The 144179-nt window shown below is 45.0% G+C and overlaps 2 protein-coding genes and 1 pseudogene across 12 annotated transcripts in view; 1 reads left to right on the top strand and 2 right to left on the bottom strand.

The window, feature by feature from the left end:
* The window catches only part of LOC147019378 (DNA-directed RNA polymerases I and III subunit RPAC2-like), a 220622-nt gene extending 183923 nt beyond the window's left edge, over nt 1-36699 (bottom strand). For all 6 annotated transcript variants that reach the window (XM_085899865.1, XM_085899866.1, XM_085899863.1 and 3 more), the window contains exons 1-2: nt 36542-36699; nt 13249-13346 (exon numbers count right to left, since the gene is read on the bottom strand). In XM_085899865.1, the coding sequence (XP_085755991.1) occupies nt 13249-13346; nt 36542-36583 (140 nt within the window). In that variant the 5' untranslated portion in view covers nt 36584-36699. The remainder of the gene's footprint in view (nt 1-13248; nt 13347-36541) is intronic.
* A 23688-nt stretch (nt 36700-60387) lies between these two features.
* Nucleotides 60388-85035, bottom strand: LOC147019377 (uncharacterized; annotated as a pseudogene). The gene is made up of 7 exons (XR_015062843.1): nt 84502-85035; nt 81504-81572; nt 80067-80277; nt 77829-77960; nt 77267-77607; nt 76594-76659; nt 60388-61419 (listed from the first exon to the last, which is right to left on the bottom strand). The product of XR_015062843.1 is annotated as an uncharacterized LOC147019377 (transcript).
* Nucleotides 85036-98093: 13058 nt separating this feature from the next.
* On the top strand, nt 98094-142386 carry LOC147019376 (folate receptor alpha-like). 5 transcript variants are annotated; one of them, XM_085899859.1, is made up of 6 exons: nt 112833-113063; nt 117818-117989; nt 124256-124459; nt 127933-128068; nt 133378-133593; nt 140839-142386. In XM_085899859.1, exons 1-6 carry the CDS (start codon nt 112987-112989, stop codon nt 140883-140885), a joined length of 852 nt encoding a protein of 283 aa, XP_085755985.1. In that variant the 5' UTR covers nt 112833-112986; the 3' UTR covers nt 140886-142386. The 5 variants fall into 5 exon arrangements, with proteins under 5 accessions (XP_085755987.1, XP_085755986.1, XP_085755984.1 ...); XM_085899861.1 differs by lacking the exons at nt 112833-113063; nt 140839-142386 and adding an exon at nt 98094-98326 and having other exon boundaries at nt 133378-134804; XM_085899860.1 differs by lacking the exons at nt 112833-113063; nt 140839-142386 and adding an exon at nt 98109-98353 and having other exon boundaries at nt 133378-134804.
* The last annotated feature ends 1793 nt before the right edge of the window (nt 142387-144179 follow it).

The raw sequence follows: 144179 nt of genomic DNA, 5'->3' as shown, positions 1-144179 counted from the left end.
GAGAAGGTGAGGCAAAGAATTTTTTTTTTGAAAACAATCATTTTTATGCCTCCGCTGACGGAGTCACTAGAGACATGATGTTTTCGGGTTGTCCATCCGTCCACAAGTCTGTCCATGTTGATTTTGTTTTCTCCACAACCTCTTATCCAAATGACACAAATTTTCATGTAGATTTTCACAAAATTTCCACAAGCGTGATTATTCATGGAGAACATTTTAATGACCATTATGATGTCATAGGTCAAGTGGTGTGGGTAGCCATGTTAGAAAAAAAGGAAAAACTTTAGACCTCCAATCTCTGAAACCGCTCCATGGAAAAATTGAAACTTTGCACATGTGAAGTACTCCCCATGGGAAACAAGTGTGATTCTTTTTGACGTCATAGATGGCTTCGATATGATGTCATAATTGCATGTGTCAAACACTTTATCCAATCAGTATGAAAATTTTTGAGGGTCATCTCTGGCTCAATTGTATCGGGGGGGGGAAAAATGTCATTGGTCACGTGGTTCGGCAGCCTTATTGTTTTTAACATGGATAGCTTCAAAAATCTTCTCCTCCAAAATGGCTGAATGGATTGAGGCAAAACTTTACAGGTATGATCACCTATCCATGAGCAACAAAAAGTTCTCCACCTCTGATGACATCGGTCACATGATTTGGTGGCCATCTTGGATTTACCCTAAAACCTTTAAAAAAATTATTTCTCTTGAACCGCTTCATCAATCGACGTGAAAAGGTCACGGTTATTTCTTGGTTATAAATTACATTATAAATAAGCATGAAAATATTTTTTGTGGTTGCTAGGATACGCAGTGCAGTATATTAAAATCGGTTGTGAATGACAGTTTGAATATTTGAATGACAATTTGAGTCTATGGATAGATGGAGGTGCTGTGTAATGGACACGTCTTCAAGGTAAAGTGTTTATCGGTTAATACATTATTATATAAAGTGGTGTATGATTAAAGTTAGTCATTTGGAGTAATACCTTAAATAAAAGTAATAATTAAATAATATTGTATAAGGATATTGCATTGCTGAGTTGACTGACTGGACACAACTTTGGGTTGTGGGTACATTGATGTTGAGTAATCTACTGATGTGGACCTGTGACCAGGGTTGTGGACCCGCCATTTAGAGAGGTTCTGGGCTGAAAGGATCGAAACCTCGATGATAAATGCTGCCCAGCTGATGATCCGGGCAGTTGGGAAATCAGTAAATTGTTTATAAGTGAAGGTTATAACTTCAAACAAAATAGATTTTGTAAGGACGTGTGTGTGTGTTACGTTTGGCTTTCTTCATGGAACTACGATGCAGTAATTGGTTATTATTTTGATTATGATGATCTCGTTGTCATGGGGAATATAAGTTTTAAATTTTGACCTCATTGGACGAATGGTCTGGCAGCTATAATTATTTAATATTTTGAATCTGGGTTCAGGGATTTTAATCAAACTTGGTACAAGTATGTTTGACATGTAATAATGTGGGCTTAGGCATTTCTGGAAACGGCGAGACGTCGAAGAGTGGCCTTCTACTTATTTATTTTTTCTCTCAAAAATTGCTTTGGAATGTAATGCTATCCTGAACTTTATACACTGCACTACCTTTGTCCTACAATTTGGCATGTTCACGAGTCAACTATGTACCACACAATCAACAGCATGATGACATCAATGTTGCACCATCAGTCACCACAACAACTTCAGTAATGGTCTTTCAGCTCGAGAAGCATTTATTTTTATTTTTCCCTCCATTGATTTAGAGAGGTAGATGGCACGACTTCCTGTTGACATATTTTAATGGGTGTCCATCCAGAGAAGATATTGATGGGCCTTTAATGTACCGCTGGAGTCCCTGTAGGGAGGGTTTGCCTGCAAAGGTACTCGATGTGGCAATTGAGGAATCCAGAAACATACATTCAAAAGTGGATGTTGAAGGACTTTTAAATGGAATTTGAAGAAGGTGAGGTTTTTAGCATGACGCTGCGTCTCGTGGTCACTGATGATGCAGATTGCTGGGCTGGGAGAACTTGTTGAAGCAGTGCATCAAGTAGATAGTGCGCAACACAACCACAGATTGCAGGTGACACAGGGAGAGGATATCAATTTGAGATGGCCTCGAGCCGATTCAGTGACATTTCAGATGGTGTCATCCAGGTGAAAAGAAAGCATTCCATCATCCCAAACCTTTTGGATAGTAAAGATCATAAAGAGTCAAGGCTTAGGCCGTTGTTTGTAGCAAAGGGGGATCTAACTTTTGCCTATGAGCTGCAGGTTCAGAATCATATCAGTTTCTCCTGGATTCTATGGAATCTAAATCTTCGAGTGAACAAGAGGATGGGGCTTGCTTGCATTGATGATTCGTCAATTTCACTACTGTCACTTAATACGCTCGGTGATCTCGCTTTTCCATGAGACTAGACTTGCAAGAGAAAAATATACAATGAAATAAAACATGTGCTCAATAATGATCAAGCATCAAATTTTCAGGAGCTGTAGATTGTTGTGAATGAAGCAATATAAAAAGGTTAGTTTGCAAAAGTTGGATCAACCCAGCCAACTTTTTGAGATACCATGGGATCTTTATCATCTGCAATCTAAATGCAGAAGGGAAAGGACTTCATATCCCAACTAAAGGACAGCATGTTCTGAAATGAGCCCCTCGCTGGCACTGCATCAGAATGGCAGTCTTTAATTAAATCCAATGCCGTCGGGGATCGAGCTTAGACCAGGCAGCTTAATGCCAAGTACGATGGTTAAAATGCCCTGCGAGCCAAATTAACCATTTGAAATGTGAACAACCGAGTCATGCCAATTTACCTCACAAGGGTAATTATATATTTTCCAACCCGTGGGGGTTTCGGTTATTTGGCCCACCATGCTCGTGCATCGTCCAGACCTCATAAACGTAACCTCTCAATTTACTTACCTTGTACATTCTGAAAATAGTCTGGAAAGAAATGATGCCGTGACAAAACATCGACATTAAAACGCTATTCGCAGTTCAGCCAAAAGAGATACTGAATAAATAAATAAATATATAAAGGGGCTAAACTCATTTTACATCGGTTAGCCGTCAAAAATAAATAAATAAACAGAGCAACCAACATGCAATATAATTGAACAGCGTACTATGGGAATGGACTTTACCTCATTTCCATAAAAGGGTCAACTTGCATGTTCATATTCCATAATTGCCACTCATGATCAACTCCCCCCATCCCATCTTTCTCTCCACCCCCCACCCCACCCTTCCCTTCCCTTTTCATGCAAGTACACACAACAAATGTTTTCAAGATTTTGGTCGTCTTTTGTGGTGGTGACACCGGTCGGATGGTGAGGGAAGAAAAACGACGCCGGAGGACAGACGCGTGTTAAAAAAAAATCCCAGGTCAAGGGTTCACCACACGTCCCATTAACTGAAGCTACACACGCAGCTCAACCAAGTACCATTCTCCAGTTGTACGTTTCAGTGGCTTTGGATTCTAATCACTGGTTTTCACTCCTAAACGCTCAAAAATCAAATCACATAAAAACGAAACATCGGTAGTTTCATGACTTGTGTTAGTAAATCCATGTTTTCATTTAATACTCATTCTGCCTGATGTTAGCTGTCATCACATTTCATATAGTTTCACTCAATGTTATCCTATATAAGTATTTTTAATTTTTATATTTTTATTATTCTGGGCTAACAGGACGGCCAAGGTATGCCCACTCGCCTCGAACCCGTCTTGCCCGCTTACAAATCCCGACCCAGCTATAAAACGCCATCCCAAGTGTTTCACAGGCAGGGTGATTCATTGATGTGTGTGCTGTCCCTCGCAAACACTTTAAAATGGGTGCCCCGACTCCTGGCATTAGTTGGTAGATGATAAAAATCCTACGGTATCCTTCACGAGTAGGTCACTGCCAAGCCAGCACCCTGATCAAATTACAAATTTTACCATAACCTCAGTCGAACATTAGGCCTGACCAGCTGGTTCGTGAAAGATTTCAAAGAGCTTCCCCGGTCAACCCAACAAGAACATGGGAATAATTATTGTGTAAGAAGAATAACAAGAATAAGAAGAAGAACAAGAACAACAAGAAAAAGAGCAATCAGACATTGCAGACCTTCGCCAGGACTTCTTTTGTGTGGTGTATTTTGTGTGACGTAATTAATGAGAGACAACTACAACTGCCACTGTACAACTGCTGGCAGTGATGACCAGGTAACCAAGGCATTCCGCTTTGATCGGACACCTGACACTGACCCATGATGGTTTAAAAACATATATATATATATTCAATCGAATTTCGAATGATGAAAAAAAAAATATATATATATATATATATATATATATATATATATATATATATATATATATATATATATATATATATATATATATATATATATATATATATATATATATATATATATATTCAATCGAATTTCGAATGGTATTAAAATAAATTCAATTCAAATCAAATGGAACACCAAATGGGTACAGTCCTGCATTGGAATCATCAGAAGAAACCCAAACAAAGAAAAAGCAAAGATGAAGTCATCAGGAGGAACCTGGATAGGATTCGGATTTCAGCTGCTACTCCTCTACCCACAAACCCATCCAGGCACAGCCAAGGGAGCCTTATTCAAAATAAAAAACAAAAATTACCCCCGTGTGGGGGTGATGGTCATCTCTATAATACCACAAGTTCTCAATGTTCAGTTATGACCGAAGACTACTGCGCGCACGAAATTATATTTTGAAAATAAATGCCGACGTTTACATTTCGGGTTTTGAAACTTTTGCACCTTCGGCGGAAAATGTATAAATATAAAAGGCTAAAAATGCGTTTTATATTTATATTTCATTTCTCCTTCCTTCCTTCTTTGCGAATCGCATCGGCGTTTTTGGCCATCTTCCAGATCACGTGACGATCAAACGGGAAGGAAATTCAAAAATCTGTCCGGTTAGATACAAGATAATATTTTTTACTATCATAATCAATAAACAGTTGCCGAATACCTTGTAGAATGGCAGACGAGATAGGTTTTGAAAATGGCGATTTTTATAACTTACGTGACCTCGTGACCTCGTCCCTGACCTTTAACCTGGACAAAAGTTATATCGTTGTGCAACACTCATTGACCTCTACCCACATTCATCTAAGTTTCATCAAGATCGGAAAGAAAAATTGTTGACGGACGTACGGACGTTTGGTCCGGCTTTATTAGGTTATCTCGGTAGAGATAACCTAAAAAGAACCCATATCAAAGAATTAAATAATTCTGGCTGCCAAACCATGTGTCCGATCAAGTTGAAATTTAAAACATGCCTTTCCCATCAATACTTGATCATAATTATAAATGTGAAGTTTTACGTCAATTGATAAAGCAGTTTCAGAAAAAAACATTAAATGTTTTTCTTCAATCCAATATGGCTGCCAAACCATGTGACATCAATTATTTCTTAAACTTGTACACCCATAGCTTGGGAAACATTTGTGTGAAGTTTCCCCTCGATTTGTTCAGCCATTCTGGAGAATAATATTTGTTGTGGGTTTTAGGGTAAATCCAATATGGCTGCCAAACCATGTGACCTATGACACCATTTGTGTGAACCTTTTGTTCCTCCTGGATAGGCGGTTATACGTGTAGAGTTTTGCCTCAATCTGTTCAGCCACTTCAGAGAAGAAGATTTTTGAAGGTTCTTTTTTATTTTTAAACAATATGGCTGCCGAATGACGTGACCGATATCAAAAAATTTTCTGTAGGCCATTTTGTCTCAAGATGACCCTCAAAATTTTTCATACTAATCAGATGTAGCGTTGTACATATGCAATTATGATGTAATAATGAAGGCACCCATGATGTCATTAAAAAAAAAATCAAAAAAAATCAGACTTATTCCCCATGAGGAGTTCATGCCATGTGCCAAGTTTCAATTATTTCCGTTGTGCTGTTTCAGAGATAGAGGTCCACAGTTTTCCATTTTCCAACATGGCTCCAACACAACATAACATGACCGCTAACATCATAATTATCATTAAAACATTCTACATGACTAGTCGCACCTATGGTGAAACTTTTGTCTCAATGTAACAAGTGGTTGTGGAGAAAAACACAAAAGTTCTGTGTGGACAGACAGACAGACAAACAAACAAACAAACAAACAAACGGACCAAAACGCAATATCCTCTCTTTCGGCGAGCATAAGAACAAGAAGAAGAAGAAGAAGAAGAAGAAGAAGACGAACAACAAGAACAAGAACAACATGACGAACAAGAAGAACAAGTAGTCAGGTTCCTTGTGCAATTTCGTTGGAATTTTTGGAGAGTAGCAAACCTATAGATTTTTGAGAAGTTTAAAATCTATTTTAATAAAAAAATGTTTCACATTTTTTTCAACTTTTGGAAAGGTCGTTTTGGGGTGAAAAACGCTTTTTTTTGAATTCCAATTTAAAAAAAAAATCTGAAACAATACAAAATAACCAACTGATGACAGATTACTGTTAAATGGCTAACAATGGATTTTATAAGACAATAAAATGTTGCATTTTGACTGTCGGTTGCCATGGAAACAGCATTTTTGGAGTGGAATTACCATTTTTTAATATATATTTTTTAAATTTTATTTTCCATCGGATGGCCTAAATAATTGTTAAATATAGTGACCATGACTAGCTTACACATAAGTATTATGATTTTCAAGTATTGGAACAATTGGTTGCTATGGAAACAGCATTTTTGGAGTGGAATTACCATTTTTTAATATATATTTTTTAAATTTTATTTTCCATCGGATGGCCTAAATAATTGTTAAATATAGTGACCATGACTAGCTTACACATAAGTATTATGATTTTCAAGTATTGGAACAATTGGTTGCCATGGAAACGGCCATCTGTGCAATGAAACATTGGTGTGTCTCTTGTTCAATATCAGGTTTTGGCACCTTCAGTAGTAAAACGTTTGATTTTAAGTTTTTGTAGTTTGATGTATTGTAAGTGATCTTTTAGGGAACATAGGTGACGCCACGTCGCGACGCCATGCCATCGCCTCTGGTTACGGTTGCTGGGTGTGGCATGACGTCGTGATGTGGCGTGGCGTGGCGCGCGTCCAAGCACGTGCAGCACAATGACGTAATTTTCAGTTCGCTTCGTTTATTCATGACAGTTTACTTCGGAGCTTCGTTTCATCATATTCGGTTTTTAACACCTTTCCTCCTTTTTTCGGTAAGTTGTGATAACCTTTGAGGCGCATGTACCTTTTTGTCATTTTATGTTCTTCTGTATGGGGTCGGATTATGGTTTGAATGGCCACGGGGTTGGAGGTTTTAATTGCGTTTCCTGTTAGGCTCGGAGTTGGAAGTCGGCCAGTCGTCATGTTATAGCTTTGTGTTTATCCTTTTTCTATTATTTCGGGTTGATTTTTAAATATGTCCCTATGTGCTGGTTCGTGCTTTCATTTATCCGGAAAGAAAGTCACCATCAATGTAATCACTCACTGATGTATTTTGTTCCATTAGATTAACTGCTGTATAATAGGATAGGATTAGGTTAGCTTTGTGCCCGGGGGTTGGAATTACAGAGGGAGTCTATTTGGAGTTTCTATTTAGTTTACTGGCATGGAGAAAGCACGTATTGTTGATTTCCCACTCATCTCTGCTTTTATTTTTGGATTCTAATAAAGTTCTATCATTGCGACATGAACCCGCATCTTCCGTTTAAATCACATAAGTTTAGGTCAATAAATTAGTCAAAGAAAATAAGGATGTTGTTTTTCTCTTCTATTTGCTTTTTATGGTGATGAATGTTATTTGTGCCCTTGGTATGGCCCTAGACATAGGCACAGCCCGAGTTTTATAGGCTGTATCACATATGCTAGATTTGACATTCATGAGCTGACTATTTATTTTTATATTTGCAGGACCAACAACATGATGGATGAAGTACCACTGAGTGGCAAGGATTCATGCCAGACGAAAGGATCAACGAACTGGACAAAATTTGTCCTGTGCCAAGATAATTCTTCCCTGAAAGGTCCTTGGTGTTGCAACCAAAAGTCGAGTCGTTCTGCCGTTTGATAGAGACAATGCAGGAGCGAGCCACTTTACAGGATGGTGATTATGTACAGATTCATAAACGACTTGAGGGGATGTCAGCAGAACTGTTGCAAAAGGAGAAGGCTGTCTGGCACCGAACATGCAATTCCAACGCAACTAACAAGGACCAAATTCGTTGTGCCAGGGTTCGTTATGATCAGGCACTATCAGGGTAGAATATAGCCAAAGGGGCAGGTCGAAAGAGAAAAATGCCCGAAGTATGTCTGGAGTCAAGACGTCGTCGTCAAGCTCCTCCACACCATTCACTCGGTCATCCACAGACCCCTATGACAAGGCTTTGTGCTTCTTTTGCCAGAGGACTGATGGTCAACCTATTTACCTTGTACGGAGTGACAGTGCGGGTAAATCACTGAGAGAAGCTGTTGATGTAGCTCAGAACCCTGTTTTTATGACTCGATTGAACACTGCTATAGCGCCAAGTGATGCACATGCAATTGACGTTATGTACCACAGGTCTTGCTGGACGAAACATGTCTGCCATGTCTTGCGACACACAGGAGATATTGAGCTGATGATATTCTCACCTGATACGGATGTTCTGGTTCTTGCCAGAGCAAACTATCGTCTCCTGCCAAGACACACATCTATCTCAATGGCATCTTGCATTGTCAAAATCGAGCCAATCTGGAAGGCTCGAGGTGAGGAGAGAGCCCAGGCATTGCCAGCCTTCCACGCATTCACAGGTGCCGATAATACTGGGCGGTTCGCTCGACATGGTAAGGCAATGTGGTTCCAGTGCTACATGAAGGCCGATGACGACTTGGTAGATGCCTTTGCTATGCTCTGTAAGGATGCTGAACTGTCAGAGGACCTATAGTCCGATACACAACTTTAGCAAGATTTGTCTGTTCAGGTTATTGTCTAAGTGGTGTCAATATTTCCAGCATCCCTGAACTTTGGTGGCATCTCTTTTGTAAGAACATGGCTGAGAATGACAAGTTACCACCAACTCTCTGTGCTCTGAGGCAGCATATCATGCGGGTACATATCCAGGCATACGTTTGGGGTGAAGCAGCAATTTCTCAGCAAACATTTTTTGATCCATTAAAGAATGGCTTCCACAAGGACATGAGTGGTCAACTCAAACCGACAACAACAGACATTTTCCCTGCACCAAAGGCAATTATCGAGATGATAAGGTGCCAGTGCAAGACAGAATGTTCATCACAGAGATGTTCCTGCAGGGCCAGGAACTTAACATGCACTGATCTTTGCATGTGCAGCACTTTGTGTGAGAATGACGAGGACTCAAACATTGAACGGCATGACCACGATAGTGATGATGACGATGGCAATGATGAGTGACATTAGAGACAGTGATGCCAATTGGCAACAAACTCATATTTGACATTAAGTACATTTCACTGATCACCATATTCATGCGTTACTTGTTTCAAGATTTGAAAGCAATACATTAAACGGTAATTCGACAAAATGATAGCCGTTTCCATGGCAACCATTGCTCAAAATACAGATATATGTATTCTATATTAAGAACTGTCCTCTAGTTAACAATTATGCATCATCAGTTGCTTGCTTGTGATTAATTTTTAATTTTCAGAGCTGAAATAAAAAAAAAAATGGGTTTTTACCCCAAAACGACCTATTTGACCAAATTATATGCACTGAAAAAAATGTGAAACATGGATTTTCTGTTTTTGGTATTGTTTAAGCTTTCCAAAAATGTTGGGGTTAGCTACTCTCCAAAAAATTCCAACGAACGGCAAATTATGGACACAAGGAACCTGACTAAAGAAGAACAAGAACAAGAACAAAAACAAGAACAAGAATAACAAAAATAAGAATAAGAACAACAACAATAACAAGGGCACTCGGTAGCGCATCCCTCCGACATGTAATGCCTGATCCACAAGAACTTATTGTGCCCAATACATTTTTGAAATATCATGCGATACAGTGCAATATCGTTTTTGCCCCATCTCTCAATGGTGAAGAATCACTTTAAAATTAAATAATTCTCGTATCCAGATCCAGATTCGGATCTTCACCAAAATCGAATCAATTCGTCTTCGCCACACACACAATCTGTCCACCAAGTTTCATCGAATCCGTCCACAACTTCCTCAGATATCGTGCTACATATCATTTTTAGTTCCATTTCTCAATGGTGAAGAATCACGTAAAAATATTATCGGATCCAGATTCGGATCTTCAGCAAAATTGAATCAATTCTTCCTTGTCACAAACCCAATGCATCCACAAAATTTCATCCGGATCCGCCCACAACTTTTTGAGATATCCTGCACACAAACAAACAAACAGATAAACAAACAAGACGTCGTCGTGCAGAGCATGGTACTTGCAAAATCCATAAAACAAAGTTTACTTCAAAAATAATTGGTGGTTGAATTAAACGACCAAATGTGCAACTCTTCAAATTTCAAGTCAATCGGATGAAAATTGACAATGCCAGAAATCTCACCTCGGTTGTTGACCTTTGGCATATGTTAACCTTTTGGTCCATGATGACCTCAAAAATAATTGGCTGGTTGAATTCAGTGACCTGAAATATAAATCCTCTTCAAATTTCAAGTTAATCAGATGAAAATTGAGGATTTTAGAAATACTGTTGTGGGCCGGGTATCGGCAACGAGTGCGACCGCTAGATGGAGCTGCAGAGTCGACTCCACCGAACACCCAGAATCTAGATCGTCACCCTCGGATAACTCCGAGGATACGGGTCCCTTACAGGACCGTGAATCGTCAATAAATCAACCACGTGGTACAGGGTTATTTGCCAAACTTCAAAATACCTTGAGGCCCACGTGGCGAACTACCGAGTATTCACACCCTCGACGGAGCTCGAACGGGACGAGTCGTTTCCGTGCTCGACCCGTGCGTAACCCGAGAGGATGGTTACCAAGGTCCCGTCGGTCCAAATGCACACCACTACGGCAACAACGGCCTTTTTTTAATCCCCCAACAAGCACCGTGTTAAACCAATGAAGAAAACAGAAATGAGCTGATACATTCAACAAATGGAAATTTCTTTACAATAGGTGTGAAAGGAACACATAAAGGGCAGAGTTATCAGACTATAAGAAATGCAGTATGTACAAGGCAAAAAGCACTTAACAGTTCCTACTTACAGATGGGCACGCGCACACACACACACACACACACACACACACACACACACACAAACACACACAAACACACACAAACACACACAAACACACACACACACACACACACACACACACACACACACACACACACACACACACACACACACGAAACGGTGGCCATGGCCTTTATTGAGGCCTCCAGCTCAGATGGAAAGGCGAGCTGAAGACCAGAGCCTGCACTCGGACCTGTCCGCCTCGAGCCTCGGACCTGTACGTTGAGCTGGCGGGGTGGCAGGACTCGGATCTGTAGTAGCCCAGGCGTCCACACGATCGGGCTCCCAGCGAACGGAGGCCGGCAGGGCGAAGACTGGAAAGACGAAGACTGGCTGCGGGCGAACCATAGAAGATGACGAGGCTTGAAAAGAAACTCTTCTTGCAAAAGAAAACTCCTCTCTAAGAAACTCCCCTTCCAAATAAAAATCACTTTCAAAAGAAAAACCACCCCCCGCGAACAACTGAGCCTGACCTTTTATCCTCCCCCGTCAGCCGAACCTCGGTGTCGTGGTGTATGTCTTTCCTCATTGGCTGGTTTTGGCACGCAGAATCGCTCTTCGCCTTCCCCAATGGCCAAAACAAGCGGCAAGTCCGTCGATTGGCCCGGGGGAGTGGTGACGTCACGTGGACCGCCTTTCTCACCGTGGTGAGGTCTGATTGGCTGAGCGGCGGCCACCTCACTCGCAGCACGCTGATTGGTCGAGGGCCGCCGCGAGGCTCCTCCTTTAACTCCTCCCACCACGGCGCCATGGCGTCGACCAGAGTGAGGTGAAGGTGAGGGTGATGCTGGTGTTGTTGTAGTTGTAGTTGATCTGGGCCAGAGCGAGGTAAAGGTGAGGGTGATGCTGTTGTTGTCGAAGAATATTTATGGATGTAATTCAAATCCGAACTTTCAAAATAACTTGGCAGCGCATGTATGCAATTCCCATTAGACACAGGTAGGGGGCCCTAACTAGAAACACACACTTATTCAAATAATTAAGCTACGGGGATGGTTGTCTGTCTGTGTGCACAAGGCTTCCAAATTCGTAACAATACCACCTAGTTGTTGACCTTTTAACCCGAAAAACAATAGGCTTCTTCCTTTTGACAAACTCTACCATGTGGTGAAGTTTCGTGAAGATCGGTTTAAAATTGTGACCTGCAGGCGATAGACAGACAGAGGAGTGAAAACAAAACGGACTGACGAAGCAATGCGCTTCACGGGCCGACGGTGCAACGCGCTTCACGGGCTGAAGGCGCAACGCGCTTCACGGGCTGAAGGCTCAACGCGCTTCACGGGCTGAAGGCTCAACGCGCTTCACGGGCTGAAGGCGCAACGCGCTTCAGCAATCACATTTTGAGGACAAGGAACAACTCACTGACCCTGTCATAACAATATAAAATGACAATTTAAAATGCTTTGGCGACAGTGTCAGTATTCATTTTATGGTTGTTGTTTGTGAATGCATATTGGACTGAGTTTCAATTCCAAAATCATCCCGCCGGTTGTATTACTAATGAGGCACGGCTCCGCCGCTGATGCAATTCCCTCTGTTGGTTCGGCCAGCAATTTGTAATATGTTCAAGGTGCCGGCAGTAGCTTGCCTTCTCTTCTCGATGGACACTGCCAGTATTCATTAATGAGCATTAAGGATTCCACGGACAGGACGCCAGTTTAACGTCCACCCGAGGGACGGCACCCACATTGATGACTTATCCTGTCTGTAAACAGTGATGACAGTTTATAACTGTCAGGATTCAAATCCAGGTGAGACAGCTTTGAGATAATTGTGTTGTACCAGGAAAATTAAACACTTCAATCATAGTTTAAAAAACAAAAACAACAAACAAAATGAAGAACAGCATTTGGCTTTATCCTTTTCGTTTGTTTCCACTATTTAGAATGACAGTGAGATATGTGTAAGGTAGCAATAGGAATAAAAGCAATCGGAGAAATAACAGAGAGGAACATGATGAAGAGGACGGGAAGAATGCTTGTGCTCACTTCTTCATGATCATGTATCTGAGGGCATTCCCAAGGGTGTGATCCTGTTCGTGCAACACAAACGTCACACACGTTTCATCCACCCCCTCTGCTTGTAACTGGAAAAAAAGCGGGAACAATGTTGTACACTGCAAGGTGGCCATGTTGGAGTAGTTACAGCAGTTAAGAATGAAGTAAAGTACATTTGTTAGAATATTTACTAAACTACAATTTCAACACAATATTTAATGGGGTTTTGTCTTCCCTTCTTCATTTCAGAATACTTTATCTATTTAATCCCCTTCAGGTGTTTAGGGTTATCATGACCTTCTTTTTTAACCCATTAAGGGGAACATCCCAGGGACAGAAGCATAGAAAGAGCAGAGGGTAGAGGACCAAAAATGAGGTGGTGGAAGACAGTGAACACCGACATGCCTGCGATGGCGAACTGATACTCACACACAGCTTCATCACAGGATATTTCAATAATCTTGATGGTCTTGGTTTCTATGGTGCCAAACTGAGCAAGATGTGAGGCAAGGGAACCAGACCAGAGGGGAGAGCAGTATTCCATCAAGCTGCAGATTAAGGCCTTGTAGGTGAACAGGAGTTCAGGTGTGCCAAGGAAGGACTTTGTACGACGGATGATGCCCAGTAGGCGGACAGGAGTTCAGGTGTGCCAAGGAAGGACTTTGTACGACGGACGATGCCCAGTAGGCGGACAGGAGTTCAGGTGTGCCAAGGAAGGACTTTGTACGACGGATGATGCCCAGTAGGCGGACAGGAGTTCAGGTGTGCCAAGGAAGGACTTTGTACAACGCATGATGCCCCGTAGGCAGCTGGCTTTGGAGGCCAACTTTGAAATGTGATTTGTCCAAGAAATGACAGTGCGACCCAGAAGTATGAATGACTGAACTTCCTCAAGAGGATTGTTAAAGTAGATGAGAGGGTTTGCCAAATAGTCGTTTCAGAGAGAGAGAGAGATGGTGGGAGTGTGAGATTTGTCAGGATTGAAAGATACATTTCAAGTGTGTTGACCAGCTTGTGATTTTTTTTCAGGTCTGAAGAGAGGGAAGAGGTTACAGCCTACCCGTCTGAAAGATGAAGGTCATGGCAGAGTGTGAAATCATCAGCAAATAGATAAAGGGGATTTTCCAGAGTCAGAGAGATCATTGAATAAGATCAGGAATTGGACTGGGCCGAGAACACTGGCTTGTGGCACACCAACCTTGACAGGGAGAGGATTCCATTGAGAGCCACAGGTTGGCCCAGAGAGCAGAGGAAGTCAGTAAGCCATGTGTGGAGTCGGCCTTGGATGCCATAGGAAGAGTTTTGAGAGTAAGGCAGGATGCCAGACTGCATCAAAAGCACGAGATGTGTCCAGAGAGACTGCCCTGATGTCATGTCTAACATGGAGGGCCTCCATCCATTGCTGGGTGAGTATAAAACAGCATGTCCAAGGTAGAATGAGCTGGTCTGAATCCAAACTTGTGATCTGAGATGGGGTTGTTGAAGAAAGGGAAGGATTTCATAACTGCAATGATGGATTCCAAGACCCTGCTGATGATTGGTTGTAAACTGAAAGGTCTGTAGTTAAAGGAATCCGTTTTTGCACCTTTTAATGTAATGCAGTGAAGTTTCCCGATTTCCACAGAGATGGAAGATGACTTGAGGCAAATGACAGGGTGAAAAGGGCAAAGAGAGATTGTTTAAGAACAGCAGAGCAGGTTTTTAGGGCACGTGAGCTGATGCCATCCAGTCCAATTGCAGAATCAGAGTTGAGGGTTGAAATAAACTTCTCTACCTTCTCAGGTGCAAAAGAGACAGTCCAGGAGCAGTTGGGTATGACTGAGAAGGATGGGACCTGAGAGTAAGGGGTGAGGGACACAAGCTTTGGAAGCAAACACAAAACCGAGGCGTTCAGCTTTCTCACGAGTGGAGTCGGCTGTGATGCCATTTGAAGAGAGGGCAACGATGGAAGGGGAGAAAACAACAGACAAACTTGACAAGACGCCACCAGGATTTAGAGGGGGGAGATATCCCTGTGTCATAAGAGGCGACCAGGGTTGCGTCAGGAAGGGCATCCGGCGTAAAACCTATGCCAAATCATTATGCGGATCATAACGGATGATCTGCTGTGGCGACCCCTTACGGGAGCAGCTGAAAGAAGAAGACGAAGACAAGTTTGAAAGTCTATTCTTGAGGTTGGACAGATGTTGTTTCCTGACTCTCTTGAGAGTGGACACACTTGTTGCAGACCTTTTGGAATGCACCGAGATTGCCTTCGGTTGGATTAGCCTTCCAGGAAAAGAAGGCAAGTTGTTTCAGAGCAACTGCCTCACCACAGGACTCAGTGCACCATGGGAAGGAAGAAGGGTAGGATAAATGAAGACAGGATGGCATGAATGAGAAAGAGAGAGAGAGAGAGAGAGAGAGAGAGAGAGAGAGAGAGAGAGAGAGAGAGAGACACAGAGAGACACAGAGACAGAGAGAGACAGAGAGAGACAGAGAGAGACAGAGAGAGACAGAGAGAGACAGAGAGAGACAGAGAGAGACAGAGAGAGACAGAGAGAGACAGAGAGAGACAGAGAGAGACAGAGAGAGACAGAGAGAGACAGAGAGAGAGAGAGATTCTGTGAAAGAATTCCCAGGCTGAGTGAAAGGGGCTGTCACACCTTGACGTTTTAGCCAGCGTATGCCGACGTATGAAAAATTTGGCGAATACGCTGGCACACGTCAAATACGTTATGGGTAAGTTTTGTATACGTTAAGAGCACGCTGAAGCACGCTGGCATACGTCGTAGTACGCCGAGCTCATCGACAAATTTTGGGCATGCACAAAATTTGTCGACATATGCCAGCGTATGACTCACACGTTGCGCATACGCTGGCCATAAGTTGGAGGCACGTAATGCGATCATTGACGCACGTTACTTGTAAGTTACTCATAAGTCGAAATACGTCGAGGTAATGTCTGGCGTACCCGAAACTTATTTCTAACCTATGAGTAACGTGCTTTGAACCCATGTGTAACGCATCTCCAACGCATATTGACGTATGTAGACGTATTTGACGTCTTCCAGACGACCACAGAACTTACTGAACGTGTTTCTAACTTACAGCTACCGTATAATGGCGTAATGGCAGCATTTAGGGGAATTGGTATATAAAAAAAGTTTTCTTGTTACTTTGTAATACGCTTTTATTGACTGTACATTATATTATTATACCTTTTTCAAAGTGTATGAATAAACATATATATTTATATGGACCCAAAGGGAGTCAGTGATTCCCTTCCATAAAAAAAATATATATATATATTGTTGTGGTTACCAAATTCGCAAACCACCATTCAGGTCCCTTAGGTGAGGTATCTCGGCAAGTATATGTGTAGTTAGGCCCAAACCCGTTGTCTAGTGGGAATACATGTCATTTATGCGAGCTGCGACTCTTCAGGATAGCCGTTTTTCTTTTACTATCTTTATTTTGGACCAACCGCCATGATTACCACCACAACCACAACATCAACCACCGCTTCACCACAACCGCCACGACCTTCACGTCACACCTCGCAACCGTAGCATCGCCACCGTTCTTGCCCCGCTGTGGGTACCGGTGTTGGACTCGTGCAGGGCGCACGTTGAACAGCGTGTACAAAATCACGGATTTTGTGCTTCAAAAACGGATCAAAAACGACACACGCCCACTTTTTGCCGTCCAATCGGTGAGCGAGGGGCGATTTGGCCCCGCCTCCAGAACGATCGATATATGCAAATTTGTGGATCAAAAAGCCTTCACGCCCACTTTTTCTCGGGCCAATGGGGAGCGAGGTGAAAGGTCAAAGGGAGGGGGTCAAAGGCGAAGCTACGGGGGGATAAAAGGACGGTGTTCGTCAGTCAGCAGGACGAGAAGGAGTCGGAGGGAGAAAGAGTCAGAGAAGAGTGTGGAAGTCTGGAGCCCGAAGCCTGCAGTAGCTGGAGAAGCTGAAGAGAGTCAAACGAGGGGAGCCCAAAGAAGAGTCCAGGGTGGAGAGTCCAGAGGCGGAGAGGCGGCAGCGGCGAAGGCAGACGAGGGGGTGCTCGCGACGGTGCCGGGAGCTGCACGCCCGAGGAAGGCCGGCAGCGCGACCTGGCCGAGGTGGAGACGCACACCAGGGATAATAAAGATCCTCTATACCCCGAGCATCAGCAACCCCCTCCTGTTTCCCCCCGCGCTGAGATAGTGCGACCAAGGGGGCCCCTTTTCCCACCCCCCTGCCTGGCACTGTCCGCGAGGCCCGCGGAGTGAGGCGCCATCGCCGCTCCGCGTCTCATCACCAGACGGGTAGGCGCGACCCGGTCTCGGCCTCAGGCCCGCCTCATCCTTGAGGGTATTTCTTTTCCTTGGTTTTGGGTATGTGTTGTCGGCGCCGTCTGTGAAGTAGAATTGTATAAGTGTTGCCGTGTGCTCGGTAGTCGGTATTAGCTCTGCACTGTGTTCTCACTTTTATATTGCTTTTTGTGTAAATGGAATTGTGTTTTCTTTTTTTTGTGTACATTTGGTGGAATTGTATTTGTGTGCTTCCCGTGTGCCGCGAATAAATGTGCTTTATTGTTGAACTGTTCTCCGCTCGCTTCGTCTTTTCCTCCATTGAATCCTCATCTTGCTTCACGTAAAGGGTTGGTAGTGGGCCGAGTACGCCCGATAATTAATCGAACCGTCGAGGTCCGACGATAACACCGCTCGGTTATTCTGATAGTACGGAACGGGTCGCTTAAGTGGCCCGTGTCCGAAGTCGACCTGCGGCGAGGTGCGATCGCCCGGTCTACCCTCCGCGTGGGTACTTAGGTAGGTCGAATTTGGCGAGCAACCCTATCCCACGCGGGGGCTGATTGGCTCGATCGCGGTGAGACCGAAAGGTCCACCCGTGACTGGTTCCCGGCGTTAGTCCGAGAGGGTCACGACTGGATTGTCCGTCCGGTGGGCGACGTGCCGCGATTCGAGTTACGTGGCCGTTCGCACGCCGGCGGGCGCGAAAACCGCAACACTGGTGTCAGGTCGTGCGATACAAATTCATCGCCCTCCTCGCGGCACTGGTATCGGAGAAAAGGAAAACGGGCTGTCCTGTCTCCGGCTAAATTCACGGGAATCGGTCCAGGGGTGAGAGAAGCGACCCCCGATTCCCTCCAAATTACGAGCGAGCAAATTAACCCTTCACGAGAAGCAAGATGGCGTCTCAAGGCGAGCGGGAGGCCGGGGTATTAGAAATGGATGTAGAAATGTGTAGAATCCATGGTCCAGGATGGAATCCCCGAGCAGGAAATGTTGATTGTGCAGGAACACGGACTCGCCCAACTGAACCCAGGGCCCGAGTGGTGCGGCAGCGGCCGCGGTGTATGACACCTCCCCCTCTCCACCAAGACCCTTGCTGAACCTCTGCCGAAACGGCTCACTTGAGTGCATCCGACATGGCCCAGCTATTCACCATGCTGGCACAAATGAATGCGGCAATGACAAATGAAATAAAAAACGAAATGAAAGACATGAACAAACAAATAAACGAAAAGATGGATACATTCACAAACGAAATAAAACGCATGAAAACTAAAATGGAAACGAACATGAAGGAAGAAACGAGAAAGCTACGGGGTGAGACGCAGAACATGGGCCGATGCCTGCAGGCGGGCATGAAGGCCGTGAGCAGGGAACTTAAATGGCGACTCCACGTGTCGGAACAAACGAGCTGGAAGGGGGTGCAACGGCTGACAGGCCCGCGGTGGAGGCGGGTAAGGAAAAAGTAATTCGGGAGACAAGAGACGAGGTGAAAGTAATTGCGAGGGAGAGGAAAGAACAATTAATACGGAGAGCAAGGATGAGGTACGCGGAGATCGTGAAAGAGCAAGGAGTGAAAAACAGGGAAGGACGGGAGCGACTTAAAGAGAAAGCAAGGTTGACCTACATAAAGATAAGGGAAAGACGCCAGAAAGAAGCAGAGACCAATAAACACGATGAAGACGGGGTAAGTGACGCGCACACACACACGGAGGTAGTGGAGGATAGTGAGGTTGAGCTCGCGGAGCGTGTGGGGACCCGGTGTGAGCAGCTGGATGACCTCCTCCAGGAACGAGGGGAGGGAGTATGCCCCCTTGAGGCGAGTCACGACCAGGTGAGTTCGGTCGTGCTTTGCGAGGTCGAGGGGAGGAGTGCTGTGGACGGGTGCACGGAGAGCTTGGGGGGTGTAGAGGCCCCGGAGACCCTTGTGGGGACACGAATCCCCAGTGTGGTTGTCCCTGTGTGTGTGGTGCAAGGTGTGAGTGCGTCCCCGTGTGTGGAAGCGACCCCGTGTGCGAGTGGTGTGGTGGCGATGGTGCCGGAGTGCGTGCTTCCCAGCACGCCGTGTGTGGATGAGGCACGGAGTGTGAGTGAGGCACCGCGGGTTAGTGCCCCCGCGTGTGTGGGTGAGGCACCGTGTGTGGAAGAGACCGCGTGTGTGAGTGTCACCGTGTGTATGAGTGAGGTACCGCGGTTGAGTGCCCCCACGTGTATGAGTGGGGCACGGTGTGTGGATGAGGCACCGCGGGTGAGTGCCCCCGCACGCGTGAGTGAACGGCCGTGTGCAAGGTCGCTGTGTGCCAGGGAGACCGTGTGTGTGAGAGAGCGGTATGTGAGGGAGATGTCGGTTGGCATGCGGGAGCACGCAGCCGCGTCTCCCGGTGTGAGTTTAATGGTGTGGACTGTGTGCGTCGTAACACGCAGGTGTGCGTGGGTGGAATGGAGGCGACGACGGAGACATGCGAGTAAAGAAAGCCGGGTAGCGGCTGTAGTTGTTTCGAGGACCGTGCCGGGTTCACCCAGCAGTGAGCACGCGGTTCGTGCTGTGCAACGCACGAGACCACCACGTGCTCGCTTGCGAGAGTGAAGTCCCGGTCCGGAAACGCACGCGGTGGATTTGCCGATCCCGCGGACGGACAAAGTTTAGGCAGGTAAATGGATTTGGACCGGACGGGTTCTCCACGCGATCGTGTGTGTTAAGCTCCAACGGGCAAAGCACATGTGTTCGCGTGGGGAACCCCTCGAGACGTGGGGCTTGTTTTTTTTATAAAGACGGTGACGTCATGGCTGCACGTGTGGTTGGAATCCGGCAGGAGGGGTATCTCTGCCGGATGGTAGCGTCCAAGGAGGGACGAGGAACACGTGCAGCTGCATGACGTCACGGGCAGGTGTAAAGTGCGCGAGCTCTGAGTTGCCGCGCAGGTGCTGCGCATGAAAAAAAAAAAAAAAAACAAGCCTCACTTTCGGGTGCACAGGATTCCTGGGCAAGGGGTGGAGACCCCCTTGACCTGGGCACAGGATGGAAACTAGTTAGGGGGAAGGGTTAGCTTAGTTAGACCGACTTCATGGGGCAGGGGTAAGTCCTCATGGAGTCCGTGGAATGGATTAGGTAGAGGGATTTAGTGAGCTTTAGGTTGGGAAATAAAATGAATTTTTGAGTTATGAGGACATGGACAGACTTGTGAATGTGTAGAGGGGGACGTAGTTTAGCTACGTAGTGTTAAAAGGAACGTGCTATAGTGTAAGGGACGACGTGGGAGCACGAGTTAGTTAGGGGATGCAGTTAGGAGGATGGCAGAGTTCAGCGGTGTGTGTGTTGAAGAGTTGGTGAGTTGTGAGGCATGTGCTTGGTGAGTGAGTGAGGCCAGCGGGTCTGGGTGTATGGAGTGAATGGGGAATGCATGGTGCGATGAGTGATTGGGGGGAGGAGTGACTCCCGCCCAAAGTACCCCGGGGTCAGTATAAAGTGAGTTAGGGGGTTAGTCAAATTGAAAAATGGAGGTCATTTTGTTGTTGGTGGGAAAGTAGGCTCGAGACCCATTTGGAGGGGTGCAGGAGCCCTGTTGACGGGCTTGGGAGCGTGGCTGCGAAAGGTGAGTATCGCTGAGTGGGTACCCCGGGCACCAGGCTGGGGTCGGCCGCGGTAGGCCAAGGGCCCATGGGGGGCCGGGATAGAGTAGTGGGCACGGGTGCGCCTGCTTGGTGCGGGGGCCCGGGGCGCCATTAGCCGCGTGGGCAGTGTTGTGGGCACGGGTGACCCTCGGAAAGGGGCCCGGGAGGCCGGCCTGCCACGTGTGCGTTTCAGGGGAGGTGCCATGGGGGGCACTCCCCGGTGTTAGGTAGCTGGTAGGCTCGGAGGCAGTGTAGTGCCCGGGGGTGCCATAGCGGGAGATTCGGCAGAGGGTCGTGCCTGCCAAAGGGAGCCACGTGTCCCAGCCAGGAGACCGTGTGAGGGCACGGAGAGAAAATTGGGGGGCGAGGCCCGAAATTGTGAGGACACCAACACAGGCGACGGGAATCTGGGTTGATAGAACCAATAGTTTAAGCGAGAGGCGCTTGTTGAAAGCCCCGGGGTAGTTTAACAGTTAAATGGTTAGGGTAGATTAGGAGATGTACCCCTCCGCACCATCCATCCCCTCGCTGTCGTTGTGGGCCGCTGGACCCACTTTGGTTAAAGATCGCCGAACTCTGGGGAGGCCATTCTGAGGCTTCGTTGGGCCTCGACACAGGACGTTAGCTCTCCCTTGTTCCCCTCTGGGAAGGGAACGTAGGGGTTGGGAGTAGGCTAGGTGACAGAATAGGTTAGCCGAACAAGGACGATAAAGGGGGTTAGGGGACGATTTATAGTGGGGAAGTAAAAAAAAAAATAAAAAATAAATAAATTAAGGGGGCTAAATTGGTTTTTCACAAATTAAGGGAGTGGGTATGTACAGTGACAGGCAAAGGCGATAGGTTGGGAGGGAGACAGGTAGGTAGGTCCGAGCCCGCCTTCCAAGTGGCCAGCACCACCGCACTCCCTCCACCAACCTCCACTGAACGGCAAAGGCTGGCCAGCTTCATCTGCTGTCTGTGTTACTTCAAGGCCTGTGCCGGCCCACTTGATCGGCAGCTGTTGTGTTGCTGCAAGGCCTGTGCCGGCCGGATCATCTGCAGCTGTGGTACTTCAAGGCCTGTGCCGGCCAGTTCATCTGCCGGCTGTGTTTGCCTGCAGCGGCCTTATTCTGCGGGCTGAGTTTGCCTGCTCACCTTTGCCATGCCATGCCCACTGCCCATGTTCACCAGCCCCGTTCAATTTTTGCTTTGCCCCCCCCCCCCCTGTTCATTGCCATGTGCGCCAGGATCAAGGCAACAGTTTGCAAGCTGCAAGAACTGCCCTGTTGGCAGCTACAACACGGGCCTGCAGTGGCGGCCCGTGCACCGTGTTTGTGTCCATCCATCCATTCGTTGTGCTCATTGCGTGTGCCACTTGAGCTGGCACGGAGACTGCGTTGTGCAGCCCAAGCACCGTTGTGGTTCACTGAGTTCAGTTCAAAAGGGAAGGCCTTGGACTGCGTGTGAGCAGCCAGCCACGTTCCCTGTCACCTGCATTGTTTCGAGCCAGAGACTGCATGCGGGCAAAGCCTGGCTCCTGCTAACTGCTTTTCTTTTGCAGAGTTCAGTGATCCTGGGCCATGGTTTAGTGTAAAATTTGTAAGTTAAGGTAAGATGTACTGTAAATATGAGTGCGCCCCGGCATGTATGTCTTAGCGCCGGCAATTTTATTTAAGTCGTCCGTGTGAGTGAGTTTGTTTAGATAGTTACGCAGCCCTCAGGTTATTTATTTTGGGGACACGAATACCATGAATGTCGCACTCAGGGATCCGTAGGTAAAATGTACTAGGGGAAAACTACACATGATGGCACACGAAAATTTGACGACTCGGGACGAGTCTGTAAAAAGGGGAGGGGGTAGTGTTGTGGTTACCAAATTCGCAAACCACCATTCAGGTCCCTTAGGTGAGGTATCTCGGCAAGTATATGTGTAGTTAGGCCCAAACCCGTTGTCTAGTGGGAATACATGTCATTTATGCGAGCTGCGACTCTTCAGGATAGCCGTTTTTCTTTTACTATCTTTATTTTGGACCAACCGCCATGATTACCACCACAACCACAACATCAACCACCGCTTCACCACAACCGCCACGACCTTCACGTCACACCTCGCAACCGTAGCATCGCCACCGTTCTTGCCCCGCTGTGGGTACCGGTGTTGACCTGCAGGGCGCACGTTGAACAGCGTGTACAAAATCACGGATTTTGTGCTTCAAAAACGGATCAAAAACGACACACGCCCACTTTTTGCCGTCCAATCGGTGAGCGAGGGGCGATTTGGCCCCGCCTCCAGAACGATCGATATATGCAAATTTGTGGATAAAAAAGCCTTCACGCCCACTTTTTCTCGGGCCAATGGGGAGCGAGGTGAAAGGTCAAAGGGAGGGGGTCAAAGGCGAAGCTACGGGGGGGATAAAAGGACGGTGTTCGTCAGTCAGCAGGACGAGAAGGAGTCGGAGGGAGAAAGAGTCAGAGAAGAGTGTGGAAGTCTGGAGCCCGAAGCCTGCAGTAGCTGGAGAAGCTGAAGAGAGTCGAACGAGGGGAGCCCAAAGAAGAGTCCAGGGTGGAGAGTCCAGAGGCGGAGAGGCGGCAGCGGCGAAGGCAGACGAGGGGGTGCTCGCGACGGTGCCGGGAGCTGCACGCCCGAGGAAGGCCGGCAGCGCGACCTGGCCGAGGTGGAGACGCACACCAGGGATAATAAAGATCCTCTATACCCCGAGCATCAGCAACCCCCTCCTGTTTCCCCCCGCGCTGAGATAGTGCGACCAACGGGGCCCCTTTTCCCACCCCCCTGCCTGGCACTGTCCGCGAGGCCCGCGGAGGAGGGCGCCATCGCCGCTCCGCGTCTCATCACCAGACGGGTAGGCGCGACCCGGTCTCGGCCTCAGGCCCGCCTCATCCTTGAGGGTATTTCTTTTCCTTGGTTTTGGGTATGTGTTGTCGGCGCCGTCTGTGAAGTAGAATTGTATAAGTGTTGCCGTGTGCTCGGTAGTCGGTATTAGCTCTGCACTGTGTTCTCACTTTTATATTGCTTTTTGTGTAAATGGAATTGTGTTTTCTTTTTTTTTGTGTGTGCATTTGGTGGAATTGTATTTGTGTGCTTCCCGTGTGCCGCGAATAAATGTGCTTTATTGTTGAACTGTTCTCCCGCTTCGCTTCGTCTTTTCCTCCATTGAATCCTCATCTTGCTTCACGTAAAGGGTTGGTAGTGGGCTGAGTACGTCCGATAATTAATCGAACCGTCGAGGTCGACGATAACACCGCTCGGTTATTCTGATAGTACGGAACGGGTCGCTTAAGTGGCCCGTGTCCGAAGTCGACCTGCGGCGAGGTGCGATCGCCCGGTCTACCCTCCGCGTGGGTACTTAGGTAGGTCGAATTTGGCGAGCAACCCTATCCCACGCGGGGGCTGATTGGCTCGATCGCGGTGAGACCGAAAGGTCCACCCGTGAGTGGTTCCCGGCGTTAGTCCGAGAGGGTCACGACTGGATTGTCCGTCCGGTGGGCGACGTTCCGCGATTCGAGTTACGTGGCCGTTCGCACGCCGGCGGGCGCGAAAACCGCAACAATATATATATATATATATATATATATATATATATATATATATATATATATATATATATATATATATATATATATATATATATATATATATATATACATGTTGTTGTTCATCTTTCGGCTGCTCCCGTTAGGGGTCGCCACAGCGGATCATCCGTTATGATCCGCATACTGATTTGGCACAGGTTTTACGCTGGATGCCCTTCCTGACGCAACCCTGGTCGCCTCTTACGACACAGGGATCAGGATTTGGGTTTCGCCATGATTCCAGGCTGCTCTGCACCCTGCCCAGTGCAGAGCCCCCGTCCTCAAGCGATCCTCCAACCCAAGCCTCCGAGTAGCCGGATTACAGGCGCACGCCACTACGCCCGGTTATATATATATATATATATATATATATATATATATATACATATACATATACATATATATATACATATACATATACATATACATATACATATATATATATATATAAAAAACTTTCTATATAAAAATTAACAGCAGTTTTGTTTTATTTATGATCAAAGGTAATGACCACACTTATAACATAAAGATAAACACAAAATATTATAAACCTGTTCGCTGCCAAGGGAACTAATGTCTAGACACTTTGATGTATAGTGCGGTTCTGATTTGAATCGTCGAGCGGCAGCCTTTTAATAGGCTACGCCACGTGATCGTCGGAGATACTCTGCCGCGCTATGCATAAGTTAGACTATCGTTGGGCATAAGTTGTGAATGCCGACAACACGCTAAGCATTCGTTGGTACAAGTTATCAACAAGTTATCGAAACGTTCTGTGTACATTACTAATACGTTATTGCATACGTCCAACTCGTTAATATACGCCCACACCTGAAAAAAAAAAATCAATAGTTCAGCGTATGCCAGCGTTTTAGATAAATTTTGAAACGTTGCCATATGCTGGCTAAATCGTCAAGGTGTGACAGAGGGTTAACATCAGGGACAGGAGATATGGGAGACCAGCCCTGAAGAGAGATGGCTGCTTGCAGTCCCTGCCAATCTGCCTGAGTGAACTGCCAGACTCACAGGCATTGAGGCAGCTCTCTCAGAATTGCCAGTGAGATGATGACTTTCACAAGCATATGATGAACCAATTGGAGTAGAGGATGAGTCGGAGAGATTTGTGGGAAAATTAGTCATCACAAAGTCCAGAAGGGAAGATTTGCCATTGGGAGAAATCCATGTTGGAAAATTCACAGATAGAATCAGTCCAATGGAGTCACAGAAGCCCTTCACTCAAGTGCCATAACTGGTGAGAGATGTGCCAACACCCAGCCAATTAGCATGGTGACAATTTTAATCAGGAGTCAGAGATGTCCTGTGAGAAGAAGGATTCTGTTAAAAAGATGATGTCTGGTTTATTGGCAGTGGCCTGATTGAGAGGTCAGGTCAGGTATGGGAGCATGCGCCAGAGCAGCGTGTCGCTGCGTCCACTTTCCGCCGGTACTCCACGGGCCTCCGTCTGGCCATCCCCCAGGCAGATGCCTGGCCCATCCCCATCTCCTTGAGATGCCAATCAACCTGCTGCAACCACGAGGCACGAGCTCGGCCCATTGGCCTTCTCAACTCACGAGACTCCCTCACTGAGAGAATCTGGTGAGCAGGATCAGAATCAGGAAAACGAGCCACATGTCCATACAGCGGTAGCTGACGCTCACGGACTATGCAGGTAACAAATCTCATTTGAGTCTCCCTCAGCAACAGATCATTGGACACAAAGTCTGACCAGCGATCGCCAAGGATTCTCCGAAGAGACCTGGTACCAAAGAAATTAAGTCTCTCTCTCAGATCCTTGGTCAGAGTCCAAGTCTCGCATCCATAGAGCAAGACTGGAAGCACCAAGGACTTGAAGACTCAACTTTCGTCCTCTCGCACAGGTACCAGCAGTGCCACACCCCATGATCCAGTGAATGCATGACTCCCCAGGCCCGACCCAAACGTCTATTGACCTCTGACTCACAGCCAGCAGAGACATGAAGTGAATCTCTCCATGACCTCAACATGATTGAGAGATGTGTCATATTAGAGCAGAGATCTCGGATATATTGAGGTCCACACACTTTGAAATGGGGAGGGCATTCGGAAGGTGCAGGAAGGGAAGGGGGGGAGGCTTTAGATATATAAACAAGATTTATTTTTCAACATTCAATATCCAAAAAGATAAGCTGGTGCAATTAACATGTTTTTGTAATTTGTGTGTATTTTTTGTTTGTTAAATACGAGACCATTGAAAACTGAACATTTTAACTTGTTCATATGGCAACATTTTCAGCGAACGACTTATTAATCACTCTCATTGTGAAGAGTGCACATGTTCTCGTGGTCATCTAGCGATTCCTCCACGTACTGCATACCATCAACATACAACACAGTTCAGTCAATCAGGTAAATACGATCAAGGAAATGATCTTGCATCTCAAAAAAGTGATGACATTTTTTACCTATGCCACAAAAGGTGGATTCCCCCCCCCCCACCCCTGCTTGTCTGGCTGGCAGTCTATCGATCTGAGCAGGATATCTCAAACAGTTATGGACAGATTCAGCCAAAACTTTGTAGACAACTTGGGTGTGTGACGAGAACAAAATGATGAGATTTTGATGAAGATCTGGATCCTGACACAATAATTTTTTAAGTGACTTCACCATTGAGAGATAGGGCCAAAATGATCCTTCACCATTGATAGATGGGGGTCAAAAATTACTTCTTCTTCTTCTTCTTCTTCTCATCCTCCTCCTCTTCCCCTTCTAAGGGGTGAAGTCCAATGGCACTAAGCTTCTGCCATCTTTTGACCATGCTACTCCTCCACTTCCATGTCAGCCAACTCTCTCCACTCTTTAACCACCCCTACCTTATGGATATTCCTCCTCACACAATCTTCCCATCTCAACCGTGATCTACCTCTTTTCCTCCTTCCTTGCTCACTCAATCTATCTGCTCTCTTTGCCATTTTCTCTTCCCCCATCTGCACCAAGTGCCCAGCCCATCTCAGCCGGCATTTCACCAATCTCCCCGTCATGCTCATCTGCACACCAATCCACTCCCTCAGTTCATACAACCTCCTCCTATCCACCCTTTTCACTCCCGCAATCCTCCTGATACAGTTGCTCTCTCAAACCTACAGCCTCTGTTGTTTCTGTCAGTGCCACTGTCTCCACAATGTAAAGGTAGGCCGGCATTGCACACGATATCAGAACCTTCACTTTCAATTTCCTTGATACATTTGTCTGCCTTTACTCCCTCCACCCTCCTCCACACATTTGCCTTCATTCCCTTGTACATCCCTTCCACCAACCTAGCTTCTACTTCCGGCACTCCCATCCATCTCAGTGTCGCCATGAACATCTCTCTCAGGACAGTCGTCGGCCTTCTCCAAGTATGCAAATCCCAATGCCATCTCATTTTGCACCTGCAACCTCTCCTCCACCAGCTGTCTCAGCACAAACATCCCATCCGCAATCCCCATACTGCTCTTTTCCGATCTCCACCTGTAATGATATTGTTGCGAATTCGCGCCCGCCGGCGTGCGAGCGGCCACGTAACTCGAATCGCGGCACGTCACCCACCGGACAGACAATCCCGTCGTGACCCTCTCGGACTAACGCCGGGAACTAGTCACGGGTGGGCCTTTCGGCCTCACCACGATCGTGCCAATCGGCCCCCCGCGTGGGATAGGGTTGTTCGCCAAATTCGACCTACCTAAGTACCCACACAGAGAGTATACCGGGCGATCGCACCTCGCCGCAGGTCGACTTCGGACACGGGCCACTTTAAGCGACCCGTTCCGTACTATCGGGATAACCGAGCGGTGTTATCGTCAACCTCGACGGTTCCGATTAATTCTCGGGCGTATTTAGCCCACTACCAACCCTTTACGTGAAGTAAGATGGAGATTCAATTAAAGAAAAGACGAAGCGAAATGGGAAAAACAGTTCAACATGAGGCACATTTATTCCGCGGCAAACGGAAAGCACACATATACAATTACAACAATTATGCACCAAAAGCAATTGCAACAAAAGAAACACAATGCAGATCTACTACCGACTACGCGAGCACACGGCAACACTTACACAGTTTTACTTTACAGACGGCGCCGACAACACATATACTCCAAAGCAAAAGAAAAAGGGGCCACCCTCAACGACAAGGGGGCAGACGTGGTCTGTGGGCCGAGACCACGTCGAGCCTAACCGTCTTGTGATGAGCCGCAAAATGGCGGCGGTGCCCCGACTCCGCGCTCCTCCGCGGGCCTCGCTGGCACTGCCTGGAATGGGGTGGGAACGGGGCCCCCCTTTTCGCACTATCTCAGCGCGGGGGGGAAACAGGGGGGGTTGTTGATGCTCTGGGGAAAGAGGATAGCTGGCTTGCTTGGGTCCCGCGACGAGCGACTCCACTGCGCCCTCGACCGCGTTCCCGGCTTCTCCTCTCTGCAGCTCCCCGACAGACTCCGAACCCCGACAGACCGACTCTGCTCCAGACCCGTCTTGGCTGCTGCTGCCACACTTCGCCGCCGCCACAAATCGCCCGAGCCCGAAACAGAAACCCTCTCCAACTCGAGCCCGAAACAGAAACTCTTCTCTCTCTTTCGAGCCCGAAACAGAAACTCTTCTCCCTCGATTCGCCCCGCGCTCGGCGCTTTATAGTCAGCAGGAGAAACCATATGCAGATTTTCGGATCAGGATCGGCTCGGGGGCGGAGCCACGCTCGCCCATTGGACGGAGGATAAGTGGGCGTGAATCATTCCTGATCCTCGAATTTGCATATATCGATTCTACTCCGACGCGCCTGGAGGCGGGGCCAAATCGCCCCGCGCTCGCTGATAGGACAGAACAGAAGTGGGCGTGAATCATTCCTGATCCGACTTCCCCGGAAAGGCCGCTTTTTGCACCCGCTGCTCGGCGCGCGCCCTGTGCGAGTCCAGTATCGGTGCCCACAAGCGGTGCGGGAATGGCGGCAGAAGGAGGAGAGGTGAAGGTGGTGGAGGGTTTATTGTGGTGGTCCCTGGCCACGGTGACGCTTGGAATGGCAGTGATGCGATGGTTGCGAGAGCGAGTTGTGACGGTAAAGGTCGTGGCTGTTGGCGTTGTTGTTGTCGTGAAGCGGCGTTGCGGTCGGTGGTTGTTGTGTGATGGCGATTGAGACGTGGTTGGTTCAAAATAAAGATAGAACAGAAAAACGGCTATCTTAAAGGGTCGCAGCCTGAATGAATGACATTTATTCCCTCTAAACAACGGGTTTGGGCTAACTACACATTTACTTACAGAGATACCTCACCTACGGGACCTGAATGGTGGTTTGCGAATTTCCTCAACCACAACAATATTGTGAATTATATACTTGCTCGATTGGGTGTATTCCTCTGGCCTGTATGTGTGTGCGCATGAGTCAATAAATCCGGCAGTTGGTCCATGCAAGGTGATCCTATTCGTGTCCGTCGTCATTACATGGTGTCAGAGATTCAGGATTTTCTTCATTAACGGTGATGGAATTTAAACCGCCTGGTTATCTCCGGCTAGATGTGAATGTAACTGAGAACTGGCGACACTGGAGTAGGGACCTTGACTGGTATTTTGAGGCTGCCGGCCTCAAGTCGATGAGCAACAGTCGAAAGGTCGCCATCTTGCTGAACTTTGCTGGGCCCGATGCTGTGGATGTATACGAGAACCTCCCGTTTGAGTCTGCGGTTGCTTCGAAGACATTCGAAACTGTCGAAGAGGCATTCGACACGCACTGTAACCAGTGGAAGAACCTTGTCCATGAGCGATTCAAGTTCTGGGAATTTGCAGAGTCTGAAGGTCAGTCATTGGAATTGCACTTGAACAAGCTGCGCATCATGGCGAAGGCATGCAAATTTGCCGAGACCGATAACATGATCAGGGATAAAATCATTTTTTCCATGCACAACCTCACCTTAAAAAAGCCTCTCTGCTGTGAACCGAGACTGACTTTAGAAAAAAAAACGACAACTGTTTGGCTACAGAGTCAAGAAGATCGCATGCCAGGGCCATGACGTCGACTCCCACATCGGTCGCTTCCACCGGGCTTTCCCAAGACATTGACTTCATTCGCCGCCAAGGGTGCCGCAGTCTCAAGTCTGCTGGCAAGGGTCCCTTTGGCACCCAAGCCTGGGTCGACCAAGAGCAATAAGCACATCCAAAATTGTGGGAACTGTGGGCGTATTCATCAACCTTGCCAATGTCCTACCTTTGGGAAATGCTGCAGGAACTGCATGTAATAAGCAGAACCATTTGGCAGAGGTCTGCCGACAATCCAAGCATATTCATGCATTGGCGACGAGCACGGCATCGACCGAACTGCCGTCTCTTAGTGACTTGTACATTGATGGCATGTCTACACTGCTGGAAGGATACATGCAGGTCAAGAAGCCAGATGTCTCTTGGTTTGCGATCAACATTAATGGCCATAAGGTAAAGGTGAAGGAAGGTCGACTCTGGAGCACAGGTATCGATACTCCCTCGCAGAATATTCAATTCCATGGAAAAGCCAGTCAAGACTATTAACTCAATGATCCTATTAAAAAGCTACAGTGGGGGCAACATCTCTCATCATGGATTGGCCAAGCTACAATGCTCTGCTGGGTCATCAACGGGGCGCTTCGACTTCTATGTGGTAGACACCAAAGCGCCTCCTATTCTCAGTTTTCACGTGTCGAGATGGCTGGGCCTTATCCAGAAGGGCCCCAACAGTCGCTTGCTGTCCGTCAAAGCTGTGACGTCAGTGGCTTCAGCACAGCCTGACCTGACACTGAACAAAGTCAAGGCTGATTATGCAGATTTGTTCACTGGCCTGGGAAAGGTCGACACACCGTACCACATTGAACTGGATCCGCCCATTCAGCCAGTCATTGAGCCACCTCGTCGTGTGCCTCTCATCCTACATGGGTGCTTGAAATGGAGGCACAAGGTATCATTTCCAAGGTGGATGGACCAACGGACTGGGTGCATAATCTTGTCATCGTCGAGAAGAAACATAAATCGTTGTGTTTGTGTCTCGATCCCAGGAATCTCAACAAGGCGATTAAGCATGAGCACCACCACCATGAGCACCCTACAACAGATGAAGTCATGGATCAGCTCGCTGGACAAAAAAGGTCTTCAGTATATTTGATCAAAAGGACTCTTTCTGGAAGGTTCAATTAGATCAAGAGAGTGTCCTCAAGTGCACTTTTAATTCTCTGCTGGGGCGTCGTTGTTTTAACCGTCTACTGTTCGGTGTTCAGTGAAGTTCTCCGACAGAGGAATGAGAGCACATTTGGAGACATCGTTGAGGTCTTCTGCATCGCAGATGACATGATTCTTGCTGCAACCACCCCGACTGAGCATGACGCCATCGCGCACAAGCTATTGGACCGTGCACGACAGAAAACGTCAAATTCAACCCAAACAATATCCAGTGGAAGGTTGCAGAGGTAAAATACATGGATCATGTCCTCACCTCTGCTGGGGTTCGCCCGGATGAAGACAAGGTGCAAGCTGTGTTGGAACTGCCAACTCCTCAATCACGTCTGGAGCTGCAGCGAGTTCTGGGTGTGGTTAATTACCTCGGTCGGTTCATACCCAACATGTCGACCATCACAACACCACTGCATCAGCTGTTAAAGAAAGATGCAACCTGGGAATGGCATTGAGAGCACGATACAGTGTACCAGCTGTAAAAATCCTCAATTGCCAAGCGCCCAGTGTTGAAGTTATTTGACCCCGCAAAGCAAGCAATCCTTCAAACTGATGCATCTTCAGCTGGGTTAGGCACGTGCCTACTGTAGGATGGGCATTCTGTAGCATATGCCGCTCGGTCTCTAACACCTGTTGAACAGAACTACGCCCAGATAGAGAAGGAGCTTCTTGGAATCGTATTCGGGGCAGAGCGTTTTCATCAGTACATCTACGAGGTTGACACGACTGTACATACTAATCACAAGCCACTGGTGGCTATCATCAAGAAGCTACTGCACCTGCTCTCACCCAGATTTCAGCTCATGATGCTTCGCCTTCTCTGATACATTGTGTCAGTGCAGTACGTCCCAGGAAAGTATCTATACATCACAGATACACTCTCCAGAGCACCATCTAGCTTGCCACTACACGATCAGACGCTGGAAGACAACATACACCTTCGCGTACATCAATTGGTCACTGAGCTTCCAGTCAGGACTGGCAGAATGAAGGGACTACAATGGAAGACATCACTAGATCCAGCGCTTTAACAGCTCAGCACTACCATCACACAAGGCTGGCCTGCGCATCGAGCCAGAGTGTCTCTGATGGTAAAAACCCTTCTGGCCGGTTTGGGAGAACATCCATCAGTCTGAAGGATTGCTGTTCTGTGGCGAGCGGATCATCGTTCCAGCCGCAATGGGACAGGATATGCTGGCTCCATTTCACGAAAGGCATCTAGGAGCGGGAAAGTGCAAGACACAGGCTAGACCTATTTTGTACTGGCCAGGTATGTCAATAGAGATAGAATCATGTGTTGCTGAGTGTGGGGTCTGTGCCAGATTTTGGCCTACCAATCAGAAAGAGCCACTCATCCCACACAGCGTCCCTGATCGCCCATGGCAGAAGCTGGATGCCGATATATTTCACTTCGGTGGAAAAGACGATCGCATCCTGGTGGATTACTTCTCAAAATTTCCTTGCGTCACAGCTAAATGGGCTTACGGCTACCGCGGTCATCTCAGCAATGAAAGCGAACTTTTCCCGCCATGGCATACCGGAAGAGGTATTCGCCAACAATGTTCCCATTGGTAGTGCAGGAATTAAGGGCTTTGGACACGTGTCTACAATTAAGGACATAATGTTCACAACCTTGTCCCCAACATGTCCACAATTCAACAGTCAAGCTGAGTGTGTGATTCAGACAATGAAACAGACTTTGCGAAAGGCACATGAAGACGGTACTTCAACTAGCAATCAACTAGAAGACCTTCAACTAGAAGACCTTCAACTAGCAATCCTTGCCGAGCGCAACTCTCTTATTAGCAGAATTACACTCTCTCCAGCTCAACTCTTGATGAATAGGAGGCCAAGGGATAAATTACCTGTTTACAGTAAAAGCCTCCAGGCAGGTGTCATATCAGATGCTTGTCAGCAGCTCGGGGACCGTCAGAGGCAGCACACCAAATTCTATGATAGAGGGGCGAAACCTCTTATGGAGGGAGCTCCAAGTAGGTGATATTGCCCACGTCAAGACCAGACAGGGCTGGGTACCTGTCGTCGTATCGAGCAAACTTTCTGCACCACGATCGTACCTAGTTACCACGGCCAACGGTAGATTCTACCGCCACAACAGGCGACACCGACGGAAATCTCCATCTGAGCCAGTGACCATTCTCCCACTTCCGGATGTTGAAGAATTAAACATTCCTCTCGAGGAAGCTCAGGGCACCGTGGACATGGCACCAACAACACCTTCAAGTGCTAAGAACTCCCAATTTCCTCAACCTCATAGCCGCAGATCACAGCGTGCCAGGGCCTTGCCTCAAAGGCTGAAGGATTACGTTCTATCATAATCATATAGCGTGGCTTTTGAGTATTCGTTAGCCAGTTATAAAGTTTGTTTTTACTATTTTTATGGAACATAAACTTGCTTTTGCTATTTTCAGTCTTTCTCTTCATACTAAAAGGGGAGATGTAATGATATTGTGAATTATATGCTTGTTTGATTGGCTGTTTTCCCCTGGCCTGCATGTGAGTGTGCATGCGCCAATAAATCCGGCAGTTGGTCCATGCAAGGTGATCTCATCATGTCCGTCATCATTGCACCACCTCCACACTCTTCCTTATCCTCCCATCCAGAATCCTCTCCAGTAACTTCATTACATGACGTAGGAGCGCAGTCCTCCCGCACTTCCCTGGATCTTGAACATCGCCCTTCCCCTTCCGTATTGGCACAATTACTCCTGTCCTCCAATCCATTGGAATTGAACCCTCTCTCAAACATATATTCAACAGCCTCTTCATCCAACTGACTCCGACTTTGTCCGCTGCAATTAGCATCTCTGTCCACACCTCATCAATGCCTGGTGCTCTTACCTTCTTCATCCTTTTCAATGCCGTCTGCAATTCCTCCTGTGTGATCTCCACCAACTCCACATAACACAGTAGCTCCAGCTCACCATCGATTCATTCCCGGTTCAACAGCTCTTTGAAATACCCTTCCCATACCTTCAATACTACCCCCCCTCTCTCTGTCACTAGCCTCCCACCACCATCCTTGATCACTGCCCACCCCATCCCCCTTTCATGCCCTTCCCATCCTCAGCCGTGCCACGAGGCAATTTATACATCATCTTCCTCCCACCATCCTCTTCCAACTTGTTGTACACCTCCTCTTCCTTGTCATTCCTCACCCTATCCACCACTCTACTTGCCGCTTTCTTCTTCTGCCCATACATGTGCAACATTCCTGCATCCGGCTGCCTCTCTCATCCTTGATCTTCTCGATCCTTTTCCAAACCTCCTCCTTTTCACCAACTGCCATCGCTACCTCCTTCGTCCACCATACCTGGTTTCTATCCCTAGAGTAGACGATGCACCCTTTCCTGACATCGTCCACATAAACTCCTGCAATTCCCCTCAACGGCTCTCTATATTTCTACCACTCCTCCTCCAAACCTTCCGCTTCTTCACCAAGTTATTCATACCGAGCCCTCAACCTCTCCTTGTACTCTACGAGAACGTTTCCCTTACACTTCCCCCACCTCATAATCTTCTAACGCCTGCTCTTAACCTCCCTCCTTTTCTTCATTTGTGCCACAAACACCACAAGCTTGTGCTCTCTCCCACCACTACCTTACCACCACCAAATCCATTTCTGTCCTGTGTTGTCCACTCCTATCGGTAATCTTGCAGCTTCCCCGCTTTTGAAAGAATGAACCATCGATGGCCAGTTCATTCCTCACCACCAGCTCCACCAGCTCTCGACCCTCTCTATTCATCGTTGCCCACCCAAATTTATCAACACATTCCTCTTCGCCCGGCTCTGCTACTCCCACGCGTGTGTTAAAATCCCCTGCAATACACAACACCTGCAGCTCAACCATTCCCACAATCCTCTCCAGTGCATCCCTGAATTCCTGCTTCTCCACCCCAGTCCTTCCCTTCTGTGGCCCATATACTGACATAACACAAACCATTTCTCTCTGTACCACCAACCATGTCATAACTATCCGTCCCTCCCATCCTTCCACTCTGACCACCTGCTTGCTGATCTCCTCCAACACTATTATTCCCACACCATTACTCCTTCCATCCCCACACATGTGCAACAGCTTGTATCCTCCAACCAACGTCCTCGCCCTGTCATCTTTCCATCTGGTGACACACACACACACACACACACACACACACACACACACACACACACACACACACACACACACACACACATATACACACACATATACACACACACACACACACACACACACCTACTCCTACTCCTACACACACACACCTACTCCTACACCTACACACACCTACTCCTACATTAAGTTAACCGATTTATTTAATTAACGTGGTGTTAGCAGCCGCATGATGAGCAAAATAGTCTCTACCTTTATCCAAATATATATATATATATATATATATATATATATATATATATATATATATATATATATATATATATATCTTTATATAATCTCAGGTAATATTTTGTTGAGTAAACTAAGCTCAGGGTAAACTGTACTATCCTTGAATATCCGTTGGTAACGAAAATATTAACCTTACACATTCTCTCGTTGAGCAGATGTAAAATGACTCCTTTTACGCAGAAATATGAATGAAAACCTGAACCCACCACTTCTAATGATCGCTTGTCTTCAGCATCCTCCGCCGCCATTGCTCACACTCCGCACATGGTGGCGGCGGAGATCGTCAACAACCGTCGAATTCTTCTTTTCGATAAATTTTTGTTGAAAGTAAAACAACTACAATTCCAACTGATAATCGATTTTATCCACAAAATTCTGATCACGAGTTCGAAACAATACGTAAATATTTCACATTTCACGTAAAAACAGAACCTGACGCATACTGTGTCGACATGGCCGCCATACGTTGCACCAGATTACAATGAAAAACGCGGTCGGTCAATACAACAAATGACAACGTGACGTCATTTCCTTTCCTCGGCCCAACAGTTATTAAACGGTGTATTGGTAATGTGCACGGGTCGGAGCAGGAATCAAGGTACCGAACGGTGTCTGCAAGAGAAGCAATTTTTTCATATTAATTTTGTGCAAGGTGTGCAGTATTTAAATATATAATTTAATTGACGGCAATTTGTGCCGTCGAGCCCGTGGCCATGTTGGAGTACTGTGCAAGTGGAGGAACGTCCTTCTGTCCATCCTTCTTTCTCTCTTTCTCGGCCAAATCTCGATTTATATATCGAGAGTACAGTAAGTTCACAACTGTAATTCGTGTCAGGAAAACGCAAAGTTTCCTTCATCATCACCAAATGATCCTTGGGAATGGTCCCAGATACCTTGGGAATGGCCCCAGAAACCTTGGGAATGGTCCCGGAAACCTTGGGAATGATCCCAGAAACCTTGGGAATGGTCCCAGAAACCTTGGGAATGGTCCCAGAAACCGTGGGAATGGTCCTGGAAACCTTGGGGATGGTTCCAGAAACCTTGGGGATGGTCCCAGAAACCTTGGGGATGGTCCCAGAAACTTTGGGGATGGTCCCAGAAACCTTGGGAATGGTCCCAGAAACCGTGGGAATGGTCCCAGAAACCTTGGGAATGGTCCCAGAAACCTTGGGGATGGTCCCGGAAACCTCGGGAATGGCCCCAGAAACCTTGGGGATTGTCCCAGAAACCTTGGGGATGGTCCCAGAAACCTTGGGAATGGTCCCAGAAACCTTGGGAATAGTCCTAGAAATCTTGCGGATGGCCCCAGAAACCTTGGGAATGGCCCCAGAAACCTTGGGAATGGCCCCAGAAACATTGGGAATGGCCCCAGAAACCTTGGGGATGGTCCCAGAAAGCTTGGGGGTGGTCCCAGAAACCTTGGGGATGGTCCCAGAAACCTTGGGAATGGTCCCAGAAACCTTGGGAATAGTCCTAGAAATCTTGCGGATGGCCCCAGAAACCTTGGGAATGGCCCCAGAAACATTGGGAATGGCCCCAGAAACCTTTGGAATGGCCCCAGAAACCTTGGGAATGGCCCCAGAAACATTGGTAATGGCCCCAGAAACCTTTGGAATGGCCCCAGAAACCTTGGGATTGGCCCCAGAAACCTTGGGAGCACATCCACATTGATTATGCCTATGCTGGGCCAGTCTTGGGCAAAATGTTTCTGGTCATTACTGATGCCTATTCTAGTTGGATGGACGAGCATCCCATGACAACAACTTAATCTAAAGCCACAATCAGTAAATTGAGAACCACATGGGTTACCCACAACTTTGGTGTCAGATAATGGGCCATCATTCACGAGGACAGAATGTCAAAAGTTTGTGGATGTCAATGGAGTCAACCCACCTCACTTCAGCTCCGTCCCATCCAGGGTCCAATGGCTTGGCTGAACGTTTAGTGCAAACATTGAAGGGGGGCGAGGGGGGTATGAAGAAGCTCAAACAGGGTATTATTGAGTTGAAAGTGGCTCGACTCCTTTTCAAATACCGTATAACACCCCACTCAACCACTAGGCGAGCTCCATCAGAGCTTTTGATGGGAAGGTAGCTGAAGACCCATCTTGACCTATTACAGCCAGATGAGTCTGAAAAGGTTCGCAGAGCACAAGTGAAGCAGAAGTCCTGGCATGACAGACACACCAAGATGAGACTTTTTAGGGTGGGAGATCGTGTCTATGTGACTATATGCTCAATTTTGGAAGTGGTAATCGCTGGCTGGGAGGAAATATTAGAGAGAAATTTGGTTCTTCCCTCATTGTGAAACTCTTGGATGGCCGGAATGTGAGGAGACACGTGGATCACGTGAGACTGTCAACCGGTGATTTATCTGGTCCATCTGAACCATCCGTCGAGGCCAACACATGGGATAGACCTGCAAACATCATTCCAGAGGGCAACACTCCAGAAGGCTCTTGCAAAGAACCTTTTCAGGTTCCGACTGCTGTGGAGGAATGTGAACCACCTCCAGTACCTCCGGTAGCACCATTGGAAGAGTGGGTACTCCGGTGCTCTTCCCACCTCAAAAGACCTCCTAATCGTATGGACTTGTGAATAGAGTGCACACGAGTTAACTTGGAATTAACTTTCATCGATTTCAATGTTTTTACTGTTACTCATAATGTTTGGTATTTCTGTTGTTGAAGGCAAACTGCTATGGTATGGAAAGTGGTTCAGGGTTCATCGTATTTTCTTGTAACTTTGATGATTTATGTGGAATTGCTACATGGGGTGTGCCTTAAGTTATGAGTGTATTTTGATGAATGGTAGGTTTGCCAGTTTCAGCTTAAAAAGGGAGGAGTATGGCATACATCCCCTATCAGCATCGGTGGTACTTCTGAGTGATATATGAGGTCCGTCTAAAAAGTAACGTGATATACGGCTGACTGAGCCTGCTGTATGCTCCACTTACACAACTTGAATGAACGGGTTGCGTCACAGTCTTTCGCAACATTCCAGCAATATATATGATTAGTGATGGTTGACTGCGCTCATTGGGTGAGTTTTTTTTACAGGTCGTGCTTTACACGTTGTCTCGTCTGAGTCGTCGCGCTACGAGTCGTGAGCAGAGAGCCAATCTAAAGTTTCTTGCCAAGATTGGCAAAAGACCTTCTGAATCCTTCGCAATGCTGCAGCAAGTCTACGGGGAAGAAACGATGTCACGTACACGTACATTTGAATGGCACAAGAGGTTCAAAGAGGGACGGGAGTAGGTTGAAGACTATCCACCATCTGGAAGACCTTCAACGAGCAGAACGGCGGACAACATCGAGTGTGTGAAGCAGATGGTGTGGGCAGATCGTCGACTCATGGTGCGGATGATTGCTGAGAAACTTTCCATCAACGAGGACACTTTCTGGCGCATCATCACTGAAAATCTCGAAATGCGCAAGGAGTGCGCAAACATGGTCCCCAAGCTGTTGTCCGAGGACCAGAAACAGTAAAGAGTCACTGTCTGTCAAGACATTATCGAGCGCCTCGAGGACGATCCAGACCTGCTCGGGAGTCATTACTGGCGATGAATCGTGGATATTCAAATACGATCCTGAGACCAAACGGCAGAGTCATCAATGGAATCGAGATCAAGATCACCAAGATCAAAGAAAGCAAGAATGTCGAAGTCGAAGGTCAAGGTGATGCTCATCGCATTTTTTGACATGAAGGGCATCATCCACTTGGAGTTTCTACCACAGGGTCAAACAGTGAATCAATACGTGTACAAGGAGATCCTCCGGCACCTCATGAGATCAGCCCGGGACAAGAGGAGGGATCTGTGGGAGAACAACGCCTGGGTGCTCCACCATGACAATGCCCCTGCTCACATTGCCCTGAGCATCCGACAGTTTCTGGCGGAGACGAACGTGCCAACTCTGGAGCAACACCCATATTCGCCAGACTTGGCTTGGCTCCCTTTGTGATTTTTTTTTCCTATTCCCCAAGCTCAAGGGGGTCATCAAGGGGACCCGATTTCCTGATGTGGAGGCCATTAAAAAAGCCATAATGACAGAGCTCCAGAGGATTCCAGAAGAAGCCTTCCAGATGTGCATCGAAGCGTGGAAGAAGAGGATGGACAAATGTGTGAGACTGGAGGGAAACTATTTTGAAGGGGACAAGCTGTGATTTCAATGTACTGTTTTGGAATAAAATTTCTGTAAAGTCTGTCCCTTTACTTTTTAGAAGGACCTCGTATTACAGGAGCCACTGGGATTACAGGTGTCCTGGGTCAAAACTAAGATCCAGACTTTGAATGAAATTTTGGATGGCGCTATCCTGTCTGTTCCTGTTTGTGGTGAGGATGTTGAGGTCACAGAAAGATTCACTTACCATGGCAGTGATATTCATGTCTCTGCTGGCTGTGAGCCAGAGGTCAACAGACCTCTTGGTCGGGCCTGGGGAGTCATGGATTCACTGGATCATAGGGTGTGGCGCTGTTGGTACCTCTGCTGGAGGATGAAAGTCAAAGTCTTCAGGTCCTTGGTGCTTCCATTCTTTCTCTATGGATGTGAGACTGGACTCTGACCAGGGATCTGAGAAGGAGAATTAATTTTTTTGGTACCAGGTCTCTTCGGAGAATCCTTGACTATCACTGGTTGGACTTTGCGTCCAACGAGCGGTTGCTGAGAGCTACTCAAATGAGATTTGTTACCTGCATAGTCTGTGAGCATCAGCTGCGGCTGTATGGACATGTGGCTCGTTTTCCTGGCGCTGATCCTGCTCACCAGATTCTCTCAGCGAGGGAGCCTCATGATTGGAGGAGGCGAATGGGCTGACCACGTGCCTCGTGGTTGCAGCAGGTTGATCGGCATCTCAAGGAGATGGGGATGGGCCAGGCATCTGACTGGAGAATGGCCAGACGGAGGCCCCTGGAGTACCGGCAGAAAGTGGACACAGCAAGGCGCTGCTCCGGCACATGCTCCCATACCTGACCTGACCTCTTTCACACACACACACAGACACACACACACACACACACACACACACACACACTCATTAGTCTATGGGTTTTTTGCACACTCACGCTTTCATGACCATATTGGAGCAGAGTACTAGTGAGGAACATCGATTCAAGATCGATATAGAACGTAAGTGTTATTGATTAGCCCATCCTCCCGCACAGCAAGACATGGGGTTTTGTGCACACACATCACCCCACTGCCATATTGGAGTACAGTACAAGTGGAGGAACGTCCGTTCATGTTTTTTTTTTGTATACCTTGTCGAGGCTCGTGTGAGATCAAACACACAACGCACATCAAGGGGGGCATGAGGCAAGAGGGGCGGGAGTGGGAAGGACAAAACAGTGGGGAATAGAGGCATTAGGAGGGAGGGTATGGAGGGGGAACATACACCAGAAACAGATTTGATTCGACGACACCAGGATTTTGAGGAGGGAGAGAGGTTTGAGAGTCAGACTTGAGATGAGAAAGATGTTGTTTTCTGGCTCTCCTGAGGGTAGATTCACACTTGTTCCGAGCTTTATGGAAGGAACTGAGATTGCCCTCAGTTCGGTTTGCTTTCCATGAGGCAAAGGCAAGTTGTTTCAGGACAACTGCCTCACCACAAGCTTCAGTAAACCAAGGGCACGAGGAAGGGTTGGACAACTGAAGACGAGAGGGGATAAATCTGTGCATGAGGGAGAGCAAGTTTCTTTGAAAGAATTCCCAGGATGAGTTGATGTTGGAGAAAGTAGTGATAGGAGAGCAGTCTATAAGTTTGATGGCTGCTTGGAGACCCTGCCAGTTGGCCTGAGTGAAATGCCAGACTCGACGGCGGTGAGGTGGTTCACTGATAACAGCCAGAGAGATGTCCACTTTGACAAGGACATGGTCAGAAGAACCGATTGGAGCGAAAGAAGAGCAGCAGATATTGTCAGGGAAATTTGTCAAAATCAGATCCAGAAGAGATGGAGTACCATTGGTTGAGATCCGGGTCGGGAAGTTGACCGATTGAGTCAGTCCAAATGAGTCGCAGAAAGCTTTTGCTGAGGTGCCATGACAGGTGAGAGAGGTACCCACACTGAGCCAACTGGCATGATGACAATTGAAGTCGCCACATATGAGGAAGAGAGAGTTTGGATGAGAAGATAGAAGTTGGTCCATGTTTTCGGATAGTGAGGTGTAGATGGAGTCATCACTGTTAGGTGGATGGTACAGTACAAATATAAACATGAGGTTGGAGTGGAGGGGAAGCCGTAGCCAGATGTATTCCTGGGGGTGTGGGGGAATGAGGGCAGTGCATGGAGAGTGAGGAATAGAGTCTTTGATGAAGAGAGCAACACCTCCACCAGGACGAGGCTCAGGTCTGTCATCCCGGAGGAGGGATTAACCGGGGAGAGATACTTGGGAGTCAGACATGTCTTGGGGAGAGGAAAGTTTCTGTTAGGCAGATTATGTCTGGTTTGCCAGTGGAAACCTGTATGGAAAGATCTGAAAGGTTTGAGCGAATGCCCCGGATATTTGAGGTCCACACTTTTAATGAAGAGGGAGGGGAGGAGGCTTTGGGTGCAGGGGGTGGGGGAGGGTAGGACAAGGGACGAGGGGGGTAGGTAAAGAGGGTTGTTGAAAGAGTGTGGGGGGTTGCAGAATACCTAGGGGAGAGGGCTGGATGAGGAGGAGAAAAGGCCTTGTGGTACTGAGGGAGAGGGGGGACAAGAGAGGGGGAAAGAAGGCAGTTGAAGATTTGAGGAGGTTGGGTGAAGAGATGGAGGTGAGAGGGCAGTGGAAGGACGCAGCTTTGTGGATGAGAGGTGGGGGCAACTTTGAGAAGGATGAGTGAGGGGGATGAATGGTGGGAGAAAGGTGAGGGCAGTGTTTTTGAGAGAGGTGAGAAGGAGGCTTGGAGGGAGAAGAGTGTGATGGTTGCTTTGAGAGTGAGGAGTGAGAGGGGTGAGTTGGCACTGAAGTTGGAAAAAAAAGAATGGTTGAGTTGGCACTAAAGTTGGAAAAAAAGAATGGTTGATGGAAAGTGAACATTCATAGCAAACTGGGGTTTTTTTCAGTTTTAGGTCAGAGATGCAATTTAACATATTTCTTGACGGATGCAATAAAGGCGAATCCAGAGAATGGAGAGAAGAAACGCTGTAACAGTTGGATTTTTTTAGGCAAGGTATGAAGGAGAGGTCAAATTGAGAGCATTCTGTTTAAATCGTTGAAGAGTAGTACATTATGATAGTAGTACAGTAAAGAGAACCACATGTGTGAAAGAGGAAGATGAAGCATTATAAGAGATCGTTTTTATTATTATTATTATTATTATTATTATTATTATTATTATTATTATTATCAATGTTTGAGAGAATTTTCAACAGATTAGGTCATGGAAGTGTTGTAGAAAAAATTGAGGAAGAATAAGAAGGAGAAGGAGAAAGATAAGAATCGAGAGTTGTGAGTGAGGAAGGAGAAAGGTTGCGTTTTTATCTTGCCAAAACGAAGTTTTTGCAAAATATGTGAGTCAGCTTGTATGTTTCATTTTTTTTTTGTCTGTAATCACGTATCGATCACTCTGCAGAGCACAGTTATCATTGGAATTTTTGTAACTTCGCATATAAGAGTCCTATAGAGGTCCCTTTCAGCGCATACAATTTTCAAGGTCAAAGGTCAAGGTCACTTTGTTGCAAATCAGGGGAGTCGACGAAACCCTTGTTTTTTGAGTAATTTTGATCGGATCGTCTTCAAACTTCATGGGAATATAGTTCATGGTCTGGCGCTCAGCTGATTAATTTTTGGTGCCGATCGGCCTTTACCTTCATGGTTAGCGCTGGAGGTCGAAAGTTTTTGACCCCAAGGTCAAATTTTGAAATCTTAGATACCATATCGAGTAATACCTCATATGAAAGCGCTTGATAAGTGCTTTCCAGATCTGTCAAAAGTTTGATGCTATGACATCATTTGCTGACGTCATGATGAAAAAACGGATTTTTCATGAAAATTTTATTTCCTCAGTTCTCATCAAAATCTCTTGATATTTCATGTACAACGGTCCTGGAGAGATACCATTAACCGTACGAAAATATAAAGGTCAAGGTCAAAAGTCAAAGTCACAAAAAGGTCAAGCATAAAGGTCGACGAAACCCTTATTTTTTGAGTAACTTTAATCGAATAAATGTCACTCATGTTCACATTTTGGCAAGACACTGGTCACCCTGGGGGTGACATTGTTTTTTTTTTTCATGTTCATTTTTTTGTTTGTTTTGTTTTTGATTTAAGATAAGAAAGAGTGATTAGTTGGGAGGGATGGGGGACGTTACGAAAGTGGGGAAGATAGAATTTGAAGGTAATGGGGAGAAAAAACAAAACACGATCGTACACCGAGGGAAACCGATAGGCCTCAAGGGTAGGCCTCAAGCGTCCGGTAAGACAAAGTACACAAAATAGCACGATTTTTGAAACAAAACCGAACTAGGAACATACAGTAACGTGTAAGTGAGAGAATAAACAGTTAAAACGGGACAGATAACGACCGGAAACTTAACTTTGAGATCGTCAGCAGAGAGCCCTGAAGGAAACCTGTCGACGCTCTAAACCCGGAACCGGAAGTCAATAAAGTTTATTGTTGGGTCGGAACCGGAAGTTTATTGTTGGGTCGGGACTCAAACACGACCGAGACAGCTTAAAGGTAAGTATGCTACCTCTGAAACACAAAACCTTTATTATGAGAACATGGAGAATAATGATTAATAAATTTATAACTTTTTCTCGCCGTTTTGGTCAACTTTATTTAAGAGTACAAAGTGGACCTAAACGGGTTTTACATTTTTTCATGCTTTCTCACTGTACTCTGTCATGGCCGAACATTCGGGGCCAAAGCGCTTGTCCAATAGCCTGGGTTTGTCTGTTGCGTTGGACAATGTCTCGGAAGCAATGCTATAACAACATAGGTTGGAGGCAACACAAACCCATACAGAATATGAATTTGCCGAATACACAATGGTCCACGAGTGAGACGATGTTTCCAACTATATTATATCCATATCCGTTGAATTATCTCATATTTACCGCAGGTTTTTACACCCTGGAAGACATAAACCATGGAAAGGTTTGGATGCTCACAACTAGTTGACATCTACCTGGATCACTGATGTGTACATTATTACGTTGTTCGAGCAAAGGTAGGCCTACAATACGTAAATGGCGCGGACTCGTGTTGGCAGAACAGATAAGCATGACGTTACACATGTTTAAACATCATGCTCATCTGGTCTGCCATTTCCTATCTGGTCCCAAAGCCTTATCTTCTATTAGCCAATTCTTCAAGAAAGACACCAACTGAACAAATAATGCTAGCAGACCGGACACCCAGCTTAACATCCATCCAAAGGTCAGCACAACGTGTGATGCAACACCCTGCCGACAAAGTACCAATTGGACAGTTTATTGTTGGGTTGGGACTCAAACACGACCGAGACAGCTTAAATGTAAGTATACTACCTCTGAAACACACAATATATATAAACACACACATTGTAAGTGTACCAGTGATAATTGGAGCAATGGGAATGATGAAGAACCTCACAATAACCCTACAAACCATCCCTGGGAATGTTACCACAAACTAACTGCAGTTGGAGGTTGTACAAAAAAAAAGAATACATTAAGTGTAGTATCAACAGATATATGCCTGATGTTGACTTTATGGTAGTCGCCAACTGGGTATCCTCCGTCGTGCAAAGTCCATCCTTGGCACACCTGAGCTCCTGATCACGTACAAAGCTTTGGTCCACAGCCTGATGGAGTACTGCTGTCCCCTCTGAGCTGGTGCTCCTGCCTCTCACCTTTCTCGGCTTCACGCTGTGGAAACCAAGGCATTTAGGATCATAAGCATCTCCCACAACGAAGCTGAGTCTTTGGGCCTCTCACTCTCTCACCGCAGGCAGGGTCGGTGGTGTTTCTGTCTTCTACCGTCTCCTCTCCGGTCTCACCCCCTCTGCTTTGTCTGCGATATGTCCCCCTCCCCCTCCCATATTCCCCTCCCCCCATATTTATGCAGAGCGCTCAAGGTCTGCCATAACCCCTTCTGGTAAAACTACCAAAATCACGAATCACTGCTCACCTTCATTCTTTCATTCCTTCCCCCCCGCCCCCCCCCCACATCTAGAATAAACTCCCACACTCTCTTCAATCCCATTCTTCGCTCCAGGTCTTCAAATCAGCTGTTCACCACTACTTCTTATCTTCTCCCATCCAAAACCATGATCTTTTCTACCCCTGTAAACCCAACCCAAACCCACCTCCTTCAAATTCCATGCCTTCCTTCCCGAAAGTTCCTTGTCATGGAAGGTCCTGAAACTCCCTGTAGTGTCCATCTCCCTGCCCCATCAGTGTTCACGTCAGAACACAGTGTTCCCTGCCCCATCCCTCTCCCTTCCACAGATCTCCTAATGTCTCTGTTCCCCACTGTTTTGTCCTTCCCTCTCCTGCCCCTCTTGTCTCCTGTCCCCCTTGTTGTGCATTGTGTGTTTGCTCTCATACAATCCTCGACAATGAATACAAAAAAATATATATATGGTTCGGGTGGTGGGCTTGGGATCCTAAGATCCCGATTTCAAATCTTGCTTGGCTGTTGAATTAATACTGGGTGGGGATGACTCAGCCTGTCATCCTTCTGAGGTCAGCAAAATGAGCACCATCTTGCTGGGATGATTGAGCCATTCAAGTGTCCCATGTCAGAGGGGTGACCTGTCCAGGATTGTGCCCAATAGCCAAGGAGATTGCTTTGTCAGCACCAATCATTGTGCTAAGGGGGGGGGGGGGTGAACTTGTTCGACCTTAGATCTGCTGACAGACTTTAAGCGCTCCTTCCCCTTTCTCCCCTCTTCACAAATCTCTGAATTATGTTTTGCACAGAAAATAAATCACACGTTGATTGGTCAGTGCCAGATGCCTTTCACATGGCCAATCCCTATTTCCAATTTGTATACAGGTCAGTCCTCTGGCACTGTAGAGCCAGAGGAGTTTCGAAGCTGGTTGATGCTATGCTTTTCTCCGTACGTATGACCAATAAATTGATTCAACCGAAGGCAGGGTCGGAGTTTTTCAACATTTTGATGATGTCCGCAGGATTGCAAGACCACACGGGCAGAGGGACTCGGGGAGGAGAGGTAACGGAGGGGTTGCGGATATGATGTGGCCATCTGAAGAAAAAGGTAAGAGACATTTGTGCACTGTGCAGCACTCCCTTTTCCTGATCCTCCAGAATGTTCCACAATCACCTTGTGTTTCATGCTAAAGGATAGGGCCCAAGCATTGCCCACAATTTTAATGATAAAAGTGTGACACAGATACCGCTAAGAGAATTCCTCGCTCGGTGTGATGAATCTGTATACGTGTACCTACCCTGGTCATCATCCGAATCAAGGGAAATTGTGAAAAGTATGCCGTCCATTCAAGATGACCCCCACAAATTTCACAAACAATTGTCGATCATAGTGCAATGTCATCATCGACTGACATACATTGATGTGAATGTCTTGTTGGAGATGTTTATACCTGAAGGGATGTTACAGCAATTAAAACAGAGCACAATGGTCAGAACCTGAAGGAGGACTGTTAATGAGATCAGAAGCATGAAAAGAAAAAGAGACTGCTCACATTAATATTTGAAATTGTACCCACGAGAATTGATTGGGGCAAAATGCAGGAATGTTAGAATAAAACAAAATAGGCGAGGACCGATGGACTAGGGTCGGATTGCGGTGGTGTGTGGCGGTGTGATGCTGAGGTGTCCACCAGATGGCGGTCTCCTTGAGTTAAACTGAGGCGGTCCTTTCAGGTGGGTCCCTTCCCCAAGAGAAGATGATCACCTGTCCTCAAGTGTTTGAACATTGGTACTGCAGCACTCTGAGGTTCGGAGACCGGATAGTGGCGAGATCATGGTGGGTGGTTACATCCACTATTGGTCTGGTTGCCCTCATGGTTACCATACCCAAGGAGTTGCAGTAGCTGTGTCCAATAAGCTGACTCCATTGATAATTGAGGTAACACAGGTCAACGACCATATTATGAGGCGAAGGATTCGTCACTCCTCGAGTGTGGTTCCCCCGGTCTCTGTTTATGCTCCAACTGAAGCGAGTGATCTCACCGTGAAGGACGCATTCTTTGCCACGTTCGAGTCTGTGGCTGATCATTGCCCCAGGCAAGATACTCTTCTAGTCTTGAGGGACCTCAATGCATCGACTGGCATTGATAGGGATGGTTATGAGACGTGTGTTGGTCCCCATGCGTGTGGAACTGAGAACCAGAATAACACCAAGTACCTTGACTTTGCAAGAAGTCATGGACTTAGGGTGGCTGGTCATGGTTTCAGTGCCCACAGGCTCATCGCTGTACTTGGTATTCCAACGCAGGTGGTGTGGCAAAGGAGATTGACCATGTGCTCATTGATGGCCGCTGGAGGATGACCCAGAACTGCAGGGTTTACCAGAGTACGCAGTTCCTCAATATAGACCACAGGCTTGTTGTAGCAACTCTGAAGTTGCAGTTTGAATCTGGGAGAATGGTACCATCCCAGCCGAGGCTGGATGTTGGCAAGCTCAAGGACAAGAGGGTAGCTGAGGAGATTGTAAACACGCTGAGTGGGGATTTTGGGGGTGGGAGGGGGGGTCGGGGTGCTTTGGAAAAGCCTGAAGAGTTGTGCAGTTCCCTCAAGACCACCATCCTTGATGTTGCCGGTGGATATCTTGGAACTCACCGTAGGGCAAAGAAGAATTTAGTCTCTCAAAGGCCATTGAATACCATTGACCAGTCGTAGGACCAGGCATAATGCAAGAGCTGAGTTGTTCAGGGAATTTAGGAGTAAAACTGTATGTGCGCTGAAGGCAGACAAGGAGGCCAATGTGTGAGGAATCAGAGAGGGTAGAGCATCACCTGTGGTCAAATAATTATCGTGCTGCTTTCAGGGGAATTCACACATTGCGTTCCTCCAAGCCCATCCCTCGGTGCACTGCAGTTAGAGCAGAGTGTTGGGCTCTTGACAGAGGAATCCGAAGTGAAGGCCCGCTGCGCCAGTTACTTGGAGCGGCTGTACCAGACTGACTCACCAGCTGTTGCGTTGGATGTCAGGTGTGTTACTATCCCAATTGCTGACCGTTCAATAAACTGTGATCCATCTGTTTGTGGAAACAGGCTGCGGTGAGCCGGTTGAAATGGGGTAAAGCTCTTGGGATCTGTGGCGTCCATGCTCAACTTCTCAAGGCTGGTGGAAATTCTGCACTCGTGTCGTTGCATGCAGTTCTGTGCTCTGCCTGGAACACAGGCATCATCTCAACTGACTGGAAGAGGGACCTTGTTGTCCCTCTCTGGAAAGGGAAGGGTGATCGGGTAATGTTGCGACTCCCGAGGGGTAATGCTGCTCAATCCTGGGCAAGGTCTTTGCTTGAAAATTCTTGATAGGGTTCGCCACCATCTGCTTGAGCACCAGCACCCAGAGGAGTCAAGCTTTACACCACAGAGATCAACATTTGACCGTATCCTTGCTATTTGGGTCCTCACTGAACGCAGACGAGAGTTTCAGCAGGGGCTGCTTGCAACCTATGCTAATCTCTGCGAAACATTTGATTCAGTGAATTGGGATGCCCTCTGGGGGATTCTTGGTTTTCGTGGGGTGCCACCAAAACTGATCAATTTGATGTTTGAACTGTACTTTGGTACTGAGTGCTGTAAAATGTGGTGATACCATCTCTGACTTATTTCAAGTTGTGACTGGAGTTCATCATTTGGATGTGACTTGGACTCTGACCAGGAATCTGAGCGGGAGACTCAATTCCTTTGGTGCCAGGTCTCTTCAGCGAATCATTGGCTATCGCTGGTCGGACTTTGTGTCCAATGAGCGGTTGCTGAGAGAGATTCAGATGAGATTTGTTCCCTACATCGTACGTGAGCATCAGCTCTGGCAAAATGGACATGTGGCTTGTTTCCCCTGACGCTGATCCTGCTCACCACATTCTCTCAGCCAGTGAGCCTCATGAGTGGAGGAGGCCAATTGGCTGACCACATACTTCATGGTTGCAGCAGGTTGATCAGCACCTCAGAGATGGGGATGGACCAGGCATCTACCTGGGGGATTGCCAGATGGAGACCCCTGGCATACCGGTGGAAAGTGGACACAGCGACACACTGCTCTGGCACATGCTCCTATACCTGGCCTGACCGACAGACTATTTAGAAAGTTTGCAGGCAGTGTTTAAAAGACTTAAGTCTGAAGGAGGTAGTGGAAACCGCAACCAAGGCAGAGGTATGTGAATTACGATGCGACCGGAGACGTGTGTCCAATGATCACAAAGAGAGACAACAAGGATGATAACATAATCTCTATCCACCTTATGTGATGGTGTGATGTGAGCACACACAAAATTGCATTCATAATGTACACGCCTTGATGTCGACCCAGATACATGTCATCCGGGTGTTGCAGATCGGGTAAATCATCGATTTATCCTTGCACGTGACCAATAAACTGATTGAAACAAAGGCGGGGTCAGAGTTTTTGCATGATAATGCAGTATGATCAAAGAAACAGTTTCAAATGGAGCACCTCACCACCATAAGAGCATTCAAATTGCATCAGACATGGTAATAAATGGGAATTGTTGCTCCCAGAAGATTCCATTTGCGTTTTTGTTGTCTCCATCCTGACCCTGTTTTAGAATCCTGTGTGCGCACAGGCAACTTGCACATCACAATGAATGCCCAAGATCAAGGACATTATACGAATTGATTTAAGAAAATGGTGGGACTGAGTAAATCAGACAGGTGTAGGTTCTGCAAGGTAGAAACACAAAGTACGAGTCACCTATCAGAACAGCTGTATACACAAAGACACAACAAGGTATGTGGAGTAATCCACCGGCACATCTGGAGACATTTCAATATCCCAGAGATCTTTAAAACCATCCCTGGGACTATTACCACAAACTAACTGCAGTTGGAAACTGTCTGGTGATCCTGAAAAGAGCTCTCGGAACAAAACTTCACACCTTGGTCCATGATTTGTGATCCCTTACTGACACGGAGGTGGACACCTCACAACCTGGGAGGACTCCGTTCGACCTTCTTGAACCTGCAAATGAAGATAACCAACAATGGAGACGTTACTTGGTGAATTGTGTGCATCACCTTCATCATCAGGTTTATAGGTGTGATGGAAAAGAGAATCAGAGGTGTGGTTCCTAGAACGTACATCGTGGTCGTGTTGTCGTAGTGGTTTTAAAATTTTCATCACCGATGTCAATGTTAAACATCTGACCACTTATATATGGTCAATATATATATATATATATATATATATATATATATATATATATATATATATATATATATATATATATATATTGTTGCGGATTCGCGCCCGCCGGCGTGCGAACGGCCACGTAACTCGAATCGCGGGACGTCGCCCACCGGACGGACAATCCCGTCGTGACCCTCTCGGACTAACGCCGGGAACTAGTCACGGGTGGGTCTTTCGGCCTCACCACGATCGTGCCAATCGGCCCCCCCGCGTGGGATAGGGTTGCTCGCCAAATTCGACCTACCTAAGTACCCACACAGAGGGTAGACCGGGCGATCGCACCTCGCCGCAGGTCGACTTCGGACACGGGCCACTTTAAGCGACCCGTTCCGTACTATCGGGATAACCGAGCGGCGTTATCGTCAACCTGGACGGTTCGATTAATTATCGGGCGTTTTAGCCCACGACCAACCCTTTACGTGAAGTAAGATGGAGATTCAATAAAGGAAAAGACGAAGCGAAACGGGAAAACAGTTCAACATAAAGCACATTTATTTCGCGATGAACGGAAAGCACACATATACAATGACACCAAAAGCAAATGTAAAAGAAGAAGAAACACACAATAATACACAAAAAGCAAATGTAAAAGCAAAACACAATGCAGATATACCACCGACTACCGAGCACACGGCAACACTTATACAGTTTTACTTCACAGACGGCGCCGACAACACATATACTCAAAGCAAAAGAAAAGGACCACCCTCAAGGATGATGGGGGGCAGACGGGCCTGGGGCCGAGACCGCGTCGGGCCTACCCGTCTGATGATGAGCCGCAAAATGGTGGTGGCGCCCCGACTCCGCGGGCCTCGCGGACAGTGTCTGGAATGGGGTGGGAACGGGGCCCCCTTCTCGCACTATCTCAGCGCGGGGGGAAACAGGAGGGGGTTGTTGATGCTCGGGGGAGGAGGATATCTCCCTGGCTCGGGTCCCGTGACGAGCGTCTCCACCACGACCTCGGTCGCGTTGCCGGCCTCTCCTCTCCGCAGCTCCCCGACTCTGACACGAGCACCCCCTCGACTGCCTTCGCCGCCGCCACCTCTCCAACTCTCCACAGCTCCGTCCAACTGTCTTCTCCGACTCCTCTCTTGACTGGCTCTTCCCAACTCAACTCCGAACTGCTGTTTGGCGAGCGAACGCGGCCCTTTATAGCCCCCGTGGCCTCGCTCCTTCACCTTCGACCCTTTACCTCTGGCTGGCTCCCCATTGGACAGAAGAAAAGTGGGCGTGAATGCTTTTTGATCCGCGAATCTGCATATAGCGACCACACTCCGACGCACCTGGAGGCGGGGCCAAATCGCCCCACGCTCACCGATAGGACGGAACAGAAGTGGGCGTGAGTCCTTTTTGATCCGATTTCTTTGGAAAGGCCGGTGCCCTTGCACCCGCCGCTCGGCGCGCGCCCTGCACGAGTCCAGGATCGGTATACACAAGCGGCGCGGGAAGGGTGGTGATGCGATGGTTGCGAGGGCGAGCTGTGACGGTAAAGGTCGTGGCTGTTGTTGTGAAGCGGCGTTGCGGTTGGTGGTTGTTGTGTGATGGCTGTTGAGACGTGGTTGGTGGTGGTTGTGATGGTAGTAATGGCGGCTGGTCCAAAATTAAGATAGTAAAATTAAAAACGGCTATCTAGAGGGGTCGCAGCCCGAATGAATGACATTTATTCCCTCTAAACAACGGGTTTGGGCCTAACTACACATATACTTACAGAGATATCTCACCTAAGGGACCTGAATGGTGGTTTGCGAATTTGGTAACCACAACACTACCCCCTCCCCTTTTTACAGACTCGTCCCGAGTCATCAAATTTTCGTGTGCCATCATGTGTAGTTTTCCCCGAGTACATTTTACCTACGGATCCCTGAGTGCGACATTCATGGTATTCGTGTCCCCAAAATAAATAACCTGAGGGCTGAGTAACTACCTAAACAAGCTCACTCACACGGACGACTTAAATAAAATTGCCGGCGCTAAGACAGACATGCCGGGGGCGCACTCATATTTACAGTACATCTTAACCTTAACTTACAAATTTTACACTCAACCATGGCCCAGGATCAATGAACTCTGCAAAAAGAAAGCAGTTAGCAGGGAGCCAGGCTGCTCGCATGCAGTCTCTGGCTCAAACAATGCAGGTGACAGGGAACGTGGCCGGCTGCTCACACGCAGTCCAAGGCCTTCCCTTTTTAACTGAACGCAGTGAACCACAACGGTGCTTGGGCTGCACAAACGCAGTCTCCGTACCAGCTCAAGTGGCACACGCAATGAGCACAACGAATGGATGGATGAATGGATGCACGCAAACACGGTGCACGGGCCGCCACTGCAGGCCCGTGTTGTAGCTGCCAACAGGGCAGTTCTTGCAGCTTGCAAACTGTTGCTTTTACGATGATCCCGGCGCGCATGGAAATGAACAGGGGGGGGGGGGCAAAGCAAAATTGAACGGGGCTGGTGAACAGGGGCAGTGGGCATGGCATGGCAAAGGTAGCAGGCAAACACAGCCCGCAGAAGAAGGCCGCTGCAGGCAAACAGCCAGCCGGCAGATGAAGTGAGCCGGCACAGGCCTTGCAGCAACACAGCCAGCAGATGAAGTGGCCGGCACAGGCCTTGAAGCAAAACACGGCCAGCCGATGGCACAGGCCTTGCAGAAAACAGCTGCAGACGATCCGGGCGGTACAGGCCTTGCAGCACAGCAGCTGCAGCCAATCCAGCCGGCACAGGCCTTGCAGCAAAACAACAGCTGCCGATGAAGCTGGCCAGCCTTCGCCGTTCAGTGGAGGTTGGTGGAGGGAGTGCGGTGGTGCTGGCCACTCGGAAGGCGGGCTCGGACCTACCCTACGGTCTCCCTCCCAACCTATCGCCTTTGCCTGTCACTGTCGATACCCACTCCCTTAATTTGTCCAAACCCCAATTTAGCCCCAACTTGTTTTTTATTTTTACTTCCCCACTATAAATCGTCCCCTAACCCCCTTTATCGTCTTTGTTCGGCTAGCCTATCCTGTCACCTAGCCTACTCCCAACCCCTACGTTCCCTTCCCGGAGGGGAACAAGGGAGAGCTAGCGTCCTGTGTCGAGGCACAATTCAAGCCTCAGAATGGCCTCCCCAGACTTCAGCGATCTATAACACAAGGTGGGTCCAGCGGCCCACAACAAGAGCGAGGGGATGGATGGTGCGGAGGGGTACTCTTCCTAATCTACCCTATCCATTTAACTGTTAAACTACCCCGGGGCTTTCAACAAGCGCCTCTCGCTTAAACTATTGGTTCTAACAACCCAGATTCCTGTCGCCTGTGTTGGTGTCCTCACAATTTCGGGCCTCGCCCCCCCCCCAATTTTCTCTCCGTGCCCTCACACGGTCTCATGGCTGGGACACGTGGCTCCCTTTGGCAGGCACGACCCTCTGCCGATTCTCCGACAATGGCACCCCCGGGCACTACACTGCCTCCGAGCCTACCAGCTCCCTAAACACCGGGGAGTGCCCCCCATGGCACCTCCCCTGAAACGCACACGTGGCAGGCTGGCTTCCCAGGCCCCTTTCCGAGGGTCACCCGTGCCCACAACACTGCCCACGCGGCTAATGGCACCCCGGGCCCCCGCACCAAGCAGGCGCACCCGTGCCCACTATGCTATCCCGGCCCCCCATGGGCCCTTGGCCTACCACGGCCGACTAGCCTGGTGCCCGGGGTACCCACTCAGCGATACTCACTTTCGCAGCCACGCTCCCAGCCCGTCAACAGGGCTCCTGCACCCCTCCAAACGGGTTTCGAGCCTACATTCACACCAACAGCAAAACGACCTCCATTTTTCAATTTAACTGACCCCCTAACTCACTCTACACTGACCCCGGGGTCCCTTGGGCGGGAGTCACTCCTCCCCCCAATCACTCATCGCACCATGCATTCCAGACTCGCTCCATACACACAGACCCGCTGGCCTCACTCACTCACCAAGCACATGCTTCCACTTCACTCACCAACTCTTCAACACACTCACCGCTGAACTCTGCAATCCTCCTAACTACCTCCCCTAACTCGTGCTCCCACGTCGTCCCTTAAACTAGTAGCACGTTCCTTTTAACACTACGTAGCTAAACTACGTCCCCTCTACACACTCACTGTCAGTCACTGTCTCCAAATAATCCCATTAATCAATTTCCCAACCTAAATCTCGCTACAATCCCTCTAACTAATCCATTCCACGGGCCCCATGAGGACTTACCCCTGCCCCATGGAGCCGGTCTAACTAAGCTAACCCTTCCCCCTAACTAGTTTCCATCCTGTGCCCTGGGTAAGGGGGTCTTCCACCCCTTGCCCAGGAATCCTGTGCACCCGAAAGGGTGGCTTGCTGTTCTTTTTTTTTTTTTTTTTTTTTCACATGCGCACACCAGCGCGGCAACTCACAGCTCGCGCACTTTGCACCTGCCCGTGACGCCATGCAGCTGCACGTGTACCTCGTCCCTCCTTGGACGGTACCATCCGGCAGGGATATCCCTCCTGCCGGATTCCAACCCCACGTGCAGCCATGACGTCACCGTGCGCATAAAAAAAAACACAAGCCCCACGTCTCGAGGGGTCCCCCCCCCCCCCGTGAACACATGTGCTTTTCCCGTTGGAGCTTCACACACACGCCCGCGTGGAGAACCCGTCCGGTCCAAATCCGTAATCCTGCCTAAACTTTGTCCGTCCGCGGGATCGGCAAATCCACCGCGTGCGTTTCCGGACCGGGACTTCATTCCCGCAAGCGAGCACGTGGGGGCCTCGTGCGTTGCACAGCACGGACCTCGGGCTCGCTGCTGGGTGAACCCGGCACGGTCCCCGAAACAACTACAGCCGCTACCCGGCTTTTGTCTCTCAATTATCGTCGTCGTCGTCGTCGCCATTCGACCCACGCACACCTGCGTGTTACGACGCTCACACTCCACACCATTAAACTCACACCGGGAGACGCGGCTGCATGTTCACACATGCCGACCGACATCTCCCTTACACACAGCGACCTTGCACACGCTGTCTCCCTTGCACTCAGCCGTTCACTCACGCATGCCATTTCCCTCGCACACGTGGCTCCACTTACTCGCGGCCTTCCACTCACTCGTGCCATTTCCCTCACACAAACCATACCACTCACACACGCAGGGGCACTCGCCCGCGGTGCCTCACTCATACTGGCCGTTTCACTCACACACACGGCCTCTTCCACTTGCGGTGCCCCTTTTACACACGGCGTGCTGGGAAGCACGTACTCTGGCACAATCGCCACCACACCACTCACACACGGGGTCGCTTCCACACACGGGGACGCACTCACACCTTGCACCACACACACAGGGACAACCACACTGGGGATTCGTGTCCCCACAAGGGTCTCCGGGGCCTCTATACCCCCCAAGCTCGGCGTGCACCTGTCCACAGCACTCCTCCCCTCGACCTCGCTCGACACGACCGAACTCACCTGGTCGTGATCCGCCTCAAGGGGGCATACTCCCTCCCCTTGTTCCTGGAGGAGGCCATCCAGCTGCATGCACTGGGTCTCCACCCAGTCCACCAGCTCACCCCCATTATCCTCCACTACCTCCGTGTGTGTGTGTGTGCGTCTCTATCCCCGTCTTCATCCTGTCGTCTTCCCTCTATCGTTCCCATCTCCCGTGTCTCTGCCAACTCAGTCACCTCTTCACCCTTTACCTCCCTTGTCTCAACTATTATTTCCGTCTCTTCCCTTGTTATCTCCCTCGTGCACGTCTCCGTCACTCCAATTAGTTTGTCCCTCTCGGTTACCGTCACTTTTTCCGTCACGACCCTCGCCCAACACGTCCCCCGAATTATTTTTTCACCCGCCTCCACCGCGGGCCCGACAGCCGTTGCACCCCCTCCCAGCTCGTTCGCTCCCACACGTGGAGTCGCCATTTTAAGCTCCCTGGTCACTGCCTTCATGCCCGCCTGCAGGCTTCGGCCCATGTTCTGCGTCTCACCCCGCAGCTTTTTCGTTTCTTCCTTCATTTGCTGTGTATTCGCATCCATTTTTTCGTTCATTTTTTTTATTTTGTCATTTATGCTCTGCGCGAGTTCCATAATCTGCTGCATTGTCAACTGCCCTGGCCACTCCCACTGACTACATTTAGTGGTGGAGTTATAATAAAAAAAACTGACCAGATGAACGGCATCGATGCCTTTCCCAACCTTCTGGTACGGGTTTCTCTTGCACGGTGATCTCGTCCTGAGCCATGGATTCTACATTACTATTACACATACCTCATCCACCCGGCACCCGCTCGCCTTGAGACGCCATCTTGCTTCTCGTGAAGGGTTAATTTAGCTCGCTCGTAATTTGGAGGGAATCGGGGTCGCTCATCTCACCCCTGGACCGATTCCCGTGAATTTAGCTGGAGACAGGAGAGCCCGTTTTCCCGTTCTCCGATACCAGTGCCGCGAGGAGGGCGATGAGTTTATATCGCACGACCTGACACCAGTGTTGCGGATTCGCGCCCGCCGGCGTGCGAACGGCCACGTAACTCGAATCGCGGAACGTCGCCCACCGGACGGACAATCCCGTCGTGACCCTCTCGGACTAACGCCGGGAACTAGTCACGGGTGGGCCTTTCGGCCTCACCACGATCGTGCCAATCGGCCCCCCGCGTGGGATAGGGTTGCTCGCCAAATTCGACCTACCTAAGTACCCACACGGAGGGTAGACCGGGCGATCGCACCTCGCCGCAGGTCGACTTCGGACACGGGCCACTTTAAGCGACCCGTTCCGTACTATCGGGATAACCGAGCGGTGTTATCGTCAACCTGGACGGTTCGATTAATTATCGGGCGTTTTAGCCCACGACCAACCCTTTACGTGAAGTAAGATGGAGATTCAATAAAGGAAAAGACGAAGCGAAACGGGAAAACAGTTCAACATAAAGCACATTTATTTCGCGATGAACGGAAAGCACACATATACAATTACACCAAAAGCAAATGTAAAAGAAGAAGAAACACACAATAATACACAAAAAGCAAATGTAAAAGCAAAACACAATGCAGATATACCACCGACTACCGAGCACACGGCAACACTTATACAGTTTTACTTCACAGACGGCGCCGACAACACATATACTCAAAGCAAAAGAAAAGGACCACCCTCAAGGATGATGGGGGCAGACGGGCCTGGGGCCGAGACCGCGTCGGGCCTACCCGTCTGATGATGAGCCGCAAAATGGTGGTGGCGCCCCGACTCCGCGGGCCTCGCGGACAGTGTCTGGAATGGGGTGGGAACGGGGCCCCCTTCTCGCACTATCTCAGCGCGGGGGGAAACAGGAGGGGGTTGTTGATGCTCGGGGGGAGGAGGATATCTCCCTGGCTCGGGTCCCGCGACGAGCGTCTCCACCACGACCTCGGTCGCGTTGCCGGCCTCTCCTCTCCGCAGCTCCCCGACTCTGACACGAGCACCCCCTCGACTGCCTTCGCCGCCGCCACCTCTCCAACTCTCCACAGCTCCGTCCAACTGTCTTCTCCGACTCCTCTCTTGACTGGCTCTTCCCAACTCAACTCCGAACTGCTGTTTGGCGAGCGAACGCGGCCCTTTATAGCCCCCGTGGCCTCGCTCCTTCACCTTCGACCCTTTACCTCTGGCTGGCTCCCCATTGGACAGAAGAAAAGTAGGCGTGAATGCTTTTTGATCCGCGAATCTGCATATAGCGACCACACTCCGACGCACCTGGAGGCAGGGCCAAATCGCCCCACGCTCGCCGATAGGACGGAACAGAAGTGGGCGTGAGTCGTTTTTGATCCGATTTCTTCGGAAAGGCCGGTGCCCTTGCACCCGCCGCTCGGCGCGCGCCCTGCACGAGTCCAGGATCGGTGTCCACAAGCGGCGCGGGAAGGGTGGTGATGCGATGGTTGCGAGGGCGAATTGTGACGGTAAAGGTCGTGGCTGTTGTTGTGAAGCGGCGTTGCGGTTGGTGGTTGTTGTGTGATGGCTGTTGAGACGTGGTTGGTGGTGGTTGTGATGGTAGTAATGGCGGCTGGTCCAAAATAAAGATAGTAAAAGAAAAACGGCTATCTAGAGGGGTCGCAGCCCGAATGAATGACATTTATTCCCTCTAAACAACGGGTTTGGGCCTAACTACACATATACTTACAGAGATATCTCACCTAAGGGACCTGAATGGTGGTTTGCGAATTTCGTCAACCACAACAATATATATATATATATATATATATATATATATATATATATATATATACATACATATATATATATATATATATATATATATATATATATATATATATATATATATATATATATATATGTGTGTGTGTGTGTGTTTAATATTTCAATGGTCAGATCCATACATGGACACTGTCATTGGAAATGGATAGACAGGAACAACATTCATTCCAAGAAAGATGTGGGGATGGTTTCACAACATTTATGATGATCATAGTTTCCTGCTTTACATACTCTGGTATACCATTCCAACATTACTTGGCATTTGTTTAAAATGTTTTTTTTTACAACCCGTTTCAGTCCATCAACAAAGAAAACAACCAGCCATTCTTTTTTCTGTCAAATAGAAGGCCATTTGTTCTCGAACCTGATAAGCTCCCCTCTACTCCCCCCCCACCCCCCCCCACCCCCCCCACACACACACACACACACACACACACACACACACACATCCCCATATTTCTGTGCAATCACTGTTTGTGTCTAAACCATTCATCCATTCACTGTATTTTAGATTATTCATGCATTTATATCAGGGGAGTCTGGAAAGTTTGTAAATAAAGATAAATTGTAAAGTTAACATACTCACCCAAAGTGTGTGTTTGTGTGCTTGTAGTGTCGACACCCCGTATAAAAGGAACATGATAACCATGAAATACTCCATCACCTACATTTACACAGATTTATAAGCAGGAAACGTCAGCAAATTTTATTTCGAAATAAATAAGAATATAACACTTAGCAAACAAGTTCCAGTAACAAAATGTAAATGGGATGGTGTTTATGAATTATAATTGAGAAAGCCAGGCCAGAAACCGATACTCCGTCTCCGGACCCAAACAACCAAGTTCAGGGCCAATTACATGTAAACACACGCACACATAGATACGATAACTAACAAGCTCAGCACAATGGTGTTCATACGGCAGAACTTCATTTATATCATCTTACTAAAGACTACGTGACGATGTATTGGTTCGACGAGAGACAAATCGATATACGAGCCACTGTCCGACAACACTCATTTTTTATCCGTTTCAGATTTAACACAGAAAATCAGTTGATGATGTGTACGCACATCAACTTGTACATGTAGCTCATCACTCAATGTCTATGTGCGCACCACCACTCAAAATTGTTTGATTACCAAGTGCGATGTCTTACACTTTATCGATCATTATAAAGTGTCGCACAAGCAATCTGTATTTTATGAAATGTCATCAACAAAAGATACGAAGCAGAGAAAACCTCCAACTTGCAAACAAATATACGAGCTCAATCAAGCAGTTACAATAACACGGGCGAAAGAAACTGGGGACGTCACAAAAAGAACGCAGTTACAAAAGTTCTCGAGCACATCATTTTCAACTTCTGTCCACCACGTCTTAAGCTTTGAACATCTCCAAACTGTATTCACCAATACTGGTGGGATGCGGTTCCAAAAAAAACGAGGTCATCTCATCTCATTCCAATGATGTCAATGCGTGGAATACACGTCAGCTTCTATCGTGCTCTTCTTTAACCTAGGAGGCTGAAAAAGCCTGAAAAACAAGGATAGTTACTCATTTAAGAATGTCAAACATCATATGAACAAAACAGCATGCTGGACACAAAGTACATCACCACAGAGACTGGCTTGTTTTAACTGAAGGATAAAAGTTGCTGTGAGTTGCTGTGTTGTCATGATTTACACCAATCAGAATTCAAATATTTATTTTCCACAAATTTATTTGTGATATTACTTTTTATAAGCAATTGAAGTTGAAGATTTAAGTTTAAAAAAAAAACCCTTACAACAGAGGCACGGGAGAGCGAGGTTCATCCCGGAAGTTTGGCACGATTTCACAAAACTCTGAGGGAGTAGTTCAGAGACAACACAGAATATATACCTATATACATACATGCATACATATGCGTCAGACGCATCAGACGCATCAGATGCATCAGACGCACCTCCTGACTTATGGTGAGCATCGCCGTGGATTATCTCACACGGTAAAACCGCATAATCCACAAAGAGCAACCATCCTTCTGCCACCCAGACGATTGTTCCCGCAAAGGCAAACCATCCAACCAGAAGGTGCATGATGTGATCGGTGGGTAAATCAAAACATGAGTTTCACTAGCATGCCCCTGATCTCCATTGCACGTGCATGTAATCCTTCACACATGCCCAAACACACAAGCCTTCATTCTTTGCTATTCTCATTAAATATCTCATTAACCATTAACCATGATGGACTTTAATATTGTTACGGTGTAAAAAAAACAACTACAAATACTTTAGAATGGGAAACCAACCAACAGGTTTATTGCGCGACTTGCACATCATCAAAACATGGCGCCGCTTTTCGTGCCGTAAAGGACCCTCCCTCACTTAGGGCAACCTAAAACTCTCTAGTTAAACACAATGCACGCGCATCACCGACCGGAACAAAAGCACATTACTGAACATAACAAACATGTTAACCAATGTTAACTCCAAACACTGAGACTAATTTGAATGAATGAGAAAGCATCCCCAAATGGAAAGCCCGTCCATGCATTCCACTTCGTCATCATCATCGTTTTACGGCAGTTTCCATACTTGCACATGTAAGCCGTGGTTCACCTAGTGGCTGCTTTCCAGGCTCCACGATCCGCTGCGAGCCCTCTTGTTGGGCCTTTAATTCCAGGATCATCTCTCGGCAACACATCCCATATTTTCCTCAGACAGCCTCCAGCTTTCCTTCCATTCACGTTCATATTTATACACCTCTTTACACAACTACCCGACCACATCCTTTCCACGTGTCCAAACCATCTCAACCTACCCCTACGCATAACCTCACTAATGCTTTTTATACCTAACCTCTCTCTTCATTCCATGTTTGATTTCCTATCCTTCAGTGCCACATCACACATCCACCTTACCATTCTCATTTCATTTCGTTAACACCTCCGTTCATCCTCCTTTTTGATTACCCATGTTTCTCTGCCGTACATCATCACGCTTCTAACGCACGCTGCATACAGTTATCCCTTTAATCGGAGAGAGGTCCCTTGAGATGTCAATAGGGGTAACAACTCCTGAAAACCTCCTCCATCCACTTCTAATTCTTGCATTCACTGCTGCCTCACACTACCACCTCCACTAATCATATCACCAAGGTAACAGAATTTCTCTACACATTACAGAGATACTTCCCCATAAACTAACCTTTCCGTTCTAACTGGAGTCACTTATTTACCTGCGCAAACAGCATATTTGAAGTCAGGTGCCACCTGTAGTCTACCCCTGATGCCACTACACATCTTGTGCACCCAGCAGTTGCAGGATTTACACAATGTTGAATTGTTACCTCCACCTTTTCTACAGACAGCACAGGGCCACGTCCTCCATTTTTCCACACTTCCTTCTCCCGCACTACTAATCAGTACTTTCATTTTCCCTGTATTCACTTTCAGTCCTCTGGCCTCCGTTCTGTATATTTACTCATTACCTCTTCCACACTGTCAGCTATCAGCACCAGGCCATCAGCATGCAGGAGTTCCCAAGGTGAACCTCCTATGAATTCCTGTGATATAGCCTCAAGAACCATGATGAACAGGATTGGGCTCAAGACTGAACCCCCTGATGAACACCCACTTTCACTTCAAAATCCTCACTCTGCACTCCATTTACCCTCACAGAGGTTTTTGAGCCATCATACATCGTAACTTTCTCATGGACCATTGCACCACTTCCTGAGGCACCCTACCAAACGCCTTCTCCAAATCCACAAATATAAAAGTACAGTTGTTTATTTCCCCAAGATATTTTTCCTGTAATTGCCGAACGATATAAATTGCCTCTATCGTGCCCCTTCCTGGCATGAAACCAAATTGCTTTTCATGTATATTAACACCCCGTCTTATCAATTTATCCAGGACTCTCTCGACCACTTTCATTCCATCGTCCAGCAATTTCACACCCCAATAGTTGCTCTGAACTAAGGCAACACCCTTCCCTCCATAAATATTCACCATTGCACTCTTCAACCAGTCATCTGGGACAGATGTCTCCCTTATAATTACATTTATCAATTTAGTAATTTAATTCACTCCAATATCACCAGATGCCTTCAGCATCTCTGCAACAATACCAATGCTGCTCGCACCTTTACCATTCTTCATTTCATCGATGGTTTTCTTCACCCATTCGTTCAGTCAGTCCTGTATCCCACGAGCAGTCGTTTACCTGCGTTTTGTCTGCTGCCTTCTGCAGAGGATCGTTCAAAAGACACCACCTCCATGCCAAATAAATAAACTACAAATCCTCCAGCGCACGACATCACCAGGGCACCTGGCAATGTTGCTGCAGATGGAAGTTTCTCCAAAATTAGCATAATGAGTTGAAGTGTGATGATAAAAGGAAAATGTAGCCAATTAAGCTTGATTGATAATTAATTTGAAAAGTAAAGTTTTTGGCATCGAGCACAATGTTTTGTTTTAACCCTTTAATGTGAAATGTATTTGAATACATGATTATTACATCCATGTGGTCGAACATGCATATATTTTGAAATTATGTAGATATGTATACATGTATCCGAGTGTATATATATATATATATATATATATATATATATATATATATATATATATATATATATATATATATATACATACATATATATATACATATATATATATATATACATATATATATATATATATATATATATATATATATATATATATATATATATATATTCCGTTTGAATTTTAAACAACCATATATCTCTTTCCTGTAATGGAAGGTTTCCGTTCTGCCAAACTAGAGGGGGAGCACTCGGGAGAGTGCAAAACCTCCGCTGCCAATACTGCTGGGTCTCTCAAGTGAACCTTATATCTTATTCATTAAATATGATGTCAACAGTGCTGACAGTTATAGTTCTTTTCTCCAACATTTTTTTTGGGGGGGCAGGGGTTGGAAATCACTTAAAACATGTAGAAATGCAAAAAAAAGAAATTGAAATTTTGTTGAAAAAAAAGTTGCAAAAATTTTTTTTTCTCTAACAATTTTTTTTTTTGGGGGGGGGGGTTGGAAATCACTTAAAACATGTAGAAATGCAAAAAAAACACATTTTTTTTCTCTAACAATTTTTTGGGGGAGGGGGTTGGAAATCACTTAAAAGGTAGAAATGCAAAAAAATATTTTTTTTTTCTCTAACAATTTTTTTTCTCTAACAATTTTTTTTGGGGGGGGGGTTGGAAATCACTTAAAACATGTGGAAATGCAAAAAAAAAATTTCTTTTTGGGGGGGGGGTAACAATTTTTTTGGGGGGTGGAAATCACTTAAAACATGTAGAAATGCAAAAAAAAAATTCTCTAACAATTTTGGGGGTGGAAATCACTTAAAACATGTAGAAATGCAAAAAAAATTTTTCTCTATTTTTTTGCTTGGGGAGGGGGTAACAATTTTTTGGGGGGGTTGGAAATCACTTAAAACATGTAGAAATGCAAAAAAAATTCTTTTTGGGGGGGTTAACATTTTTTGGGGGGGGTTGGAAATCACTTAAAACATGCAGAAATGCAAAAAAAAAAAAAATTCTCTAACAATTTTTTTTTGGAGGGGGGGGGACCAAGTCCAAAATTTAATGGCATGATCCTTGGACCATACCTAACGCCCCCCCCACCAAGTTTCGTCGAAATCCATCGAGGAGTTTTTCGATAATACTGTTCACAAACAAACAAACAAACAAACAAACAGAAAGGGGTGAAAACAGTAACCTCCATCCATCTTCGAAGATGGCGGAGGTTAATAAAACATCCCTCTTCCCCAAAACAGATTGACCTTCCAAATACTCTTTAATCTTTATCCAGTAGAATAGAATTATCTATTATTTTATTTCGCTTATTAATATTGAGGGATCTCATGTATAAATAATTATATTGGTGTCAAAGTGTGGCTGGAAGTTGGAGTCTAGCTTCAATAGAATGTGTGTTTCGGTAATATCCAGATGACTGTTTGAACTATCAACTTCAGATTGTAAATGGTTCCCCAGCCCTTGGAATTCAAGCTGACCTATGAGTGGCTGCTGCAAAAAAGGCTACGAGTAATCTCTTCCCAGCACCCCAAAACTAAGCCTCAGCATGCATTCTGTCTCAAAAATTATCAGACATTGTCCCATGATCTCACCCTCCCCACCTTTGCTTATTATACAGGGAACTCAAAATCTATGTACTATTAGGATCAGAGGATAAAGCGTGTTGCTTGCTTGTGTTATTTGATCTCCTCCGATTCTCCGTCTGAATATGTATTAAATAGTTCAAATGTACAAGAGAAATCGAGTATTCTTCGACACTGCTATGTAGCACATGAAGATGTAATTGGGAGGGAGCAGTGTACAATAATTGATGGATTGATAGATTAATTGCATAATTGAAACAAATAAATAAAAAATTTTAAATGATGAATTTCTTAATTGGCTCATAGTATACCCAAACCACCACCGTTTCATCCAAATTTGTAACTTTTTGAAAATCAAGTAATTAATCAAAAAATGAATAAATAATCCATTGATTAATCAATAAATCAAAAATACCGTTTATAGCCAAATCATTTGTTCACCGTCGTGTCCAAATATCAACTTCCTCGCTCAAAAGGTGCCCGAGACCGCACCATGGATAAAAATGAAACTTGGCACATGGCAAGTACTCCTCATGGGGAATAAGTGATTTTTTTTTTTTGATTATTTCATTGGTGGCTTCGTTCTGACATCATGATTGCATGTCGATCACTTTAGCACTAGATGACCCTCAAATTTTCATACTGATGGAATAAATTGTTTGTAGAGGGGAAAAAAAAATAAACAATTGATGACGTCATCAGGCATGTGGTTAGGCAGCCATATCGTTTTGTTTTGTTTTTTTTTAAAACATGCAAGCAGTCAAAAAATTTCTCTAACTGCTGAACAGATAAAGGCTAAACTTGACAAGTATGATCGACCTATCCATTAGGAACAAAATGTTCTCCACGTATGACATCATAGTTCACATGGTTTGGCAGCAATGATTTATTTGAAAAACAGAACCTTTAAAAACCATCATCTCCAGAATGGTTTGACAAATCGAGGGGAAACTTTACCTACACGTTCCCCAAGCCTTAAGGACACCGGAGTGTTCACGAATAATAAATAAGTCACAAGGTCTGGCAGCCATTTTGGGTTGAACAAAAATCTTTTTTTTTTTTAATTTCTCTTGAACTTGAACTTGGTGCAAGTATTATAATGATGTAATAATGTGAGGGGAGGCATATCTGGTGACATCGTGATGTCGAAGAGTGCCCTGATCATTTTTGTATACATTGTCAAGAGTCGTGGAAGAGCTAGAACACAGAAGAGATCACGACACAACAGAACAAAAGGAACAGCATCAAGAGAACGTAAGATGGACACAGAAGCAAACTCTCAGGAAGGAAAAACTGCAAATTTGAGGAGAACGGAGGGGTTCATCGGGAGAAAATATCAGGGATTTGGCTGGGAGATGATCTGAGATGGTGATGAACAACTGTCTTGAAGACCTGGAGGGGAGAATGACATGGAAGAGAATGTGGAAGACGGTTAGACAAGTGACGGGGGGGAGGGGGAGGAAAGAGGAGTAGAGGTGAACAGTGATTCTGAATTGAGGTAGTTTCACAAGAAACGGAATGCAGGGGAACGCACGTGCCCTGCAGAAACCTGGGTGTGGAGGGGGGACAAAAGCACGGAAAGAGCAGATGGTGCAAGACCAGAAAGAAGGTGTGGGGGGGCGGGGGAGAGTAGTACTTCATCAAGCTGTGGATGAAAGCCTTATAAGTGGATTGGAGTCCAGGTGGGCCAATGAAGAACATTATACAATGGAGGATGCTCAGTCAGCAACTGGCTTTGGAGGCCAACTTAGAAATGGTTTGCACAAGAAAGATCATGGCTGATGAGACCTAAGTGTTTGCAGTGGCAGAACTTCAGATTATTAAATAGATGGCAGGGGTGTTGGGGGTGCCAGATGTGTGTGAGATGTTAGGATTGAAAGACATATTCCAAGTGTGGCCAACTTGTGATTTTTGTCAAGGTCTGAAGAGAGGGAAGAGGCTGCAGCCTGCCTGTCTGAAGGATGAGGGATGTCATGGCAGGGGGTGGAGTCATTAGCAAATAAAAAAGAGGATTTTTCAGAGAGTCAGAGAGATCTTTTGTGAAGAGGACTGGGCCCAGAACGCTGCCTTGGGGCACTCCAGCCTTGACAGGGAGAGGAGATGAAAGGATTCCATTGACAGCTAAAAGTAAAAGGGTGGAGGAGCTCCTTGTGAGCCAACAGTCATCCATTTCTAGTGCACAACTGTGTCTGCGGACATCCTCCTGCAGTTGGGTTACTTTTTATTAGGAGGTTGGTGGCAGGATTTGCACTCCAGCCACTCTAAAACCCTTCATTCCATCAAACATTCCAAAAGCACAAAACAATTTTTAAAATAAATATCTGAAAACCCACTCCGTGGGAGTACCTCCTGTGCAGCTTCCCTTCGCAGGGTAGCTCACCAGATGGCAGGATTGGGGCAAAGTCTTCAGAACCCCCAATCTTTGATCGGAGGAAAACCATGGGGTAACCTTCTCAGGTCAGATTGCGGTTGTGTGTCGGGGTGGTGCTGAGGTGTCGTCCATCAGACGGCGGTCTCCTTGGGTTAACCTGAGGCGGTCCCTTCGGGTGGGTGCCTGGAATGTCCTATCCTGACGAGATGATGATCACGTCTCCCTGTTATAATCTTAGCTCAAGCGTGTGGACATCGGTATTGCAGCACTCTCTGAGATTCGAAGACCGGATTGCGACAAGATCATGGCGGATGGTTGCACCTACTATTGGTCTGGTCGCTCTGATGGTTACCATACTCAAGGAGTTGCTGTAGCCGTGTCCAATAAACTGACCCCAATGATAATTGAGGTAACACCGGTCAATAAGCGTATTATGAGACTAAGTGCTCTGCCTGGTCACTCCTTGGGTGTCGTTTCTCTGGTCTCTGTCGATGCTCCGACTGAGGCAAGTGATCTCACCGTGAAGGACACATTTTATGCCACACTCGAGTATGTGATTGATCCGTACCCCAGGCAAGATACTGTTCTAGTCTTGAGGGATTTCAATGCATCGACTGGAACTGATAGGGATGGTTATGAGACACGTGTTGGTCCCCATGGGTCTGGAACTGTGAACCAGAAGAGCATGAAATTCCTTGACTTTGTAAGAAGTCATGGACTTGGGGTGGCTGGTTCCTGGTGTCAGCGCCCACAAGCTCATCATTGGATTTGGTATTCCAACGCTGGTGGTGCGGCAAAGGAGATGGACCATGTTTGCTTCTCAAGGGACACTGACTACCATTGATCAGAGTCGCAAGGCCAGGCTGAATGGCAGAGCTGAGCTGTTCAGGGAGCTGAGGAGTAAAACTGTACGTGCGCCAAGGGTGGACAAGGAGGCCTAGGTGCGAGGAATCTGTTAGGGGGTAGAACATCACCTGCGTTCAAGTGATTCTCGTCCTGCTTACAGGGGAGTTCATGCATTGCGTTCCACCAAGCCCATCCCTCAGTGTACTGCAATTAAAGCCGAGGGTGGTGGGCTCTTGTCAGAGGAGTCCAAAGTGAAGACCTGCTGGGCCAGTTAATTTGAGCGGTTGTACAATGCTGTTCCACCAGCTGTCGAGTTCGACATCAGGGGTGTAACTATCCCTATTGCTGACCCTCCAATCAACTGTGGTCCACGTTCGTTAGTGGAAACACAGGTTGCGGTGAACCGGTTGAAATGGGGTAAAGCTCCTGGGATCTGTTGCATCCATGCAGAACTTCTCAAGGCTGGTGGAAATGCTGAACTCAGGTCATTGCATGCAGTTCTGTGATCTGCCTGGAACACAGGCATCATCTCAACTGACTGGAAGCGGAGCCTTGTTGTCCATCTCTGGAAAGGGAAAGGTGATCGCCAAGACTGCAGCAAATACCGAGGGGCGACGCTGCTCTCAGTGCCGAGCAAGGTCTTTGCTCGGATAATTTTTGATAGGGTTCGCCACCATCTGCTTGAGCACAAGCGTCCAGAGCAGTCATGCTTTACACCAAAGAGGTCAACGATTTTCCGTATCCTTGCTCTTCGGGTCCTCACAGAACGCAGACGAGAGTTTCAGCAGAGGCCACTTGCAGCCCATGTTGATCTCTGTAAAGCCTTTGATCCAGTGAGTCGGGATGGCCTCTGGAGAATTCTTGATCTTCATGGGGTGCCACCAAAACTGATCAATCTGATGTCTGAACTCTACTCTGGAACTGAGAGTGCTGTGAGATGTACCATCTCTGACTTATTTCCATTTGTTACTGTAGTTTGTCAGGGGTGTTTACTGCCCCTCACACTTTTCAGCACTTGTATGAACTGGATTCTGGGGAGGATGTTGGAGAGATCAAGTTGCATTGCATCATTTGGGAATGTCAAGATCTCTGACCTTGATTTTGCAGATGATGCAGTCATCTTTGTGGAGACTTTAGATATCCTTTTGGGGGCCCTCAGGGTGCTGAATGTGGAGTCGGAGCTGCTGGGATTATGGGTTTCCTTGGTCAAAACTAAGATCCAGGCTTTCAATGACATCGTAGATGCTGCTGTCCTGTCTGTACCTGTTTGTGGTGAGGATGTTGAGGTCACGGAGCTATTCACTTCCCTTGGAAGTAATGTTCATGTCTCTGCTGGCTGTGAGTCAGAGGTCAACAGACGACTGAGTCGTGTCTGGGGAATTCTGGATTCACTGGATCATGGGGTGTGGCGTTGCTCGTACCTGTGCGGGAAGACGACATTCTGAGTCATCGTGATTTGGTACCTGCATAGTCCGTGAGCATCAGCTGCGGCTGTATGGACATGTGGCTCATTTTCCTGTCGCTGATTCTGCTCACCAGATTCTCAGCGAGGGAGCCTCGTGAGTGAAGGAGGCCAATGGGATGGACCACATGCCTCGTGGTTGCAGCAGGTTGATCAGCATCTCAAGGAGATGGGGTTGGGCCAGGCATCTGCTTGGGGATGGCCTGATGGAGGCCCCTGGAGTACCGGCAGAAAGTGGACGCAGCGACGCGCTGCTCTGGTGCATGCTCCCATACCTGACCTACAAGTTGGTTGCAAGAGTAGAGGAAGTCAGTCAGCCATATGTGGAGTTGGCCTCAGATGCCATAGGCAGAGAGTTTGGAAAGCATGTCAGGATGCCAGACTATCAAAAACACAAGATATGTCCAGAGAGACAGCCCTGAACTCATGTCTGACGTTGAAGGCGTATATCCATTTTTGGGTGAGTCGAAGCAGCAGGTCCAGGGTAGAATGACCTGGTCTGAAACCAAGTTGGTGATTTGAGATGAGATTGTTGGAGAAAAGGAAGGATTTCATATCAACTACGATGATGGATTCCCAAGACCTTGCTGATGATTGGAAGTAAGCTGATAGTCTGTTGAGGGAATCAGTTTTTTCACCTTTTTCTGTAATTCAGTGATGTTGCCTGATTTCCACTCAGATGGACGATGATCCCACCCAAATTACATGGTGAAAACGGCAGTGAGAGGTCGTGCAAGAGCAGCAGAGCAGGTTTTTCGGACTCATTAGCTGATGCCATCTGGTCCAGTTGCAGAATCAGTCAATGATTGTCAGAAACTTCTCCACCTTCTCAGGTGAAAAATATAGAGCTGAAGAGCAGTTGGAATTGACTCAGTAGGGTGGGTACAGACAGTGAGGGGTCCTAAACCCTGAAGACCTGTTTCTTCTGCTATGGCCACTCATTTATGCATGTTAAAACTTTGCATGCTGTTTATGAGGTTTACAGGCTATGTACAAGTGTTACATGGTCAAGATCTCCAAACATGAAATTCATTAAAATATATATATATATATAAATATAAACACAAAAGGAACACCAGACAACACAGAAGTAGCCACACGGGACAATCAACAGTTCAGCTCCGGTCAGGTCAGGTGTAGTCTCCATCGAGAACATTCACCATCATGGGTCTGCCAGCGGTTCGTCTGGCCGCTATTTTACATTCCATTTACATTGGTAGTGGGAATGGAAGATGTTCATGTCGGCTCCATTTCACTTCTGTGGTGTGAATTTGTATATTTTGCTCTCCATCAAACTTTGTGATATTAACTCCACATAGAATGTTGGTCTTTGAAGAATGGCAGAGGTGGGTTCCACTTTCCAACAGATCAAAACTGTTGGGTCCAATCGAACATTATATGAACTCGGACCACCTAAAACTCTTGAACAATTATGTACTGTATTACATCACGGCATCCTGCTCCTCACATTGATACGTGGCCCAAATGGTGTGCTGCATGGTTAGAGTAGAGCCAAAACTTCCTACTGGTTTTCAAAAAATTTTTTTTTAATTACAACTCCCTGTGTCTTCAAGTAATATAATTTGTATCATTATTTTCATCGTGGTGTCAAGCAGCAAAATTTTCAATTCAACCTCTTTGGAGGAATTTAAATTTGGATATGTGGAAATACAACAAGGAAGCCATCGGTAAACAGTGCATGTTCCATTGTGACATCATCTTGTGTTCATTGGGATTGCCATCATAAAAAAAACCCCACTGAGCCAATGCAGCAAGTCAAAACAGAAACCGAGCTTTGAGTAATGGGAGGGGGCAGGACGGGGTGTAATGAACTAAAAATTGTGGAAGAAATTATATTTTATTTTAATACAGAGTCGAGGCTCATGTAAGAGCTAGAAAACTGAAGAGTTCAGGATGGAACAGACCAAAAATAACAGCAGGAGGAGAAGGAGACACCAACAGTGGAGTTGAAGGGGAAGATAGAGGGAGACTTGGACAAACAATGGGGGTGGGGAGGAATGGGGGGCAGGAAAGGATGCACAGATTGGACAAGATGGATACAGAAGGAAACTCTCAGGAGGGAAAAGTTGAAATGTAGAAAGTGGGGGGTTGGAGGTTGGGGTTATAGAGTGAAGTAGGGATCATGGTTTTGGATTGGGGATGATATGAGATTGTGGTGAACAGCTGTCTTAGAGACATGGGAGGAAGAATATGATTCAACAAAATGTGGAGGTCGATTCCACAGTCAAGTAAAAAAAAATAAAAAATAAAAAAAAAGGAACGAATGAATGGAGATGAGCAGTGATCCTGGATTTCGGTGGTTCACAATCAGGGAGTTGAGGGTGGACCGTGGGGAGGAACCACAGAAAGAGCAGAGGGTGCAAGACCAGAGAAGAGGTGGAAGAGGACAGAGACAACCGACCTGTCTGCCATGGGAAAGTGATAGGCCCATGGACTCATCTTCAGCAAGGAAGATTCCAATGTTTCCACAGCATCAAGCTGAGAAAGAAATGAGGCAAGAAAGCCAGCCCACAGGGGAGAGCAGGATTCAATCAAGCTGTGGATGAAGGTCGTTCAGGTGGAGGAGTTCAGGTGTACCAAGGAAGGACTTTGTATAACGGATGATGCCCAGTCGGAAACTGGCTTCAGAGGCAAACTTTGAAATGTGGTTTACCCAAAAATGATTGTGGATGATAGCAAGACCCAGGAGTTGAAATAACTGAAATGCCTAAAGTGGACTGTTAAAGTAGATGTGTGAATTGGGGGGGTGGGGGCGGTGTTTACCAGATGGTCCTTTCGGAAAGAGCACGGGAGGACGAGTGAGATTTGTCAGGGCTAAAAGACTTTGCAATTGTTTGACCAGCTTATGGTTTTGTCAAGGTCATAAGAGGGAAGAGGCTGCAGTTTGTTGTCTGGAGGATGTGGGATGTCATAGCAGAGGGTGAAGTTATCAACAAATGGATAAAGGGAATTTTACAGAGTCAATCAGATCATTAATGAAGATCAGGAATATGAATGGGGCCCAGAACACTGCCCGAGGAGCGTACAGGGGTGGTGGGGGTTGTTGGAACACAGGAATTGTTGTTGAAGGCACAAAGTCATGCTGTCGGAACCACAGGATGGAAAAATATTCCTTGTGAGCAAGAAGAAGAGTAAGAATAGATTATGAAACAAGCAGAACACAGTGTGCTCATGACAGAGAAGAAAGGAAGTTCAAACATTTTAATGTTTTTAAAGGATCTTAAAGGAAGACAAGCAGTTTTTTCAATGAAGATGTTGAGAAAAGTGTGGAGAAGAAGGTGTGGTGCACTTTCTCAGGACCATATGCAAGGGCGAAGACCAGTTGCTGCCAGATTGTCATATGATGTTGAGTTAAAGGATGTGCTCGAACACTTACCTGGCGACTTAGAGATGATCTAGGGCAAGGTGTCGTGGTCGTGCTGCAACTGAAGATCCACGAGTTACTACGTGCCGAGTAGTCGAGTGCTTGCTATCAAAATCCCTGCATACCGGACGAGCAATCTCTGGGTATTCACAACGGAGGGTGTCATAACGTGAAGGAGATGTAGCTTTCAGAAACATGCGGCTGATGGAGGGTGTATGATCGATGATTCCCAGCACAGTAAGGCTGCTGATCGTGATGTCAATGAGCTTGTGATGTCTGACATCCATGAACAGGCAAAACTGGCAAAGAAAATCAGCTCCAATGATGGGTGGAAGCAACTCAGCAACCAGAAATACCCAACAAAATACTCGTCCCAGTCCAAGATCCAGCGTTGAAGATCTCTCCCCGCAGACGGTGATGGGCGAGTGCTTCATTGCCCGCAGCTCGATTGATGGAGGCGAGCCTTTGCTTTTGTGAAAAGATAGTAAAACACTCACTTCGGCACAAGTACTCAATAAAAACCTCCTACCTGTTCCCTTGTCAGTTATGTAGAATAGGTGACTAGATGTGTCACTGCCAGTCTGACTTGTCACCGCTAGGTCGCTGGCATTGAAGTTTCCCTGCTCCGAAGGGCGGGACTGGTATGAGCATGGACTGATGCTTTTGTGAGCTATTTCTCCATGCTTCCGATGGGACCAGCACATCCGTTAGACGTGTTGGTGGGCACTTGAGCTGGGATTGTGTCCTCTCGATTGACTTTGAGATTGACCATGCCCTCAGCTTCTCCTCCTCTCTTTCCACCTGTAGTTGTCTCATGAGAGCTTGTACATATCTGAGGCTGTTAACCTCGGTGGATAAGGCACAAACTTAGTCTGGTTGAGGTGAAAGTTGCTGTTGAGGTTTTGAAACAGCTCCTATGTGCACAGCAGAAGACAAAGGACAAGAGACTTCCATGATATTGTCGGCAAGGTCCACCAGTTGTTCGATGTCAAGAGCCTCTATAGTTGAGGCCAAGATCAGTTGGACGTTGGTGGGAAGTCTCTGGAGAAATAGGTGTTTCAAGATGGTATTCACCAATGTATTGTCTCCAAGCAGCTGTGTCATTCTTCACAAAAGCTGATAGGGTTTTCTGTCACTCAGCTCTTCAGAAATGAGTGGTTGGTGTAATGTCTTTTGCTCTGAAGCTGAGGTATGCCTGATGAACTCAGCCTTGAGTTTGATACAACATTCTGAGGCTGGAGGAGCAATTAGGAGGTCACTCACTTCTTGCACTATTTTTGGCTGAAGAGATCCAATACCATAGGCAAAGTGTGTATCCTGGGTGGGAACATGCATGGTCAGGAACTGCACTTCAACTTGCGCAAACCACACTGTTGGAATGGCGGGCCATAATGGAGGGAGTTTTAAACTAATGGCCACTACCGGTGACGAGGGTACCTCAGCAGAATCACCTCGGTGGACATCGTCGTCGGATGTAGTTTCGACGGACATGATAAGTAATCATGTCGGGATCAATGACATAAAATAGAGTTGGACTTCTACTCATTGCTAAAGGTTGATGACTTGGTCCAGTCTGAGCGGTGTCCCACAAGCTGTTGAGTTTGAGTGCAGGTGAAGACAGTCACAAGTTCAATAAGAAGCAAGAAATGTCGCATCACCAGTGGGCCAATTTGGCATTGTGTCCACAAAATATGATTCACTCGGTGACTCGAGTGTCATAAATGGCCAGTGCCCATGAGAATTTCATATTTCCGCAGGGTGATCAAGGTCCGCCAGCAACCCCTCCTGCTGAAACTACCAAAATCACGAATCACCGCTCACCTTCACTCTTTCATTCCTCTTTTCCCCCCACGTTTGGAATAAACTCCCACACTCTTTTCACTCCCATTCTTCCCTGCAGGCCTTCAAAACAGCTGTTCACCACCATCTCCTATCTTCCCCATCCAAAACCTCAATCTTTTCTGTCCCTGTTAATCCACCCCAAACTTACCTCGTTCAAATTCCATGCCTTCCTTCCTGAAAGTTCCCCGTAATGTAAGGTCCTGAACTGTAATGTCCATCTTGTTTACCCCGTGTTCCCCGCCCCATCCCTCTCCCTTCCACAGATCTCCTAATGTCTCTGTTCCCCAATGTTTTGTCCTTCCCTCTCCCGCCCGTCTCCTGCTCCCCTTGTTGTGCATTGTGTGTAAGCTCTCACACAAGCCTTGACAATGTATACAAAAGAAATAAATAAATAAATAAATAAATAGAAGCTGCTCAACAAAAAGGGTTAGATGCTCGTAGTCCCATGGTTGAAAGGAGTGACAACACCAAAGGTAAAGCCATGATGCGGCACATGGGATGAAGCTCTGTGAATCAAGAGAGGAAATGCATCAATGAAGAGCGGGCTGCGAATGTGGTTCAACTCCAGTGAAACTGAAATCCGAGAGTCATTGACATGAAGGTGTAAATCGCGAGCTTCCAGGAAGGGAAAAGTCGTCACACTTATGTTCATACCTTCCTCCATGCCTGTCCACCGAGGGGGAGGTCCAAGAACCCGATAGTAGTGTGGGGCAAAAGAATCTGTTGGAAACCAGATTATTTTTTGAAAACACAACAAAAAAACAAGTCTACACTACTTCCATTGGTTGGACAAGTAAATTAAACAAAGTTCATGATGTAAAAGGACCAACTAGTTGGCACCGATAAAAAGTACATGACAACCAGCCCACACTGCAAAAGAATGGACAAACAGGAAGTTCAAGTGGAATGAAATTGCTGTGGAGTGGAAAGAGTTCTTTTTTGTAATTTGTGAAGTGTGGAGAGGAAATAGGATAACGAAGAGGTAGAAGGAAAAGATTTGGGAAGAAAGTAATTTGGTTGAGTAATTTATATGTTTGTCCTCCAAAGTTTTCAAAAACCTTTCATCAAAAGAAGTGCAAATTCAGTGAAAAATGACAAGTTTATATCCATTGTAGTCATCCGTTATTACCACGTGGCCTATATTTTGTGACATCGACACTCGAACAGCAACAGCATTTCAAACTGGATTCCATGCAGAGAAACAATCGACATTTAACCCCCTTTTTTAACCACCACACCACACTCCAAATTGTGGTTCTTTCTTGAAGGGAAATAATGAGAAAAGTTTTAGTTTTAAGATAAATAAATAAATAAAGTGAATGCACACCAACGTCCTCAGGAGTCTCTGGGCTGTCTGCGGGCGAGACTGCATCACCGACGGTCTCCGTGGGCCAGATTCCAAGCCGTTGGAAAGACCGCTCGGATCCAATACACTCTTCTCAGTCACCATGACCACCTCCGAAGTGAAGTCCACGTCAGATTGCTCATCGACAAAGAATAGTTTGGAAGAGGCAGACAAAGACTTCACTGCAGCTCGTGTTTGGCCATAAACTCGAGATGCTGCTGCCAACTAACTGTTGCCATTATGGAGTGATGGATCACTCATGGTGGGAGCACTATTTTCGAGACTTGAACATTCATACTTTGCAGAAAATTCACTGTGTGGAGCTGCAGTGCAAGAATAAGGAAAGAAAAGGCGAAATTCAGTCACCAGAGTCAAATGGAGTGCATGTGCAGATGATATTCCACGATCAAAATCCAGTAGAGCAGTGGAGATGCGGAACTACATTTCCACATGCAAGAATCATTGGTTTTAAACTGATCAATCATCCCATCAATAAATCAACCACATCGCATTCTGATGTCAAATTTGGGGAAGGATCGTTTGCCTGAAGCCAGATTTGCAGTCCTTGGAGGAGGAAGTTGCTCTGCACCACCACGCATGCCACATCCTATCCGCTCAGACACCCCAGAGACTGCCGGTGTGCTGTGAAAACAATCTTCTGTACTGAAGTAGCATTCTGTGTTGGAGAAACAAGCCAAATGGGAGAAATATTCACATTGTTTGTACTTATAAAATCAGTTTCGTTTTATAAAAGACACCAAATGAGTTTTGTGTAAACTACTAAAATCAATAATTAATAAATAAAAACCCATATACAATCTTGTTGCTTATAACTTACAACAAAGTTATCTTGTCGACTTCATAATTATTTTTAATAAGAGGAAATCATTCGTAATCATTGGAGGGTAGGGGAGAGAAAGGGGGAGGGAGAGGGGAAGGGTAAGGGAGAGGGAGAGGGGGAGGTAGAGGGGGACGCAAAGAGGGAGGGAGACGGAAAGGGGGAGGGAGAGGGGATGGGGAGGGAAAGCGAAAGGGAAGGAGGGAGAGGGAAAGGGAAGGGGAGGAGAGGGAATGAAATAACTATGTTTAAAGGTCAGAACAGTCCTTCCAGTTTGGCGATTCTCTGTGATGCAAAGTGGGGGATCAGTTTGTGTTGTTTTATTAATACAACCATTTGACAAAGATAAAATAAAATGGGGGCGAGTGGGAAGGGCATAATATTTTAGCATCAAAGTAGAGACTGAGAGGTGGTCAAGTAAAAATTATATCCCATTGATCAAGATAGGGGTGTCTGTGTCTGTCTCTGTCAACAATTCATATTCATTCTGATTTTCAACAATTAAAAAAAATATTAAAAATATAATTTTTAAATTACCCCCGTGCGGGAGTGACGGTCATCTATGTGAGAAAATATATAGCCTCCTGAAGGTAGGGCAGTTTTTGCAAACTTTGAAGTCACGTGACGCGAAAACGAAAGCGAATATCGAAAATCTGGCCCGACGAAATTTCGATATTGTCCCATAGATTTATATGCCACAATCAAATTCAAGATCGCTTGAGAAATGGCGGAGGAGATAGAATTTGAAAATCGTCATTTTCACAACTTCAAAGGCCTCGTGACCTTGACCTTGACCTTCGGTGACCTTGAAAGTCATACCATCGTGTACGTCTCATCGACATCTATCAGGATCACTAATGACCAGATCTCCCACTTCAACTTCATTGTGAACGGACGGACGGACGGACGGACCAAAGGACATCGACACCCATATTATTAGGTCATGCTCGAAGAGATGACCTAATAAAATGTCATAGTTCCCTTTTTAGTAATTTTGCTTTACAGCGTTTTTAGGTCATCTCTGCGAGCATGACCTAATAATATGGGTGTCGATGTCTTTTGATCCGTCCATCCGTTCACAATGAAGTTGAAGCGGGAGATCTGGTCATTAGTGATCCTGATAGGGGTCGATGAGACGTACACGATGGTACGACTTTCAAGGTCACTGAAGGTCAAGGTCAAGGTCACGAGGCCTTTAAAGTTGTGAAAATGACGATTTTCAAATTCTATCTCCTCCGCGATTTCTCAAGCGATCTTGAATTTGATTGTGGCATATGAATGTATGGGACAATATCTAAATTTTGTCAGGGCGGATTTTCGAATTTCGCTTTCGTTTTCGCGTCACGTGACTTCAAAGTTTGCAAAAACTGCCCTACCTTCAGGGGGCTATATATTCTCGACTGGGCATGGTAAAAGTTAGTGAATGCTGTCATTGCATAGCAGCTGACCTTGTATATTATATTTATACATTTTCTGCCGAAAGTGGCAAAGTTTCAAAACCCGAAATGTAAACGTCGGCATTTATTTTCAAAATATAATTTCGTGCGCGCGCGCCAAAATGCCGAGTCATCTTTAACCAAACTGCGCTGTTCGAGCTGCGCAGTGGAGCTGCGCAGTAGTCTTCGGTAGAGATGACCGTCACTCCCGCACAGGGGTAATTTTTTTTCTTTTCCTTCACTATTGAATATATTGTTACGGCTGTGGGGGTAGATGGAAGAATTTAATTGGGAATTTAGCATTGTGTAGAGTTGCTTGGTCCGTGTACGAGTAGAAAGCATCTCGATGTAACCAAGTTAGGGAATTTGTGAGTCCAAGTGTTACGTGTCACCACACAAGGGGTGATGCGGTGTTATTTAGCCGAGGGAGTAAGAATAACTTCCCCAGTATGTGATTGCCCTCTGATTTCGCTCCCCCCCCCCCACCCCATGTCTTTATAACCAAAACCATGAGGAAGAACAAGCACGCGTGCCGAGCAGGAGAAGCCCTGCCTTCCCAGGTTTGGTGCGAGCAGGCCACGCCCTGGAGGCAGAGAAGAGTAAGGAGCGCACAGGAGAGGTGGAGGTGGTTGCGGATCTTGAGAGATCGGTGTGATCGAGGTCGAGGGCAGGCAGGCTTGCGCACTTTTGGATTGTGGAAGGTTTCCATCTGGATAGGACTAGAGGTTGGCAGAGCGCACACACGAGGTCAGTGTGAGGAACGCACGAGGCAGGTGGCACTTTTGAAGAGGTCTGGCGTTGGCTCGCACACTTTTGGAAAGAGGAAGGCTGTCACATTTTGAGCCTCCATGTGGAAAGCCTCTCGCGGATTGCCTGGCATACGTCTGCCCTGCTACGAAAGAAGCACCTCAATTCCAGTTTGACAAGGATCAGCTCTGGGCCAAGCTGAGTACAAGTATACTTGAAAAGGAGGGATTTTCTTTTTATTTTGTATCCCCATTGTCCGTATCCGAGTCTGTGTGCAAGGCCTCGACTGTAGGAGTTATTTATTTATTATTACTATTATTTCCTTTTGAATTGTCGTCTTGTAAATATTTGTGCATGTTCATGAAATGTGTTCATTTTGAAGAAACTGTATTCGTGCAATTATAGTTTGTTCGAGGATAAATCCCCTTGTGCTGTCTTCCTCCATTCACGAGGCTCCATCGCTGAGAGAATCTGGTGAGCAGGATCAGCGTCAGGAAAACGAGCCACATGTCCATACAGCCATAGCTGACACTCATGGACCATGCAGGTAACAAATCTCATCCGAGTCTCTCTCAGCAACCGCTCATTGGACACAAAGTCCGACCAGCGATAGCCAACAATTCTCCGAAGAGACCTGGTACAAAAGGAATCAAGTCTCCGTCTCAGATCCCTGGTCAGAGTCCAAGTCTCGCATCAGTAGAGCAAGACTGGAAGCACCAAGGACCTAAAGACTCGGACTTCCGTCCTCCCGCACAGGTACCGGCAGCGCCACACCCCATGATCCAGTGAATCCATGACTCCCCAGGTCCGACCGACGTCTGTTGACCTCTTGCTAACAGCCATCAGAGACATGAATATCACTGCCAAGGTAAGTGAATCTCTCCGTGACCTCAACATCCTCACCACAAACAGGTACAGACAATATACAGGGCATTTCAAAAAGTGTGATTCAGCTTTAAATGTTTATTTACAAAGAAACAGAAACCTCAAGAACATGAACCAAACATTTCTTGAAAGCTTGTGAGATGGTATTTTCTGTCACTGATTGCTATTGCATTAAGTCACTGCTAGAGTTCGTGAGAGCCCAAGGTCTGAAAATGGCATTTATGCAAAATCCTTGTAATTGACATTCTCGATGTGTGCCCCTCCTGACTCCAAAGTTCTGTCCAACTTTCCTGTAGGTCTCATGTGGCACTACCTGGAAGTAGTCTGACACCTGCTGCTTCAGATCATCTCGTGTGGCAGGGCAGTTGGCATAAACAGAGCCCTTGGCAGCCCCATAGAGGGTTCACGGCTGGGCTATGGGGTGCCCAGTCAGGAGTGGTACCCAGGACAATGATGTGGTTTCTGAAGAGCTGTCGCAGGAAAGAGATCGTGTCACCAGCTAGATGCGGGGGTGCACCATCCTGCAGGGCAGAGGTATGCGCTCCACTGAGGCCCTTCTAGTTTAGATACGTAGCATTTTCAGTGACGGTTTAAACAAATAAATAAATAAATACATAATGTAATTATTTTAATATAAACCATTCTCAGTGACGCACATAATCACAATTCAATTGCAGAAACTGTGGTGTACTGAATGGGAGATGCTTAGCAGGCAGACACGAGGGGGGGAACAGTCGAGCCGGGCTGTGTTGCACAAGCGCGAGCGCGGGCGTACTCTGCCCGGCGGCTCTCCTTTATTACGTATGCACCCGCACAAGCCGCGTTCGACTACTGCATTCCTACGACGCCTCAGGCAGCGCGCACACCTTATATCCCTTGCAGATACGATGACCACTCCGACCACTCCCACACCACCATGCCTTTCCCCGTAGGCCCGCAGACTCCACCACACTCCTCCCCCCTAAAACTATGATTATTAAATGATCACCATTATAAGAAGCATAAACAACACGAAGGACTTCGGTATAATAATCATGAAAATAAAATGAAAACAGCGAAGTATAACAGCACACCACATCATATAATGCGTGAAAGCGGGTTAATGGAGCTGCCCCGACCAGATTCCGAAGACACAGCACCCCCCCCCCCAAACTCTGGCCGCGTTACCGAAATGAAGCAGCAAGGCGAAAAAAACCACAGCAGCCCTACCCAGCGGAAACGCCCCCAGGCGGCTCATGCGGACATGGCCCTCGCCGAGGTCGTGGCGATCTTTCGAGCCAACCTCCCCCGGCACCATCAAACGCCTCCGGCCCACTCCCCCCAGGCAGACCCGACGTAAATAAACATTCCGAGGCCGGAAGCCCGCTGTCTGGAAGCCGTGGCGCCAGCAGCAGCCTTGATCGACCTTGGCCGGGGGCGCTGAACAGCGCTCCAAAACAACTCACGCACCACAATCAGTTGAGACGCCAACGCCCGTCTAAACGGCCTTGAGCGAACACAGAGAGCTGCGCTCGCAACCAGAGGTGGGGGTAACGCCGACCAGCGCAACAGTCTTGGTTCCGAGTCGATCTCCGAGACCCACACGGCAGCTAGACGGTCGCAATTCCATTTAAACCACACTTCAATCATAGGCTCGTTATAAATCACTACGAACATCACTCGAAGCATTGCAAACTCATGTTTCCGTACAGCGCGGTCTTTTGATAAACTCCCAGCACATGACAAAGCAACTACCTGCGGCCCGGGACAATGGAAGGCCAACCCAACCTCTTTATTTGCCACCACTGCTCCCAAAACCCCTACATCACATTGATCATAATACCAACCCCATTGACTGATCTCCGCCAAATCCACTTTCACACGAGAACTGCTGGCATTTATTTCAACAACGTTAAATTGCATCACTAGAGCAAGGAAAAACACATATGCCATGAACAACAACCCACAACCCACATCACGAGTCTGTTTCTTGGTTGTCGACACGATGTTGTGACTCGTGACTTCCTTTAACGCCACGGGCTCACCGCAACCTGTTGAAGCTGCTCGAACAACACCGCACCTCGCATCATGCACGCCGCCGACGCGCGAGAGCCCATCGCGAGAGCTGGCACGGCTCCTGCCGCTCCCGAACCGCACACCGCCGTTGCAGGCAGCAATGAACGGCCGCTCCCGTTGCATCGACGCGGCTCCCGCCGCCAGAACCTCGCCCTCGGTACTCGACGAAGGCATCGAAGAGAGCACCGGCACACCTGAAGGTACGAACCGGAGATCCAGCCCGAGGTGCGCCAGCCAGTCCCGACCCAAAAGGACGGGCCCCTGCCCTCGCCCCACGAACACCGAGAGTAGGGCGCTTCGCCCCCGGTAAAGCACCGAGACGTCGGGCGCTGCAAGCGGCGCAACCGCTTCGCCGGTGTACATGCGCGATGCGCGGGCAGCACGAGTGGACTCAATTCGACACCCGATCTGTGCCTCGATCACTTCAACCTCCCCTGCCACTGATCTTGTCATCTCCGGATCAATTGGAAGCAGGTTTTGACCCGGGACGGAAGGATCGCTTCGCACACCGCCATCTATGACTGTAACGATGGGCGATGACCCTCGGCCCACACACCGTAGACGACCTCGAGTGCTCAGACCGCCATCCGAGTGATTGCATTGCAACGCTCGCCCACGACCCGCGCCGCAGACCGTGCGCGTGGCCGCGCGTGCCTGGCCCATCGCGATGACCCCCAGACCATCTGCTGTGCCCCGACCATCGAGACCTCGGACATTCTCCAGAGCTTGCGCGACGTCCCACGCCGCGTTCAAGCCGAAACGCGTGTCCTCGTTCTTTAGCCGTGGCTTTGCAGAAATCATTCCCCCGATCCGTCGTGCCTCAACAAAACGAAAAGTGAGCGCGGCCGTTGCCCACTCGACGTGGCCGAAGTCGATTCCGACGAAGGCGGGCACGCGTACGTTCTCCGTGCACCGACCCTCTGCCATGCTCGTGCTGGCGAGACCCTTGGCTCCGTAGCCTGGAAGCGCACGGGTCATTTGCCGCCCTGCACACGCCGATCCGAAGATCCTCGTCAGCCAACTGTGGTGTACTGAATGGGAGATGCTTAGCAGGCAGACACGAGCGGGGGAACAGTTGAGCCGGGCTGTGTTGCACAAGCGCGAGCGCGGGCGTACTCTGCCCGGCGGCTCTCCTTTATTACGTATGCACCCGCACAAGCCGCGTTCGAGTGCTGCATTCCTACGACGCCTCAGGTGGCGCGCACACCTTATATCCCTTGCAGATACGATAACCACTCCGACCACTCCCACACCACCATGCCCTTCCCCGTAGGCCCGCAGACTCCACCACAGAAACAAGACTCGAAAGAAAGTTCAAGTTTGTTCACTCGCCAGCTATCTTCTTCCCACACGATGCAAACATCCATATCGATCATGTCCACCTTGTCCAAGGACAGCACCACGTTCGGGACAACGGGTTCATGCACTACAGCCACGAACCCCGCAGAGAGGACCACCGCCCGGCCACAAGGGACAGTCTGCAGGGAGACATCATGTCGGTGTGTTCGTTCGCTCCCATGGGGGTGCTTGACGTTACCAGCACCCAGATCGAGTCTCCGGGGAGATGCCAAAGCGCACCCAAGAGCGGTGCGACAAGTTTCGGCTTGGAATGGACTCCTGGTGTGACGTCGTCCCTGAACGGACTCAGTTCGACGCAGCTGGACGTTTTGCCATTCCAGGGTCTGGAGCAGGTGCCGAAGCCGCTCCAGTTCCCCCTCGTTTTCCTCTATTCAATCTTGCCGCGACTCTGGAGCCGAGGCTGCGGGAGCCTGTACCTGCACCTGGTCCATCGTTTACACTTAGAGAGAGTGTGGGACCTTGCCTGTTTCCCAGTTTAAAGGGACCGCCTTTGACCACGCCCACCCAACGCACAGCTCACCTGTTTCGTGGTAGGGACCGCCTTTGACCACGCCCACCCAACGCACAGCTCACCTGTTTCGTGCTTAGGACCGCCTTTGACCACGCCCACCCAACGCACAGCTCACCTGTTTTGTGGTGGGGACCGCCTTTGACCACGCCCACCCAACGCACAGCTCACCTGTTTAGTGGTTGGGACCGCCTTTGACCACGCCCACCCAACGCACAGCTCACCTGTTTCGTGGTAGGGACCGCCTTTAACCACGCCCACCCAACGCACAGCTCACCTGTTTTGTGGTGGGGACCGCCTTTGACCACGCCCACCCAACGCACAGCTCACCTGTTTAGTGGTTGGGACCGCCTTTGACCACGCCCACCCAACGCACAGCTCACCTGTTTCGTGGTAGGGACCGCCTTTGACCACGCCCACCCAACACACAGCTCACCTGTTTTGTGGTGGGGACCGCCTTTGACCACGCCTACCCAACCCATAAAAGCCTCGTTAACTTTTTTAATCCATATTTGCTGTGTTTGAACAACGTCAACTCCACGTTCCTGTGCAGCACAAGGCTGCGAGTAGCATCATTGGCTGGCGGCATGGCTGTGCCGCTGATGGCAACAGTGCCCCTGTTACCAGTACGCTGGTACTCATTTTGCCGACTTGGGAAGGATGACAGGCTGAGTCAACCCACCTGGTGTTAATTAAATGTAAAAAGGTCAAACTCAAAACTTGTGACGTATGAGTTCTTTATATACTAATGCATACATTAATGGGCGTTGTTAAGGGAAGTCAAGTGACACGCCCATGTTCGGATGCTATGCTGTGCTGTGCTGTGCTGTGCTGTGCTGTGCTGTGCTGTGTTGTCTTGTGCAGTGCTCATGTCCAGATTAAACCTGTTGTTCCCACTTCAGAGTCTTCGTCCCTGTCTATTGAGTACATTACAGTGGCGACGAGGATGTCTTTGTGCATCGGCATATCGCAAGAATACGCAGTGGGCGATGATTAGGAAGACAATACCGATCATATGAAGCAGTACTTCGTGGCAAACAAAATGGACACTGATGAGGACGCTGAAAGGCGGCGAGCTGTATTACTGACCGTATGCGGCGCCCCGACGTACAGTAGATCGGTTTCTATTTTTAAAAAAATTGAAAGTTGCAAGTCTCACCCCCCCCGCCCCCCAATTTCTTTTCCTTTTGATGAGAAAACACCACTGATGAAGTTTCAGCCAAATCGCACAATGTTTAGGGGTCGCTACCGGACATTGAAATTTCAGAATTTTTAAAAATTCCAATAACCCAAAATAAGAAAAAGAAAATCTACTGAATTCAATAACTTCTGGATAAAAAGTAACACAAGTCATGAATTTACAATCATTTGGCATTTATTTCATCAATTTTCAATTTTCACATCACAGAATACTTACATAATAATGCATTGAACAATTTCACCATTCGTGCAAAAGTTCTTTCTTGCAGGTCAGCATTTTCCTTCTATGCTCTGAAACAACCGGGAGCAAATATTGTTTTTGGTCCTCGTTGGAAGTGAGTATTTCATTGTATTCCGTCATTAAAGCTACCCCACTGGACCCTCATTAGAGGCATAGAGGTACATTAGAGCCTCATCAACGATCTTCTTTTCCCAGCCAAACCTTCTGACAAATCGTATGAAGAGCTTGTCAATCTCGTGAAAAGACATGATCACCCCAAACCGGATAAGATCGTCTCGAGATGTAAATTTTATACCCACCATCGTCAAGATGGTCAGTTAGCATCCGAGTTTGTGGCTGATTTACACCAACTCTCCGGTTCTGGGTTTGGAGCGTCGGCAGGTCTCCTTCAGAGCTCTCTGCTGACGATCAGACAGTTAAGTTTCCAGTCGTTATCTGTCCCGTTTTAAGTGTATATTTTCTCACGTGCATGTTACTGTGTGTTCCTAGTTTAGTTTTGTTTCAAAAATCGTGCTATTTTGTGAGTTTTCGTCGACCTTGTCTTATCGAGTGCTTGAGGCCTACCCATCGCTCCCCTCGGTATACGATCGTCTTTATTTGTATTTTCTCCCCATTACCTTCAATTTCTATCTTCCCAAATTTCCCAACGTCCCCCATCCCTCCCAACTAAACACTATTTCTTGTCTTAAACCCCCCCCCCCCAAAAAAAATACCATTCTCCTTGCACACTCAAGAGTCTCGATGTTTCTTCTTCTTCTTCTTCTTCTTCTTCTTCTTCTTCTTCTTCTTCTTCTTCTTCTTTTTCCTATTCTTCTTCTTCTTCCTCCTGCCAGCACACCATCTTTATTCTGAGCTGACCCTCTCTTGCCATTACCTTCACAATTTCTTCCTACAACCTTCCATACCCAAATCTTACCTGTTCTTCAAAAATACATCAAAAAATAATAATCTTCCTTGTATCCTTTCGATCTCCACACCTCCTCTAACCACGTGTCTCTCCCTTCCTGGTACTTTTCATCGAACCAGCAGCTTCACACTGCGTTTACCGATCCAATTTCACCATTCACCTCACGATTTTTTCTACAATACTTCCATGACCTAATCTGATGAAAACTCTCTCAAACAATAATAATAATAATAATAATAATAATAATAATAATAATAATAATAAAAACGATCTCTTATAATGCTTCATCTTCCTCTTTCACATGTGTGGTTCTCTTTACTGTATCATAATGCACCACTCTTGTACTATTTAAACAGACTGCTCTCAATTCGACCTCAACTTCATACCTTGCCTAAAAATTCCAACTGTTACAGCATTTCTTCTCCCCATTCTCTGAATTCGCCTTTATTGCATCTGTCAAGAAACGTGTTTAATCGCATCTCGAACCTAAAAAAAACAAAAACCCCCAGTTTGCTATGAATGTTCGCTTTCCATCAACCATTCTTTTTTCCAACTTCAGTGCCAACTCAGCCCTCTCACCCCTCACTCTCAAAGCAACCATCACACTCTTCTCCCTCCAAGCCTCCCTCTCACCTCTCTCAAAAACTCCTCCCTCACCTTTCTCCCACCATTCACCCCACCCACTCTTCCTTCTCAAAGTCCCCCCCCCTCTCATGCTCAAAGCTGCCTGCGTCCACTACCTTCTCACCTCCATTTCTTCATTCCACCACCTCAAATCCTCAACTGCCTTCTTCCCCTTCTCTTGTCCCCCTCTCCCCCAGCACCACAGAGCCTTTTCTCCTCCTCATCCAGCCCCTCCCCGAGCTATTCTGCAATCCCATACACTCCTTCAACAACCCTCCTTATCTCCCCGCTCCCCCCATCCCTTGTCCTCCCCTCCCCCTCCCCTCCACCCCCTGCACCCAAAGCCTCCTCCCTTCCCTCTTCATTAGCAGTGTGGACCTCAAATATCCGGGGCTTTCGCTCAAACACTTCAGGTCTTTCCATACAGGTTGCCACTGACAAACCAGACATAATCTGCCTAACAGAAACTTTCCTCCCACAAGACGTGTCTGACTCCCAAGTATCTCTCCCCGGTTACTCCCTCCTCCCGTATGACAGACCTGAGCCTCGTCCTGGTGGAGGAGTTGCTCTCTTCATCAAAGACTCTATTCCTCAGTCTCCATGCACTGCCCTCACTCCACACCCCCAGGAATACCTCTGGCTACGGCTTCCCTCCACTCGCACCTCATGTTTATATGTGTACGGTACCGTCCACCTAACAGTGATGAATCCATCTCCACCTCACTATCCGAAAACATGGACCATCTTCTGGGTATTACCCATCATGATGTTTAATTACCCATCACATGTTTAATTACCCATCATGATGTTTAATTACCCATCACATGTTTAATTCCACATCAGATGTTTAATTACCCATCATGATGTTTAATTACCCATCACATGTTTAATTACCCATCATGATGTTTGATTACCCATCAGATGTTTACTCTCCCATCATGATGTTTAATTACCCATCAGATGTTTAGTTACCCATCATGATGTTTAATTACCCATCACATGTTTAATTAGCCATCATGATGTTTAATTACACATCAGATGTTTAATTACCCATCATGATGTTTAATTACCCATCACATGTTTAATTACCCATCATGATGTTTAATTACCCATCAGTTGTTTAATCTCCCATCATGATGTTTAATTACCCATCATGATGTTTAATTACCGATCACATGTTTAATTACCCATCAGATGCTTAATTACCCATCAGATGCTTAATTACCCATCACATGTTTAATTACCCATCATGATGTTTAATCTCCCATCACATGTTTAATTACCCATCACATGTTTAATTACCCATCACATGTTTAATTACCCATCATGATGTTTAATTACCCATCACATGTTTAATTACCCATCAGATGTTTAATTACCCATCATGATGTTTAATTACCCATCACATGTTTAATTACCCATCATGATGTTTAATTACCCATCATGATGTTTAATCTCCCATCATGATGTTTAATTACCCATCATGATATTTAATTACACATCATGATGTTTAATTACCCATCATGATATTTAATTACCCATCATGATATTTAATTACCCATCATGATGTTTAATTACCCATCATGATATTTAATTACCCATCATGATGTTTAATTACCCATCAGATGTTTAATTACCCATCAGATGTTTAATTGCCCATCATGATGTTTAATCTCCCATCATGATGTTTAATTACCCATCATGATGTTGGATTACCCATCAGATGTTTATTTACCCATCATGATGTTGAATTACCCATCAGATGTTTAATTACTCATCAGATGTTTAATTACCCATCATAATGTTTAAGTACCCATCACATGTTTAATTAGCCATCAGATGTTTAATTACCCATCATGATGTTGAATTTCCCATCAGATGTTTAATTACTCATCAGATGTTTAATTACCCATCATAATGTTTAAGTACCCATCACATGTTTAATTACCCATCATGATGTTCAATTACCCATCAGATGTTTAATTACCATCATGATGTTGAATTACCCATCAGATGTTTAATTACCATCATGATGTTTAATTAACCATCACATGTTTAATTACCCATCAGATCTTTAATTTCCCATCACATGTTTAATTACCAATCATGATGTTTAATTACCCATCACATGTTTAATTACCGGTCAGATGTTTAATTACCCATCACATGTTTAATTACCCATCAGATGTTTAATCTCCCATCATGATGTTTACCCATCATGATGTTTAATTACCCATCGCATGTTTAATTACCCATCATGATGTTTAATCTCCCATCACATGTTTAATTACCCATCACATTTTTAATTACTCATCAGTTGTTTAATTACCCATCATGATGTTTAATTAACCATCACATGTTTAATTCCCCATCATGATGTTTAATTACCCATCACATGTTTAATTATGCATCAGATGTTTAATTACCCATCATGATGTTTACTTAGCCATCACATGTTTAATTACCCATCATGATGTTTAATTACCCATCATGATGTTAAATTACCCATCACATGTTTCATTACCCATCATGGTGTTTAATTACCCATCACATGTTTAATCACCCATCATGATGTTTAATTACCCATCAGATGTTTAATTACCCATCATGATGTTTAATTACCCATCACATGTTTAATTACCCATCATGATGTTTAATTATCCCTCATGATGTTTAATTACCCATCACATGTTTAATTACCGATCATGATGTTGAATTACCCATCATGATGTTTTATCTCCCATCACATGTTTAATTACCCATCATGATGTTTCATTACCCATCAGATGTTTAATTACCCATCACATGTTTAATTACCCATCATGATGTTTAATCTCCCATCATGATGTTTAATTACCCATCATGATGTTTAATTGCCCATCACATGTTTAATTACCCATCAGATGTTTAATTACCCATCATAATGTTTAATTACCCATCACATGTTTAATTACCCATCATGATGTTTAATTACCCATCATGATGTTTAATCTCCCATCATGATGTTTAATTACCCATCATGATGTTTAATTACCCATCACATGTTTAATTACCCATCATGATGTTTAATTACCCATCAGATGTTTACTCTCCCATCATGATTTTTAATTTCCCATCATGATGTTTAATTACCCATCAGAGGTTTAATTACCCATCATGATGTTTAATTTCGCATCAGATGTTTAATTACCCATCATGATGTTTAATTACCCATCAGATGTTTAATTACCCATCATGATGTTTAATCTCTCATCATGGTGTTTAATTACCCATCACATGTTTAATTCCCCATCATGATGTTTAATTACCCATCACATCTTTAATGACCCATCATGATGTTTAATCTCCCATCATGGTGTTTAATTATCCATCATATGTTTAATTACCCATCATGATGTTTAATCTCCCATCATGGTGTTTAATTACCAATCATGATGTTTAATCTCCCATCATGATGTTGAATTACCCATCAGATGTTTAATTACTCATCAGATGTTTCATCTCCCATCAGATGTTTAATTGCCCATCAGATGTTTAATTGCCCATCATGATGTTTAATCTCCCATCATGATGTTTAATTACCCATCATGATGTTGAATTACCCATCAGATGTTTAATTACCCATCACATGTTTAATTACCCATCAGATGTTTAATTGCCCATCAGATGTTTAATTACCCATCAGATGTTTAATTACCCATCATGATGTTTAATTACCCATCAGATGTTTAATTACCCATCATGATGTTTAATTACCCATCACATGTTTAATTACCCATCATGGTGTTTAATTACCCATCACATGTTCAATGACCCATCATGATGTTTAATTACCCATCACATGTTTAATTACCCATCACATGTTCAATGACCCATCATGATGTTTAATTACCCATCACATGTTTAATTACCCATCATGATGTTTAATTACCCATCACATGTTTAATTACCCATCAGATGTTTAATTACCCATCACATGTTTAATTACCCATCAGATGTTTAATGACCCATCACATTTTTAATTACCCATCAGATGTTTAATTACCCATCACATGTTTAATTACCCATCATGATTTTTAATTTCCAATCAGATGTTTAATCTCCCATCATGATGTTTAATTACCCATCATGATGTTTAATTACCCATCACATGTTCAATTACCCATCACATGTTTAATTACCCATCATGATGTATAATCTCCCATCACATGTTTAATTACCCATCACATGTTTAATTTCCCATCAGATGTTTAATTACCCATCATGTGTTTAATTACCCATCACATGTTTACACATCAGATGTTTAATTACCCATCATGATGTTTAATTACCCATCACATGTTTAATTACCCATCATGATGTTTAATTACCCATCATGATGTTTAATTACCCATCAGATGTTTACTCTCCCATCATGATGTTTAATTACCCATCATAATGTTTAATTACCCATCACATGTTTAATTACCCATCAAATGTTTAGTTACCCATCATGATGTATAATTACCCATCAGATGTTTAATTTGCCATCATGATGTTTAATTACACATCAGATGTTTAATTACCCATCATGATGTTTAATCTCCCATCATGGTGTTTAATTACCCATCACATGTTTAATTACCCATCATGATGTTTAATAACCCATCAGATGTTTACTCTCCCATCATAATGTTTAATTACCCATCATAATGTTTAATTACCCATCACATGTTTAATTACCCATCAAATGTTTAGTTACCCATCATGATGTTTAATTACCCATCAGATGTTTAATTTGCCATCATGATGTTTAATTACACATCAGATGTTTAATTACCCATCATGATGTTTAATCTCCCATCATGGTGTTTAATTACCCATCGCATGTTTAATTAGCCATCATGATGTTTAATAACCCATCAGATGTTTACTCTCCCATCATGATGTTTAATTACGCATCATGATGTTTAATTACCCATCAGATGTTTAATTCCCCATCACATGTTTAATTACCCATCAGATGTTTAATTACCCATCAGATGTTTAATCTCCCATCATGATGTTTAATTACCCATTGTGGGGGAAAAATTTATATAAATGTATTTTAAATTGCAACAAATGGAGTTTCAGAAATGTAACTTTTATGCTGCAAGTTGATTTGGCCTTCATTTCTGGCCAAAAGACTTTTGCCCTAAATGATAAGAAATGTGTTGTTCTGGAGCAGAGTGACCGAGCTGATAAATGAACCTTTGCTGAGAAAATGTACGAAGTGGCTTTTTGTCTAAAGGACACGTCTACAGTCTGGGTGAATATCCCCCAACCTCTCTCGCACGAAAGTATAAAATGCTTTGAAATCTAGAAGTTTGGAGTGCAAGCACGTGAGGAAGTATAGTTTGTCAGTGGTTTGTACTCCTTGGAACTGACCAAGTACCAAGTTAGAATAAAACTCTCTGATGTAATGTAGAAGTGAATTGAATCGGGTTGGTCTAACTGTTTACTAAAGTAAGAATAAATGAAATAGACCCAAATAATATTGCAATCAAATGGGGATTCTTAAGTTCATTGTACAAGGGTGAGAAGTGTATGGTGTATAATTAGGAAATAAATTGTTTCACAAGGAAGGACTTGTGTGGACATCAGTTTTATCAGTGTCTATAGGGTTTTTGTAGGATTATATAATCAAATCGGACAAACGTTAAACTATGTCTGAAGTCAAATAGGTTTCCACAATCGGCCAGTGAGAATCCTTCAGGAGGACAACGATCACAACAGGGTGGGTTTAAAAAAATCCACATCACCATCATGATGTTTAATTACGCATCACATGTTTAATTACCCATCAGATGTTTAATTACCCAACATGATGTTTAATTACCCATCACATGTTTAATTACCCATCAGATGTTTAATTTCCCATCATGATGTTTAATTACCCATCATGATGTTTAACTACCCATCACATGTTTAATTACCCATCAGATGTTAAATTACCCATCACATGTTTAATTACCCATCATGATGTTTAATTACCCATCAGTTGTTTAATCTCCCATCATGATGTTTAATTACCCATCATGATGTTTAATTACCCATCATGATGTTTAATTACCCATCACATGTTTAATTACCCATCAGATGCTTAATTACCCATCAGATGCTTAATTACCCATCACATGTTTAATTACCCATCATGATGTTTAATCTCCCATCACATGTTTAATTACCCATCACATGTTTAATTACCCATCACATGTTTAATTACCTATCATGATGTTTAATTACCCATCACATGTTTAATTACCCATCACATGTTTAATCTCCCATCATGATGTTTAATTACCCATCATGATGTTTAATTACGCATCGCATGTTTAATTACCCATCACATGTTTAATCACCCATCACATGTTTAATCTCCCATCATGATGTTTAATTACCAATCATGATGTTTAATTACCCATCACATGTTTAATTACCCGTCAGATGTTTAATTACCCATCACATGTTTAATTACCCATCAGATGTTTAATCTCCCATCATGATGTTTACCCATCATGATGTTTAATTACCCATCGCATGTTTAATTACCCATCATGATGTTTAATCTCCCATCACATGTTTACTTACCCATCACATTTTTAATTACTCATCAGTTGTTTAATTACCAATCATGATGTTTACTTAGCCATCACATGTTTAATTACCCATCATGATGTTTAATTACCCATCATGATGTTAAATTACCCATCACATGTTTCATTACCCATCATGGTGTTTAATTACCCATCACATGTTTAATTACCCATCATGATGTTTAATTACCCATCAGATGTTTAATTACCCATCATGATGTTTAATTACCCATCACATGTTTAATTACCCATCATGATGTTTAATTACCCCTCATGATGTTTAATTACCCATCACATGTTTAATTACCGATCATGATGTTGAATTACCCATCATGATGTTTAATCTCCCATCATGATGTTTTATCTCCCATCACATGTTTAATTACCCATCATGATGTTTCATTACCCATCAGATGTTTAATTACCCATCACATGTTTAATTACCCATCATGATGTTTAATCTCCCATCATGATGTTTAATTACCCATCATGATGTTTAATTACCATCAGATGTTTAATTTCCCATCAGATGTTCAATTACTCATCATGATATTGAATTACCCATCACATGTTTAATTACCTATCATGATGTTTAATTACCCATCAGATGTTTAATTTCCCATCACATGTTTAATTACCCATCATGATGTTTAATTACCCATCACATGTTTAATTACCCATCAGATGTTTAATTACCCATCACATGTTTAATGACCCATCAGATGTTTAATTACCCATCACATATTTAATTACCCATCATGATGTTTAATTGCCCATCACATGTTTAATTACCCATCAGATGTTTAATTACCCATCATAATGTTTAATTACCCATCACATGTTTAATTACCCATCATGATGTTTGATTACCCATCATGATGTTTAATCTCCCATCATGATGTTTAATTACCCATCATGATGTTTAATTACCCATCAGATGTTTAATTACACATCATGATGTTTAATTACCCATCAGATGTTTAATTATCCATCAGATGTTTAATTACACATCATGATGTTTAATTACCCATCAGATGTTTAATTATCCATCAGATGTTTAATTGCCTATCATGATGTTTAATCTCCCATCATGATGTTTAATCTCCCATCATGATGTTTAATTACCCATCATGATGTTTAATTACCCATCACATGTTTAATCTCCCATCATGATGTTTATTTACCCATCATGATGTTTAATTACCCATCATGATGTTTAATCTCCCATCATGATGTTTAATATCCCATCATGATGTTTAATCTCCCATCATGATGTTTAATTACCCATCAGATGTTTAATTACCCATCACATGTTTAATTACCCATCACATGTTTAATTACCCATCATGATGTTTAATTACCCATCAGATGTTTAATCTCCCATCATGATGTTTAATTACCCATCATGATGTTTAATTACCCATCACATGTTTAATTACCCATCATGGTGTTTAATTACCCATCAAATGTTTAATTACCCATCATGATGTTTAATTACCCATCACATGTTTAATTATCCATCACATGTTTAATTGCCCATCATGATGTTTAATCTCCCATCACATGTTTAATTACCCATCATGGTGTTTAATTACCCATCAGATGTTTAATCTCCCATCATGATGTTTAATTACCCATCATGATGTTTAATTACCCATCACATGTTTAATTGCCCATCATGATGTTTAATCTCCCATCACATGTTTAATTACCCATCATGATGTTTAATTACCCATCAGATGTTTAATCTCCCATCATGATGTTTAATTACCCATCATGATGTTTAATTACCCATCAAATATTTAATTACCCATCATGATGTTTAATTACCCATCACATGTTTAATTATCCATCACATGTTTAATTGCCCATCATGATGTTTAATCTCCCATCACATGTTTAATTACCCATCATGGTGTTTAATTACCCATCACATGTTTAATTACCCATTATGGTGTTTAATTACCCATCACATGTTTAATGACCCATCATGATGTTTAATTACCCATCACATGTTTAATCTCCCATCATGATGTTTAATTACCCATCATGATGTTTAATCTCCCATCATGATGTTTAATTACCCATCATGATGTTTAATTACCCATCACATGTTTAATTACCCATCATGATGTTTAATTACCCATCATGTGTTTAATTACCCATCATGGTGTTTAATTACCCATCACATGTTTAATTACCCACCATGATGTTTAATTACCCATCATGATGTTTAATTACCCATCACGTGTTTAATTACCCATCATGGTGTTTAATCTCCCATCTTGATGTTTAATTACCCATCATGATGTTTAATTACCCATCATGATGTTTAATCTCCCATCATGATGTTTAATCTCCCATCATGATGTTTAATTACCCATCATGATGTTTAATTACCCATCATGATGTTTAATATCCCATCATGATGTTTAATATCCCATCATGATGTTTTATCTCCCATCATGATGTTTAATTACCCATCAGATGTTTAATTACCCATCACATGTTTAATTACCCATCAGATGTTTAATCTCCCATCATGATGTTTAATTACCCATCATGATGTTTAATTACCCATCACATGTTTAGTTACCCATCATGATGTTTAATTACCCATCACATGTTTAATTACCCATCATGATGTTTAATTACCCATCACATGTTTAATTACCCATCACGTGTTTAATTACCCATCATGGTGTTTAATTACCCATCATGATGTTTAATTACCCATCATGGTGTTTAATTACCCATCATGATGTTTAATTACCCATCACGTGTTTAATTACCCATCATGGTGTTTAATTACCTATCACATGTTTAATTACCCATCATGGTGTTTAATTACCCATCATGATGTTTAATTACCCATCACATGTTTAATTACCCATCATGATGTTTAATTACCCATCATGGTGTTTAATTACCCATCATGGTGTTTAATTACCCATCATGATGTTTAATTACCCATCAGATGTTTAATTACCCATCATGATGTTTAATTACCCATCATGATGTTTAATTACCCATCACATGTTTAGTTACCCATCATGATGTTTAATTACCCATCAGATGTTTAATTACCCATCATGATGTTTAATTACCCATCACGTGTTTAATTACCCATCATGGTGTTTAATTACCCATCACATGTTTAATTACCCATCATGGTGTTTACCCATCAGATGTTTAATTACCCATCATGATGTTTAATTACCCATCATGATGACCTGTGACCTGAGTGATCCATTCATTTTCACGATTGAAATGCGTTTCCCATTTGTGGGAGGAGCCGAGCAGACTTATCGCCACGCCCCCCCCTCCCCGGATTTTCTCGCCTCACAATTGGTTGTTATCTCCCTTACGTCACCACGTCAATCCCGTTGATGGAATTCCAGCACGACGTTGTTTAAATCATTATTGATTTTTGTTTCACTCAACGTACAAAAAGCATATTTTCATCTTTCTCCGTTACCAATTAAAGTGTGGTGGTGTCGTCGATGTATTACGTCACTGTTGCTTTGTATATATCAAGCAAGTGGCTGAAAGAGAATTGTGGTGACTTGTGGTGAACTGTTCTGAAGAGAAGTTGGCGCGCGCACTCGTGGGGACCGAGGACAGTCAGGTGCGGAATATCAGGTCATTCCCTCAGGTAGGCTTCGCTGCAAAACGCTACTGTGTGTGGTGTGTGGTGCGACACCACGTGGGTGCGATACGGTTCATCAACATGCGCTGCACGTGGTTTTACATGTTCGGCTTACACGTACAGTGCGTGGTGAGACACCACGTGTGCCGGTAAGCGTGTACAGTGCGTGGTGAGACACCACGTGCGCCGGTAAGCGTGTACAGTGCGTGGTGAGACACCACGTGCGCCGGTAAGCGTGTACAGTGCGTGGTGAGACACCACGTGCGCAGGTAAGCGTGTACAGTGCGTGGTGAGACACCACGTGCGCCGGTAAGCGTGTACAGTGCGTGGTGAGACACCACTTGTGCGCAGGTAAGCGTGTACAGTGCGTGGTGAGACACCACTTGTGCGCAGGTAAGCGTGTACAGTGCGTGGTGAGACACCACGTGCGCAGGTAAGCGTGTACAGTGCGTGGTGAGACACCACGTGCGCCGGTAAGCGTGTACAGTGCGTGGTGAGACACCACGTGCGCCGGTAAGCGTGTACAGTGCGTGGTGAGACACCACGTGCGCCGGTAAGCGTGTACAGTGCGTGGTGAGACACCACGTGCGCCGGTAAGCGTGTACAGTGCGTGGTGAGACACCACGTGCGCCGGTAAGCGTGTACAGTGCGTGGTGAGACACCTCGTGCGCCGGTAAGCGTGTACAGTGCGTGGTGAGACACCACGTGCGCCGGTAAGCGTGTACAGTGCGTGGTGAGACACCACGTGCGCCGGTAAGCGTGTACAGTGCGTGGTGAGACACCACGTGCGCAGGTAAGCGTGTACAGTGCGTGGTGAGACACCACGTGGGCGCGATACGGTTCATCCACGTGTGCCACGTGCGCCGGTAACCGGTGTGTGTGTTTACATGTATCGCTGGATGTAGTTTGTTTATTTATATATCAATGTATATATAGTTCGCCATGCTGAGCACGTGCTGGATGACAGGACCCAGCTGTCGTGTTTGGTGCTTCTTTGTCCCCATCGTTGTGCTCCTGTGCTGTTTGTTTTGATTGTGGCGACGTACGCTTTCACCTGTAAACACTTTCCACCAGGTACCATAGAGGGCTAGTGCCAGATTTTAAGATATCTACCGTGACGTCCTCGCCAGGACGTCCTGTCACACCAAGTTCAACATGACACGAACCATGTGAGTCTCCCCAAAATGAGTAATAAATGAAGTACAGGTACACACCTTTTACCAGGTAAACGAAAGCTTAACACTCGCACCCACCACTAACCTCTTCAAACAAAACAAGAATCCCTCATTAGTCACGAAAATATTTTATTATTTAGTGCCATGTGGTTGGGATTGACAGGATAACCTCGAGGTACGTGCACTCTAGCCTGGGTTCGAATCCCGACCAAGCTATAAACTTGTGCGTGTGCATGCGATCCCTCGGCTGCATGTTAAGCCGGTCGTCCTGTCTGCTGGTACGAGTTATTTAGTGGTTGCTCCATATTGGTTGGTGTCGTTCTTGGAGTTCACGAAACGATATAAATCTTTAGGACCGGATAAACATCCATGGGTGATCAAGATCACAGAGCATGTGGCCATGATTATATATATATATATATATATATATATATATATATATATATATATATATATATAATATATACACATTAGTCATGCTTGTCTGCTCTGCTGACATGCGTCCTTGTCATTGTGTTATAGGCCTACCCTTGCTCGTACATCACATCACTGATCCACCGAGACGTCTTCACGAAGTACACTAACTCGATCTATCATGACCGTGGGGTTTATTTATATTTGAGTCCCGCGGACTCTGTATAGAATTAATTGATGAATTTTGTGTGGACAGTGGCGTGAAAACGGGAAAGCAGGGGGGGGGGGCGAAAAACACCTCAATTGATAGGTCGTGAGCTGTAGTTGTGGACCTTGGCACTGGTTTTTTGACGAACATGAAGATGCGAGGAAAAAACGGTATTTTTAATTCCGCTAATATATTATATTGCGAGACGCCGACCATGATGATGCTGCTAAACATACCCTTGTTTCTGTGTTCCCAGAACGGCCTTTAACAGCAAGAACGATAGCTTCATGGTCCGAGGGGTCTCTTATGTTCAAAAGAACATACCCTTGTGTATTTAAAGTTTTATAATTGGTGTAGAGGGAGCTGAGAGCTCTGCCTCGGATGGATTGAGGTGTCTGAGCACCGCTCCAGTGCATTCCGGCAGCACTACAGCCCTGCTTTCCACTAAATTGTGAACCAAGAAGAGAAACTTTTCTGGACAAGATGTTTTTTTTTTTAGCAGGTTGAACACATTTTGCCATAATTTGTAGTTTCGTGGCCAATACACCTGCGGAAACACGCACCAGGTAAGAACATGAGCATTGTGACGTCTTGGTCTTGGTGGATGACGTCAAACATCCTGCACAGTCTTGGTGGATTGAATTCTATAGAACGCTGTGTACGTACTATCCATGAAATGAGGGGAATGGAATGGCTGTAACAGATGTTCAAAATTCAAGTTGTGGATAACATTCCTATTGGCTAATATCTTTACCTGTACAGTATTTAACAGCTTGTTTTTATTCCCTTTGGAGCCGATGAATCGGTGTTAGTCTCGGATGCTGCGGTGGAACTTCCCATCGTTGGCACTTCTTGGAGTTGGCAACTTCTCCTACTTGGCGGGTTTTGGCCGGTCCCGACCGAAGCGAATGCAATTTCTTATTGGCAGAACTTCCTGGACTTGGCACTTCTCATTTCGAGCATTTGGCACCCAAAAGCCGGTCCCAATTAACCAATCAACTTCTCGGACTTGGCAGTGAAGAAAACTTTCACGGTGATAGGCCCAATTAACAATATCGACGTGCTTTAATGACAGTTCGACTCAAGTTTGTTGTTTGGACTCGAACGATATAAAAAAGGTGCGATGGGTTCGACGAACCAGTCAGCTGGCAACATACCTCGCAAAACGGTTCAAGCAAATGACCCTGGCAGAGAAGGTGGAACTAATCAAGGATGCGAGCTTCGAATGTGCCAATCTCGGGACCGATGATCAGGGAGAAAGCACTCGCCGACGCTGAATCGCAAAGGATACACGACTTCAAGGCCTCGACGGGCTGGTTGGACAAGTTTAAAACTTGTGTGTTAATAAATGTACATAAATTGTAGAAATCGCTTCACTGTTCCATTGTTTTTTTTGTTTGCACTCTTTTTTTATTTTTTTATTTTTTATTTTTTTTGTATACCTTGGTCGAGGCTCGTATGAGAGCTAACACACAACTCACAGCAAGGAGGCATGAGACGAGAGGGGCGGGAGTGGAAGGGACAAAACAGTGGGGAACAGACACATTAGGTGAACTGTGGAAGGGAGAGGGATGGGGATGGGACGGGGAACATGGCGAAGAGAAGATGGACGTTTCAGGGACTTTCAGGAAGGAAAGCAGGAGAAATGAAGGAAGTGGGCTTGGGTGGATTATCGGGGGTAGAAAAGATCAAGGATTTGGATGGGGGAAGATAAGAGGTGGTGGTGAACAGCTGTTTTGAAAGCCTGGAGGGAAGAATGGTAAAGAATAGAGTGAGGAAGTTTATTCCAAAGGCGGGAAAAAAGAGGAATGAAAGAGTGAAGATGAGCAGTGATTCGTGATTTTGGTAGTTTTACCAGAAGGGGGTTGTTGGCGGACCTTGAGCGCCCTGTGGAAATGTGGTGGGGACAAATCGCAGAGAGAGCAGGGGGGGCAAGGCTGGAGAGGAGTCTGTAGAAGACAGAAAGACCACCGACCAACCTGTGGTGATTGAGTGAGAGGCCCAAAGACTCAGCTTCATTGCAGGAGATGCCGATGATCTTAAATGCCCTGGTTTCGACAGCGTGAAGTCGAGAAAGGTGGGAGGTAGGAGCACCAGCCCAGAGGGGAGAGCAGTACTCCATCAGGCTACGGACAAAAGCTTTGTAAGTGGTCAGGAGCTCAAGAGGGCCGAGGAAGGACTTAGCACGACGGAGGATTCCCAGTCGGCGACTGGCTTTTGAGGCGAGGTTGGAAATGTGACTTTCCCAGGAAAGGTCATGGCAGATAGTGAGACCTAGAAGCTTGAAAGAAAAGACTTCTTCCAGAGGATTGTTGAGAAAGTGGATGGGGGGGTTTTGTAAACGGTCCTTTCGAAGAGACATAGTGAGAGTGTGAGATTTGTCTGGATTGAAAGACATGTTCCACGTGTTGGACCAGTTTGTGATTTTATCCAGATCTGCAGTGAGCAAAGAAGCTGCTGCTTGCCGGTCTGAGGGATGACAGATGGTGCGGCAGAGGGTGGAGTCATCAGCAAAGAGAAATAGAGGATTTTCCAGAGAGTCCGAGAGATCATTGATGAAAACCAGAAAAAGAACAGGGCCCAGAACGCTACCTTGAGGAACTCCAGCCTGCACAGGAAGAGGGGATGAAAGAACTCCATTTAGGGCCACACGTTGACTGCGACAGGAGAGGAAGTCTGCGAGCCATGAGTGGAGATGGCCTTGAATACCATGGGAAGAGAGTTTGGTGAGTAGGGCAGGGTGCCAGACTGTGTCAAAAGCACGTGATATGTCCAGGGATACGGCTCGGATTTCCTGTCTGGCATTGAGGACCTCCATCCATTGATGTGAGAGCAGAAGCAGCATATCCAGGTAGAGTGACCTGGTCTGAAACCAAATTGATGATTGGAAATCAAGCCATTTGAGAAGAGGAAGGATTTCATGTCTGAAGCTTGAAGACCTTGGTTTTCAGTGTCAAGCTGAGAAACGTGCGAGACAGGGGAGCCAACTCAGAGGGGAGAGCAGTACTCCATAAAGCAGTGGACGAAAGCCTTGTCGGTGGACCCGAGTTCAGGTGTGGACTCTTGTGGGGAACTCCCAACTTCTGGGACTTGGCAACTTCTCAAAGTTGGCACTTTTGAGTCGGTGCCAAGTCTGGGAAGTTCCACTGTACTTGATTGCTAATAGGAACAGGATGTCAGTACAGGTGAAAAGGTTGCATGCCACTATCTTCTGTTTTGTATCCTTGATAAACGATGCCTGTATAGCCTGTACATACACAAACCTGTTCATTTATATCGTTGTGTGTTTGTACGATGCCCAATAATGTACCCCTCTACATGTTTATTGATCCATCAACACCATACTTTGGGTTGGTCTAGAAACTGGAAATGTTCCCGTCTAAACCCTGGTTTGAAGATGTTGGAAACTCTGCTTCAAATCCCAAATATCATTTTTTTTATTGGTGTTGTACTTCATGCATTTCATTGTCTGTCTCTTCCCTCTCTTCAGACCTGGTCAAGCTTTACTTGGAATATGTCATTCTCTCACTATCTTTCTCAGGAAGGACCAGCTGGCAACTGCCTCTCCACCCTCCCCCCATCTACTTTCTTAATCCTCATGAAGTTCAGTCATTCAAACTACTGGGTCTCACTGCCAGCCATGATCTTTCTTGGGCAAACCACATTTCAACATTTGCCTCCAAAGCCAGTCGACAACTGGACATCCTCCGTCATATAAAGTCCTTCCTTGGCACACCTAAACTCGGGTCCACCGACAAGGCTTTCGTCCACTGCTTTATGGAGTACTGCTCTCCCCTCTGAGCTGGCTCCCCTGTCTCGCACGTTTCTCAGCTTGACACTGAAAACCAAGGTCTTCAAGATTATTGTATTATCCCATGATTTAAGCTGAATTTATGGCTTTATCACTTCACCATCATAGCCTGTTGGTGGCCTCTGTTGTCTATCATCCCCTTTGTGGTTCTGCACCCTCTGATGTGTCTGTGCCCCCTCCCCTCCCCCCACTCCCCCTCCAGGTTTCTGCAGGGCTCACATGGTCCACCAACAGCTCCCTTCTGATGGAACTACCTAAACACAGGATCGCAGTTCACCTCCACTCATTTGTTCTCCCCCCAACCCCTCTTCCCCTCCCTGTGAAATCCATTTCCATGTCCTCTTCAAAGTCATTCTTCCCTCAAAGTCTTTAAGACTGCCAATCATCCCCAATCCTGTGTGGAAACCAATGCAAACATTACTGCTCTGCATAAAAAGGTGCAAAAACTGATCCCTGCAACTACAGACCAATCATCAAGGTCATGGAATCCATCAAATCCTTCCTCTTCTCCAATGGCTTGATTTCTGATCATCAATTTGGATTCAGACCAGGTCACTCTACCCTGGACATCCTGCTTCTGTTCTCCCAACAATGGGTGGAGGTCCTCAATGCCAAACATGAAATCAGAGCCATCTCCCTCGACATAATCGCGTGCCTTCGTGTTGTTTCTTGGGATGTTCTGGGTGAGAAAGTTGTAAGTGGAGTATTTAATATCTTGGGATGAAATTGTACTTCAGATATTTTGCTGATGGGAAGGAGCCTTTTCATACTCTGAAATTTGATAAGGGTATGGTTGCTTAGCAGGCTCCTGTCTCATTTTGAATAAACTGTTTGTTGATTGTTTATCATTTGAACAGTTATTCAATTGCCTGTTCAATAGGCTATAAAGTGTGAATTTCTGATGAGTATTAATCTGAACAGTCATGCAATCACAACGATGAATGATCAAAGAAAGAACTTCATTGTATTTCTCAATCAAATTGATAGGATTTTTTCTGATTATTTATATGGAACCTTAAGTACTGTTTGATGTAGTGGATCTACTCGGGGGATCACGTGGTAAAGCCATATATACATACATATATTTTTTTTTCAAGGCTTGTGGAAGAGCTATAACCCAGAACAGATCAGGATATACCATAACAAAAGTAACAGCAGGAGAAGGGAGAAATGCCAACGGCAGGCCGGAGGGAGAAAAAGGACCGAGCCGGCCAAACAAGGGATGTGGGGGAGCATGAGCATGTAGCCGATGGACAAGATGGATACAGAAGGAAAATTTGGGGAGAGGCAGAATGGGGGTGGTTTAATGAGTGTCGTAATATAAATATCATTGTTATGGATAGAGGATGATTTGAGAAGGTGAACAGCTGTTTTGAAGACTTGGAGGGAAGCATGACATTGACGAGTCGACGAAGTTGGTTTCACAGGTGTGGGGGGAAAAAAGAGGAATTAATAAATTATTAATTTGACTTGTCCATATTCTCATAATGCTTTGTTGAAAATTTGATGACAAAAGCTGAGATGGTTAATAATAATTTATTGTGTGTGTGCAACCACTGTTTATACTCCGGAGCTGACGGGTCCCTTATCGGACCGAAGTTCGCCAATAGGTCGACCACGTGGGGTAGGGTCGATTACCAATTTCAATTTGCCTAAATACCCACGTCATCCAACTACCGGGGAAATTCACCCTCGACGATGCTCGTACGGAACGAGACACTAGCGTACTCGAACCGTGTATGACCCGAGCGGATGGTCACCGAGCTTCCGTCGGTCTAAAATGTCCCTTTACAGCAGCAACAGTCTGGCTAATTCTCCAACATGCACCGTGTTAAACCAATAGAAGAAAACCAAAAACGAACCGATACATTTAGCACATGGGTTTATTTATAATGGAGCAGGGGGCACGTAAGAAGCAGAGTTATCTGAATTTAAGAGGCACGTATGTACAACAAGGCAAGCCTGGTGTTGGCGCAGTGGTTAGGGCAGTGGCTTGGGACCCAAAAGGTCCTGAGTTCAAGCCCCGTTGGGACACTGAATTAATATATGCATATATATATATATATATATATATATATATATATATATATATATATATATATATATATATATATATATATACCAAGTCGAAAACACCAGGGGGTTGACTCAGCCTGCCATCCTTCCGAGGTCGGCGAAATGAGTACCAGTTGTACTGGGCCCGGTGTATGCCCCGGTTAGAATAGGTGTACCATATCCCTGTGTGTCGTAAGAGGCGACCAGGGTTGCGTCAGGAAGGGCATCCGGCGTAAAAACCTATGCCAAATCATTATGCGGACAACAAAATGAATTTCCGTACCGGATCGGTTGAGGCCCGGGTTACCAACGACCGCCACCGGTACCGGTGGTCAGCAGGGTACCAGTGGAAATTGTGCTACTGCTGGGCGAAGGAGGAGAAGGAGACGGGGAAGGCGAGTCCGGAGGCAGTGGGAGAGGGGGAAGGGTAGAAGTGTGGAGGTGAGAGTTGGAACTCTGAATGTTGGGACGATGACTGGCAAAGGGCGAGAGTTGGCTGATATGATTGAGAGAAGAAAGGTGGACATACTGTGTGTACAAGAGACAAAGTGGATGGGGAGTAAGGCTAGGAGCATTGGAGGTGGTTTCAAACTGTTCTACCATGGTGTGGATGGGAGGAGAAATGGTGTCAGGGTAATCCTGAAGGAGGATTATGTCAACAGGGTATTGGAGGTGAGGAGAGTGTCTGACCGAGTGATGAGTGTGAAGTTGGAAATTGAATGGGTGATGATGAATGTCATCAGTGCATATGCCCCACATATGGGGTGTGAGATGGAATATAAAGAAGATTTCTGGAGTGAGTTAGCTGAAGTGGTGGAGAGTGTATCCAAGGATGAAAGAGTGGTGATTGGAGCAGATTTCAATGGGCATGTTGGGGAAGGGAATAAAGAGGATGAGGAGGTGATGGGGAGGTACGGTCTCAACAAGAGAAATGTGGAAGGGCAAATGGTGGTAGAGTTTGCAAAAATAATGGAAATGGCAGTGGTAAATACGTATTTCAAGAAGGAGGAACACAGGGTGACTTACAAGAGTGGAGGAAAGTGCACACAGGTGGATTACATCTTAAGCAGGAGATGCAACCTGAAAGAGATTAGTGACTGTAAGGTGGTGGCCGGGGAGAGTGTCGCTCGACAGCATCGATTGGTGGTTTGTAGGATGACTTTAGAGGTGAGGTTGAGGAAGAGAGTGAGGGCTGAACCAAGGACCAGATGGTGGAAGCTGAAGGAGGAAGACTGTTGCGTGAAATTTAGGGAGGAGGTGAGACAGGCGTTGGATGGTGGTAAAGATGGGTGGGATGATTGGGCAACGACAGCAGAAGTTGTGAGGGAGATAGCTCGGAAGGTACTTGGTGTGACATCTGGACAGAGGAAGGAAGATAAGGAGACTTGGTGGTGGAATGAGGAAGTACAGGAAAGTATAAGGAAGAAGGGGTTGGCGAAAAGGAAGTGGGATAGTCAGAGAGATGAAGAAAGTAGGCAGGAGTACAAGGAGTGGCGGCGAAAGGCAAAAAGAGAGGTGGCAAAGGCCAAGGAAAAGGCACATGACGAGCTGTATGAGAAGTTGGATACAAAAGAAGGGGAAAAGGATTTATACCGATTGGCAAGACAGAGGGACCGAGCTGGGAAGGATGTGCTGCAGGTTAGGGTGATAAAGGACGTAAATGGGAATGTGCTGACGAGCGAGGAGAGCGTGTTGAGAAGGTGGATGGAGTACTTTGAGGAGCTGATGAATGAAGAAAATGAGAGAGAGAAGGTTGGAAGAGGTGGAGATAGTGAATCTGGAAGTGGGGTGGATCAGTAAGGATGAAGTGAGGACTGCTATGAAGAAGATGAAAAGTGCAAAGGCGGTTGGCCCAGATGGTATACCAGTGGAGGCATGGAAGTGCTTAGGAGAGATGGCAGTGGGGTTGTTAACCAGATTGTTTAATAAAGTCTTGGAAAGTGAGAGGATGCCGGAGGAGTGGAGATTAAGTGTACTGGTTCCGATTTTCAAGAATAAGGGTGATGTGCAGAGCTGTGGAAATTACAGAGGGATAAAGTTGTTAAGCCACACCATGAAGTTATGGGAAAGAGTAGTGGAAGCTAGGTTGAGAGGAGAGGTGACGATCTGTGAGCAGCAATATGGGTTTATGCCAGGAAAGAGCACCACTGATGCGATGTTTGCTTTGAGAATGTTGATGGAGAAGTATAGGGAAGGCCAGAAGGAGTTACATTGTGTGTTTGTGGATTTAGAGAAAGCTTATGATAGGGTGCCAAGAGAGGAGTTGTGGCATTGTATGAGGAAGTCGGGAGTGGTGGAGAAGTATGTGAGGATCGTGCAGGATATGTATGAGGACAGTGTGACAACAGTGAGGTGTGCGGTAGGAATGATGGACAGGTTTAAGGTTAAAGTGGGATTGCACCAAGGATCGACTCTGAGCCCTTTCCTGTTTGCAATGGTGATGGACAGGTTGACGGACGAGATCAGACTGGAGTCCCCATGGACCATGATGTTCGCGGATGACATCATGATCTGTAGGGAGAGGAGGGAGCAGCCTGAGGCGAGCCTCGAGCGGTGGAGGTACGCACTGGAGAGAAGGGGAATGATAGTCAGTAGGAGTAAGACGGAGTACATGTGCGTAAATGAGAGGGAGGGTGGTGGTATGGTGCGGTTGTAAGGAGTTGAGGTGGGGAAGGTGGATTGGTTTAAATACTTGGGATCAACTGTCCAAAGTAACTGAGAGTGTGGGAGAGAAGTGAAAAAGAGAGTGCAGGCAGGATGGAGTGGGTGGAGAAGAGTTGCAGGAGTGATTTGTGACAGAAGGGTAGCTGCAAGAGTGAAGGGGAAAGTATATAAGACGGTAGTGAGACCAGCTATGTTGTATGGTTTGGAGGCGGTGGCACTAACAAAAAGACAGGAAGCGGAGCTGGAGGTGGCAGAGTTAAAGACGCTGCGATTCTCGTTGGGAGTGACGAGGATGGATAGGATAAGAAATGAGTATATTAGAGGGACAGCGCAGGTAGGACGGTTTGGAGACAAAGTGAGAGAGGCGAGATTGAGATGGTTTGGACATGTGCACAGGAGGGAAGCGGAGTATATCGGGAGAAGGATGTTGAAGATGGAGCCGCCAGGCAGGAGGAGAAGAGGAAGGCCAAAGAAGAAGTTCATGGATACGGTGAGGGCGGACATGCGGGTGGTTGGAGTGTCAATGGAAGATGTGGAGGATAGAGCGAAATGGAGACTGTTGATCCGCTGTGGCTACCCCTAACCGGAGCAAGCCGAAAGAGGAAGAAGAAGTGTGACCGCTGTTTCTCGACAACCACTGCTCCGATCTAATTGAAACTTTCCAGGTATATTGCTGGGGACCTGAGTATGTGCCTTTTCAAGGTTAGATATTAATCGGACAAGTGCTTCCCAAGTTATGGCCATTTATTTACCAAACCAATGTCAGGACACGTTGCTGCGTCGGCATGGCCGATGGGGAAAGGGCGCCATTTAGTTACCCATGACAGGACGCGTTACTGTGTAGGCATGGCCGTTGGGGAAGAGATCCTCAGCCGCGTTCTCCATTACGGGTTACAACGTACGGACTTCCGGATAGTGATGACTTGCTGTATTCTAATAATTTCTCGATTTCTTATGTGCATTTATAGATAAACACAATGCCCCAATCCAGTTGTCATTTACGAGAACGAAGTAACGGCCTGTGTGGTTGCTTGAAAGTTATTTTATTTTTATTTTTTTGCACGTTCGGGCATGCGAGAGCGAAGGAATGGCCTGTATGGTTGTTGTTGTTTGTGGCACACTGTTTGAAAGTTATTTTATTTAATTTAATTTTTCTTTGCATGTACGGCCACGCGAGAGTGAAGGAACGGCCTGTGTGTTTGTTGTTTCTGGCATGCGGTTTGAAATTTTTTTTTTTATTTTTTTTTTTTTTAATCTTGCCAAAACGAAGTTTTTGCAAGATATGTGTTCAGCTTGTATGTTTGTTTGTTATTTTTTTTGTTTTTTTTTTGTCTGTAATCACGTATAAAAAATTCTGCAGAGCACAGTTATCATTGGAAATTTTTGTAACTTCGCATATCAGAGGTCCCTTTCAGTGCATAAAATTTTGAAGGTCAAGGTCACTTTGTCGCAAATCAGGGGAGTCGACGAAACCCTTATTTTTTTGAGTAATTTTGATCGGATCGTCTTCAAACTTCATGGGAATATAGTTCATGGTCTGGCGCTCAGCTGATTACTTTTTGGTGGTGATTAGCCTTGACCTTCATGTTTTTACTTATGAAATCTAAAGATTTCATAAGTATATTGATGACTTCCGTTTCTGTTTGTTTGTTTGTTTGTTTGTTTGTTTGTAGGCACGATAACTCGAACGGAATAAGCTACCAATGTCAAATTACACCACGTGATTCAGGAGGGTGATGGCTAGTGCTGATTAAATTTTGGTCAAAATCGGTCACAGTGAGGTCAAATATTCGATTTTTGATGGTTTGCTACAGAATCATGGTAGAAACTTCTGGTTTGCGTCGCTACTTTCTCTAGAGACAGCTTTTATTAGACAAAGTCAGAGGTCAAGTTGACGATTTCGTAAGTACCAGTCTTCGACTGCTTGTTTTTTTTTTCGTTTTTTTTTTTTTGTCTGTAATCGCGTATAAAAAATTCTGCCGAGCACAGTTATCATTGGAAATTTTTGTAACTTCGCATATCAGAGGGCTATAGAGGTCCCTTTCAGCGCATAAAATTTTGAAGGTCAAGGTCACTTTGTCGCAAATCAGGGGAGTCGACGAAATCCTTATTTTTTGAGTAATTTTGATTGGATCGTCTTCAAACTTCAGAGGAATATAGTTCATGGTCTGGCGCTCAGCTGATTAATTTTTGGTGGCGATTGGCCTTGACCTTCATGGTTAGCGCCTAAGGTCAAACATATTTGACCCCAAGGTCAAATTTTCAAGTTTTAGGAACCATATCGTGTAGTACCTCAAATTGAACACCTCGATGAGTGCTTTCTAGATATGTCAAGCTTGAGACATTATGACGTCATTTGGTGACGTGAGGCAAAAGCATATTTTTCATCGTTACTCTAGAACGATTCTCATCGGAATCTCTCATAGGCAGATATTCCTCAAGGAGTCGCTCCTGGTGGATAGCAGCTCTGTTCACCTCGGTGTGACCTTAAAGAAGTCACACGTGGGCACCTTTTGGCAAGATACGGGTCACCCTGCGGGTGACATTGGTTTTTTTTGTCTGTCTGTCTCTGTTAGCAACTTTATGGCAAAACGGCTTTAGCAAACACAATCAAATTTAATCCACAGGTGGGCAATGAACCTTGGATGACCCCAATACCTTTTGGGTCCAATTGGATCAAAGGTCAAGATCACGAAAAGATCAAAATCGTTTTTCGCTCATAACTTCGTCAACAATGATCTGATTTACTTCAAACTAAGCTTATAGTGAACCTTATTATATTTGTCACTTATAATCCTACCCATTCCTATAGTGAAATTCGGTAGGGTCCGAAGTTTTGGGGGTCATGGCCATCGGTCAAAATTACAAATTTTCCATTAAAACTAAAACCTGGTTACGAAAATACAATTTTACGGGAAAACGGCCGGCTCAACACTGTCAAATTGTATCCACAGGTGGGTAATGAACCTCGGACGACCCCATTAACTTTTGGGCCCAATTAGGTCAGAAGTCAAGTTCAGGTCACGAAAAGGTCAAAATCTTTTTCGCTCATAACTTCGTCAAAAATGGTTTAATTGACTTCAAACTAAGACTAAAATATTCCTTATTCTATTCCTTGTAATCAACATTCAGGTTAAGGATATATCAAATTTAAATTTGATCCCCAAAATAACTTTATGCCTTGAATGGGCGGGATTTGTTGTGCCTGGCATCACTTTTTTATTCATTTTTGTTGCTCTGCAGTCGCTCTTCGGTTACAAAGAAAGATGATGCATCCATGGCATATCCATGTTTTACATATCTGATGCTTTGTGACTCACAAAGTTCAGCTTCTGTTTACTCCATCAGTGAACATTCACATGGTTAACATTCCATGGGTTAGTAATCAAAAACAGGAAAGTTGCCACTCCATTAATCTGTAAATGTTTAACACCATACGGTAGTTGTATATTGATGACATTAACTTACACAGGTCAACCTGAAATTTGATCTGCATTTGCACGCTGCTCGTTGGTGAGTTTTTGTTTCTGACTTGTGAAGACGTTTGCCGGCTTTTGCATGTTATGAGATGAAATGTTTTTCTTATTAGGAAGTGTGTTTGTGTTTGTGTTGTATATGTTCGTGTGTAATATATATATATATATATATATATATATATATATATATATATATATATATATATATATATATATATATATATATATATATATGCACAAGTGAAGGCTGGATTTGTTTCTAATTTTAGTTGAGGGCTCTGAAAACAATTGAGACAAGCAAATATTTTTATTTTCAAAAACAGTTTCTAAAGATTTGATATCGGAAGAACTTGGTTTATAATTGCAGAGATGAATAAACAAACAAGTGGTATTAACTTTGTCCTGAAAATTTTTTTTTATTTTTTTTTTTTACATTGGACCATTTTGGTATATAAAAAGTCGATGCAAGATATCTTATTTAAACTGGGTACTTGTAATTACTTGGTGGGGTGGGTGGGTCTCATTTCCCTGTTCCTGGGTTCTGGTTTTATAATTTGCTTGTTTTTATGCATTTGTGGCAATCATACTGTTAAATTATGGAGAACAAGAACTGAATAACACCTTGAAGCCAGGTTGAACCTTCAAATTGGTTAGCACAAGTGGGCCTGGAGGGGTGAGCGATTTTGCTGTTAAAAGAAAAAAAAAAGTGCAGTGACATCTGTTTTGTTTTTGCATTGGTCGGTTTTAAGTATGAGCTGCAATATGCCAGACAAGACTGATGTTACATGTCTGTGTTGAACCACCTGAAATGAGCAGTGTGAGCAGGTCCTCCTGGAATGATGGAATGGGCAGGTTGTGCCGGGTATGCACCTTTCCTATCGTTTTCAACACTGAAGCTGCCCTCTGCTTGCAGGTGTTTAAGAGTGTTGACAGAAGCGCTCTCTGGCATTTAGCTGGAACTGACCTGTATTTTTCCCCCAAACCCTTTCACCCTCCATATGCTTGTGCTAATATAGGGACTCTCAAACTCCCAACATTATTCTGTATTTGTCTCCATTTTTGTTTGTGCATGTTTATAATTGCATTGATCTGAGGCTTGTGGAGCAGCTTTCCACATATCACATGCTTGTGTGTTGTGGTTGTGGTGTCTGGTGGGTTCGTTCGCGGTACATGTTGCGCTTCTTCATTCAGGCTCTTGTGTGGAGGAAACCTACAGTTTAACATCCATCTGATGGACAGCACACATTGAATCACCCTGCTTGCGAAACACCAAGACTGTTCTTAGCTGGATTGGTTGTTTAAATTAACATTTATTCTACTTTTAAAAAAACTTTTCAAGTCAACTATGCCTGTTTCATTTATGAATACTAGAGCCATCATCTACAGTACTGCCCAACAGGCTAAGGGCCTCTCGTATTCATGTATCAAGTGATGCATTCCAAACCATTGTGGGTGTTCTTCATCTGCATCCTGGTTTGGGGCCATCAGTTTATCCTTTGTTTGGATAATTCTTGATGGCGTTAGCCACCATCTGCTTGAGCACCAGTGTCCAGAGCAGTCAGGCTTCACACCAAAGAGGTCAACGATTGACCACATCCTTTCTCTTCGGGTCCTCACCAAATGTAGACAAGAGTTTCGGCAGTAGCTGCTTGCAGCCTATGTTGATCTCTGTAAAGCATTTGATTCAGTGAATTTGGGATGGACTCTGGAGGATTCTTGGTCTTCGTGGGGTGCCAACAAAATTGATTGATCTGATGTTTGAACTATAATCTGGTACTGAGAGATGTGGTAATACCATCTCCGACTTATTTCCAGTCGTTACTGGAGTTTGTCAGGGATGTTTACTGGCCCCCATACTTTTCAGCACTTTTATGGACTGGATTTTGGGGAGGATGTCAGAGATCAAGCTGCGGTGCATCGTTTGGGAATGTCAAGATCTCTGACCTTGATTTAGCAGATGATGGTCATCTTTGTGGAGACTCCAGATATCATTTTGGGGGCCTGTGTGGAACCTTACCATGTTCCGAAGACCTTACCGTATATGTATGTGTGTGTATATGTGTGTATATGTATATGTATATGTATATGTATATGTATATATATATATATATATACACAAACATTATATATGTATATATATTTATATAAATATATATTGTTACGAATTTGGAAGTTTACTGCACACAACATACAGGTCCTATAGATCAGTTATATTGGAAAGTACGTGTTGCCAGCTACGGTCCCGTCCCTTGTCTAATGGGCAATTAAATGTTCATGCGCTGTGGAGTTATTTTGACAGTTGGGGTTTTTCTTTTACATTTTTCCACAAACATGAACTACAACAACAGCTGCAGACCAATCCAGCTCCGAATAAAACGACGACGAGAAACCCTCTGCTCCCGGCATTCTCCTTGCGCTCACCAGGGGAAGGGTCATGCCCCCATCCACTGATTCGCTTGGCAGGGTGCCAAGTAGGGAAAAGTTCAAGCCACACCCGAGAATGAATCACGCCTGAGGAGCCCCGTCCGAGAATGATTCATGTCTGAGTGAGCCATGCCTGAGAACGAATCGTGCCTGAGCGAGTGCGCCGGAGAAGATAAAAAGGAACAGAGAATCCTCGCCGAGAGCGTCTAAGGGCATCTTCGAGCGTCTTCTTCCTCCTCCTCCCGATGATCAAGAGCTTCGGCTTCAGAGACATCATCCACCACCGGAGCTGGAAGGGTGCGCGCTGTCTCTCGGAGGGATACGGAGGAAAGGTTTTGATGGCCAGGCTGATCGCGGCTCGCCGGTGTCTGGGTTCGGCTCGCCTTTCGCTGGTACCCGGGTCGCCTCGACGCAAAGACCACACGAGGTGAACAGGTCCGAGGCAGAATCTGGTGTTCAGCTCGTCCTTTCCATCTGGGCTGGAGGCCTCAATAAAGACCATTTTGGTCCGATTCTTTTGGGTGTGTGCGTATGTGTGTTTGTGGTGCCAGTCTGCCAAGTAATGAATTAAGTGCCTTGCTGTAAATATGTGCTTATTAATATTCGGATAACTCTGCTCTTTTCTGTTCCCCTCCCTGCCTATTGTTAAATAAACAGCCCCATTTGTGAAATATATCCGCTTGTTCGTGTCCTTTCCTCCGTTGGCTTAGCGTGCTGCGTGTTGGAAAATTAGCCAGGCTGTTGCCGCTGTAACGGGACAATTGGACCGACGGATCTCAGCGATCAACCACTCGGGTCGCACACGGTTCGAGTACGCTAAGTGGCTCATTCCGTACGGGTGCCGTCGAGGGTGTGGAGACTTGCTAAATCGCCACGTGGAAATCTCGGTATTTTGAAAATTGGCAAATAACCCTGTACCACGTGGCAGAAATATTGACGCTTCACAGTCCGATAAGGGACCCATACTTTTTTGGAGTTTTCCGAAAAGGTACGATCTATATTCCGGGCGAAACGGTCAAGCCGACTCTACTGTTCCATCTAGCAGTCGTGCTCGCAGCCGATACCCGGCACCGCAACAATATGTATGTATATATATATACATTGTTGCGAGCACGACCGCTAGGTGGGGCAGTAGGGTCGACTCCACCGAACACCCGGAATGTATATCGTACCTTTCGGAAAACTCCGAGGGTACGGGTCCCTTACCGGACCATGAATCGTCAATAATTTGACCGAGTGGGGTCGGGTTAATTGCCAAACTTCAATATACCTAATTACCCACGTGGACAAAGCTACCGAGTATTCACACCCTTGACAGCACTCATCGAGTCGAGCCGTTAGCGTGCCCGACCCGTGCGCAACACGAGCGGATGGTTGCCGAAGTCCTGTCGGTCCAAATGTTCATTTACAGCGGCAACAGCCTTTGTAATCCACCAACGCGCGCCATGCTAAGCCAATGGAAGAAACACAGAAACGAACTGATACATTTAACAAATGGGGTATTTATTCACAGTAATCGGGGAAACGAGGGAAGCATGTAAGGGCAGAAAAATCACGACTAATAGAGAATGCAAATTTACACACAAGCACTTAAACAATTCCTACTTAGACAGGCCCACAGACAGACGCACACCCAAAAGAAACGGACCCAAAATGGTCTTCATTATCCCTTCAGCTCAGAGGGAAGTCGAGCTGAGGGATGAGAAAGTGGCAGGCTACCTGGCCACGAGCGCGTGGCTCGACGGCCACACCTTCCCGGAGCACCAGTCGGCCAAGAACGGACCAGGGCAGCCAGACGCAGACCACGCCAGCCACGAGACAAGATGACCCGGGAACCAAAGCACGCCAGTGACAAGATGCCTTTTGCCCAGCCTCGAGAGATGCGTTTTGAACGGGTGCGAATTCTTCTTTCGCTCGAGCAGATCCACCCGATTATTCGCTCAGGCGTGGCCCGCTCAGGCGTGGCCCGCTCTCTCTGGGTGGAACACGACGCATTCCCTTATTTGGCGCGCTGCCAAGCGAACTGGTTCATGACCATATTTGGGAATGGAATTCCATCCCCGAACGAATTCTGAACATGCCCGCATACCAGAGAATGCCGGGAGCAGAGGGTTGTCGCTGTGAGAGCGAAGATGGTGTTATTGTTGTTGTTGTAGTTGTTGTGAGTGATGTAAAAATCCTAACTATCAAAACAACTCACAGCGCATCCACATTTATTAACCCATTAAACGAGGGACGGGGACCCTAACTAAAATACACATACTTACCGATATAACTGTGCTATCTGACCTGTATGTTGACTGCTCATGGCTTCCAGATTCGTATATATATATATATATATATATATATTCCATTTGAGCTTTCAGCATCAAATTTTCAACAAAACTTTTATTATGAGAACATGGAGAAAATAATTTGGTCAAAATATGAAAAGCCAAAGTCAATGAGTACAAATATGCCTTATTAGTCTCTCTCCCGCACACCATGAGATTGCCGTGTTTTGTACTCTTCCGAGTCTTTATTTACCATTTCAACTTTTATCATCAAATATTCATCAAACCTTTTTATTATGAGAACATTTATCAATACATTTTACATCTGTTTTATTTCTTCAACTGCTTTGGTCCAGTTTAATATGAGTAGAAAACTGACGTGGATCGACTGCATTTTGAGATGGTTTCTCGTTACATATACATTTGTGTGGTTCAGTGGGTGCTAAAATGAGCTAATTTAAATTGAGAGAGTGAGGATATTGAAGTGTGGGAGTCGGGATAATGGTAAGGTGCTTGCAAGAGTGGAAGGAAAAACTGCATGTATGGAGTAAAAAACAAACGGTGGTGGTGGTGGTGGTGGTGGTGGGGGTTCGTGGGATGGTACTAAAGTATGTGTATTTAATATGGTCTTTGGGGTTTTCAGACAGCTTTGTCTCCAGCTATGTGAGCTATTTGGTGGAAATGTTGCATTATTTCAGTCCAAGTGGAACACTGGGATAATTAAAGGAAATTGTTTCTTCCTTCACAGGTAAATGAGTCCTGCATTTCAGGTGCTTGTTTAAGTGGTTACTGCATCCATCAATTTTACCTAATTGGTTCCCTGATTTTTGTTTTCTGCCAGTGGTCCTTTTGAGTCCAGAGATGACTGCTCAATTGCAGTACACACGATGGCACCTTTTGAGAATTTTATTTTCCCCACTCTTGACCATTGAAATAAATATTTGATCTTGTGCATTGCTCTATCAAACAGGCTCGGGCTGCACATTATACATGACAATCTGTGGAGGATGCATTTTCAACACTTCCTGTCATTGGTGTTCCTCGTGTGGCAAAAAGTGAGCGCTGGAGATGTTCTCAACATTTGCATGGATGCTAAGCACCACAAAACTAACCCAGGACCAGAGGACAACCTCCATGGGCAAGTAAGTCTTTAATTTGGATAATTGATGTACATTTAGGCCTTTGTCGATTTATATATTATGTGAATTTTTTTATATATATATATATTTTTTGTATACCTTGTCGAGGCTCGTATGAGAGCTAACACACAACGCACAGCAAGAGGGGCAGGAGTGGAAAGGACAAAGCAGTGGAGAACAGAGACATTAGGAGATCTGTGGAAGGGAGAGGGATGGGACGGGGAACATGGGAATACAAAATGGACATTACAGGGACTTTCAAGAAGTAAGGCAGGGAATTTGAAAGAGGTGGGCTTGGCGTGGATTAACTGGTTGAAATTATCATGGTTTTTGTGATGGAGGATGATAGGTGGTGGTGAACAGCTGTTTTGAAGGCTTGGAGGGAAGAATGGGATTGAATAGAGTGTGGGAGTTTATTCCAAAGGCAGGAATGAAAGAGTGAAGGTGAGCACTGATTCGTGATTTTGGTAGTTTTACCAGAAGGGGGTCATAGTCTTGGTTACTATACTGAGTTTCCCAATGTTTTGGTTAATTTTATTTGTCATTTGCAGCTACGTGCTGAATTGTGTGATTATTCAGAAGGATTAAAAGTATTGACAACATCCCACTATTAATTTGCAGTTGATCACTGGTTTTGACACCAATAAAATTTTTTAGTACGAACCCAAGGCATCAAAAAAATTGTGTTGAACAAACTGAATCGAATGGAGCTCATCACTGCCGTTAGAGCATTTAAATTGTGAATTCTTAATCCCAGCTTACCGGCTTGATGCCAGAAGATGCCATTTGCATTTTTCCATGTCCAGCTCTATCCCGTTTAGAATCCTTTGTGGGAACGTGAAACTTGCTGGTAAATAAATAATTTCTGCTCATGGCAATGTTACAATAATTGTTGTCCCTTGTCTGATGGAAAATGTCACTTCAATCTATGCTTCACGACAGTTGTTCACCACTATCTCAGATGTGATCGGCCCATTGGCCTGCACTCATGAGGCTCACTCGCTGAGAGAATTTGGTGAGCAGGATCGGTGACAGGAAAACAAGCCACATGTCCAGACAGCCACAGCTGATGCTCATGGACTATGCAGGTAACAAATCTCATTTGAGTCTCTCTCAGCAACCACTCGTTGGACACAAAGTCCGACCAGCGATGGCCAAGGATTCTCCAAAGAGATCTGGTACCAAAGGAATTAAGTCTCCATCTCAGATTCCTGGACAGAGTCGAAGTCTCGCATCCATAGAGCAAGACTGGAAGCAGCAAGGACCTGAAGACTTGCACTTTCGTCCTTCTGCACAGTTACCGACAGCACCACACCCCATGATCCAGTGAATCCATGACTCCCAAGGCCAGACCCAGACATCTATTGACCTCTGGCTCACAGCCAGCAGAGATGTTAATCTCTCCGTGACCTCAACATCCTCACCACAAACAGGTACAGACAAGACAGCAGCATCCAAGATGTCAATGAAAGCCTGGATCTTAGTTTTGACCCAGGAAACCCGTAATCCAAGCGGCTCTGACTCCTCATTCAGCACCTCGAGGGCCCCCAAAAGGATATCCAGTCTCCGCAAATATGACTACATCATCTGCGAAATCAAGGTAAGAGATCTTGACATTCCCAAACAATGCACCACAGCTTGATCTCTCCAACATCCTCCCTGAAATTCAGTCCATACAAGTGCTAAAAAGTGTGGAGGCCAGTACACACCCCAGATGAACTCCAGCAACAACTGGAAATAAGTTGGAGATGGCACCACCACATCTCACAGCACCCTCATTACCAGAATATAGTTCAGACATTGAACAGTTGTGGTGGCATCCCACAAAGACCAAGACTCCTCCAGCGGGCATCCTGATTTACTGAATCGATCAACATAGGCTGCCAGCATTGCAGCCCCTGCCGAAACCCTCATCTGCTTTCAGTGAGGACCTGAATTGAAAGGACACGTTCAATCGTTGATCTCTTTGGTGTAAAGCCTGACTGCTCTGGGTGCTGGTGCTCAAGTAGATGGTGGTGAACCCTTGCAAGAATTATCCGAGCAAAGACCTTGCCCGGCACTGAGAGCAGCGTCACCCCTCGGTAGTTGCAATCTTGGCGATTACCCTTCCCTTTCCAGAGAGGGACAAAAAGGCCCTGCTTCCAGTCAGTTGGGATGATGCCTGTGTTCCAGGCAGAGCACAGCACTGCATGCAATGACACGAGTACAGCATTTCCACCAGCGTTGAGAAGTTCAGCATGGATGCCACAGATCCTAGGAGCTTTACCCCATTTCTACCGATTCACTGCAGCCTATGTTTCCACAAACGAAGGTGGAATGCAGTTGGAAGGTCAGCAATTGGGATTGTTACACCCCTGACATCCAACTCAACAGCTGGTGGATCAGCCTGGTACAGCCACTCAAAGTAACCGCCCCAGTGGGCCTTCACTTCGGACTTCCCTGTTAAGAGCCCATAAACGTCCGCTTTAACTGCAGTACACCGAGGGTCGGGCTTGGAGTAATACAATGTGCAAATTTCCCTGTATGCAGGACAAGAATCACCTGACCACGGGTGATACTCTATCCCCTCAGATTCCATGCACCATTTGCCTCCTTGTCCACCCTCAGCACATGTACAGTTTTATGCTCAGCTCTGCCATTTCGCCTGGTCCTGCGATTCTGGTAAATGGTATCCAGTGTCCCTTGGGTGAAAAAAATCCTCTTTGCCCTATGGTGAATTCCAAGACTTCCACCGGCAACATCAAGGATGGTGGTTTTGAAGGCACTCCACAAATTTTCGGGATTCCCCAAAGCAACCAGACCCCCCCTCCCTCCTCCCAAATCCTCACTCAGCCTGTTCGCAAACTCCTCAACTGCTCTCTCATCCTTGAGCTTGCCAACATCCAGCCTCCCGGCTTGGATGGTACCATTCTCCCGGTTTAAGCTGCAACTTTAGAGTTGCTATAACAAGCCCGTGGTTGGTATTGAGGAACTGAGCACTCTGGTGGACCTTGCCGTTCTGGATCATCCTCCAGTCACCATCAACAAGCACATGGTCAATCTCCTTTGCCACACCGCCAGTGTTGGAATACCAAGTCCAGCGATGAGGCTGTGGGTGCTGAAACCATGAACCAGCCACCCTAAGTCCAAGACTTCTTGCAAAGCAAGGAACTTGGTGCTATTTTGGTTCACAATTTCAGATCCATGGGGACCAACATGCGTCTCATAACCATCCCTATCAGTTCCAGTCGATGCATTGAAATTCCCTAAGAATGGAAGTATATCTCGCCTGGGGCACTTATCAACCACAGACTCGAGCGTGGCATAGAATGCATACTTCACGGTGAGATCACACGCTTCAGACAGACCATATACAGAGACCAGGGAAATTATACCCAAAGGAGTGACGAATCTTTCATCTCATAATACGCTCGTTGACTGGTGTTACCTCGATTTATCATTGGACACAGCTACAGCAACTCCTTGGGTGTGGTAACCATCAGATTGACCAGACCAATAGTATGTGTAACCACCTGCCATGATCTCACCACTATCAGGTGTCTGAACCTCAGAGTGCTGCAATACTGATGTTCAAACACTTGAACTCAGATAACATAGCAGGTGATCATCCTCTCTTTGAGATAGGACATTCCAGGCACCCACTAGAAGGGACTGCCTCAGGTTAACTCAAGGAGACAGCCATCTGGTGGATGACACCTCAGCAGCACCCCAACATGTACGACCGCAATCTGACCTGGGAAGGTTACGCTATGGTTTTCCTCCCAGAATCAGATTGGGGTCCCAAAGGGTTTGCGCCCAATACTGTCATCCAGTGAGCTGCCCTGTGGAGGGCAGCTGCACAGGAGGTACTCCCACAGTGGGTTTTCAGATTTCTTTATTGTTTTTAATTTTTTATTTTGTGTTTTGTGGAGTGAAGGGTTTTATGGTGGCCATAGTGCAAATCCTGCCACCAACCTCCTAAAAAAAAAAAAAAGTAAACCAACTGCAGGAGGATGTTCCCAGACACAGTTGGGTACTAGATTATGTTTCAATGTCATCACAAGAGACTGCAACAATGTTGTGAGCTCCTCTCACCTCTATTGTATCCAAACAAATTGTGGAAAATCACAGTATCACTCTGGAAGGATCATCAAAGAACCCACCTATCTATTTCCTTGGTCATCCACTGAAAGGGGTTCATTCTCTTAATGCTTGGCCTCACCATCCACCATCACCTTTCTTGGGCAAAGCACATGGCAAAGAAGGCCTCCAAAGCCAACTGCAGTCTGGGCATCCTTTATTGAGCTGTCTTTCCTTGGAAAAATCAGAGCAATGCAGTTTTAGGCCTTGTCCTTGATGGAGTACTGCTCTCCCCTTTGGGCTAGTGCCCCAGCATCACATCTGTCTCCTCGATTCTCTGGGTTCTAAAGCCCTCATTGTTGCAGTCTCTTGATGACCTTGAAATGCAGTCTGTTGCTCTCACATATTACCCAGATCGGTGGGTTTTTTTTCAGGATTCTCCAAAGCAACCAGACTACCTCTTCTCCAACATTGCTTCCTCTGTCCTTGAGTGTGCAATCAAGCAGGCAGTGCACACTCACCTCATGTTGGTCCCCAATTCTGACCCATGAAAATTACTCGCATTAACCTTTCTAATCTAACCATCTTATTTGGGAGTTTATTTACTCCGTCTTTCCTCTTATCCTATTGATTCCCTTGATGTTTGTACTATTGTCAGATCGACCTTGTTCTTCCATGAGTCTTGTTCCTGTGAAGAAAAACAAAAAATAAACAAGATAAGTGTGTATGTCAACTATTCAGGGCTGACGGGATGACTGAGAAGTCAGTACACGCACCTCTAAGTTGTCTAACCTGGGTTTGAATCCTGACCCAGGTATAAACTGTCATCCCAGTATTTCACAGGTAGAGCGATTCATCAATGTGTCATCATTCGGATGGACATTTTAAAGCCAGGTGTCCTCTCTGCCAGCAGTCGTTGGTGGCCGTTAAAGATCCCACTGTGTCCTTCGTGAAGAGTATGCGAGCTATTTCCGGCACCCTGAACAGATTACAAATCCATGCCCTTACCAGCAGAGGGCACTGCATCGGTGGTACTGCTGCCTCTTTGTCCAGTGATGCTTCCCCGCAGCCTTGTGCTGCATTCGAACAAAGAAGAATCGACTATTCACGAAATGCAAACTATACTCATGGAGATGAAAGTTTTTAGCATGTCAACAAAATGGTACTTTTGTGAAAAGTACAATAAAAAAAAACCAATCAAATTCAAATTTTCTTTCAACCATAAATGCAATGACCATCTGTACACAGGCTTTACCTTCCGTTCATCATGAGTGATGTAATGCACTTGGTACCTGCTGGCATTTTTGCGAAGGATGACCGACATGGAAACTGATAATTGTCGGTTCTGGAACAATCTTCAGCCCAATGGATACCATCGTCTTTGGCAGGACGAGTTGTACTATATCCGACTGACTGTCGTGGCCTTAACGGCAGATGGAACTTTTTATTTCGTGTTGAATCTTCCTTTTAAACGTGCATGTTGAAACTTTTAACGAGATGAAGTGCAAAGCTCTTCCAACCCCAGTTCATGTGAATTTGCTCCTAAATGTGTTGTTTTGGCAAATATTGTCAGCAGTAGTTCTTGCAATCGGCTCAAACTAATTTTGATGTCTGCAAGAGAGAACATCGCCAGTGAAATGGTGCGCTTTTAACTCTATTCCTTGTTTAGCTGTTGGTTCTATATTGCTTTTTGTTACTTCTATTTTTCATTTATAATGACCAGAATGAGACTGGTCCTCCTTTTTCTGATTTGATCATAAGGTACAATCCTGTTCTCAATTTATGGGCTGCCATGTTGCTCCTGCAGCTTTTCATAATATTGTAGGTGTCAAATGCTATGAGGACATGTTGAAAAGTAATGCCTCCTATTATTTCTCCAAAACAGGTAAACATAGGAAAACAGATATTTTTTTTTTTTTTTGTGAATTTGAGATTTACAAACTTTAAAACTTCAATAAAATAATACATTTTTATTTGTTTTTTCCCACACTTTCTCATGTATCATTAATTTGGCATCTTTGAAAGGCTACGCATGACTATTTTCACAAGTTTTCTCATTTTGCCTCATGTCGTAGTACGGAATGCTCTTGGTGTAATTAAAGCTAATCTGATCTCTTTATTTATTTTATTATTATTATCATTATTATTATATGATTGTTTTTTGTTTTTTTTTTGGTCCCTCCTCTTGTCTGTACCTCAACACAATCAAGTGCATCCCTTGGAAGGAAAATGCCTGCTGCACGTCCAACACAAGCCTTGAGGCCCACAAGTCTATGTCGTACCTTTATACCTTTAACTGGCATCACTGCCACCCTTTGGGTTTCCCAAAGATGAGTGAACGGTGTCTGAAGCATTTCATCCAGGATACATGCCTATATGAGTGTTCACCAAACCTGGGACCTTGGATTCGCAAGGTGGGTGATGTTGAAACAAAAGTGTCTGAAAATGTTAAACTTTTGAAATTTTATGTGCAATCCAACAGCTGTTCCAAAGGTTTTGTGTAATATGACAACTCTGCTGAAATGCTTGTAACTTTTTTTTGATTAAGCTGTGCAGTCGTAAGACCGACCCTCCAAGTACCATGTGGGGGCCACTGCCGGTTACATCTGAACATTGGACCAAGGCACGTATTGCAGGCCAGGTTTATAGCAAGCTCGTATTATTTTAACATTTCACATTATGGGACAAGCACAATAGGAGATGGAAAAAGCTTCTGATGAAGACTGCACAGACCTGAGTGAACATTACCCAGGCTGGACATTAAGACATTCATGTCATTTGATTGCTGACTAAACACTGCATCTGACAAAGGAATGTATTCTGACATCTGACAAAGGTTGATTCTATTGTGCAGTAGAACCAAAATGTTACCTGAAAATCCTCTCTTGGATTTGGTGGTGACCAACTTCCCCATCAATGTATCTCGCCCCTCCTCTGTCCCAATTGGTTGTTCTGATCATGTGCTTGTGATGGTCAACATCTCTCAAGCCATTTTCAGAACGGCCTCAACACCGGCGAGTCTGGCAGTTCACTCAGGCAAATTGGCAGAAGCCATCGTACTTCATATCAGGACTGATCTCCAATATATACAGCCTGGGAAATCTTCCACAGACACCTGCTCTCCTCTGTGCACAGATTAATCCCAACTTGTCTTGAGATATCACACTGATCCTCCCACTAAAAGTACACCGAATCATGTTGTGAAGCAGTTGCCCTGAAACCACAAGCATTCTCCTCCTGGAAGGTAACATGAAATCATTCTACAAAGCTTGGAAAGGTTGTCACTTTCAGGAGAGCCAGAAAACAACACCTGTCCAACCTCAAGATTGAACTTTCAAACTTGTCTCCCCCCTCTAAAACCTGGTGACACCTTATTAGGTTTGTCTCTGGGGTATTCTCCCCCTCGATCCCCTCCTTCTCAAATAGCACCACAGGAGTCTCTGCTCGTGAGAAGGCCAAATGCCTCAATTCTTTCCTTCTAAATTGTGTCCCGAACCCCTCCTTCTGTAACCATCCTTCCCAGTCACACCCAACTGCTCTTGGTCTCTTGGCCTGGTTCTTTGGCACCTGTGAAGGTGGAGAGGTTTCTGACAAAACTGCATTGGATGGCATCAGCTCACATGTGCAATAACCTCCTCTGCTGCTCTTGCACTTCCTCTCTCTGCCCTTTTCACCCTGACATTTTTCTGAGGTCATCTTTCATCTGCTTGGAAATCACCTAACTTCACTGCATTACATGAAAAGGTGCAAAAACGGATTCTCTTAACTACGATCAGCAAGATCATGGAATCCATCATCACAGTTGACATGAAGCCTTTCCTTTTCTTCAACAACCTCATCTTAGATCACCATTTCGGATTCAGACCTGGCCACTCTACCTTGAATATGCTGCTTCTACTTTCCCAAAAATGGTGGAGGCCCTTAATATCAGACATGAGATCAGGACCATCTCTCTGGACCTATCTTGAGCTTTTGATGCCGTCTGGAGTCCTGCATTGGTCTCCAAACTGTCTGCCTATGGAATCCAAGGCCAACTCCACTCTTGAATTACTGACTATCTCGACTCTCGTAGCTACCATGTGGCTTTCAATGGAACCCTTTCTTTTCCTCTCCCTGTCAAGGCTCGAGTACCATGTGACAGTGTTCGAGGCTCCATATTATTCCTAATCTTCATCGATGATCTCACTGACTCTTTGGAAAATCATTTTTATCTCTTTGATGATGACTCCATCCACTGTCATGACATTCCTCATCCAGACGGAGGGAGGCAGCAGCCTCTTCCCTCTCTTCAGATCATGACAAAATCACAATCTGGTTAAACTTGGAATGTCTTTTAATCCTGAAAAAAGCACTGCACTGCACCGCACCGCACCACCCCACACCCCACACACCTCTCTTAAAGAACTGTACCGCAAACCCTCCCATCGACCTTCTCAACAAACCTCTCAAATAAGTACACACACACACACACACACACACACACACACACACACACACACACACACACACACACACACACACACACACCTCAACTTCCACATTCTCTTCAATCATACCTCCCTCCAGGTCTTCAAGACAGATGTTCACCATCTCAGATCATCCTCCATCCAAAACCATGATCTTGTCTACACATGTTAAATCTCCTCCACCCCAAAGTTTGTTTATTTATCCATATTGTCCACCCATTGTGTTCTGCCCTACTCCTCATTGTTACCCACATCCCTTGTTTGTCCATCTGCCTATTTTATCCCTCTGCCCTGCTGTTGATGCATCTCCCTTCTCCTCCTGCTGTTCCTTTTGTTGTCTTTCATCCTGATTTGTTCTTTGTTATAGCTCTTCCATGAGCCTTGACTATAGCAATCTGTCTCCGTCTGTCTGTGCGACCGCCGTTTCTCGACCACCGCCGGTCCGATCTGATTGAAACTTTCCAGGAATATTGCCGGGGACCCGCGGATGTGCCTTTTCAAGGTTTGATATTAATCGGACGAGCGGTTCCCAAGTTACGGCCATTTTATTGCTTTTTTCAGTGTTGGAAAGGTGTATATATCGCAGCTGAAGTGTCGTTCCACCTTATCTTTGGGGAAAAATGGCATGGAAAGGCGATATAACAGCATATTAATAATAGCACAATAATTGGCAGTAATAAAAAGAATAACGTGATACATTGACAGGACACGGTGCTATGACGTCACATATGACATCACAATTAATGGGTTTTTTTTTTTGCACGATTGACGTCACAATTCTTCTTCTTCATACAAACAGCAACAAACAAACAAAAACCCCAACCTGTCAAAGTTTCGTCCATAACTTTTTGAGGTGTCCAGCTCACAAACAAACCAGTGAATACACAACCTTCGTGCACTTTCGCTGGTGGAGGTAAAAAGCAAGAATTGGCACAAATGAAGAAAAAAGTAGAAATCTGTGAAAGATTGAAGCGATGCGTAAGATGGAGGAAGAAAAATCAGGCGTTACAAAACTAAGATGGATGAATAGATTTCAGCAGTTGGTGCTTCAGGCTGAAACACAGTAACATAACAGGTATAAGCTAACAGATGTCTGTCGGCTGGGAAGTAAAGTCCACACAGCATCAGGATATTGTGCAAACATGATCTAATTACCATAACTCTCAGCTGATTTGAGATAATTGTTACCTTCGATGTGGCCTACCTTCCCAGGAGTTTAAGATGGTCATTGCTCACCCACGACCCTTGTCATTTGACATTTGTGGCATTTAGTGAGGATGCTATTTTGACCAAAATAAAATTGTACACTTTTTAAATTGACCATCATAACACGGACACATCATGGTGTGTTTCCTACAACCGAAACGAGATATGATCATACACTTTTGCATGTTTGGCTAAGGTTCAGTCGTGCATTGCAGGTTGACAGCTCATGGAGGAAGGAGAGAATTCTTTTTGTGCCGCTGTGTAAGGATGACTGTCAGCAATGGTGGGATGACTGCCGTCTGGACTACACATGTAAAAGTAATTGGCATAAGGGTTGGAACTGGACAACAGGTGGGTTGGAGCATGGACCATCCTGTTTTATTTATGTGAAGTGTCCGTGATGGTTTGCTTCCCTTTTTTTTTTTCTTTTTTTCTTTCGTTTTTTATTTTCCAGCTGTTGTGATGGCTTCAACTCCGCTGAGAAATCTTTGCTTGTTTCTGACTGTGGTCCCACTGTCACTACGTTGCCTTTTGTTGTTCCTTGTCAAGTCGCTCTTCCATAATCCTCCATAAACTAATTCACAATTTGAGGACATGGAGACTTGACTGTTTGCTTCAGATTCATCTGATATGCAACATTTATATTTAATGTATGAAACAAGAAGATAACTTGAATATACCATATTATCCAGTGTATAAACCACACTTTTTTTTTTTGGCAAAAAAAAAGGTAAAAGTTTGGGTGCGGTTAATACATGGGTATCGAAAAAAAAACCGGTTTTAAAAACGATCAATGCTGAATTTAAATTGTATTCCAAATGAACACTTTTGTTATTTATTTTTTAAGCAGTTGGAACTGCCTTTAAACTCAATTCCACCATTTAAATTTCGAAAATAGGTTCAGGTTAAGAGTTTGTGCAGCGTTGTATTAACCGTGTTTGTAAATTAAATGTCATGCTCAGAAACTTCCAGACACTCAGAGGTTAGTTGTGTGGTGTACATAGAGCCTTGTGGCTCTGAAAATGCCATTAAACACAAAAGAACACCACCTGGTCTTGCATCAAAATAATTATTCACAATAGCTAGAGTCAAATAACAGAGCATCCACCTCAAATATGTTTGCGTTGCAAGCTTCTCGTATGTCGTGTCAAGAGGAAGACACTGCTCAAAGACCAGTTTCCAGCTGGTGTCATTGTTTGTGCGCAGCAGAAGAGATGGATAGAAGAGGGACTGGGTGCGCACGGTGTGGAGTAGTAGGCCGGATGGTGGTCTCTCCTGCCGGAGCATGCTCATCCTGAATGTGTTCAGTTGTCACAAGGCTGACACCTTCACGATTCAAGCTAACCTTCAAACACGAGGTACGACTGTTTCAACTCGCACCATCCATCACCCCATTCCCATTGGGACCATACTCTGCACAGAGCGTTGGTACTGCCGAAGCAGTCTCCTTGGCTATTGGGTACAATCCTAGGTGGGTCGCCACTCCGACGCAGGATACTCGAATGACTCGGTCATCCCAGCAAGCTGGTACTCATTTTGCCGACCTCGGAAGGATGGCAGGCTGAGTCAACCCCCTGGTAAATTAATTCAGCGGGAAACGGGGTTTGAACTCAGGACCCGAGGATCCCAAGCTGCCACCCTTACCACTGAGCCAACACCAGGCCTGTGTTGAATAGATTTCAGCATCTATTCAGATTTCAGAATAGATAGATAGACTAGACTGAGCCAACACCAGCCAACAAAACCCATCCATCACCAACTCGATGAAAGGGGGTTCCATGGTAAGAGACCCAGGAACACCGCACTGCTGAGAGAGACGTAAGAAAGCCAGACTGGAGTTTACCAAAACGCACCTGAACAAGCCAACATCCTTCTGGGAGAACGTCCTGTGGACAGATGAGACCAAACTAGAGCTTTTTGGTAAAGCACATCATCTCTACATTTACAGAAAACAAAATGAAGCCTTCAAAGAAAAGAACACCTTTCCTCCAGTCAAACATGGAGGAGGGTCAGTGATGTTTTGGGGTTGCTGTGCTGCCTCTGGCACTGGATGCCTTGAATATGTGGATGGCATCATGAAATCAGGAGATTACCAAGGAGACATTTTGGAGCACAATGTTCAACCCAGTGTCAGAAAGCTGAGCCTGTCGAAGGTCATGGGTCTTGCAGCAGGACAATGACCCCAAACACACTTCAAAAAGTACCAGGAATGGTTCAAGATAAAACGCTGGACTGTTCTGAAGTGGCCAGCAATGAGTCCAGATCTAACTCCCATTGAACACCTGTGGGGAGATCTGAAAACCAGTTTAGAGAAGGCACCCTTCAGATCTGGGAGAATTGGAGCAGTTTGTACAAGAAGAGTGGGACAAACTGCGAGTAGAGAGGTGTGGGAATCTCATTCATGGCTATAGGAAGTGCTTGACTGCAGGTATTTTGTCCAAAGGCCATGATTCCAAGTATTAAATCGAGGGTGGCAATAATTTTATCAATTCCATTTCTTTTTATTTTCTGATTTAAAAGGATATATTAGGTTCTGTAATATGAACAGTGAAATAAAAGTATTTTGTCTCCACAATTCTTTATCAGTTTCAACTTATTTTCAGAGAAAATTGTGAGTTATTTGAAAAAAGTGCAAGGGTGCCAATATTTTTGGCCACGACTGTATGTATTATATAATAATTGCTTATAATACGGTGAGTGTAATTTTAGAATCCTGATGTTTACAAAATCTAATTTCGACAAATGGTATGTGACCAGCAACAGTCTACAGAAAGCAGTTGTAATGCTGATGGTCATCCAATTGAGGTCTGGAAGGTATCAAGTTGAGATCATCAAGTGGGCAATCCCGAGAGAGATCTAAGAATTGATTTGGTTTCCTGAGCAGGTCCTAGCTTGAAAAATTCATCGTCATCGATTCTTTTCACCAAGCTCTCGACTGCACACGGGATATTTCAGAAACTTCTGCCACATTTTTATCAAACTGTGGTAGATCCTGGTTTAATGACAACTGTTCACTACAAGCAAACAGATGCACCGCTACCTATTATAATCATCCCTCTAATTAAGAATTCCATTCGTTATTCCCAGTTTCTGAGACTCTGCCACCTTTGCAATAATGATTTTGACTTTGGATCCAAAGCTTGTGAAATGGCAGTTCTTTACAGATTGTGGCTGTCCCAGCTCTTTTATGAAGAACGTCCTCAACCGTGTCCGATCGATCCGTTGGATCCGAACAACAACCAAAAATCTTCTTCTTTCAAAAACCACACCTAATAGTGATTATTTCGTCTCACTTTGGTGCATCATCCCAACAGTCTTGCAGTCAAAATAAACTTTAAAATCCTCCAGGACGACATAAACTACTTCCATTTTCTCTCAACCACTTGTTTTCATTCAAACGAGAGAAAACTTTGCAGAATTTCCTGGTCAAAGGCACACTACCTTACGATCTACCACCTGGAATATTCAAATACCTGCGACTTCATCAATATCAGGTCCTAAGCACACCATCAATATTGAGGATGATTTTGTGCCTGTACCACCTCCAATGTAATCAACTATTTCATGCTCACTTTGCAATAAACACTACATCCGTGAAACTGGATGACAGCTTGGAGACCGCTTTCGCAAACACCTCTACGATGTCAGAACCAAAAACGATGATCTTCGTAAACTGCTTCCTCATCACTTCAACCATGCAGAACATGTTATTCATCATTTGTCTGGTTGTGGTTTGATACTCCACCATGGGAGCAATGAGTCCCAGAAACTCAAAGAACAGTATTTCATCTATAAACTTTGAACATCAGTACCAAACAGGCTGAAAGCAAAGTTATTTCTGTTCGTCACCATGCCCACTCAGACTCGGTCTTCACCCCTCTACTTCCACTTTTTCAATCCATTTATTTCCTCCTCCTTCATCTTCCACTTCCTTTTCTTTCTACCACTCTCACCTTATCACCCATACTCCCTTCCACACCCCTTACTCATTTATATGCCCCCCCATACTTCTCCCTTCTATGTGCCCCATACTCCCTTTGTGTCTTCTTTTGGAGTTGATCAGGCCTCCATAGAACCTGTGCCGAGAAGCATGTGGTTTGTAGCCTTTGTGTTCACTGAGCAGAGGTGCTCGATGAGGTCACCCACGGAGACTCTTCCAACACTAAATGTATCTCTTGTGGGCTGTGGTTGGGGTTTTAAAGTACCGAGTCTCGGACACCGCAAACATAATTTCTGGGCGGAACCATTGTGCTGCCCATAAACGATGTTTGTGGCGTCCGAGAGCTCAATTTCTTGCCCCTGCCTACCTGAACAAGTATCATTTGTAATCCTCTCCCTCTGTGCAAATCAACGAGTTTTTATTTTTATTGTTATTGTGTGCATCTCTTTGGCAGCCCTCATTTGATAGTCCTTGTTTATTCAGTTTGTTTCAACTGCTGTGTACATGTTGTGAGGCCTTTTAAAGCATTATCCAATTGAAATTGCCTTATTTTGTGAAGTTTTATATCTCAACATAGTTGTGTGTGTACACTGAACACAAGGGTGAACAAGAAAGTATCTCAAAATGCAAAACCCATTGGTGTCTGCTTTGAAATCAAACTAAACTTGATGAAGGCAACAGTTAACTGTTACGGCACTCGGTAGAGCATATCCGTCTGTCAGTCTGAACAGTTTACGTTTTGTTTCCCATCGATGGGCCGAATGTGGATCCGTACCTCCAAAATAAAATCTGCTTGCTTTTGTCACCTTCCAAACTCATCCAGCAAGTTTTGTCGTGTTCTGTCCACAACTTTTTTTTTTATTGTAATGTTCTATTTCGTTTTTTGGCCCTTCATCTCAATGGTGAAGAATCTCCAAAAAATTCATCTTCGGATCTTCACCAAAATCTAATGCATTCGTCCCCTGTCCACCAAATTTAGTCCAAATCCTCATCTCCCAGGTGAAAGCAAACCCACAGGTGCAACTGTGCAGTGGTGGGACTAATTAGGGCTATTTATAGTTACCATGACTTTGCCCTTTTACATTTTGACCAAATTATTAATTATTTTCCTCCATATTCTCTCAACAAAGGTGTGTTGAAAATTTGATGACCAAAGCTCATATGGTAAAAGCTGTGGCTTAGAGTCTAGACACACACACACACACACACACACACACACACACACACACACACACACACACACACACACACACACACACACACACACACACACACACACACACACACACACACACACACACACATACCCACACAAGCACGTAATTGTAGAACTCTGTCTCCCAGTGTGTGGGTGACTGGTTTGAGATGAAGCTACAATTTCAGGTTGATGAGTTTGTGCCACATGAAAGGGGGTTTTATTTTCTTCATTTTATTTTATTTTCCATGAGGTTAACTAGCCATATGTGATTGCTTTGCTGTCTGGGCCATTTTGGTTTCCCACGGTTTCGGGTGAGGGTTCTATCTTGGAGTTTCTCTCTTTCCTTTGGGTGCACCCTGTGGATGGTCTCCACCATTGGGCATGAGAGAATATCAAAAAAAACAAAAACTTTTGTTCTTGTGGTCGAAATTATTATTATTTTTTAACTTCTTGTATCCATCCCTACAGGCTTGTGTGCTCGTTTTGTGAGAAAATGTCTTTTGTGTCATTCTTTCTACACAGGCACAAACCAATGCCCAAAGAATACTCATTGCTTGCGGATTGACAGGGTCTTCCACACGGCTAAAGACCTTTGTGAGAATATATGGAGCAATTCCTTCAAGTTCACCGACCACGACAACACAAGCGGGCGTTGCATCCGCATGTGGTTTGACAGTGGAAAGAACCCAAATGGAGCTGTGGCACACCTCTATGCAAAAGAGATGGGCTTGCTCTCTGGTGAGGCTCCCCTCCATCCTTTCCTTTCCCTGCTGGCCTTGGTCATTGTTCTGAGCTTATTGCATGTCTAACTGGATCTCCTGATGACAAATCTATAAGATCCTGAGTTCATTTTATCTTTGTGAATGACAGTGAGGAAGATTTCTCAATTTAATGCACATTATCACAGGTCAAAGTGTTTTATCGACGACCTTGTTCAAGGCTGCTTTGCATTGTGCATTTATTGCCTAATGTTCCCCACAAAGTAGAGGTGACCAACATCTGATTTGTAATTGTTTTCTTGCATCATGTTCATGACCTTGTTGCCGTCATTGAGCTTGAGCTTTCACTACACTGCCATACGTGTGTAATTTATATCCATCCCTTCTATCCCAACTTCGATTGACATGTGGTACACTAACTCGTGACAGTTGAGGGACCTGTTTTGGTTCCCCAACCGACCCAAAATATTTGTTTGAGCTTACTTTGTCAACTGGCAATATCTGATTTGGAAGTTTATGTTGTGATGACAACACTTTGTTGTATTTTGTGATTTCCAAGGATAGCTACAAACAAATCCAGTTGAAGAATGATCATCCGAGATCATCATTGGCTCTACCAGATGGTACAGAGGCAGCATATTTGCCTTTGACGTGTCGAGGCAGGGTTCGATTCCAGACCCGACTATAAACTGCTGGATTGGTGCTTTGCCGGTGGTGTTCCATCAATGTGCTGTCCATCAGATGGACGTTAAGTCGGGTATCCCATCTGCTGGCATTAGTTGGTGATTGTGGATCCCACGGTGCCTTCTGCAAAGATTAGATGAGCTGTTGCTGGCACCTTGAAAAATTTCCAACATTCTGTCGCCACCAAGTGAACGTTTGTTTTTGCTAGCGAATTTGTCAGACTTCAGTGAAAATCTTCCCTCCCCACGAGAATGAGGGAGTAACTGGGGGGGGGGGGTGTTTAAATGAGTAGACATGTTGATTACAGCCTTACAAAGCTTTCTTTTTCCATGTCGTAATGACTTTTATTCACAATTATTTGGTCTTGCACTGCCTATCCATGTGTGAACACTATTCTCACATTTGTTGGGGTGATGAGCTTGATTTGAGTAAATTATTTTGCTTTGGTGTGAGATGATGTTGCATTCATTTTGCATGTCTGTATATGGTTTATCTACAGGATGGCTTTATTTTTGGATTTTCAATAATAAAACCGAGTACGAGCAACCTTGTAGCGAAGTGCTACGTATACTCCCGCCACCCCCACCCCTCCTTTTCCAATATGTTGCATGCCTTCATTAACGTAGAGCACGTACTCGATTGTAATATTGAGCTGGAGTCATCCAATCCCAGCTAAGGCACTTGGCATTGGGCCAATGTCTGCACCACTGTTGACCAAATTTATTATTTTTAATGCTTTTGCATGTGGACGATGTCAAATCTACATTCATTTTGGTGATCTTCGACCATCAACTCCTCTTGTAACCATTCCAGGTTTTGCCAATGGTTTGCTTGCTCGGATGGCCGAGTGCCAGAGATGCCAATTAAACAGGTCCTGCCGAAATGTAATATTAAATTTGATCTGCCACGAGCTAGGTACGAAATGGCTTTGGGAACCTGTCATGCTGCTACTTACATTGTGCTTACATTGCTAATGCAATGGCCCCCTGTAGCTTAGGGCAGGAATTTATACAGGGTGCTGGCAATGTCACCTCCTCTTCATGCAAGACTGTTAGATATTTAACTTCCACAAACACTTTTCATGCCTGTGCTGACCAAGTCACCTGAAGGCATTGTTTTCGGGTCGTCCGTCCGTGCTAATTTTCTCTGCAACCGCTTATCCAATTGACAATTTTCACCATAGGTGTGACTATTCGTGTCGAATGTGTCAATGATTTAATAACCACAGGTCATGTGGTGTGGCAGCCATGTTGGAAAAAAGGAAGAACTTTGCACCTCTGCATCTCAAACTGCTCCGTGGAAAAATAAAAATGGATACTTTGCACATGTGAAGTACTCCGCCATGGGAAATAAGTGTAATATTTACCTCCACCACCCAAGGTGAAGGAGGTTCTGTTTTCACTCCTCTCTGCGTGTTTGTTACTTGAAAAATCGAAGATTTTTTCAAGTGTATTGGTTAATCGATTTTGTTACTTTGTGAAAAAAAATTTTTGCCATGTATTTGTCTGTCGTGTTTGCCACACGATTTTTGGTCACAGTTGTCAAACAATCGTTCTGAAATTTGTGTGGAGGTGACTGGCCAAGGACAGCAACACTTAATTTTGGTGAAGATCTGGATCTGAGAATTTTTAAAGTGATTCTTCACCATTGAGAGATAGGGCCAAAAACTATATACAAAGCACAATATCTCAAAAGGTTATGGGTGGATTCACACAAAACTTGGTGGATAGGTTGGGTGTGCCACTCGGAAGAACTGATTCAATTTTGGTGAAGATCCGGATATGAGAATTCTCACTTCCAAAATCGAAGATTTTTCAAGTATATTGATCAATCGATTTTTGTTATTCTGTCTGTTTGTCGCCGACATGTCACAATTTTAAACTGATCTTAACGAAACTTAACCACATGGTCGAGTTTGTCATAAGGAAGAATCCTATTGTTTTTGAGGTCAAAAGGTCAACAACTAAGGTGGTATTTCTAAAATCCTCAATTTTCATCCATTGACTTGAAATTCATTGAATAATTATTGTAACTTTTGGTGAAGTACCAGCTTCCTTCTGCGGTTTCCAATCCAAATTCACCAAACATCTTCACAATTTGTCTTCAACCTTTCCTTCACCTAATTTAATGTAATCTTTATCCAAAAATAATAACATAAAAATGGTCTCTTAAAATGTTCCAACTTCTGCTTTCACACGTGCGGTTCTCGGTATTTTATCATAATTCATTCTTCTTTTACTTCTTTAAAAGGCCGTTTTCAATTCGACCTTTCCTTCATCCCGTGTCTGAAACGTCCAACTATTACAACGTTTCTCTTCTCAATTCTCTTTATTCTCCTTTATCACATCTCGAACATGCATTGCAAACTGGGATTTTAATTTTTTAAATGTCATTGTTCCATAAATCGTCCCTTTTTTCCAACTTCAGTGCCAATTCTCCCCATTTACTTCAATCTACCTCCTAACTCCTCACTTGTTATCCACTCTCCTTACACCTCCCATCTTGCTTCTCATCTTGCCTCCGCTCTTGGCACATCATTACTGTCTTCTGCTTCAGTATCAGCTCCTCCTCTGTTGTCCCAAAGTATGTGGTGTTAGAACATCTGTGGGCTCCATTCTAACCTAACAGATACCTCACTCTCTCAATTAGTACACAGTACACTCATCACCACTCACCACCACAAACACCACTTCCTTTCTCTCAGCACACCCCCCTCCCCCTCTTCCCAACCCCTCAAATCTTGTACCTCCTCCTGCCCGCTCCCTTCTTCAACATACCTCTACCAAGTCTCATTCTTCCCCTCTCCTCACCTCTCCCATTGCCTTCCTGCACCTTGGCCGTGCCTACTCTCATCGCCTCCCCTCCCTCTCAAAGCAAACTTCGCTCTTCCCCCTCCAAGCTTCCCTCTCACCTTTCTCAAAAACTCCTCCCCCTTCACCCTTCTCCCTCAACTCTCAACCTTCTCCCTCCAGTCTTCCCCCTCACTTCCCCTTCCCAAAGTTCCCCCCCACATCCACAAAGCTGCATCCTTCCCCTGCCCTCTCTCTTACATCTCATCATGCCACCTCCTCCAATCTTCAACTGCCTTCTGCCCCACTCTTATTACTCTATACTGTACCTCAACCCAGCATGACCAAGCCTTTCCTCCTCCTCATCTGGTCCTCTCACTGAGCTCTTCTGCAATCCCCCCACTTTCAACAACTTTCCTTACCTCCATCTCATCCTACCCTCACCCTCCCCTGCATCCAAAACCCCCTCCCTCTTCCTTAACAATGTGGACCTCAAATATCTGGGGCCTTCGCTCAAAACTGACATCTTTCCATAGAGGTTGCCACTGATAAAGCAGACATTATCTATTTGACAAACTTTCCTCCTTCAAGATGTCTCTGACTCCCTAGTATCTCTCCCTGGTTGCTCCATCCTCCGGTTTGACAGATCTGAGCCTCATCCTGGCAGCGGAGTTGCTCTCTTCACCAAAAGCTCCATTCCTCACTCACCATGACTTCCCTCTCCCCCACACCCCCAGGAATACCTCTGGCTACGGCTTCCCTCCACTCCCACCTCATGTTTATATGTGTACTGTACCGTCCACCTAACAGTGATGACTCCATTTACACCTCACTATCCAAAAACATGGACCAACTTCTATCTTCTCATCCAAACTCTCTTCCTCATTTGTGGTGACTTCAATTGTCAGCATACCAGTTGTCTGCGTGTGGGTACCTCTTTCACCTGTCATGGCACTTCAGCAAAAGACTTCTGTGACTCCCTGGGACTGACATAATCGGTTAATTTCCCGACCCGGATCTCAACCAACGGTACTCCATCTCTTCTGGATCTGATTTTGACCAATTTCCCTGAAAATATCTGTTCTTCCTCCACTCCAATCGGTTCATATGACCACATGCTTGTCAAAGTATACATCTCTTTGGCTGTTGTTAGAGAACCACCTCAGTGCTGTCGAGTCTGGCATTTCACTCAGGCTGACTGGCAGGGACTTTAAGCAGCCATGAAACTTCGAGACTGGTTCTGTACCCATCCTCCCACAGCCAGTTGTCTTACACTTCCTCCTGCCCATTGTACACTGAAGCTTGTGGCGAGGCAGTTGTCCTGAAATAACTTGCCTTCGCCTCATGGATGGCTAATCCAACGAAGGCAATCTCAGTTCCTTCCACAAAGGTTGGAACAAGTGTTAGTAGAAGATAAATGGGGTTTCTGGGACTCCCATTCAAATGAATGTGGATAAAGGGAAAAACTTTGACTCAAGCCCCAAAAGCCCAAAATAGGAAACTGATTTTCTCCCCCTCCCATACAAGCAAATGTAAAAATTGAGACTGTGAAAGATTGAGACTTGCTGATTAAAGCACTTCTTCCCTTTCATATTTTCATTCCACTCAGAGCGAACCAGCGAATATTTTCCCATGTTCTACTTCAGGGAATAACTTAATTTTCTTTACATTCATTTCCATCGAGTATATTCACAAAGAATAACTTGGTTCTTGGTATAAGTGTCTTTGTTGAGCAGAAATGAAATGATAAACTTCTCTTAATGCTCTTATTTGACCACCTCCTGAGCCACATATCATTTTGAGATTGTAGTGAATTGTTTTTCCATTGTTCAATTGAAAATCAAAGTTTTCAGTCCATTCAAGGATATTTTTTTTTCTTTACATCCTCCAACTTATTTGGAATTAAATTTATCCACTTATTTGTTTTATCTACTTTTACCTGGGTTATTTCTTCAATAAGACTTATTTGATATTTCTCACATTCTTTATGTTTCCCATTTAAATACCAAGGCTGATTACATCTCCACTCTTTGGTTTGGTTATTGCTTGGTTCTATCATTTATAAATCAGTAAAAAAAAAAGTAAGCCTGGTGTTTGCTCAGTGGTTAGGGTGGCGGCTTGGGATCCTAGGGTCCTGAGTTCAAGCCCCGTCAGCCACTGAATTGATACACCAGGGGGTTGACTCAGCCTGTCATCCTTCCGATGTCGGCAACATGAGTACCAGTTCCAGTGTGTGTACTGGTAGAGGGGCACTGCATCAGCAACAGTCGCGATTCAAGAAATGATAGCTATCCCAGCAGCTCAGCTGCCATACGACCACCACCAATCAGTAAAAAAGACTGTGGAAGCCTGTTAAAATTCCCAACCCAATATCTTGACACTTGTACTTAAACCATAAGGGAGACTTGATTCCATTCTCTAAAATCTTTCTTTATCATCAAAAGCTCCTCATGCTTTCTTATTTATCTCTTCTGTATATAATTGATTTTTATAACTTCTTATTGTATTCATTTTTCTGTACTCTTCCTTCTTTAAGGTTAAACAGTTGTAATAATGTTTAAAGTTTATTGTTTCCTTGATTATATTTTTCTTTATTCCCTTTAGCTTTCAATGTTACAATCACACCTTTCAATGTTATTATTATCAATATACATAAAAGCATTAAACTTTGATCTCAATCCTATAAATTCACTCATGACCTTCCCACCCAATTCATCTTTAAACTTACCAATAACCTTTTTATTCTTTGATGAAAACAACACATCACCTGACTTATAATTACTTGTATCATATATATCAATGATATCCGCATATACATCACTTGTCTTAATTTCTAATATAAAACTATCTGTGTCCATGTATAACAATGACGCATTATCCTTTTACTTTGATTTTAAATTTTTATAGTAATCGTCATACATTAACTTTGACAAGTCAAGAATTGATGTTCCTATATATAAATAGGTTTATCCATTTCAATACTCTTTTTCAAACGAATAGCACAAAAGTTCTCTGAAAACACCTCCGCTCGATCAAAACTTGGTCTATTAGTTAACTTTGAAGCCTGTTTTGATGTAGAAGATGTAGAAAGTCATGTTTTGTCGATTCCTCACATTTTCCATAGTCTTTCCAAATACAGCATTATTCATTAATTTATAAAAGTCCTTCTCAAAATCTGTTTTTGCTTCTGTTCTCCTTTTTGTATTAAAATCAATATACTTCTTTTACCAATGACTGTTTAAATTTCAAAATCCTATGAATTTTCCTCACTCTTAACCCAGCAGATAAATATTGTCTCAAGTTCCTTTGATGCAAAACATAACTTTCTTTATCATTTAATGTAGCAAGTAGTTTTTTCTGGAGATTTACCTTTTACATTGAATGACTGTTGGTAATCACTTAACCATTCTTTTCTTGGTCTTTATGTTTATGATGAAGTTCTTCTGGATATTTTAAATCAACCTCAAAATAATATCCAACTTCAGCTTCATCCAATTCTTTTTGAGAGGAGACAACAATGTCTTGTAAAACTTTTTCATAATGTTTTTCTTTAACCATTTAAGTTTTCCATAAGGTAAAGATTGAGACATAGCCCACCCATACAAATTGTTAGCATTATAATACATCAGATAAGAGTTGTCATTCTTATTATAATCAGGAAGATATTTGTTATTTGCTTTAGCATATCTCTTAGAACATACTTGAGATATTCCTCCTCTTTTAGCCTTCTCTATCATTAAAAGCAGATCTATATCACTGATTAATTCCAAATACTGTTTTGTCATTTTTAGCTCGCCTGTTTGAAGAACAGAGAGCGATAGCGATACCCCCGGTGTGAGCGTCAGCCTGAGCGTGAGCGTGAAAATGTTAAAGATTTTGGTGCAAGTTATTTCCTTTCTTATATTTTTATCCATCACACTTTTTTACTGATTACAATATACAAATACATATATTGCTTTAAAATTATTTGGATCAGACTTCACTGCAATGCTTTATAAAAAAAATATTAGACTCGTCTTTTAAAAACGATAAATGTATAAACAGGCGAGCATTGGGTGGCTTTGACACCAACTCTGGTTAACATTGCACTCAAAGCCAAACCTGTGGCTGTGTAATCGTGAGTGGGGTCTAATCCATAACAATTTTTATTATGACAGACTGTTCTAAAAGTTTCAAACACATCAGCCAATAACAATACATCAGTTTTAAGATACAAATCATGATATTCTCAAAGATTCTTTAAATTAAACTTCTTCCAAACCTTTTTAGCTTGTGTATAATCTCTATCGGAAATATGAGTTTTATTCAATTTCCTCGAGAAACTTTCCCTTGAAGGAAGTTGTGTTTCTTTAAACTTCTCAAATGAATCCATATAGTCATACGGATATATTCCCTTTTGTGACAAGAGATCAATCTCTTCTTGATTTGAGAAATGTGATTTAAGATTCGGTAAGTTTTTAATATTTGATGCTAAGTTAGATAATGGACTTGCCATAAAATTTGCATGTGTCAAGACATCTGATATGGGTTATGGGGGATGTATGAATTGTTTTTGTGAATGAGATGTATTTTTGATCTGTGTTAGGAATGGCAGAAATATCTCCAGATGTCTTTGAAAGTTCATTTACAAATAGATGTGTGTCATAATGAGCGTTGTTGTGAAGAAAGACGGGAATAAAGTTTGGGGGCTTGTAATTAAGATTACAATGGGAATGAGCTGGAATTCTATATTTTCCAGTAAGATGACAATGATCCCTAACTTTGACCTCTCCCTCAATTTTCTCCTCACAAATATGACAGATACTGTTCTTTCTAAATTCCCTTTTCTCTCCGTTTGTTAATGACATTGGTTTATAGGTTTTAACCATTATTTCTTAGTCTTGTGCAGTCTTTTTCTAATCGTCTTACAAACTCCTCTGAGGCATCTTCTCCTCGATAAAGTTCTAACTTGTATTCATCACCAACAGATGATTTGATACAATAACAGAAACCACAAGGAGTATGTTTATGCTATTTATTTGGATTTGGAGAAACTATCTATCTTTTCAACGATACTTTCAAAATCAGCATATATCAAACGGATGTTTTCTAGATTTCTTAAAATCTTTGAATGATATGTTTGAACCTGCTTTTGGTAAATTGATTACGGTCAATTTATGATTACTACAATATTTTAAATGTTGATTTAATCATTCTTTTGTATCAAAGGAGTTGAGACATCTCTTACAAGGATACATTTTACATTTTCTTTTGTACAGTTGTGATTTGGTTAATCTTGAGAAATTTTTGATGAAAGCATTATGTGATTTTTTCCTTTGAATTAAAGTTGAGAAGGTCAATGTGTTTCATCATTTTTATAGTTTGAAAATTTTAATATCTGAACTTTGTTTGTTTCTGTTAATCCATATACATTAACAGATAGATTATTCATTTTATCAAATTTAGGAATATCTCTCAATGACATCGGAAACTTTAAATCTTTAACATTTAATGTATTCTCGTATTTCTTATAATGTTCAACCCTTTCAGGATTCCATCGTGGAGGATCTAAGTGAGCAAGAATAGACCATAGAAACATTTATTATCTTTGTTTTGAATATTAACAACCGCTTTCTTAAGTTTTATCTCTTTTGGTAAATCAATATAAGAAGAAGCTTGAAGAGGATCTGATTTTTTTTTTTATAACATTTATATTAATGATTACAAACATCGCAGTACGTTGTATTCACCATATTTATATAACAAAACCTTGCTTAAAATAAAATTTTGTTGATGAAAATTCCGTTTTATCGGTGAATCTGTGCTGAAAACCATTTTATCCTCCAACTTTTTTCACTTAATAAATACAATGCATCAAGACACAAAAGACAAGTTTCAATCAATCTCTTCATTTGTAAAAGAAATTGAGAAATATGTCCAAGATGTAAAATTGAATAAAGATAAATATAACAACTATTGGATAAAAACAATTATGGTGAATAATATGAGTTCCTCAATTTCCTTCAGTGGAAGGGCTTTTAGTATATCTGGAAGAACATCAATTAAAGTAGCTCTAACAAAAGTTTCTCCTCTCCTTCTGGCAATATATTCAAAACTAGAAAAAGCAATGAAACAAGAAAAAGTATCAAAAAGAAAAACCTCATGGATGAAGCTTTAGAAAGAAAAGATAAGACCATCTGTATTATGCAAGGCAAAATTTGTATTTTTCCAACAACCTGAAAGATGTAAATCCTGATTAAATAAAGGATGTTAATATATTGTTATGAATCTGGAAGCCATTTGCACACAGACAGACAGCAGCCCGCCGCAGTTCAGTTATTTCGATAAGTATGTGTTTATAGTCGGTCCCGTCGTCCTGTCTAATGGAAATTAAATGTGTGCGCGCTACGAGTTACTTTTATAGTCAGGTTTTTTACATCTTCAATCCTCCTTCGTTTTCGCACCATCGCCCACGTGCAGCGTGTCACGTACAGGGGTGAGGTTCCCTCCACCCACCGTGAGCTCATCCAATCAACGGCGGCCGGCCCGACAGCTGACCAGAGATCGCCCCTCCCCGCTGCAAGGGTGAATGGAGAATAGGGTGCTCTCCTGGTTGTTCCGTCTGGGTTCTCACACACATGGGGGGAGGGTGGTCATTGCTCCTCCCACCGGACCACCCCTTGTCCAATCAGGGAAACTCATCACCTCAGGGCTGGCTCCGCCTAAGCCAGATGGATTGTTCGGCCCGACCAATGAGGGGTGGCCACGAGTCGCCCGACAACCCCTCATCCAATCGGGAGGCGAGTGGGAAAGAAATCGAACCAACCTCAAGAGAGTGGTGGAAAAAGGACGAGAGGATGGCAGACAGTGGTGGTCATGGTTCGAGCGGTCTGTGGTGGCTTACCGTGGTGACCGAACAATGGTGGTCGTGGTTCGAGCGGTCGTGGTGGCTTGGTCTCGTTCGTGGGCCATGGACTTCAGGTTGTGGGTTCGAGTCCCACCGTGGTGGTTTGAAGTCTGTGTGACCGCACGAGGCAGGAAGGTACCCCCGGCCAGGCTCTACCGAATAAAGACCCGACAGGGTCCAGTTCTTTTTGGTGTGTGTGGCGCCGTCCTGTAAGTAGAAACTGTCTAAGTGCCCTGTGGTCATTGT

Source organism: Eptatretus burgeri, chromosome 10 (assembly GCF_056783735.1).
Source record: "Eptatretus burgeri isolate ZD-2024b chromosome 10, Ebu_testis_v1, whole genome shotgun sequence".
Taxonomy (NCBI): Eukaryota; Metazoa; Chordata; class Myxini; order Myxiniformes; family Myxinidae; genus Eptatretus; species Eptatretus burgeri.
The sequence above is the reverse complement of the archived record's forward strand: the minus strand, read 5'-3'. Positions and strand labels throughout refer to the sequence as shown.

Excerpts from the sequence above, each read along its gene's own strand:
- LOC147019376 (XM_085899857.1), top strand. The coding sequence starts at position 112,987 with ATGATGGAATGGGCAGGTTGTGCCGGGTATGCACCTTTCCTATCGTTT. Across the intron at positions 117,990-124,255 it reads AGGACAACCTCCATGGGCAA|TGCATCCCTTGGAAGGAAAA; the intron begins GTAAGTCTTTAA and ends AACACAATCAAG. Across the intron at positions 124,460-127,932 it reads TGGGACCTTGGATTCGCAAG|GTTGACAGCTCATGGAGGAA; the intron begins GTGGGTGATGTT and ends CGTGCATTGCAG.